Raw genomic sequence first — 126,418 nt, 5'->3', positions numbered from 1 at the left:
ACAGATGGACTTGGAGGGCATTATGCTAAGTGAAATAAGTCAGCCAGAGAAAGAAAAATACTGTACGACATCACTTATATGTAGAATCTAAAAAATACAGCAAACTAGTGAATATAACAAAAAAGAAGCAGACTCACAGATACAGAGAACAAACTGGGTGGGGGGTAGGGGGAAAATAGGGGTGGGGGAGTCGGAAGTGTAAACTACTGGGTGTAAGATAGGCTACAAGGATGTGTTGTACAACATGGGGAATAGAGCCAATATTTTGTAATAACTGTAAATGGAGCATAACCTTTAAAAATTGTATAAAAAATTTAAAAATTAAAAAAAAAAGACTTCATCTGTTGACTCCCGATCATGAAAGATGAGGAGTTAGGTAGCTAGCACTTCCCTCCTCCTGCCCCCACTTTTGTAGTTACTGTTTTCAGTTCTTCTATTTGTCCTTTTAAATATTATTTTTTGAACCTGTCTTTGCTTTTCAATCAGTCAGCCTGAAACACGTGACCCCTCCAAGTTAGATGAAGGAAGATATTGGTACTCTACCTTCTGCTCCACTCCTCTACATCTCCACCTACATCTTTTTTTAAATTTTATTTATTTTTGGCCACACCCCACAGCATGCGGAACTTCCCACAACAAGGGATCGAACCCCTGTCCCCTGCACTGGAAGCAGAAAGTCTTAACCACTGGACCATCAGGGAAGTCCCCCAGCTGCATCTTTTGTCTGCTGAACTTTGACAGTGTCAAGGACAACATTCACCATCTCTTCTGCATGCAGAGTTACTTGCCTGTTTTGTCTGTTGGTTTCATGAGTTGTTTCAGAATCAAGATCAAAATCACACCACATCTTGTTTGCTTCACGTTTGGTCATGAGTTTCTTACACAATTTTTCCCCTGTTGTTTCTAATTGCCTTACTTACTTTCTTATTGATGAGAAACAGACATATTTTCTTCATCATGTCATTAACATCATCTGGCTTCTTAGTCATCCTATTACGTGGATCTATTTCATTCCTCTTGTTGAAGTGGTTCTACCTGAAGGTCTCTGCCTTTCTGTTCTAATATGGCACAAAGAGCTTTCCAGCTTCACTCCATAACTCTCATCCTGGGATTCCTTTTAATTGGAATTCTGGGTTGGTTCCACCATTTTTTGTATCTTATGTCTTGCTCTTTTTCTGGTGGGGGTTGGAGATAGATTGTTTTCATCCTTTTCTGAAAGAGTACATTCTCAAACAGCTCTGTTAGTATTTGAAAGGTAATCCCTCTGAGTTTATATCTGAAAATATGATTATGCTTTATCATAATACAGAATTCTCGATTCTAGGTAATTTTCCCTCAGAACTTTGAAGGCATTTTTCCATAATCTTCTAGCATTCTGTGTTCCCAGAGACAAATCTGATGTTAGTCTGATTCTCATTCTTTTGAAGGTAACATTTTTTCTTTCCGGAAATTTTTAGGATCTTCTGTTTATTCTTGGCATTCTGAAATTTCACAGCATTGAATGTAGGTATCGGTCTTTTTTCTTATTTATTCTGCTTGGCATCCAGTGAGCCCTTCAACCTAGAGATTCCTTCAATTCTGATAAGTTTTCTTTCATGATATCTCTGGTAATGTCTTTCCCTGTGTTTTCTCCTTTGTCTTTTTTTTTTTTTGGAACTCCATGTACTCAGATGATGGGCCTCCTGAATCGATCCTGTCTCTTATTTTTCTCCCAACTTTTTCATCTCTCTGTAACTTTCTGGTCAGTAGTCTGAAAGATTTCTTTATCTTTATCTTCAAACCACTCTCTTGGATTTTTTTTCCCGGCAATCATTCAATTTCTCAGATTGTTCCTGGTTCATACAATCTTCTTGTTTTATGGCTGCAATATCTAGCTTCTCAAATCTGTTGAGAATATAAATTAGAGATTTAATTCCCCCTACCTTCTCTGAATTATATGTCTTCGAGTGAAAGTTGTTGTTTCATTCACCTTGGCCTTTCTGTTTCATCATGCTGATTTTCTTCTTGTTCTTGATCATGCAAATTTAACAACAGGAGCCTGGGTTAATTTTTCTGAACAGTTGGCTCAGATTTCTTATATATATACATCTATGTGTTCCCATTAGGATTCTCCCATGAATAGATTAGCTGACTGGGTCTGATGAAAGGTTTCATGACCAGCAGCTGAGTAAGAAGAAAGTCATTCTGATTCTTGATCTTTTATACATGATTTATTTTTACTCTCTGGAAATTTGTAGGATCTTCTCTTTTACCAGAGTTTTGAAATTTCACAGTGATGTGCTTTAGGCATAGGTTAATTTTCATGCATTTTGCTGGATCCTTTCAGTTTGGAAATGTTTCCTTCTGCTTCGGGAAATACTCGAATTATTTCTGTGATAATTTTCTTTTCAATATTTTTTCATTCTCTACTTCTGGAATAGCTCTATTCAGATTTTGGACCTCCTGGATTCCAAGATTTATATAACCTTTTTTATTTTATCTTCATCATTTTGCCCTACTTTATGAGAGATTTCCTCAACTTCATCTTCCAACCCTACTGTTGAGTTTTTCATTTCTACTACGTATTTTTAATTTCTAAGAGTACTTTTTGTTCTTGGGTTTTTTTTAAACAGCATCCTATTTTTGCTTCTTGGAAGCAATAGCTAATCTCTTGAGTATACTAATGATACCAGGATTGTTTAATTTTTTTTCTTTGTATGACTTTTCTTCCAAATCTCCCACCAGTGCTATTTGTTTTGCCTCTATTATGTCAAAGACCTTCCTCAAATGTTTGATGATTCCTGGTGGCCCTTGGCCTGTTCATTTAAGAGTGAGGTGCTAAAAAGCTGATCGGAAGCTCTGAGACCCTGGGATAATTTGACTGGTTGTTTCCTTGTGGAGCCCACAGCACCAGTGTCTTTAGGTCTTTTCTCTTGGGGTGGTCAGATTTCCCAGAGAAGGATCTTCTAGTCTCCTACTTGGAGGATCTACACCTGGCTGAGAGCATTCCATTTACCAGTGGGGTGTGGGGATGAGGGGGTGCTCACTGTTCCCTATGTAATTTATTTAATTCCCCTGCATTCAGCATGATAAATCTGCTTTCAACATTGCCCAATGTATTCTAGTACAAAGACCTTTTTTACCCAATTGAGAAAACTTCCAATTTACTGCCAGGGGAAGGGTCAGATGCTCAGCCCCCTGGAGTAAGAGGACATAAGGGTTTCTTTTTAACTTTTAATTATGGAGAACTTCAAATATCCACACAGGGCAAAAAAAAACCCAGAATAGTATAATAACTACCCCTACCACGGACCCATCACCAGCTATCACCACATTGTCAGATGCACAAAATATATTTCTTTTCTATTTCCCTTATCCCATATTACTTTGAAGCAAATTCCAAACATCATTGCATTTGTAATCATTCAGTACATATCTCTTTAAAATGACATTTTAAATTAACACAACCCTAATATTAAACCTAAAAAATTAACAATTATTTAATATCAAACCTCAATTCAATGTTCAAGTTTCCAATGTCTCAAATGTCCAATGTGTTTTATTTTTACATTTGTTGTAATCAGAATACAAATAATACAAATACACATTCCAGCTGGTCAATATGTCTTTTATAGGTTCCCTCAATGTGCAATTTTTTATTTGAAATTTATTAAATGAGGAAACTGAGCTGTCTGTCCTGCAGAGTTTCTTCCCGTCTGCATTTTGCCAAGGGCATATCTGAAGTGCAGCTTCACATTTTCCTCTGTCCTCTGGATTTCCTGTAAACTGGTAGTTGGATCTAGGTGCTTCTTTCTAATGTTCTCTCTTCAAGTGCTTCTTTCTAGGTGCTTCTTTCTAATGTTCTCTCTTCAAGTCGCCCGGTTCTTTCCTCTGTCTCCTCCATTCTGCTGTTGAGCCCATCCAGTAAAGTTTTGTTTCAGTTATCGTATTTTTCAGTTCTAAAATTTCCATTTGGTTCTTCTTCATCTCTTCTATTTCTTTGCTGAGACTTCACGGGCTCTAGGCTATCACCTAAATGAGGTCTTTTAAAATGCGAACACATGGTAGCATAGCATAACGTGGTAGCCAGCCTCCAAGGTGGCATCCAGTGATCCCTGTCTCCTGGTCGCACACACCTGTGCAGCCCCTCCCACTTTCTATGAGGGTTCGTTTGTACAACCAATAGCAGATGGCAGGAGGGATGCTATATCCCTTCTGAGATTAGGTTATAAAGGTCTGTGACTTCTGTCTTGGGCACTCTCTCTTTTTCTCTCCCATGCACACACCCTCAGATCACTTGTTCCGGAAGAAGCAAGCTGCCCTGCGGTCAGGTGGTACCTGAAGCCCTGCTCTGTCCCTTACTAAAAGATGCAAGACAAATTAGATAACCTTGTGAGCTCCAGCTTCTTTACTTGGAAATTGATCATTTTTGCCTCACCTACTTCTCAGGTCATGAGTCTCATGTAAGATAAAATACATGCAAACATTATATGACTATTATCTTATCTAATCCTTATTTCACAGATGAAAACCTGAAGACCAAAGGAACGAGAAGAATTGACGGGTGAGGCACAAAGAGAGCAGAGGATTTAGAAAAGGAGCCAGGTCTGGAGTCCAGAGCTTGCGACTTCAAGTCCAGTTACCTTCTCTGCTATGCCTAAAGGGTCACGTGCTATTATGGTTAAACAGTCACTCCACGTTTCAGAAAAACAGCAGATGAATTATGGATCGTACGTGGTTAACCAAGAGACTGACATTTCTTCTACGGTATATAACAAATTGGGGGTAAATGCATGAGGGTCAGAGTTTTTCCGTTTAGCTTTTACATCGTGAAATTGACAGAGCCAGTTATCCCTTCCTTCCTGTCTGTTTCTCTGCCAGTCACTGCAACATCCCTAGTCCAAGCACGCGGGCCTCCAGCCAGAAGGTGACTAACACCATCTCTCTGCACCCAAACTATGTACAATAGGCAAATAAAAATAGGTGAAAGTGTGGAAATTTTTATTATCATTCAAATTTTAAAAGCTTTATACCTGTGGTACACCAAGGGGAAGGGTTCTTAAAGAGGTGACTCTTAGGGTCTGGTCCCTGATTTAGGAGTTGTGGAGCTTTGGTATGTGTTTGTTAAGTGCTTTAAGAATTCGTGACCTTGGTCCCGGGCTGGTAAGGTTGTGCCAGTTTCTTCTTCCTTCGGGGAGAAGAGACACTGTTATACCTCCAGGCTCTCAGCACATTATTCCTGCACAATTGACTCCTTCACATCTTCTGTGGATTAGAATTTGCCCTGTCAGACTTGAGGCTCCCTCAGAGGAGAGATCAAAGGAGAGAAGCATTGAACTATTGCTCAGGATGGACCTTAAATGCAGTTTGGGCATGTGGTGAAACATACATCCCGTAAAATTTACCCTTTTTCACCATGAAGTAGACAATTGAGTGGCATTACTTCGCCACCACCACCATCTGTCTCCAGAGCTTTATCATCATTTCAAACCAAAATTCTGTACCCATTAAACAACTCCCCATTCCCATCTCCCTCCCAGCCTCTGGCAACCACGCTTTTACTTCCTATCTCTATGAATTTGACCACTCCAGGTCCCTCATGTATGTGGAATCATACAGTATTTGTCCTTTTGTGTCTGGCTTTTTTTTTTTTGGCCGCACCACGTGGCATGTGGGACCCAGTTCCCCCAACCGGGGATCAGACCTGCACCCCCTGCATTGGAAAGGCAAAGTCTTAACCACTGGACCTCCAGGGAAGTCCCCTGTGTCTGGCTTATTTTTAAAAGCAGTTTTGCTATAAAGAACATTAACCTTACATTGAGTTAAGGGTATGATAGGTGTAGCAATTGTTTCTAGGTCAGAAGTCTTTAACTTGGAGCCCTTGGAGGAGTCCTCAGGAGCCGTCTCCCCTTTAAGGGATGAGTTTCCTAATTACAAGGTTTTCTTAGGAGGCTTTAACCCAGAAGATGCTAATCACTGTTCTGGGTCTTCTCTGCTTTGAGAGCATCCTCTTGGTCCCAAACTAAGATTAGCTGCCACTCATTAGGAAGAGCTACCAATCTGGTCATATTTACTGTATGGCTCTGGATTTTGCTAATGATTCAAGTTTGACACCTAACAGAGTGTAAACCCCTAGTCCCATGTTTACCTGGCCACTTAGGAACTTTGATCTCACCTTCCTCATATGAAAAATATCTAATGGAAAACTACAGAGTCAATGAATCTATGACAAAGGAGGCGAGACTATACAATGGGGAAAAGACAGCCTCTTCAAAAAAGGGTGTTGGGAAAACTGGACAGTTTACATACAAAAGAATCAAACTGTACTACTTTCTCAAACCATATACAAAATTAAACTCAAAATGGATTAAAGACTTAAATATAAAACCTGAAACCATAAAACTTCTGAAAGAAAACACAGACAGCAGTCTTAGTAATATTTTTTTTGGATAGGTCTCCTCAGGTAAGGGAAACAAAAGCAAAAATAAACAAATGGTACTATAGAAAATGAAAAAGCTTTCTGCATAGCAAAGAAAACTACCAACAAAATGAAAAGAGCTGCCTACTGGATGGATAAAGATATTTGCAAATGATATATCTGATATGGGGTTAATATCCAAAATATACAACTCATATAACTCAGCATCAAAAAAAAAAAAAACCTGATTAAAAATGGGCAGAGGGGGCTTCCCTGGTGGCGCAGTGGTTGAGAGTCTGCCTGCCGATGCAGGGGACACGGGTTCGTGCCCCGGTCCGGGAAGATCCCACATGCTGCGGAGAGGCTGGGCCCGTGAGCCATGGCCGCTAAGCCTGCGCATCCGGAGCCTGTGCTCCGCAACGGGAGGGGCCACAACAGTGAGAGGCCCGCGTACCGCAAAAAAAAAAAAAAAAAAAAGTGCCGGTGAGGGTGTGGAGAAAAGGGAACCCTCGTGCACTGCTGGTGGGAATGTAACATGGTGCAGCCACTGTGGAAAAGAGTATGGAGGTTCCTCAAAAAAATTAACAACAGAGCTACCATATGATACGGTAATTCCACTCCTGGGTATATACCCAAAGAAAATGAAGACATTAATATGAAAAGATACATGCATCCCAATGTTTATAGCAGCATTATTTACAATAGCCAAAATATGGAAGCAACCTAAGTGCCCACTGATAGATGAATGGATAAATGATATGATATATATATATATATATATATATACACACACACACACACACACACACACACACAATGGAACATTACTCAGCCATAAAAAGAATGAAATCTTGCCATTTGCAACAACATGGATGGACCTACAGGGCACTGTGGTAAGTGAAGTAAGTCAGACAAACACAAATACTGTATGATTTCACTTATATATGGAATCTAAAAAGCAAAACAAACACAACAGAAACAGAGTCATAGGTAGAGAGAACAAACAGGTCGTTGCCAGACGGAAGGGGGGGTGAAAGAAATAGGTGAGGGAGATTAAGAAGTACAAACTTCTCGTTATAAATGAGTCATGGGTATGAAATATACAGTATGGGGAATATAGTAATATGTAATATCTTTGTATGGCAACATATGGTAACTAGACTTACCTTGATCATTTCCTATACATTTAAAAAGGTATAGAAATATCAGATCACTATACTGTGTATCAGGAACTAACGTAGTATTATAGGTTAATTATACTTCAAAAACAAGCAGACTCATAGAAAAAGAGATCAGATTTGTGGTAACCAGAGGTGGGGGGGGAAGGCAAATTGGATGAAGGCAGTCAAAGGGTAAAAACTTCTAGTTATAAGATAAATAGTTATTAGGGATATAATGTGCAACATAAGTAATATAATTAACACTGCTGGGACTTCCCTGGTGGTGCAGTGGTTAAGAATCTGCCTGCCAATGCAAGGGAATCTGCCTGCCAATGCAAGGGACATGGGTTTGATCCCTGGTCCAGGAAGATCCCACATGCTGCAGAGCAACTAAGCCTGTGTGCACAACTACTGAGCCTGCGCTCTAGAGCTCACAAGCCACAACTACTGAAGCCCACGCACCTACAGCCCGTGGTCCGCAGCAAGAGAAGCCACCACAATGAGGACACCATGCACCACAACAAAGAGTAGCCCCCACTCGCCACAACTAGAGAAAGCCTGCACGCAGCAACAAGACCCAACGCAGCCAAAAATACATAAATAAATTAATTAAAAAGACACTGCTGTATGTTATATACGAAAGTTGTTAGAGTAAATCTTAAAGAGTTCTCATCACAAGGAAAAAAATGTTTTCCTTTTCTTTTATTTTATACCTATGATATGATGGATGTTCACTAAACTAATTGTGCTAATCATTTCATGATGTATGTACATCAAATCATTATGCTGTACACCTTAAACTTATACAGTGCTTTATGTCAATTACATCTCAATAAAACTGGAAGAGAAAAACCACAATGGGATACCACTTCATACCCATTAAAATGGCTATGATCAAAAAACAAAACACAAGAAAACAAACAAACAAAACAACAACAACAAAAAGAAACAGAAAACAAGCACTGGTGAAGATGTTGAAAAATGGGAACCTTTGTGTGTTGATGTAAAATGGTATATACACTATGGGTAACAATATGGTGGTTCCTCAAAAATGAAAAACAAAATTACCATATGATCCAACAATTCCACTTCTGGGTATCTACCCCAAAGAGATAAAAGGAGGAATTCGGACATATCTGTACTCCCATATTCATAGCAGCATTATTCATAATAGCCAAAAGGACAACCCAAGTGTCCATCAGTGAATAGATGAACAAAATGTAGTATATCCATACAATAGAGTATTACTTAGGCTTAAGGGGGGAAATTTTGACAAATGCTACAGCACACAGATGAAACTTGAAGACATCATGCTAAGTGAAAAAAGCCTGTCACAAAAGGACAAATACCATACAATTCCTCTTATGAGGCACTTAGTAGTCAAATTCACAGAGACAGAAAGTAAGATGGTGGTTACCAGGGCCTGGCGGGGAGTGGGGGGGTGGGAAACGGGGCATTTATTGTTTAATGGGGACAGAGTTTTCCTTTGGAAAAGTTCTGGAGATGGAACGTGGTGATGGTTGCACAACAGTGTGAAATGTACCTAATGCCAGTGAACTGTACACCTACAAATGATTTACATGGTAGGGGCTTCCCCAGCGGTCTAGTGATTAAGACTCTGCCTTCCAGTGCGGGGGCTGCGGTGTGATCCCTGGTCAGGGAACTCAGATCCCACATGCTGTGGGGTGTGGCCAAAAATTAAAAAAAAAAAAAAAAGATTTACAAGGTAAATTTTATGTTACATATGTTTTACTATAATAAAAAGCTTTTTAAAAGTATCTAATGCTCTCTGATCATTATTCCCTGCTCCTGCAGGAATTCTGGGAGCCTTTTGTTGAGTTCATTCCCAATCAACGTATTCTGGAAAGAGACAAAATGCAGTAAGTAGCAAAAAAGTTTGTTCAAAAGCTGGGCCTGCCTTCATTGTTTGTATTTCTCAGTACAAAGTCACTTTAGCATCATACTCCTTTCTTCCCCCTCTCCCTCCCCTAAGAGAGGCGAGTAGGGGAAAACAAAAACAAAAACGAGTGAAATTCTACACCAGAGGGAGCAGGACAAACTTCTAAGAGATTAATGGGTCTAGAACAGCTTCCAGGAGCCAGGAAGCTGCCACTCAAAGGTGGCCTGGATAACATGGATGGGGAGAAACTCAGGGCCGAGTCATGAGAGAAGCCCGCCTGTTCATCACCCACATCCCAGGAACAGCTCAGGTACCTGCCAGGTAATCAGCTGCCAAGGAGGTCTGGGCACTTACCTCAGAGAAGTGTCTCTCAGTAATGTTCAGAGCAGTCAGGGCAATCTGACGGTTCTCGTGAAGTTGCAAAGCCTCAATTCTATCAATCCCACCGAGTCCTTCTATCAGCAGACACATGTTTTCCTTCTGAGAAATCTTCTCTGCTGCCTGTGGGCCGTAGAAGAGTGAGACTCTGCACCAAAGCGCTTAGGACGTGGGGCTTCACCTCAGCAGAATCGGACGAAAGCCACCCACTCCAGAATGGGCAGTTGTAGTGTTATTTTCCCAGACTGACTTAAAATTGCATTGTCTTCCTCTCATTTTGGATATTTGTCATCTGTCTATTGAGGTTTATCTTCATTGCACAAAATACAGTTGTTTTTTTTTTTTTTTTTTTGCTGAATATGCCATCTTCTATATATCCATCACTAAACACTATTTGGTAGGTATCTCCCTTCTAATTAATAGAGATTGTTTTAAAAACAGAGAAAAGAATGTTCAGGTGATGCTATGTAAATGCAGATGTTCTGGCCCTGCACTCCCTGGAAAGCCTTGAGGGGTCGGGCAGGAGACCCTGGGTGACAGAAGCCACACCATGGCAACTAATGAGGTCCCTGGAAACAAATGATGTGATCTGATTTCATCCAATGCTGATCATTGGATTTCTCATCCATGGGTATTCACTCACTCAACATTTGTACATATACTACGAGCAAGGAACACAAAACTAGAAATAAAGGTAGGATTTAGAGAAAGCCTTTTCATAACTCACACTATCAGGGGAGACAATACTTGCTGTAGTATAGAAAGTATAATATCCTGGGATAAGCCATATTGGAAAAGAATATAAAAAAGAACGTATATATTTGTATAACTGAATCACTTTGCTGTTCAGCAGAAATTAACACAGTGTAAATCATCTATACTTCAATTAAAAAGTTAATTAAAAAAAGAAAGTATAATAAACGATCAGAGTTTTAATTTATAGAAAGAAGATGTGTACAAGAGGCTTGGAAAGTATCAAGTTCTTAATGGATAGTACGGTGCCAGGGTCCATCACAGGGTAACAGCATCCCCAAGAGAAGGAATGGCAAGGACAAAGTTGTGAGGGAATAAGTGCTGCATATTTATAGAAAAGGGAGTGGTCCAGATAAACAGAATGTTTGGGGGAAGTGGAGAGAGAGAAAGAAACAACTTTGGTATCCTGTAGGTTCTGCTGACTATTTTGTGAACAGTAATAAAAACAAACTAATGAACAAAAATCCCAAACCTTCCTATGGATCAAATTAAATATTGTTTAGGCCATAATTTATCTGATGAGAGTTTTCACTTTTATCTAAGCCTTGATACCTTCTAGTCCTATCTGTACATCCAAAATGAGCTCTTGGCTTTCAGTGAAAAAATGGAGGTAAGAACCAATGTGCTAGGTGAGCCTCCAAGAGAACTGGGAAGTGGGGGATGCCCCAGGGCAGCAGGAGCCCTGGAGAAGGATTCTGGACTTTGACAGAACAGCAGATGGCCCCCAAGTTACTTCAGAGAACCACAACTGCACTCTGCTGCCCACTTGAAACTGTTTTCTATCTCATCTTGATTTTTCTCAGTGTCCCACGTGCCACTATCTGATGTAGGGGCTTCACTGGTCCATCAGATGGGATTTTCCCAGACTCTCCCAAGAAAAAAAATCCCAAGTGTTTAATTCAAATGAATGAGATCAACTTAAATTTCTATAGCCCCCCAAGTGTGCTTTCACACATTTTTTATGTCCAACTTCGCCTCTGGCTGCCAAGTGGGTACTCTGTGTCTGTGATTTGCTCAAAGTCTAAGCGTCTAATTGGGCTGTTTCCAATCTGTTCTTGACTCAGGTCAGTTCTTTCCAGGACTGTTACATGAAAAGGATGCTTTAAGTGAGCTTTTAAAAGGAGTCCTCTGGGGACTTCCCTGGTGGTCCAGTGGTTAAGCATCTGCCTGCCAATGCAGGAGACACAGGTTCGAGCTCTGGTCCGGGAAGGTCCCACATGCCACGGAGCAACTAAGCCCATGTACCACAACTAAGCCAGTGCTCTAGAGCCCCCAAGCCGCAATGACTGAAGCCCACATGCTCTGGGGCCCATGTGCCGCAACTACTGAGCCCATGTGATACAACTACTGAAGCTCTCACGCCTAGAGCCCATGCTCTGCAACAAGAGAAGCCACCGCAGTGAGGAACCCATGCACCACAACGAAGAGTAGCCGCAACTAGAGAAAGCCTGCACACAGCAATGAAGACCCAACACAGCCAAAAATAAATAAATATAAATAAATAAAAGGAGTCCTCTGGTGTTACTTTAAAACTTTTCAAATGGCTTAGTCACATATAAAAAGACCTTAATCAAATGAATATTGCCAGCCTCCACGATGGCCTGAGATGATCCCAGCCTCTGGGTATTTATGCCCTTGTGTAGCCCCCTCCCATGTTGAAATGGACTGATCTGTGTAACCAATAGAATGCTGTTGAAATAACCTCCTTCACAGGTCATAAAAGACATTGGGGCTTCCACTTTGCTTTCTAAGGTCACTTGCTTCAGGGGAAGCCAGCTGCCATGATGTGAGGGCACTCAAGCAGTCCCAGGGAATCCATGTGGTAAGAATAACTTTCTAGGCATGTGAGTGAGTCATCTTGGAAGCTGATCCTCCAGCCTCCACCAAGCCTTCAGATGAAACTGCAGCCCCAGTTTCCATCTTGAACTTCATGAAAGACCCTGAGCCAGAACCATCCAACTATGCTGCCTCCAGATTCCTAACCCCAGAAACAATATGAGATAATAAATGTTTGTTTTAAGCCACCAAGGAGTAATTTGTTGTTCACTATACAACCGACACAAATAGTATGTAAATATTGGCTTAACTTACATTTCAGAAATAAGACTTTTCTAGAATTCTAATTCAAGCCTTTGTAGTCCATTTTCCCAGCCACATAGCCGAATGGAAAAGGAACTCTAGTATGGTCCCTCGAGATCTATCATCGCTAACGTCCTGCTGCTTCCTTCAAGTATATTCTATGTTTCAGTCTTCCAAAAGAGCCAGCCACGTGGCTCATTGACTATTTTTTTCCTTGCTTTAGACCTTTGATTGGTTTCTCCTTCTCACTCAGAGCAAGTCCACATTCTCACAGACCTTCCGTGATCTGGCCCCTGGGTCCCTTGAGCCTGTTTCCCACCACCTTTCATCCCTTTGTTCCGCTCTGGCCACACCCCGCTCCTTGCTTTTTAAGGTTTCCTTCACCTAGAGTGCTCTTTCCCAGGTATCCACAGGACTCACTTACTTCTTTCAGGTCTTTGCTCAAATGTCCTTCCTCAGTGAAGTTTCTCCTAACTACTACATATAAGAGATCACCATCCCCTCTCCACTCTGGGCCATCAGTAACTACCCCTCTTTCAGATATATTTTACCCATAACTCTCTATCTGATGTGTCTGTTCCCCTCCCCGCTAATACAAAAGCTCTATAGAACAAGGACTTTGCTTTGTCATTTCCTGAACATCTAAAACAGTGCTGGGCACACAAACACTTATCTGAGAAAATGAAGATGATGGACCTTCTTTGAAAGGCCTCTTGTCTTGTCATCCACAGGATGTGTGGACAAAGGGAGGGGGTGAGGAAGTAGAGAGGAAAAGAGAATCCTAGTTAGGTTTTTTGTTTTTGTTTGGTTCTTTTTGTGTGGTACGCAGGCCTCTCACCGCTGTGGCCTCTCCCATTGCGGAGCACAGGCTCCGGACGCGCAGGCTCAGCAGCCATGGCTCATGGGCCCAGCTGCTCCGTGGCATGTGGGATCTTCCCGGACTGGGGCACGAACCCGTGTCCCCTGCATCGGCAGGCGGACTCTCAACCACTGCGCCACCAGGGAAGCCCCTAGTTAGGTTTTAAGGACCAAATTAAACATCGTAATTAAGAGACTGCTATTTAGAAACCCACCTGTTCAGAACAGCTCACCTGGAGGATAAAAAAGAGGATGTCGAGAATGATGAGAACAATTTTGGTGTCTGGGATGGTGAGAAGATTTATTAGTGGCTCCAGGACTCCAGCCTGGACAAGCTGGATCAACTGGTCCACGGTGCCCCCAGTTGTGAAGTTAGCCACTGTCCAGACAGCCTCTTTCTGGACTTTAAATTCTCCCTGCAGAGAGAGAACATTTCCATTCTTGACAGATCCTGAAGAATTTAAATATAGTGATGCAAACATGGTTCAATTTCTAGGTAGGCTGGACTACCTAATTCCCAGGACTATATGTACAATTTACACAGAATCCCTTGGCAACCTGCCTTTAGTTTTTGAGCAGAAGACAGCATCTTTGAGAAGCCAAGGAGGAGGAAAGGCAGACTCATGTGGGGTCTTAGAGGGAGGTTCTAAATTCAAACACACTCACTTTCTTAAGTCAGGTTATCGGAAAAAGAGAACCAACATCACCCAATCAATACAAATTAGGGATTTTAGGTTATAGTGACCCATAGCTACATTTCTAGTCTTTCTCCTCCAGTAAAACTTTGGACAAGAAGCTCCAGAGCTACAAAGTTGAGCACACAGTCTGGAGGGGACAGAGGAAAGCCACTGAAATATCACTCAATGCATCATTTACATTTATAAAAAGCACTTGGCCCAGAGAGAAGGGAGTCATTTATCACAGATCCTTCTATCCCTTTGAAGGAGGAGTTATTCCCATTTTATGGCTGGGGAAAACTGACTCAGTTTAAAACAAAGTTAAAAAAAAAAAAAAACACCAAAAAAACCAAACCAAAACAAAAAACGTATGGCTCCAAGCAAGCTATAGTTCAAAAGGCACAGTTTGAAAAAAGATTACTCCTTGATTCTGACTAGATGTTTCTGATTAGAATATGTACAGACTCACAGCAGGATAGGAAGTGTCTGATAGACTGGAAGATGCCATGATTTGGGTAGCAAACCTGGGCTACCTTTTTGTACCTAATGCACACCTGGGAACCCACCAGCCAACCTGAGAGCAGGACACGGCCAGTGCCTCCTTTTCCCCATCCTACTCAGTAACCTCTGTCTGCAACCCCAGGTCACCACTCCTGACTTGTTTCACAAGTCGATGGTTTAAACATAGCTCATCCACTAAAAGGTGACAAAAAGAAATGCTGACCCTCGTAATTGTCCTGGGGAAAGGAAGTGGGAATCAGGAGGAAGAAGGAAGCTTTATTGTATTTCTACTGTTATATCTGGATTTTCTATATATATTACCCCTTTCATCAATGTGATTTTTACACTGCAAAGGCCACCTGTCTTCAGTGTATAATATCACTGTAACCCGATACGTTTTTCCTCCTAAAACAAAATCAAGCCAAACCTCATCCCTTTTTGCCAAGGAGAGTAGATGGCACATTCTTTTAACCCTAGAGATGAGCCAGTATTTACCAGCTCAAGATTCCTCTGGGTATTTGAGCTGTGGGATCACCTTTTCACTGGCCAATTCTTGCTGAGACTTCTAAATTTTTAATGGATTGTTCAAAATGGGATGCGCCTTTCTTTTTTTCAGGGAGAGTTAGGAAACTTAATGTTTCATAGGTTCGTCGTGATCTCAATTAGTTTTGCTTCTCAGCCTGCCTCTGAAGAGCTAAAGAAGTTCAACACAGGGCCCGCTGGAGAGTAACCTTTTGTCACGTGGGCCACTTACGTTTTCTAGAACAGCCACCAAGGGAGGCAGCACACCGCAAGCGATCAGCTGCTGGATGTGCTGGCGGGGCCCCGCGGCCACGTTGCTTAGGGCCCAGGCTGCCTCCTTCTGGATGGAGGAGCGGGGGTGTGTGAGGAGCTGGGGCAGCACAGCTAGGATGCCCGCATCCAGGGCCAGCTGGGTCTGGTGGTCCGTCCCTGTGACAATGTTCCCCACGGTGCGCAGAGAGGGGGTCTGGAAGAACAAGGTGAGAAAGTGTCACCAAGTACCATGAATTCATCACCATGGAAGGTGACCACTGCATCAAGCTCCGTGCCCTCCCAAACATCCATCATGCTGTGCTGATGGTTTTCTGGAAGCCTGTGAACAATGATTATATCCACGATCCTTATTAATTCTGTGCATCCATGGCTGTTTACATAGTTTAAAGGTACTCGCTAGCCTCCCAGTAGTTCCAGCTCAAGTGGTATAGAGGTCAAGAGATATATTATCAAATGATGCTGTCCTTTTCATATCCTTACATTGGGAAAATTGGTAAATTGATGGTTGCCTTTACAATGTAATAATTTCTACTGAATTTGTATTTAGCACGAGTATCAAGTTTCTGTTGTAGGGACTTCCCTGGTGGCACAGTGGTTAAGAATCCACCTGCCAATGCAGGGGACACGGGTTCCAGCCCTAGGGTGTGAAGATCCCATATGCTGCGGAGCAACTAAGCCAGTGCGCCACAACTACCGAGCCTGCGCTCTAGAGCCTGCGAGCCACAGCTACTGAGCCCGCAAGCCACAACTACTGAAGCCCGTGCACCTAGAGTCTGTGCTCCACAACAAGAGAAGCCACCGCAATGAGAAGCCCACACACCGCAACCAAGAGTAGCCCCCGCTTGCCGCAACTAGAGAAAGCTCGCGCGAAGCAACAAAGACCTAATGCAGCCAAAAATAAAATATAAATTAATTAATAAATTAATTAAAATAAATAACTAGTCAACCACCACAAACCACTTTGGGAATGAGGCTGGTCCCTATAATTAACCTCATTTAAAAAAAAAGTTTCTGTTGTATATGTTATTAGAGCTAGTGAAATCTCAGTGGCCTTTTTGTTTTGGTGTATTCATAAAGCTTCTCTCAATAACTTTGAAGGTCCCCAGGACGGGTCTATGATTGGGCTTAAGACAACTGTCCTAGAAGGGCTGACTGTAGATTTATTTTGGTTTCTCTGCATGGTAGTGGCAGCCCCAGCACAGCCCATCAACAGTTCTAGAGTTTTCCTAGCCTATCATGTTAGGTATCTGCTGCTTGAGTGAGAGATGTTAGAAGTGCCATAGGCCAATCACAGCCTTGCCAGGACTGCCGCAGTTGGGCCCCAAGCCCCCACGATAAACAACTTCTTGAAGATGTTGTCTTCACACCTTCCATGATCCCGGCACTATCCCCAAACTAACCTTGACTTCTGAGGAATGCTACCCTCATCTCAGAACAGATGATGGCTAAGACTGCATAATATACAATATTAGGCATAGAAATCAAAAGGGGTACCCATGCTTCAAACTACATTTTCAAGAAGTATATTATGTAAGTGACATATGTCTCAGAGTCAAGTATTTGACCTTGGTTTTACTTACTTTTCACCTATATCTGAAGTAGTCTAAGAGAACCAGCTGGGGAGAGGATAAGGGGGAATTATCTTTTATACTTGAGTAAGAAATTCAAATGTTACGAGCTTCACGTTAAAACACACACACAGACACACAAACATGCACACCAACTTGTTAACATCTACATGCATAGACCAGTAGAATGAAAGGCCACAAAAGAATAGTTCACTGGGTGGAGGGATTATAAGCAATTTTAATTGGTGCTCTTCTATCTTTTCTAGTTATCAGACCAAGAAAAAGTAAGACACTGAATACCCACTAGGATTTTGGATCAAAGCCGATCCAAGTCTTTGGCTACAGAGTAGCAGAGACCAGGGAAATGCATATGAGCAGCTTTGTTCCAGGTAAAGGATGAATGTCAGCTGGGGAAGGCTTGGGGGTAGGAGAGAACAGAACCTGCTCGAGTGACGATGACCCACAGACTCTAATCTGAAGGCCTCTACAGAGACCGACACGACCCGGGACACTTACCAAGACATTGAGTTCTGAGCTGCTCATGAGCTCAACCAGCCTGGGCAGGACCCCCGTGTCCACCACTTGGCCGATGCGTGTATCACAGCCATCGGTGAGGTAGGACAGAGCCCAGCAGGTGTCCGAGAGAACCTCTTCGTCTGGGTGCCACAGGAGGTGGAAGAGAGCGGGCAACATCTGCTTCACTGCGTGATCAGAAGGGTATGGGTTCTTGTTCCGGCACAGGTTGGACAAGGTCCACGTGATGTTCCGCAGGAATGTGACCTGTAACGAGGAGACTGTCTCCAGCAAGGGGTGCAAAGAAGGAAAACACCAATGGCAATGTGTCCTGACCCTCTTTGATCAGTAGGATCGACCCGCATGAACCCAAGCCTTAGAGCTTCAAACAGGAATTTATTCTAGGTAATAAGTATAGGAGGAACGCAGAGAATGAGCTTTGTTTTATATGCAAACGTCAGATGGAGGTTTCCTTATATTCTTCAAAATGTCCTTCCCCACTTGACTCGAGTGATGACCTAATTTCATTTCTCATTGATGAAACAGAGATCAAGCAGGGGTTACTTGGTCTTCCCACCAGCCTATGAACTCTACCAACATGTCCTAACCACGTTTTTGACCTTCTATTTGAAGATCAGTCTTCCCATCCGTCCCCAGGATCACCTCTCTCCTCTGGATCAGTCCCACCAGTATAGAAACACACTCTGCGACATTCAACCCCTACCCTTGGTGCCTCTCCAGCCATCACCCCACTTCTATTTTTCAGAATCCATCCTCAAGGAGGCATCCGTATTCACTGTCTATCTTCTTCTTCTACCCCTTCTAGTCTGGTTTCTTCCCCTACTTCTTTGGAGTTAGTGATGAAATCAGCTCCTTCCAAGTCACCAAATCCAAGCTTTTCGAAAAAGCTCTTTTTGCCATCTGTGACACCAAGCCTGGTGTTGTATTGCCAAATGGGCTGTTTCTTCTCATTCTGCCCTCTAACACTGCAAAAGCCACAGACAATATGTATGTAAATGAATGGGTGTGGCTGTTTATTTCAAATAAATAAAACTTTATTTAAAAAAACAAGCACTTGGCCAGGTTAAATTGGCTGATCCCTGCTCTGGCTGACCTTGCCCAGCTGGATGACACATACATGCACAATCACCTAGATAGACCTGCATATCTATCTATCTGTTGTTGCTGCAATGGTGCCTCTCACAGGCTTCAACTTAATAGGTACAACTAAGGCTCCGATTCCTTCTTCCCTCAATCCTCCCCACATCTCTAGGAGGACAGTGCTCTAAACAAACTAACCTGAAACCCGAGGGCATCCTCACTTCTTTCTGTCTCCCCCTTCTATGCCCATCACAGCAGCAACCCAGGTCCATCTGCTTCTCCATCTCCCTCTGCTATAATCCTACAGCAAGCAGCCAGAATGGTCTTTCTGGAAAATCAGGCCACTTTACTTCCTGCCTTGAAACCCTCCAAAGCCTTCCTTTTGCCACCAAGATGATGTCTAAGTCCCTTGCCCTACTTGTCATCTTATATTGCTCTCTCCTTGCAAGCTCCCTTGGTCATGCCAGCCTTTTTCTGGTTCAACCATATCAGGTTCTCTCTCACCTTGAAGGCAGGGCATCTATTCCCTTGACTTTTGGAAGCTGCCTTCTCTTCATTTTTGTTTGAGGCAAATCTAGAACCCAAATTCCATTCCTAACCCAGGGAGTCCTCTAGTGTTGCCATAGCAATCAACTTGGACCCTAAGCTTCCAACCTAGACCCTGTTTATTACCCAGGAACAGAACTGGTGAGCCACTAATTCTGTCTGTACTCCTGGAACAGAGAGCTCAGTCATCTACTTTTGCAGGATTGTAAGCTTAGAAAAACTTGAATGGGTCTCTTCTAATCCCCAATGCCCCCCGCAAAGAAAGATCAGCACTTCTGCCCTTGAGGACAAATTTGGATCAACTTCTACCCAAAGTAATAGTCAGTCCTAGGCCTTGTTCATCATTACTATTGTTAGGGGGCCGGGCAGCAACAACATGGCCTAGCATTGATTTGGAATTACATACCCCATTTCCCAACTTTGGGAACCTGTTACCTAACTAGGTTACCTCATTAAAAAGACACTCACTGGGGACCTCCCTGGTGGTCCAGTGGTTAAGAATCTGCCTTCCAGTGCAGGGGACACGGGTTCAATCCCTGGTCAGTGAACTAAGATCCCACATGTCACGGGGCAACTAAGCCGCACGCTGCACCTACTGACCCCATGCACCACAACTAGAGAGAAGCCTGCGTACCGCAACAGAGAGCCCGCATGCCGCAACTAAGACCCAATGCAGCCAAATAAATAAATGAATAAATAAAATTAATTAAAAAAGGACATTCACTGGTATACTTGATGAAACCAGGGTCAGCAGATGTGGAATGGCATCACTCAAGATAACGTCATCTCTGAATTTTGGTCCATCACCTACAAATAGACAAGAACATGACACTCAAAGAGGGAACAGAGAGAGTCCTGGGGTGGGTGAGTAATTCTTCACAAGTCTCTGCAAAGGGGGAGAGGCCAAAACTCATTCCTGGGTTGGGCAAGTAGATAGTATAGCCATGAACTAGACCCTGGGTCTCTGACATGTTGGTTGAATAGATGGTCTGATGTGGAAATCAGGCACCACACAGCAGGGATTGCTATAAGCAGAGTCTCTGGACCCATCAAGGAGCCAGCCAACTGGGCCCAGGCAGCGCGCTCTAAATGCTGGTGGCATCTCACAGCATGGTTCTCAGGAGACAAAGGCCACTATGGACCAAATTGTCTTCCCAGAAGGCTTTGACATGGGGCAGTAACTTCCAAATGCAACTCAGAACAAAGTCTGGGAGATGGACAGATTCTAGCCATCAGTTTTCTGCTACTTTGGCTAGAATACCAATTTTAGACCCTAGACATCTCGGCCTGTAATTCTTCAATCATCAGGCAAGGTATAAGTTATACTACACCACCCGATTTTGCCTGTTCCTTACTGCACTAAGCAAAATGAGAGACGAAATCTCTGTAATAGTTGCTTTATTTCTGCAAGCTTTTAAAAAGTAGACTTATTTTATATTCTGTGTTTGCTAATTCCATCCTCTGAAGTCCTTGGAGGTCTAATCACATTGTTTGCTTCTGCTGACTCAGTCATAGTGGATTGTTGACTTTCTGAACTTGAAATTGCTAATATTTGGCTGATCTTACTTTGTCAAAATCCTGAGGGGCCCGACTGAGTTTGTTTCCCCCAGAGAGCATCACATTTATATTCAGCCAGGCATCCTGGAGTTCCTAACCTGACAGCACTCACTCCCCAGCTTGTGTTTTCCCAGACCATGCAGGGAATACAGTACCCAGTCCCAAATCCATGAGGCCAGTCTTAGGATTGCGTTTTCAGGGGAGACTTTTATCCTAAACTAAGCAGACATTTTCGTGTGTATTCCCTGGGCAACTTTCACTGAAGGTAGAATTCTTTTAGGGTACTGGGTGATGTAAGGGTCTGTCATAAAATCCCCACATTGCATGAGCCAAAGACTTGTCTTTTGTTCCTGAAGCCACTAAGCCCTGAGGCTGTAGGACCCCAGTCTTGGCAGGTGTCCCTAGGCAGCCTGGAGCTTCAGAACATACCATGCCTTCTAGCTTCAGCTTCAATTTTTGGTCTCTGAACTTGACTCTGAATTTTGGAAAGGCCCGTTCTACTCTTCCCAGCATTGCTAGGTATTTATACTTAAAACGTCTGATCTACAATACTACCCAAAGAATTCCCATCGCATGCCACTCACAAGGCCCACCATTTTCTTTGCCCCCTGCCCCCAACCAAGGGGAGAGGCTCACCTGCTATATTACCAAGGGCCCACACTGCCTGTTCACACACAGTCATATGAGGGGAAGACAGGAGCTCAACCAAGGGCTGGATGGCCCCTCCGTCCACGACAGCACGAGTCAGATCCGAAGTACCGGAGGCAATATTGGTCAGAGCCCAGGCTGCCTCGAGCTGCAAGCGGGGATGAAGGGATGACTTCAGGAACTCCACCAGCCTGGGAATGAGCCCTGCATCAACAATCAGCTTCAGAGGAGGGTTCTTTTCCCGGGACAGCATTTTCCTTCGCAGTGTAAGAGAAAAGACAAGAACATGTCCTATGAGGCAGGTAAGAAGAACCTCCTTTATGGATGTTCTTGGCATTCCTAACTATCAAATGAAACAAACCCCTGGGCCAGAGCTCCTTCATATCCTAGAGTTCAGCCTGTAGCACTCTGCAGTGATGAAGCAATATTTTTCCCTTTAGTTATTATCTATGAGCCTCCATTCCTGTTGAGGCCAATTTAACTTAAGCCATTCATCTCTGACCACACTTGCATATCTTAAGCTGTTCTCAAGGACAGTGTAGAGGAGCAATTTCATCTCACTTTGGGATGGACCGGCCTTTTCTTATATTGTGTGGGCATTTTGCCACTGCCAAGAAACCAAATAGGCTGCTGGAACCCATTTCTAGCTATGCATCTGTCAATAATACAAGTCTGTTTGGTGATACCTGGCTGCCTGGGTGGCCTGGAAACATAGTTCTGGATCTGAGGCATTGACACCATTGATTATTTCTTGCAGGGTGAGGCTGACCTGCAAGGAGACATACATTCAAGTCAGAGTCTCTGCCAAAAGGAACCACAGGTCATCTAGTCTAGCCATCTATCTGATTAGAAGAAGCTGGCTTGAACACTAAGTCTCAATGTGTATGCTGGTCTGTATTAGGGGAAGGAAGAACATTTGGTGGTCTCACTGATTTGTGGGATACTCCCCATGCTCTGGGGGATAGGTAATTCCTATCATCACTTGGATCCCCAGCACCTTTTTATCCCATGCAGTAAGAACATGCTAGTGGGTGGCAGCAAAAATGGGAGAACAAGGACCTCAAAATTCTCTCCTCCAGAAAAGCAACAAGAAACCTGAAAAATAGAATCAACTTTTTTAGAACTCTGGAAACTGACCAAAGGTTTGCAGCAATTTGTTTTATTCAAGCTGAAAAGGGTTTATTCAAGAAAAATGTCTAAATCTCAGTAAGAACAGCAAGGCTTATGGCATTTTGCCTTGCCTTATTCCCACTCCTCCCCCAGCTCTGTGGTAGCTTTGAAAACCAACAGCCCAGCAGCCACTGGAGGAGGCAGAACAGGTTGGTGCTCCCTTAAAGCCTCATTCCCAGAGAATTATTATTATTCGATGCTTCTCGTAATTTCCTGGGAGATCCCATTTGTAAGATTCTATTTTATTTGACTCAGAGCTCACACAATGCAAAAAGTCTTTTCCCTGGAGGTATTTGTTAAAAACAGTTAGAGGAAGTGGTTCAACTTCACAGCTGCTTGGGGTGGGGGGTGGGGGGGGGTCAGATAACAGTTGGGGGCAAACAATAGACTAACCAAAAAACTTAAAAGGCAATGCTGGGAATGAGATGTTCATTGGGGCTTTGAGAACTCCAACATGTTCCTGAAAATTTAGAAGGTCACATGCCTCTATAGAACCGTTGCACATGCTCATAAAAAATGGAGAAGACCCTGAGGTCTCACCTCTGGCTGACTTTGAGGCTCTGTGCAAGCAGGAAGTGAAGGTTTAAGGCAGCATTGTCAACTTCCTCGTTGAATGTTGAAGGCATGCCCCAACATGCACACAGAATGCCTTGGCAAAGACTGGGTGAACTTTTGCTTCCAAGTGTGTAAGGAAATCTCTGTCCAGTCATTAGCTGACCACTAAGCTAACTGAGCAGAGAATTCAGTGCCTACACATGACAAAGAATACAAACTTTACAAAAGCAACTCAAAAGTCACTGGATGAACAATGAGCAACAACAACAAACCCTGGGCAAGGGGTGGGGGGGCAGATTTTATATCCAAAGTTGCCACATTATTTTAAATGACTAGTTGTTAAAGAAATTACAAGACATTCAAAGTATACACGTATACAAGCAAAAAACAAGGCAATTAATAGAAACTGTCCCTGAGGAGCCCAGACATTGGACTTACTAGACAAAGACTTTAAATATGTTCAAAGAACTAAACGAAAGCATGTCTAAAGAACTAAAGGAAAGTCTAAGAATGATGTCTTAGAGACATAAGAATGATGTCTTAGACACAGAACAAATCATCAGTGAACTTAAAGATGGGTCCATTGAGATTAAGCAGCATGAGGGAAAAAAAGAATGAATAGATCTTAGCCAAAAGGCCAAGAAGCAAGAATAGTAGCTATTCCTATCAGTTTAATTTCTGACACATCCTCTATCCAAGGACAATATATTAAATGGATTTTTGGAACTAGGAGATGGAAGAGAACTTTGCTCCATCCACTCCATGCATTGACCCAGGTATTACTGTACTTCCAGGAATAGTGCACCCCCTTTGAGGGAAATAAAGACTGTGTTTTTTATTAAAAAAAAAATGAAGATTAAACTTAACACAGCCTTACAGATCAACAGCATATGCATAATAGAATGGAAAAGAGAGAGAAAGGGGCAGAAAGTATATTTGAAGAAATGATTTCCAAAAACATCGCAAATTTGATGAAGAAATTAATCTACACCTCTGAGAAGCTTAATGAACTTCAAACAGGAAAAACTCCAAGAGATCCACACTTAGACACATCATAAAATGTTGGAAGCCAAAAACAAAAAGAGAAACTTGAAATCAGGAAAAGAGAAGCAACTCACCATACACAAGTCCTCAACAAGATCAAGAGCTGATTTATCCCCAGAAAGCATAAATGACATATTTAAAATGCTGATAGCAAGTTTGTCAAGCTAGAATTCTATACATGGCAAATTATAATAAAATGGAGAAATTAAGACATTCTCAGATAAACAAAACCTGAGATAATTCATTGTCAGCAAACTCACTCTACAAGAAGAGAGTTCTTCAGGTACTAGAAACTAGATAATAACCAAAGACATGAAGAAACCAGCAACACCAGAAAGGCAAATATAATGGTAAATATAAAAGACAGTATAGGGCTTCCCTGGTGGCACAGTGGTTGAGAGTCCGCCTGCTGATGCAGGGAACACGGGTTCATGCCCTGGTCCAGGAAGATCCCACATGCCGTGGAGCGGCTGGGCCCGTGAGCCATGGCTGCTGAGCCTGCACATCCAGAGCCTGTGCTCCACAATGGGAGAGGCCACACAGTGAGAGGCCCGTGTACCACAAAAGAAAAAAGACAGTATAGTAGATAGCCTCATCCACCAGCAGGCAGACAGCAGAAGCAAGAAGAACTACAATCCTGCAGCCTGTGGAACAAAAACCACATTCACAGAAAGACAGACAAGATGAAAAGGCAGAGAGTTATGTACCAGATGAAGGAACAAGATAAAACCCGAGAACAACAACTAAATGAAGTGGAGATAGGCAACCTTCCAGAAAAAGAATTCAGAATAATGATAGTGAAGATGATCCAGGACCTTGGAAAAAGAATGGAGGCAAAGATTGAGAAGATGCATGAAATATTTAACAAAGACCTAGAAGAATTAAAGAACAAACAAACAGAGATGAACAATACAATAACTGAAATGAAAACTACACTAGAAGGAATCAATAGCAGAATAACTGAGGCAGAAGAACGGATAAGTGACCTGGAAGACAGAATGGTGGAATTCACTGCTGTGGAACAGAATAAAGAAAAAAGAATGAAAAGAAAGGAAGACAGCCTCAGAGACCTCTGGAACAACACTAAATGCAACAACATTCGCAGTATAGGGGTCCCAGAAGGAGAAGAGAGAAAGAAAGGACCCAAGAAAATATCTGAAGAGATTATAGTTGAAAACTTTCCTAACATAGGAAAGGAAATAGCCACCCAGGTCCAGGAAAGCACAGAGAGACCCATACAGGATAAACCCAAGGAGAAACACGCCGAGACACATAGTAATCAAATTGGCAAAAATTAAAGACAAAGAAAAATTATTGAAAGCAGCAAGGGAAAAATGACAACATACAAGGGAACTCCCATAAGGTTAACAGCTGATTTCTCAGCAGAAAGTCTACAAGCCAGAAGGGAGTGGAATGATATACTTTAAGTGATGAAAGGGAAGAATCTATGGCCAAGATTACTCTACCCAGCAAGGATCTCATTCAGATTCAATGGAGACATCAAAAGCTTTACAGACAAGCAAAAGCTAAGAGAATTCAGCACCACCAAACCAGATCTACAACAAATGCTAAAGGAACTTCTCTAAGTGGGAAAAACAAGAGAAGAAAAGGACCTACAAAAAACCCCACAAAACAATTAAGAAAATGGTAATAGGAACAAACATATCAATAATTACCTTAAACGTAAATGGATTAAATGCTCCAACCAAAAGACACAGACTTGCCTGAAAGGATACAAAACAAGACCCATATATATGCTGACTACAAGAGACCCACTTCAGACCTAGGGACACATACAGACTGAAAGTGAGGGGATGGAAAAAGATATTCCATGCAAATGGAAATCAAAAGAAAGCTGGAGTAGCAATACGCATATCAGATAAAATAGACTTTAAAATAAAGAATGTGGCAAGAGACAAGGAAGGACACTACATAATGATCAAGGGATCAATCCAAGAAGATATAACGATTATAAATATATATGCACCCAACATAGGAGCACCTCAATACATAAGGCAACTGCTAACAGCTATGAAAGAGGAAATCGACAGTAACACAATAATAGTGGTGGACTTTAACACCTCACTTACACCAATGGACAGATCATCCAAACAGAAAATTAATAAGGAAACACAAGCTTTAAATGACACAATAGACCACATAGATTTTAACTGATATTTATAGGACATTCCATCCAAAAAAAGCAGATTACACTTTCTTCTCAAAGTGCACATGGAACATTCTCCAGGATAGATCACATCTTGGGTCACAAATCAAGCCTCAGTAAATTTAAGAAATTGAAATCATATCAAGCATCTTTTCTGACCACAACGCTATGAGATTAGAAATGAATTACAAGGAAAAATGTATAAAACACAAACACATGGAGGTTAAACAATACATTACTAAATAACAAGAGATCACTGAGAAATCAAAGAAGAAATCAAAAAATACCTAGAGACAAATGACAATGAAACACAACGATCCAAAACCTATGGGATGCAGCAAAAGCAGCTCCTAAGAGCGAAGTTTATAGCTATATAAGTCTACCTCAAGAAACAAGAAAAATCGCAAATAAACGATCTAACCTTACACCTGAAGAATTAGAGAAAGAACAAACAAAACTCAAAGTTAGCAGAAGAAAAGAAATCATAAAGAGCCAAGCAGAAATAAATGAAATAGAAACAAAGAAACAATAGCAAAGATCAATAAAACTAAAGCTGGTTCTTTGAGAAGATAAACAAAATTGATAAACCATTAGCAGACTCATCAAGAAAAAGAGGGAGAGGACGCAAATCAATAAAATTAGAAATGAAAAAGAGAAGTTACAACAGACACCGCAGAAATACCAAAGCATCCTAAGAGACTACTACAAGCAACTCTATGCCAATAAAATGGACAACCTGGAAAAATGGACAAATTCTTAGAAAGGTATATACCTTCCATGACTGAACCAGGAAGAAGTAGAAAATATGAACAGACCAATCACAAGTAATGAAATTGAAACTGTAGTTAAAAATCTTTCAACAAACAAAAGTCCAGGACCAGATGGCTTCACAGGTGAATTCTATCAAACATTTAGAGAAGAGCTAACACCCATCCTTCTCAAACTCTTCCAAAAAATTACGGAGGAAGGAACACTCCCAAACTCATTCTATGAGGCCACCATCACCCTGATACCAAAACCAGACAAAGATACTACAAAAAAGAAAATTACAGACCAATATCCCTGATGAATATAGATGCAAATATAGATGCAAAAATCCTCAACAAAATACTAGCAAACACAATCCAACAACACATTAAAAGGATCATACACCATGATCAAGTGGGATTTATCCAGGGATTCAAGGATTCTTCAATATATGCAAATCAATCAATGTGATACACCATACTAACAAATTGAAGACTAAAAACCATATGATCATCTCAATAGGTGCAGAAAAAGCTTTTGACAAAATTCAACACCCATTTATGATAAAAACTCTCCAGACAGTTGGCATAGAGGGAACCTACCTCAACATAATAAAGGCCATATATGACAAACCCACAGCAAACATCACTCTCAATGGTGAAAAACTGAAAGCATTTCTGCTAAGATCAGGAACAAGACAAGTATGTTCACTCTCACCACTATTATTCAACATAGTTTTGGAAGTCCTAGCCACAGCAATCATAGAAGAAAAAGAAATAAAAGGAATACAAATTGGAAAAGAAGTAAAACTGTCACTGTTTGCAGGTGACATGATACTATACATAGAGAATCCTAAAGATGCCACCAGAAAACTACCAGAGCTAATCAATGAATTTGGTAAAGCTGCAGTATACAAAATTAATGCACAGAAATCTCTTGCATTCCTATACACTAATGATGAAAAATCTGAAAAAGAAATTAAGGAAACACTCCCATTTACCATTGCAACAAAAAGAATAAAATACCCAGGAATAAACCTACCTGGGAAAACAAAAGACCTGTATGCAGAAAACTGTAAGACACTGATGAAAGAAATTAAAGATGATACCAACAGATGGAGAGATATACCATGTTCTTGGATTGGAAGAATCAATATTGTGAAAATGACTATACTACCAAAAGCAATCTACAGATTCAATGCACTCCCTATCAAATTACCAATGGCATTTTTTACAGAACTAGAACAAAAAATCTTAAAACTTGTATGGAGACACAAAAGACCCTGAATAGCCAAAGCAGTCTTGAGGGAAAAAAGCGGAACTGGAGGAATCAGACTCCCTGACTTCAGACTATACTACAAAGCTACAGTAATCAAGACAATATGGTACTGGCACAGAAAAAGAAATATAGATTAATGGAACAAGATAGAGGGTCCAGAGATAAACCCATGCACCTATGGTCAACTAATCTATGACAAAGGAGGAAATGATATACAATGGAGAAAAGACAGTCTCTTCAATAAGTGGTGCTGGGAAAATTGGACAGCTACATGTAAAAGAATGAAATTAGAACAATCCCTAACACCATACACAAAAATATACTCAAAATGGATTAAAGACCTAAATGTAAGGCCAGACACTATAAAACTATTAGAGGAAAACATAGGCAGAACACTCTATGACATAAATCAGAGCAACATCCTTTTTGACCCACCTCCTAGAGAAATGGAAGTAAAACCAAAAATAAACAAATGGGACCTAATGAAACTTAAAAGCTTTTGCACAGCAAAAGAAACCATAAACAAGACAAAAAGACAACTCTCAGAACTGGAGAAAATATTTGCAAGTGAAGCAACTGACAAAGGATTAATCTCCAAAATTTGCCAGCAGCTCGTGTAGCTCAATATCAGAAAACAAACAACCCAATCCAAAAATGGGCAGAAGACCTAATAGACATTTCTCCAAAGAAGATATACAGATTGCCAACAAACACGTGAAAGAATGTTCAACATCACTAATCATTAGAGAAATGCAAATCAAAACTACAATGAGGTATCACCTCACACCAGTAAGAATGGCCATCACCAGAAAATCTACAAACAACAAATGCCGGAGAGGGTGTGGAGAAAAGGGACACCCTCTTGCACTGTTGGTGGAATGTAAATTGATACAGCCACTATGGAGAACAGTATGGAGGTTCCTTAAAAAACTAAACATAGATTTACCATATGACCCAGCAATCCCACTACTGGCCATATACCCAGAGAAAACCATTAATTCAAAAAGACACATGCACCCCAATGTTCATTGCAGCACTATTACAATAGCCAGGTCATGGAAGCAACCTAAATGCCGATTGACAGACGAATGGATAAAGATGATGTGGTACATATATACAATGGAATATTACTCAGCCATAAAAAGGAACGAAATTGGGTCATTTGTTGAGACGTGGATGGATCTTGAGAGTGTCATACAGCGTGAATTAAGTCAGAAAGAGAAAAACAAATATCGTATACTAACGCATATATGTGGAACCTAGAAAAATGGTACAGATGAACTGGTTTGCAGGGCAGAAATTGAGACACAGATGTAGAGAACAAATGTATGGACACTAAGAGGGGAAAGCGGCAGGGGGTGGGGGGGGGTGGTGGTGTGATGAATTGGGGGATTGACATGCATACACTGATTGTATAAAATGGATGACTAATAAGAGCCTGCTGTATAAAAAAATAAATAAAATAAAATTCAAAAAAAAGAAAAATGAGGAAATGCATAGAACAGACCTGATCCAACACACAGCTTGGAGCCAAAAAAAATAAAATAAAATAAAAATAAATAAATAAGACAGTATAAATGTATTTTTTATTGTAAGTCTTTCTTCTGACTTAAAAGACAACTGCATAAAGCAATAATTATAAGCCTATATTAATGGGCACATGATGTGTAAAGAGGTAACTTGGATGATAATGAGAGCAAAAGCAGGGAGGGAATAAAGTTATATAGGAGTATTGTTTTATATACTATTGAAATTAAAATGGTATTACTCCAAACTAAATAACCAATGGATAAAAAGAAGAAAATTCCAGGGAACTTAGAAAATACTTTGAGATGAATGGAAAAAAAATACATACAATATACCAAAACCAATGAGATGTAAATAAAGCAGAGCACAGAGGGAAATATGTAGCCATAAATGCAAGTATTGAAAAAGTAGAAAGCTCTCAAATCCATAACCTAACTTCCTACTTTAAAATATTAGAAATGAAAGAAAATCAAACCCCAAAAAAAATCAGAAGAAAGGAAGTATTAAATACTAGAGTGGAAATAAATGAAAGAGAATGAAAAAAATAGAAAGGAAAAAAATAATCAATGAAACCAAAAGTTGGCTCAAAAGAGCAACATAAATGACAAATCTTTAGCTAGACTGACCAAGAGAAAAATAGATGAGACTCAAGTTACTAAAACCAGGAATAAAATTGGAAACATTACTACTGAATTAACAGAAATAAATAAGATTAGAGACACTATGAGAAAAGTATACAAAAAAATTAAATAATCTAGATGAAAGGGACAAATCCCTAGAAACACAAAACAAAAGTGGTTAAAAAATAGAAAATCTGAATAAACCTATAACAAGAGATTGAATTATTAATTTTTTAAAAATTCCACAAAGAGAAGCCCAGATAAAAAAGGCTCCACTGGTAAATTTTTACAAACATTTAGAGAAGAAATAACAGCACTCCCTCACAAATGCTTCCAAAAAATAGAAGAGGGAACTTTCTAGCTCATTCTATGAGTCCAGTATTACCCCAATATCAAACTGGACAAAGATATTACAAGAAGTACAGATCAGTATCCCTCATGAATATATCTTAAAATCCTCAACAAATTCCAGAAAACAAAATGCATCAACACATGAACAGGATTATACATCATAATCAACTGGGATTTAACCCAGGAATGCAAGGGTGGTTCAACCTATGAAAATCAATGTAGCACACCATATCAATAGAATATACGGGGAAAAAAAACACGATCATCTCCACAACTGCAGGAAAAGCATTTGACAAGATCCAGCACCCTTTCATGATTAAAAAAATAGAAAAGCATTCCAACACAAACTAGAAATAAAAGGGAACTTCCTCAATCTAACAAAGGGCATCTACAAAAAACTCACAGCTAGCCTCATACTCAATGGTAATGAATGAAAACTTCCCCCCTAAGATCAGGAACAGCATAGGATATCCACTCTTGCCACTTTTATTCCACACAGTATTGAAGTTCAAGACAGGTAATTAAGCAAGAAAAAGAAATTAAAGGTATCTAGATTGGAAAGAAAGTAGTAAAACTCTCTCTGTGTGCAGATGACATGATCTTGAATATAGAAATCTTAAGGAATCCACACACCAAAATTTAGAGCTAACAGACAAGGTTCAGCTAGGTTTCAGGATAACATACAAAGATCAGTTGTATTTCTGTACACTAGCAATGAACAATACAAAATTGAAATAAGAAAATAAGTTTATTTACAGTAGCATCAAAAGAATAAAATACTTAGGAGTAAATTGAACAAAAGAAGCACAACGCTTATATGCTGAAAACTATTTTTAAAAATTAGAGAAGACTTAAGTACATTGAAAAATATCCTATGTTCATAAACTGGAAGACTTAACATTGTTAAGATAGCAATACTCCACAAACTGATCAATGCAATCTCCATCAAAATCTGAGCTTCCTTTAGTGAAAAAATTGACAAGTCAATTCTAAAATTCATATAGAAATGCAAGGGATCCCAAAGAGCCAAAATAATCTTGGGGGAAAAAAAGAACAAAATTGGAGGACCCACACTTTCCAATTTCAAAACCTACTACAAAGCTACAGTAATCAAGTCTGTTGTGCTGGCATAAGGATAAACATATAGATCAATGGTAGAAATTTCATAGTCCACAAATAAACTCTCACATTTATGGTCAACTGATGTTTGACAAGAGTGTTAAGACCATTCAATGGAGAAAGAATAGCCTTTATGGTGCTGGGACAACAGGACATCTATATGTAAAACAATGAAGTTGGACCCCTACTCATACCACTTACAAAGATTAACTCAAAATGGATGAAAGACCTAAACATAAGAGCTAAAACTATAAAACTCTTAGAAGGAAACATAGGCATAAATCTTGGTGACTTTGGATTAGGCAATGGATTTTTAGATATGATACCTAAAGCACAAGAAAACCAAAGACAAAATATAGATAAATTGGACTGTTCCAAAATTTAAAACATTTGTGTTTCAAAGAGTCTATCAAGAAAGTAAAACGAGAGCCCACAGAATGGGAGAAAAGATTTGCAAATCACATAACTGTTAAGGGTCTAATGTTCAGAATATATAAAGAGCCCTTTCAACTCAATAAAAGACAAATTGGGCTTCCCTGGTAGCGCAGTGGTTGAGAGTCTGCCTGCCGATGCAGGGGACACGGGTTCGTACCCCGGTCTGGGAGGATCCCACATGCCGCAGAGCGGCTGGGCCCGTGAGCCATGGCCGCTGAGCCTGCGCGTCCGGAGGCTGTGCTCCACAACGGGAGAGGCCACAACAGTGAGAGGCCCGCATACCTCAAAAAATTAAAAAAAAAAGACAAATTACTTGATTTTAAAAATTGTCAAAGGGTTTGAATAGACATTTCTCGAAAGGAGATATACAAATAGCCAGTAAGCACATGAAAAACTGCTCATCATCATTAGGAAAACATCAAAATTACAACAATACAACCTTTCACACCCATAAAATGGCTCTAATCCAAAAATGAAAAATAACAAGTGTCGGTAAGGATGTAAGAATGTACAGGGATGCAGCTGCTTTGGAAACAGGTTTGGCAGCCTATCTGTTTCCTATTTGTACTGTAAAAAATTACCAGAAATTTAGTAGCTTAAAACAAAGTTACAGCCTACAGTTCTAGGGGTCAGAAGTTCATGATCAGTTTCATTGGACTAAAGTCAAGATGTTGGCAGAGCTGTTTCCTCCTGGAGGCTCTGAGAGGAGAGTCTATTTTCTTGCCTTTTTCAGCCTCTAGTGGGGCTTCCTGTGTTGCTTGGCCTTTGACCCGTCCCATCTTCAAGGCACTACACGCTCATCTCTGCTTTTGCTCTGCCTTGTCCTTCATCCTTCTTATTATAAGGACAGATGGGATTACATTGGGCCCATCCAGATAATCCAGGATAATTTCCACATCTCAAGATCCTTAATCTGGGGACTTCCCTGGTGGCGCAGTGATTAAGAATCCGCCTGCCAATTCAGAGGACACGGGTTCGAGCCCTAGTCTGGGAAGATCCCACATGCCATGGAGCAACTAAGCCTGTGTGCCACAACTACTGAGCCCGTGTGCCACAACTACTGAAGTCAGCGTGCCTAGAGCCCACGCTCCACAACAAGAGGAGCCACCGCCATAAGAAGACCGCGCACCACAACAAAGAGTAGCCCCCGCTTGCCACAACTAGAGAAAGCCTGTGCACAGCAACAAAGACCCAACACAGCCAAAAAAAGGAAGATCCTTAATCTAACCACATCTACAAAATCCCTTTTGTCATATAAGGTAACATTCACAGGTTCTGGGGATTAGGGTAGGGAGATTTTGGGGGTGGGGGGACATTATTCAGCTCACCACAAGCACTGCCTCAAAGAGTTAAACTTAGAATTATCATACGACCCAGCAATTCAACTGCTACGTATACCTGACAGAACTGAAAATATGTCCAGACAAAAGCCTGTGCATAATACGTTCATAGCAGGGACCTGGTGGTCCAGTGGTAAAGAATCCACCTTCCAACGCAGCGGACGAGGCTTCGATCCCTGGTCAGGGAACTAAGATCCAACATGCCACGGGGCAACTAAGCCCATGCGCCACAACTACTAAGCTGGCGCATCTCAGCAAGAGAGGCTGCATGCCGCAAACTACAGAGCCCACGCGCCCTGGAGACTGCACGCCACAACTAGAGAGAGAGAGAACCCACACGCCACAACTAGAGAGAGAAAACCCACACGCCACAACTAGAGAGAAGCTTGTGCACCGCAACAAAGAGCCAGCGTGTCACAACGAAAGATCCCGCATGCCTCAAGGAAGGTCCTGCATGCCACAACTAAGACCCAATGCAAACGAAAATTTAAAAAAATAAAAAATAAAAATAAAATTTTTTAAGGAAAAAAAAAAGTTCATAGTGGCATTACTTATAACACCCCAAAAATGGAAGCAATCCAAATGTCCATCAACTAATGAATGAATAAACAAAATGTGGTATACAATGAAATTATTCACCCACAAAAAGGAAAGTACTGACACATGCTACAACATCAATGAACCTTGCAAACATTTTGCTGATGGAAAGAAGCCAGGCACAAAAAGCTATGTATTATATGATTCCCTTTATATGAAATACCCAGAATAGGTAAATCCACAGAGACAAAGTAGATTCATGGTCACCAGAGGCTGGGGGAAGGAGGAGTGAGGACTGACTGCTTCGTGGGTGTGGGGTTTCTACTGAGGTGATGAGTATGTTCTGAAATTAGTAAGTGGTGATGGTCTCACCACCTTGTGAGCATACTAGAAACCACTGATTATATTCTTTAAAAGGGTGAATTCTGTGGTATGTGAATTCGAATTTTAAAAGGAACATGCTAATATAGGATAAAAAAGAAAACTCTTTCATAGTTGTGTTTCATAGTTTCATCTTCCTTGGGTGGCAGGAATCCTAGGGACTCCTCTAGACGAATGAAGCTGGGTGCAGTAGGGTTCAGAGTCCTAGGACAATTCAAAGAATGATCACAGCCATCCCATTTGGTGGACAGTAGAACATCATGGGATCCACTTGCCCAGATTGAACCAATCTCTGCCCTCTAAGAGGCTTAATCCTAGCAGGATGCAAGGATGCACATGGATAGTTAACATAACAGATCATAAAAGACATGAAGACACAACACCATCAGAGTTCTAACCCTCCTAAGTCAGGGCATTCAGCAAAAGATTCACCACAACAATATTGGCCTGGAAGTACCCCAGGATTTGCCTTGAGTGAGGTTGGGGCGCATGGAGAATGGAAGCTAGATGACAGCATTCAAGTCCTAGGTAAGACGTGACACGTCGAGTGACTGTGCCTCCAGTGAGGGAGAACCTCCATGACTCCTCATTTCCTGTTTCCAGTTGAATGGCAGCAAGTGAATTTTCAATGAGAGGCAGCATCTTCTCCACCCCGTTAGAACATAGATCCCAGACTCACGGCCACAAAGCTAATGACACTTAGCTTTCTGGAAACACCAGTTTAGTTCTAATCACCATCTCTCTACCCCTTTCCTTAAAGGAACTCCATTAGAGCTTGCAAGCTCTGACTCAAACATTTTCAACGCAGAGAAACTTACTAAGGATGTGTTTTATACCCAACTGCTCTAAATGCCATGTTCCCGACGTACCCGTTTGGTCTGTTGCTCAGAAGCGTCAGGGGAGACATCCGTGATGTTTCTCCTCTTCAAGGACTGCTCATCCTTCTTGGCTTTGCGGAGCTCCAGGCTGACTGCTATCCTCTGCTGCCGCCTCATCTAAGGAGGAAAAGAAAGGGAGCCCTTAGAGCTGGGAAGTCAGCTTGTCACCCTGTTTAGCCTTTAGAGCACACTTCAAAGCATCCAATTTCACTTTTACAGATGCAACAGGCTGGAAGAGTTCAGATCACACAGCTAGTCAACAGTCAGCTCAGTTAGCCTCCTCTGCCTCTTTCTCCTCCTCTACCACCTCTAGAGAGATCACCAATCTTCCTCCCAAAGTGAAGGAAGACCATTTACACCCATTGGCCAGCCAGGATTCTCAGGTGTAGATACCTCTGAACAAAGCATCCCATTGCCCTGAATCTGAGCACATCTTCATTGCTGCTGATTACTTCCAGAGAAGCAGGCCTGTGCCTTCTAGCTGTGGGCACCCAGGTGGGGCAGGGACCTGAAGGGAGCACCCTGGCTCCAGGTGTCCTTGACCATTTCCACTGTTGGGAATCAGCCTATAGGTCATTCAAACCTTGATCCAATCCCAAGAGTTTTACTTGGACACCAGACTGAGGAAGATGGAAATTCTAAAAACAAACCCCCCTTTTCTTCTTTTATCAGGCAAAACTCAGACCTTACAGTATTGAGAATCCTGGGGAAATGACCTAATCTTTATGGATAGATGAGTTTTGGGTTGAAGACTTTAAAACATTAATTATAAGGAAGTCAGTGTGTATTAGATACTTCTGGTTCCTTAAAGGAGCTATTTGAGCCTTGCTTGAAACTAGGGTCAATGGGAATTCCCTGGTGGTCCAGTGGTTAGGACTTGGTGCTTTCACTGCTGGGGACCGGGGTCCAATCCCTGGTCGGGGAACTAAGATCCCACAAGCCATGCGGCGCAGCCAAAAAAAAAAAGAAAAGAAAATAGGGTCATTGTGGTGTTATCTGGAAAGGTGGGGACACACTGGGGGCCTCTGGAGCCAGTTGTCGTGTTGCTCCCATCACTAAGCGGCCCTTCCCCATAGAGCATTTGGTACCTTTGGCTTCTACCTTCTCATTTCCTGGCCCTTCCTGCTGCTGTCCCCATAGAGGGTTTGATTTCTTTGTTCTAATTGGTTTCCTTTAATCTGCGGTGGTCTTGGAAGCCAGACAGCCAAGCTTGTTGGAAAGGGTGTAAGTAAGAGGGATTTGGCTTTGGACGGTGTTCAACTGGGTGGCTATGCCCTTGTGCTCTCCTTATCCACAGCTGCCGTTCAGATTCCCAAGGCGTAGCCAACTTGATTTGTCAGTCAAGATACACAGATATAGGACACAGAGCTAGACAGAAAACTTGGAGACCAGAGAAGCTGAATGAGAGATTCACACACAGCACAGCCTCCCTGGCCCAGCCCTCGTGCTCATCCCAGTAGAGAAAGCAGTCTGGACTTTTCACTTCTGAGTCCTATTTCTCTTCAAGGCATGCTGGTTGGTACCTGTATTCCCAACATCTTAGCTCCTTGGTAAGCCCCCTTGACATGCAGAGCTGCAGATAAGCATCTATATACCAGGTACTTGATGATGCTACTCAGGTCCTAAGAGGTAGGTATCAGCCCTGTTTTATAGATGAAGAAACTGAGGCTCTGAAGTTCAATAGTTTCAAGATCACATGGAGACCTTGATCTGAGTCTACAGTTGTCCGACCAAGTCCATGAGGTTTGATCCTCCCCACCTTCAATATTTTACTATGAGATTTTCAGATATACAGAAAAGTTAAAAGGATTATTCAATGAACATCCATGCACTTACCCACAATGAACATTCTGCTATACTTGCTTGTTCACCCCATCTAGCCCACTCTCCACAATTTTTTTTTTTGCGGTACGCGGGCCTCTCACTGTTGTGGCCCCTCCCGTTGCTGAGCACAGGCTCCGGACGCGCAGGCTCAGCGGCCATGGCTCACGGGCCCAGCCACTCCGCAGCATGTGGGATCTTCCCGGACCGGGGCACGAACCCGCGTCCCCTGCATCAGCAGGCGGACTCTCAACCACTGCGCCACCAGGGAAGCCCTCCAATATTTTTAATGCATTTCAACCATGTGCTTTTTACTGCGCCCATCCTTGATAGAGTAAGGTATTGCTTCATACTCACAGATGCATCTCTGCCACGATACTTAAATTTTCTCAGCCTCTCTTCCGGAGCTTCTGAAGTCGGCATATTGACTAGAAGAAGTAAAGCACCTGTAGGTAAGACAGTTCCAAAGAGATTTTCAGTGCCCAGTATGTGGTTACTATGTAAAAGCCATCCGGACTATAAGCCCTTAAAGGACCCACGGTGGAACAGAGAGCAGCATCCACAGGCATCACATGCCAGTTCAACAGGCAATGAGCATCATGGGAACTCAGAGGGGACCAGCCCTGGGCTACAGGAGTAAGGGATACCTTTTTAGGGGCAGTTTGGCTTGAACTGGGCTTTTGATGGCTAGGGTAGGCTGGAAGGAAAGCACAGAACCCTTCCATGTGGCTGGGTCCAAGGAGTTCTGTTCAGAGCATATGTACAGGATGCTGAGGAGCCCAACCAGGCTATGACAGGAAGATGGTCCTCTTCTCCTACATCCAATCCACCAGCACATTAGTAGAGGACTGTCTCAAGCATGTCCCACTCCTAATTTTTTAGAGGACTTCCTCCACCCTGGTCCAGCCCACCATCATCTTTCACCCACACTATGGCAACTGCCTCCAAACTCTACTCCTTGCTTCTACCATTGCCTTATCCCAATCTGTTCTCTACACAAAGCCATGTGATCTTTTAAAATGAAACTGACCATGTAATGTCCCCCACTCTTTTCCCACCCTCTAGTGGCTGGTTGATCTTAGAAGAAAACTCAAGTTCACCATGATGCCCACCCTACGTGAGCTGGCCTCAGCCCACTTTTACCCAACGATTCTTTCCTATCTAAGAAGCGAAGTATCTTCCCAATCTGTCTGTTTCATTTTCTCCATAGCTTTTACCACAACTCAATATATTCTTGTTAGTGCATCTTCCCCTCCATACTCCCGAGGACAATGGGACCATGCGTGTCTTAGTTATGATTCCTCAGCCCCTTCACAATGCATGGCATGTAGTAAGTAGGTACTCAAATATTTGTTAGAAGAGGGTGGTGAGCGATAAGCTCACAAAGGGAGTTAGCCCTCCATTAGAGGAGGTTATTCAGATCAGGGCAAGTTTGGACTTCCTACAGGGCAGCAGGGAATAACCTTTCTTACAAGCATGCAATGAATATTCGTCTGTTTCTAAGTATACAGGATGGGCCAGACTACATTCTACCAAAGAGAAAACTGGATAAAGATGACCAACAGACTCTCTTCTTGAGAGCAGAGCAGTTGGGAATAATTTTGGTAGGAAAGACTAATTCAGACATATCAGTTTGGATGGGACGGTGTAGACAACTTGGAGAATTCTGTGAGGAGAGAGCCAAGGAGAGAGAAGAGGAACTCTATCTGAGAACAGAACAAGAATTGAGTCTTGGTGACCTGTGTATTAGGGTCCAAGAAAACAAAGAGCCAGCAAGGGACCAGGGAAAGGAGGGAATTTGAGACAGAACAACAGAAGCACAGCCTCAAAGGCACTACCGGTTAACAGTGGCTACCATGCCAGGGACAAATCCATAAAAAGAAGCACCACCAGCCCCAGACAGATAGGAGAGCAAGTCAGCTAAGCCTCAGAGCTGAGGCTTCACTGCTGTGACTTTGCTTGTTCTAAGGCATTAGTCTCTTTAGGAGCTTGGGCAAGAATAGCTGACAATGTGTGCAAATCTGAGAGTGGGAAATGCAAATTACTTCCCAGAATTGACCAGTTGCTCCCTCCCCACAGCACATCTCATCTGGAGAGGTGGAGAGTGACACAATGGGTCACACAATGGGTCACAGGAACATTTGCGAAGCTCTAAACATTTCGTTAACAAAGTCACACTGGTCACCTCCACCACCCCGACCCCCAGAGAGTCAAGGAGCCTCAGTGACATCCATAGCCCTTCCACTGCTGTGTACTTACCAGGAGAAGCACCACGTATAAGTTGGCTTGAGACAATCTCAGGCTTTAGATTAATTCGGTTAAAAGTTCAAGCTGGAGGTAGACCGACCTCCAACAATACACCAGAAGCCAGCACATCAGGAAGAGGAAAGAATGATGCTGCAGGACAACCTCAGCCCTGGAGGCTCAGGCCAGAGAGTAACCATGTCCCATCCCTTCATCTACTTTAAAGTCATCTCCAATCCTGCCCCATCAGGAAAGAAAGTTGCTTTTTATGACCCAGTGACCCACAGGTAAATCATTGCTATTCATCATGACACCCTTGAAAACACCATTGCAAAAGAGTTTTCCAGTTGCTGTAATAGCCAAGGTCAAAAGGATGATCAGCTGCAACCCGAGATTTGGGTTTAAATAAGGAGCTATATGCTACATCTCCGAGAGGTAAGACATATGGCAATATAAATTAGGAGCAGGATAGTATTATGGGCCTATTTCAGACAGCAATGGCCAAAATGTGTTTATTACATACAAGGAACATTGGACACTTAGGATTAAATGAGGCAACATTATGAGGTATCACCCCACACCAGTCAGAATGGCCATCATCAAAAGTCTACAAACAACAAATGCTAGAGAGGGTGTGGAGAAAAGGGAACCCTACTATGCTGTTGGTGGGAATGTAAATTGATACAGCCACTGTGGAGAGCAGTATGGAGGCTCCTTCAAGAACTAAAAATAGAACTACCATGTGAACCAGCAATCCCACTCCTGGGCATATATCTGGACAAAACTAATTCAAAAAGCTACATGCACCCCAAAGTTCATTGCAACACTATTTACGATAGCCAAGACATGGAAGCAACCTAAATGTCCATCAACAGAGGAATGGATAAAGAAGATATGGTATATATATACAATGGAATATTACTCAGTCATTTTAAAAAACATGAAATAATACCATTTGCAGCAACATGGATGGACCTAGAAATTCACTTCCTACTAAGTGAAGTCAGGCAGAGCAAGACAAATATCATACGATATCACTCATATGTGGAATCTAATTTAAAAAAAAATGATACAGGGCTTCCCTGGTGGCGCAGTGGTTGAGAGTCCTCCTGCCAATGCAGGGGACACAGGTTCGTGCCCTGGTCCGGGAAGATCCCACATGCTGCGGAGCAGCTGGGCCCGTGAGCCATGGTCGCTGAGCCTGCGCGTCCAGAGCCTGGGCTCCACAATGGGAGAGGCCACAACAGTGAGAGGCCCGCGTACCGCAAAAAAAAAAAAAAAAAAAAGATACAAATGAACTTATTTACAAAACAGAAACAGACTTACAGATATCAAAGACAAACTTATGGTTACCAAAGGAGAAATGTGGAGGGGAGGGATAAATCAGGAGCTTGGGATTAACGTACACACATTACTATATATAAGATAGATAACCAACAGGGACCTACTGTATAGCACAGGGAACTCTACTCAATATTCTGTGATAAAGGATATGAGAAAAGAATCTGAAAAAGAATGAATATATGTATATGTATAACTGAATCACTTTGCTGTACACCTGAAACTAACACAACACTGTAAATCAATTACACTCCGATAAAATTTTTTTAAATAAATTAATAAAAAACTCAAAAAACATGAAGCAACATTAGCAGTAAGGGAGAAAGAGCCCCATTTTGCAAGTGAGGAAACATTTGCAGATGCCATTTGCCAAAGTTCCCACAGCTGTTAAGCCTCAGAGCCAGGAATCAGCCTATGTCTGACTCCTGCGTCATGCTTTGGATCACTAAACTTTGCAGCCGTAATCTGTAACAAGGTCAGATTAGGAAACACCAAGTCTCCACCGTGGGTGGCACTTAACATATGGGTGAGATGTTGGAAAACAGGAAAGCGCACCGTTTTAGGCAATGGAAACAACAGAGGCCACTTTGGAAACACTCTGTTGCCACCTCATTGCTGCGTCTCACTCACTCTTAGGGGTCTGACCAACTCAGCTCATGAGACTGTCTGAATGTGCACAGAGGCCGGTTTGGTACACGGGGATGAAATGCTTTTGCTCCTTGAGAGACCCAAGGCAGGGCCTAGTTCTAGGACTGTTGCCATGGGAACCATGCATGCTTCTGCCACATCTCAGATGGTATGGCCATAAGGAACCTGGGAAGTGGATCCAGGGGTTCAGAGGGCCGCCACTTTCCTTCAAATCAAATATGAATGGGAATTCCCTGGAGGTCCAGTGGTTAGAACTCGGTGCTTTCACTGTCATGGGCTCGGGATTCAATCACCGGTCGGGGAATGAGGATCCCACAAGCTGCGCGGTGCAGCCAAAAACCAAAAACCGAAAATCAAGTGGAAGGCCTGTATCAGGTAGCATAATCAGGAAAGCCTGACTTCAGATCAGAGTCCTCCCTTGTCCCTGAAAGCAGTTTGAAAGTCACAGATTTGGCCACACCACTTCATTTGGGGACATCCTACAAAGCCAGCTGCAAAGCAGATCCTTCTGGCTTTCACAGGCTTCTCTACTCACAGCTCAAACGTGATTCCTTCCCCTCACATGGCTATTTCTAGCACCAGGAGAGCTGGCTACCCCGTCATCCTTTACCAGTAGTATAATGAGAACGCTAATTTGGAGGCTTTGACTTATGCAACAAACTCAAAGTCAGTACCTTTCTTCATTGATTCTCTAAATTTGAGATCCAGAGAAAGCCAGACTAGTTACATAGGCAAACACCATCAATGTAGGGGCTGACACCACCCCCGCAGCCTCAGGACAGCTCTGCTGCTCCCCACACTATGAGACCCCCTGCCCTGGGTGTCAGGTGGCAGAAGCCCACCCAAGGGACCCTCCCTGGCCACGCCTTAGTAATGGCATGGGGTCACTTTCTCTGGTGGGAGCATTACAGGCCATTTGGTTTTTTCTGTCCTTCCCTAGGTCTAGTCAAACTTTCACTGTGAGCATCTTTCATGAACCCAAACCGGCTTTAAATTAAGATATGTCTCATCACCCCAGAGCTGGCTTCTATAAAGCAGGATTTTTCTGATTTTAATACATGCTCACGGCTTAAGAAAATGAAATACTTCAGAAGCATACTGAGCATTAACTCCCCATAACCCCCCTCCTTCTCCAAGTTAACCTCTGAAAACGCACACCACCCTCTACACGTCCCAGCCACTCTGCACGTGCCCCAAGGTGCTGATTGCAGGAGGGGAGCCGATCACAGACAGGGTTTGGCAGCGTGCTTCTTCACTTCACCTGTACCAGGGACATCTTTTGAGGTGTGTTCAGATCTACATCACTAACAGCCCCTTGTTCAAACAAAGTGGGATTTGTTTTAAGCTAAAACCACGCATTGGGTTGGAGTGAGTGAGGCTTATTCGGAAGACTGAGCCGACCTCAGCTCCAAGGTCAGCAAGCAGACACCGCTGGGGCTGGAGTGGGCCCCCGGGGAAGGGGGGTGGTCTCCAGTTCCAGGGCCCCCGCCCCCTCCATCGGCATTCTTCAGCTCCCTGCACGGTTTTACCAAATAGGCGTGTCCTGACACCACCTTGGAGGCAGGAAGACACACAGCCATGCCTCCCTCCCCGGCCCATGCTGGCCAAGATGAGATGCACGTGTCAAAGCAAGAAGGAAGCAAGCAACCAGGCCTTCTTCCCATGATCCACCTCCAAGGCTTGGAAAGGCTTTGTTCCCCAGGTGAGAACATCCCGAGGGATATTTCCGGGAGTAGGACACCAGCAAAGACGCAGGGCACACGGATCTACAGGCTGCCGGCTGCCGTGCGGGTGACACAGCCCCAGGCCCCCTGCCATCCCCCCAACCCCGCCTGGGCTCTGGACGGTGAAAGGTCCCCACCAACTACCACCCCCTCCTCACCCATCCTGAAAACAAGCCAAGCACCCCTTAGCACAGCTTCTGTCGACCAAGACTGAAGTTCAACAGGGCAAGGCCCAGCCTGGGCCTCCTGGGAGCCACTGCTCCAGGCAGGCCACCAGCTTTGGGGGAGGGAATGACCACAGCAACCTCTCTGGGGCCCCCAAACAGCTTCTAAGGTCCCCGGCACCCTCCACCCACCCATCACTCACCTGACAGGGAGCCACAGTCTCCAGCCCCCTGGTTGGCCTTAAATGCTCTCAGCAGGTGGCATGTCTTTAGGGGCATTTGGCCCATCCCCAGGCTGGTTTCTGACCAATGTCAACTGTTCTTGGAATCACGTGGGGAGCTCCGCCCACCCTGCCGCCAGGGCCCCACCCCAGAGACTGATTGAGCTGGCCTGTGGGGTGCGGAGGGAGGCCTAGGTCTCCAGGTGACTCTCGTGCACCGACAAGGTACAGATGGGAGCCTCAGAGGCACCGCGGACCTTCAGGCTCTGCAGCTGCAGCCTTGGAGACCCTCAGATGGCTGATCAATAGGCGAGGGGCGGCGGCATCTACCTCCAGGGAAGGGTTTGTATTCTGGGTGTTTTAAGGCTTCCGGGATTCAGCTGGATTGAGTGGCCTCTTCCTAAAATTGAGGGATTAGGCTTAAAGCTGCTGTCGAACAGTTAACAAATGTTTCTTCCCAAGGCAGGCAAAAGATTGGGTGGTGGCGGGAATAGGTCTGCCTCGTATCGAAATGGAAATAGGAACAAAATTTCATGTATTTCTTCAACAAATATTTATTGTCCCCACTGTGTTTCAGGCCCTGGTGTGCAACAGTGAACAAGATGACTTGGTTCCCGCCCTCCCATCAGGAGCAGAGATGGGCCTAGAGTGGGAACAGGAGAGTAATTGCAACAACACAGGACAGGGGAGGTCAGGGAGGGCTTCCTGGAAGAGGTGATGCTAGAGCCACGTCTGTAGGAAAAGAAGTCAGCAGGTGAAAAATTGTGAGAAAAATGCTCCAGTCAGAGGGAACAGCATAGGAAAAGGCAGTGAGGCAAGAAAACCCAGCCATGGTTCACTTGGGAACAGAGGCTGTTCAGGATTGTTAGAGGGACGATGGGGTCAGGTGCCTGGTCAAAGATGGCCTAGTGACAGGGGAGGGGCAGAGGGAGCCATCCACTCTGGTCCAGGCAGTAGGAAGTTGCACTGTCTGTAGGAGATTTTTTTTTAATTAATTTTTTTTAAAACATCTTTATTGGGGTATAATTGCTTTACAATGGTGTGTTAGTTTCTGCTTTATAACAAAGTGAATCAGCTATACATATACATATGTTCCCATATGTCTTCCCTCTTGCGTCTCCCTCCCTCCCACTCTCCCCATCCCACCCCTCCAGGCTGTCACAAAGCACCAAGCTAATATCCCTGTGCCTTGCGGCTGCTTCCCCCTAGCTATCTACCTTACTACGTTTGTTAGTTTTAATTAATTTTTTAAAAATAAATTTATTTCACTTATTTATTTTTGGCTGTTGGGTCTTTGTTGCTGTGCACGGGCTTTCCCTAGTTGTAGCAAGCGGGGGCTACTCTTTGTTGCAGGGCGCAGGCTTCTCATTGTGGTGGCTTCTCTTGTTGCGAAGCACGGGCTCTAGGTGCACGGGCTTCAGTAGTTGTGGATTGCGGGCTCAGTAGTTGTGGCTTGTGGGCTCAGTAGTTATGGCTCGTGGGCTCTAGAGCACAGGCTCAGTAGCTGTGGCACACGGGCTCAGCTGCTCTGCAGCACATGGGATCTTCCTGGACCAGGGCTCAAACCCATGTCCCCTGCATTGGCAGGTGGATTCTTAACCACTGAGCCACCAGGGAAGCCCTGTAGGGGATTTTTAATCAATGATAAAACCAATTACGTCTGTTTGCTCTTTGAGCCAGGAATTCCGAAGAGTGTCAGGGGGCTGCACCCACCTGTTACTCACTCTTTGAAGGTGTTTGGACTTTGTGCGGAGAGCAGCAGGCAGCCCCTGAAGGTCCCAGCAGGGTTGTGTCCCTATTTGCCTTATTTTTACTTTCTTTTTTTTTATTATGGAAAATTCCAAATTTGTAAAAGGGGAGAGAAGAGTACAAACGAATCCTTGAGGACACCGAGGTCCAACAGTTACCAACTCCACCTTTCTTTCTTCTCCCCCCATCTTTTTTATTATGTATTTATTGATTTTGGTTGGTGTGTTATAAAGGAAATCGCAGGCATATCATTTCATCCATAAAGTTTCAGAATGAATCTCTAACAGATAGACTTAAAAACTAAACCAAAATACCATGATCACACCTACCAAAAGCAACATTCTTAGTGGGTCATTTTAGAATATTTAGGCTAACCTGGAGGGAAGGGGTAAGAGGAGGATTCTTTCCCAGGTGGGGCTAGAAAGAGGAGGTATCCGACCCCAGGACACCCTGGTTACAGCAGGAGATGGGGGCGGAGAAGTCGGGGTTCTGAGTTGGTGAAGCATGGGGTTCAGGGTTGGACCTGCACATCCAGGTGCCTGGAGAACATCGAGGTGGGGATACAGCGAAGGCCCGTCAGCTCAGAACTGGGGTGGGACCCGGTGAGCCACTCGAGGCAGTGGTGGGTGATAATGACACAGAGATATAAGTTAAAGCTGTGGTTTCAAGCTGGGGTGGCTGGTAAGGGATGGTGTCAGAAAAGGGGGAGTCAGGATGGCTTACAGGAGGCCTGATTCCCACAGGATCCAAGGCCAGCAGAGAGATTGCCCTAGGCCTCCCTGTTCTGCCCAAGGCATTTGAGACAACCCACCTCTCTCCACCTCCACTTGGGACCGGCGACCCTCCCACCTCATCACAGCCATCACTGCTTTGGCCTTTAAACACACACACACACACACACACACACACACACACATGCACAGATCCTTTAAACATTTAAGTTACACCACTTTGCTGCTCGAACGCTCCAGTGCTCCCAACATCCCTACAATCGCCCGTGAGGCCCTTCATGCTCTGCCTTGCCTCCCATCCTCATCCTCTGACCTTACTCCCTCCACTCTGGCTCCAGCCACCCTGGCCTCCTCTCGGTCCTGCAAACACATCAGGACCACGCTGGCCTCAGGGCCTTTGCACCTGCTGTTCCCTGTGCCTCCCTCACTTCCTTCAGGTGTCAGTTTTGAGAGACCATTCCTGGTCACCCTGTCTAAAATCAAACCTCACCCCATCCTTGCATCCCCACCTGACTCACTTCATTCTGACGTTCTCCCGGGCAGCACTTGCTAACAACTGAAATGCAATGCATTCACTTGTTTATTTCCCATCCCCACCCCTGAAATAGAGCATAAGCTCTATGAGGGTAGGGGCATTGTCTGTTTGACTCGACGCTTTATCCCCACGGCCAGGAAGAGTCATTGCTCATTATATTTGTGGAATGCATAAGTGGGCGTGCTGGCCCCAGAGCCAGGCTCTCCCCCTGCCCCCACTGTGTTCCAGGCGTTCCCCCCTCCATCACCCAGGAAGTACCCAGGGTGTATGGTGGGCGTGTTCAATACCCTTCCCGAGCCAAGCATTGAACTGGCATCCTTTGAGTAAATCGAATCAGCTCACCACACAGAGAACACAGTCGCCACCCAGAGGACTCAGAAAAGCAGCAGGAAGATCACTTCAGATGGAATCCAAGTCCTCAAGTGGAGGTCACTTCATCCTCTCCGACTCCTAAGCCCCGATCACTGGCAAGGGCCACACCGTCCACCCAGGCTGGGAGCATGACCTCAGCTCCCCGCTTCCATCTCCTTCCTCCATCAGCCCCACCCTCCACTGAGCCCCTTTCCTCGACCCTCCCGAACTCTGCTCGGGGCTGACCCCTGGGGACCACTTGCCCACTGGTCTGACGGCAGGTTCCTACACCTTTCCAACAAACTCTTACGTTAAATTCTTGAGATTGAATTACCTGGATGGGTTTGTTTACCTGGTTTGTTTAACCTGCCTTGACTCCTTTGATGCAGTAGGAATTACCAATCGCATTTCACAGAGTAGGAAACTGAGGCTGCCAACCTCGATGTGAATTGCCTGAGGTTACATGATGGGAAGACCGGGTCTGTGTGGCCCCATCTTTGCCTCAGTGTGTGCTACTGCCTGTGCTGGGGTCGCAACTGTTTCCCTTCCTTCCTCCCTCCCTCCTTCCCTCCCTCCCTTCTTCCCCCCTCCCTTCTCTCTGTCTTTCTCTGTCTCTCTCTTTCTTTTTTTATGGTAGTAAAATACCTTAACATAGGGCTTCCCTGGTGGCGCAGTGGTTGAGAGTCCGCCTGCCGATGCAGGGGACACAGGTTTGTGCCCCGGGAAGATCCCATGTGCCATGGAGCGGCTGGGCCCATGAGCCATGGCTGCTGGGCCTGCGCGTCCAGGGCCTGCGCTCCGCAACGGGAGAGGCCACAACAGTGAGAGGCCTGCGTACCAAAAAAAAAAAAAAACAAAAAAAAAAACCATAACATAAAATTGACTGTTTTAACCATTTTTGAGTACACTCACGCTGCTGTGCAGCCATCACCAGCGTCCATCTCTGGAACTCTTTTCATCTTTCCAAACTGAAACTCTGTCCCCATTACACACTGACTCCCCAGCCCCTGGCACCCACCCTTCTACTTTCTGTCTGTGTGAATGTCATGACTCTAGGGACCTCATATAAGTGGAATCACACAGTATTTGTCCTTCTGGGACTGTCTTACTTCACTCAACGTGACGTCCTCAAGGTCCATCATGTTGTAGCAGTGGTCAGAATTTCCTTCCTTCTGATTTCTTTCTTTAAAACAAGAACATGTTTTTCATGTTCACGTAGCATCATTAATACTGTTATTTACAGTGGACCCCCAAGTGGTGGGGGAGGGGGAGGAGTATTTACCGTTGACACAGTTTACACCGGCCAGCGCAGGGCTCTAGTAAACGCAGACTGATTTCTACTCGGTTTTCATTGTCTTTAAATCCTCTGCAGTCAGGACCCTCCTTGTTACCCATGTCCCTCGCCACCTGCTCCATCATCCCCTAACTCCGTGCATCACTGGTTATTTATAAATGCCCGTTCATTTATATTAATAATGTAAAAGGGATTAAAAAAAGAACCCCAGAATTGGAGAGTTGATGTCACAATTCCTCAGGGGATCCAGGGAAGGTTTTGTCCTTGAGGTCAGTCTTTGAGAATCCACAGCTCCGTGGGAATCCATGGCTCCTGACAAAGGCAGCTGTCACCGTCCTTGGCCTCTGCACATGCGAGCTTGTGTGTATGTGTGTATATGTCTGTGTTTCTGTGTGGGTATGCCGGTGTGTGTCTCTGTGTCTGTGTGTATGTGTGCATCTGTGTATGTCTGTGAGTGTGTCTGTGTTGCGTCTGTGTATCTGTGTGTATTTGAGTGTGTCTCTGTGTCCATGTGTCTGTCTGTGTGTGTCCCTGTGTGTCTGTGTGTGTGCACACATGTGTCAGAATGTCCCCAGATCCTGGGGGAACTCTAACTTCCCAGGATGCTGACGCTTAAGGAGTTCATTTCAGATTCTTGGGAAATGCTATTTGGCCCAGAATCAGGAGAAGAGGAGGAAAGGGGATATTAAGGAAGACAGAAAAAGGAACCCACATTGATTATTTATCAAGTCTGAGGCTCCCCAGTAAAATCAGGTCTGAATCCTTCCACACAGCAGTTATTTCCTCAAAGCATTTGTATTTTCTGGGCTGTTCGGCACCATCCCTCCCAAGTTTCTCATCCACCTGATTGTCCTAAGCATTTGGTTTTCTGGGGGTGAATTTTCTCCTCGTTGGGGCCGCTGAATAGCAGAGGCACAAGTCGCACCCAGGGTCCAGGGTTGTGTGTGGCTTTCCCCGACACCACGTGACCTCAGGAACTGGGCTGTGGACACGGCTCCTTTGGGAGCAGCTCCTGGGTGCCTACTCTGTGCTGGCCTCTGCGAGGTGCAGGAGTGAACCTGACAGGGTCCCTGCTGCCGAGAAACTAAGAATCACAGTTGTCATCGCTCGAGCACCGAGGCTCTCACAATCACATAGGGTCTTTGGTCCACCATCATCACCTCACCATGTGACAACTGGGTGAGATGGATATTATCATCATCCCAGATAAAGGAGGGAGGGAGGTATTCAAAGACAGCACTGTGTGTCCAGCACGGTACTCCCACTCCCTGTGATGGCTCTGTGGGGGACATGCTGTCCTCACAGAGTACAGGAGAATAAGGCCAAGGTTCACGCCACCCCAGTCTGGGGCCCCAAAGGGAGTTGTGACATAAATACGTGTTGAACGGATGGATGGATGAATGGATGGATGGATGGATGATAATGATAAATGAACAAATGGATGGATGGATGCATGACTGGATGGTTGGATGGATGCTGGATAGATGAATGAGTGAGTGATGGATGGATGGATGAGAGATTATTCAGCTGAGCTGAGGTTTGAATTCACCAGTTATTTGACCTTGGGGGATCCACAGAAAGCAGAGATTCTCTCCTTCAGAAAAATAAGAATAAATACTTCTTGACAAAGAAGAAAGATGCCGGGGGGGATAAAAAGTGAAAACAATTTTTAGCTATTTTGAGATAATGAAATGAAAATGGCACATAAAATCAAATTGAGATATAGGTCTAAATGCAGTATGAAAAAGAAAGAAACACAGCTGGAGAAATCTATCTGCAGCAAGCTTGACCACCATGTTTCTGGGATTCCACAGAATTCACGATTAATTAGGAGATCTCCAGTTGACTTGGAATCAGAGACTTGTCAAGCTGGGCTGACTTTGGAGAACTCCTTGCCCAGGTCCAGCTTGTGTTAGAGGAGCCTGTCTTAGGCCTCATCTTCCATTTCAGAGTCTGCAAGGAAGTTTCCAGCAGTGGCTTGCTCGGGCTCTCCCCTCCCTAAGATGACCCTGCAGAATTCCAAGGGTCTCTGGGGCGATGGGCTATTTCTGGGCCCAGGCTCCGTGTCCATGTTTGGCCTTCAAGGAGCACACTGTGAACTTTCCTGCACCTGCCAAGGTTTCAACCGGCAACCCTCCTGGGAGGGCACTGATTTCTGCCCCCTTCCTCCAAGGAATCAAACAGCAGCTGGGAATGCAGCTCCAGGAGCTGCCAGGAAGTACCCTCCAACCACCACCCTGGGGCAAAAAACCGAAGGGAGGATCTTGAGATATCTCTGACAGGCATTTGTTACCTTTTTGATGCTAAAAAATAATTTCAGATCCTAAAAACAGTCCTTCTCATTGAGAGAAACTTTAGGCAACACTGATAAATTTAAAGAAGATTTAACAAAAATCACCTGAAATTCTGCCGCCCAGAGCTAATGGGTCTGACCACCTGGCTGAGGATCCTTTCAGGTAAGCTCTTGGTGCCTCTGTTTACACAGCTGCCATTTTGCAAAAAGGGGCTCAAGCTGTTCTATAACCTTTCTTAAGAAACAAAACAAAACAAAAAAACCCAACAGTCTGCTGTGAGCCTTGTTCCATGCCAGTAAATATGAATTTGCATCATCAGTTTAAAAAATACCCATTGTGCCTTTATTTCACTTTATTTTAGTTCATAATTCATTAGATTATGAACTAATCCCCTATGGATGGACATTTAGGTTGTTTCCAACTTTTCATCCTCACAGTTTGACCATCCCAATAGCAATCTCCTGCAGAATTTCCCCTTCTGCTCCCTTCTATGCAAAGCTAACTCAGAGATGCCTGAAGGAGGGAAGGAGAAAGAGAAGAGAAAAAAGGAGGAGGAGAGGACAGAATAACGGCATTTGGGCTTCTAAAGAGGTTCCCCTGAGGAGCTGAGATGGGAGCCTGGGTGGGCAGTGCCTGGTGAGGGGCTGCTCCAGGCCCAAGGTGGGAAGTTGGGGCCAGAAGCCTCAGGCTTGACTCAGCTGACCTTCCTCAGATCGGAGGGTTCCAGAACCTGGATACCGTAGAGGCATGTGTCCAGCCTATACATCCAAACTGTGTGGAATGTGAAGCTGGGACGATGAGAGAGGCAGCAATGAGACGCTCCCATGAGAGAGTGGGGATCGGGCTGCCGACGACTCTGCCGACACCTGCAGAAACCGGCTGTGGATTACCAGGCATGATAAATATATTCCAACTCTGTCCTCACGCCACCCCCCCCACCCCAGCCCCAGCCCTGAGCCAAGTTCTCAGAGCTCACGGCTCCAACACCTGACCTTGCTCAGAGGAGCCCAACATGCTGCAGGGAAGCTCCCCAGAGATAAGCAGAGGTGGATGAAGGGGGAATTTCTTGGGGTCTCCATTCTGAGTCACGTGGGGAGATCCTTAACATGTAGGCAGCGTATCACCACTTAAACACAATTTAAAGACGAGCCACAGGAGAAAATAATTTCATAGCACATATCCAACAATGGCCTTGTGTCTAGAATATATAAAGAGCTCTCAAAATTCAATAATAAGAAAACAAACTACCTGATTTTAAAAAAAAATGAGCAAAAGATCTGAACAGACACCTCACCAAAGAAGATACGTAGGTGGAAGATAAGTATGTGAAAAGATGCTCAATATACTGCATTAACGATGATTAGTTACAAATTTTAAAAAAGCATTTTCGAGTCCACAATCCATTTGATCATTTCATCAGTTCTGTGAAGTTAGTAGTTGTTGTTATTACTATTATATTATTTTAATAATAATTATTCTTTTTTTAAATTAATTTTAAAAATTTTTATTTATTTTTTGGCTGCATTGGGTCTTTGTAGCTGCATACTGGCTTTCTCCAGTTGCTGCGAGTGGGGGCTACTCTTCGTTGCAGTGCATGGGCTTCTCATTGTGGTGGCTTCTCTTGTTGCAGAGCACAGGCTCTAGGCACGTGGGCTTCAGTAGTTGTGGCTCGCGGGCTCTAGAGCGCAGGCTCAGTAGTTGTGACGTACGGGCTTAGTTGCTCCGCGGCATGTGGGATCTTCCAGGACCAGGGCTCGAACCCGTGTCCCCTGCATTGGCAGGCGGATTCTTAACCACTGCGTCACCAGGGAAGTCCTGTTGTTATTATTATTTTTCCCATTTAATAGTGAAGAACTGGGAGGCTCATGGAGGTTAAAAGACTTACTCAAGGTCAAAACTGAGACTCAAAGTCATGGAACTCTTTCCACTTGGGAGGTCTCTGCATTCTAAGAATGTTCTAGAAGCCAACACTTTGTATCCAATTGGACAAGGGCACACTTCTCTTTTTAAACAAGGAGAGAAGACCACACCCACCCACAAACTCCCACCATCATGGATGGACAGACCAGCTTCATAAGCAGGAGGCCCCTTGGAGTGTACAGTAAACGTGTGGAGGGGGTGACCACTGAATGTCCAACAGCAGTGGCACGCGTAGGCTGGGAAAGCCCACCCTGTGGGTCTTCCAGAGCTGGCGCTTTGCTTCACAGGAAGGCGGGGCGTTGTCCCAGGAGCAGCTGGCTCCTGCCCAGGGCCTAGCACACGGCAGGGAATCTACAGCTTTGGCTTCCTGACTGCGGATCTGAACGGGGGTCCCATTTACTTTGACTTACCTTGAGTGAGAACTCTGTTCCATCCGAGGTGCTGGGCCCTGGTCCTGGCACTGGGGGGCCCTCCAGGGGCACTGCCAGGGTTGGGGGTGTGGTCCTCAGGCTGTAAAAGAACAGAAGGATTGAACATGGCGCTACTCCCCCGCCTTTATCTCCCAATCTCATCTACCCTCCCCAGCCCTTCTCCCGCTATAGCACTCAGCACAGTGTTTCCCCACCAGAGGCACAGAGTCAACAGAGCAAACTGCTCGGAGGCAGAGAGAGAGTCTAGTTAACTGTGTGTCTTTGCTAGGGTAGCAAAGAACCTGGCACAGACCTCAAAGGACTGGGGAAAGGAAAGAAGGGGGATGGGGGGAGAGATTGACACATAAGGACTATCAAGCCTATTTCCTAAGCCGGCTGCTTGGGGGAAGGGCCCAGCCCTCTGTGTATGCTAAGTCCAGGGGTTTCTGGATGTAGATGACAAGAACAACTTCCATCTGGACAACCCCCCGAACAGAGTACTGCACTTGGTGTCATTGTTTCCCATACATGGTTCAGGCTTTCATTCATTCAGCGAATATTTATCGACCATCTAATAGATGTCAGGCACTTGTATGAGCTCATTTAATTCTCATAACAAGCCTATTTGGTAGGTACCACTTTCCCCATTTTCAAGATGAGAAAATTGAGGCACAGAGAGCTCATAAGGGGCAAACCCAGAGAATTTGGTTTCTGAGTCCAAGTTCTTGACCACCACACTCTAGTGCCTCTCTGTAAAGAGACCAAGCCCCTGCCCTCACCTTGCTTATGTTCTATGAGGCAAGACCCCCAAAATCATCCAGTAGATCTATAATGCATTGTTTGGAGAGTGAGTTAAGTGCTAGGAAGAAAAACAAAGTCATTTCTCAGACACTGACTTGCTGTGTGTCTTCTGGCAAATTGCTTCACCACTCTGAGCCTCTGTTTTCTCATCTGCTAAAAGTAGGTCATTACTCATCTGCCCTATGCACCTGCCTGGGTTGTTGGAAGGATCAAAATGAGCTCATGGACAAGGGAGGCCTTTGTTTTCGTGGTTGAACCAACACCAACCCATGACTCCAGGGAATTTTTCACCCGAGGGGATTCAGGTCAGCTTGCCTTCTATAGAAAGACATCACTAGACTTCCCGCTGGTATCTTTAGGGGCTAGATGACTCCAAGTCCAATGTGATTCTTAGTGTATCTTTTAAAAAATATTTATTCAGGGCTTCCCTGGTGGCACAGTGTTTGAGAGTCCACCTGCCGATGCAGGGGACACAGGTTCGTGTCCTGGTCTGGGAAGATCCCACATGCCGCGGAGCCGCTGGGCCTGTGAGCCATGGCCGCTGAGCCTGCACGTCCGGAGCCTGTTCTCCGCAACAGGAGAGCCCACAACAGTAAGAGGCCCACGTACCGAAAAAAAAAAAAAAAATGTATTTGGTTGCACTGGGTCTTAGTTGAAGCAGGTGGGCTCCTTAGTTGTAGCACGTGGGCTCCTTAGTTGTGGCACATGGGCTCCCTTAGTTGTGGCATGCGTGTGGGATCTAGTTCACCAGGGATCAAACCCGGGCCCCCTGCATTGGGAGCACGGAGTTGTAACCACTGCACCACCAGGGAAGTCCCTCTTAGTGTATTTTTAAAGGCAGAGAACAATGCATACGCTCACCTACTCTTGGGAGGTAGCAGTCACCTGACAGTTACTTCAAGGGCCTTCCCCAAGCACACTACTGAGATGGAACTTTCTGGAATGCTGACCATTAAAAACTCCGCCGTGAGAAGCTCAAACCAAGAGACAGGTGCTGGATGTCCTACATTTGCTCCAGATCTATTTGCAATCCTTCACCACCCTGTTCCGTGTCCCAGGAGGCTGGCCTTCCCCTCTGCTCCCCGCTGCCTCCCCAGGTCCCCACTCTGCTGCTGGGTCTGGTTGGGCAGTAGCTGTGCCAGCTCCTAAGGGCCACGCCTTTCCTACAGCCATATCTGGGGTGTGGTGGCTTTGCGGTCACCTCTCTAGGGGTAGGGAGGGTACCTCACCACCCTCCATTGGTTTCCCCTAAGGTTGCCCCAATTAGTCAAGAGTCTCTTCATCACACTCTACACAGTGACCCCACTGGAATGGGCTCTTTCCCGCTGGGGCCCGGGCTGAAAACCTCCTGTTAGGGAACATGCCTTCCCAGAATCACGGCAGGGCCGGGTCCCAGTTCTCACTGCCACTCTCACTGCTCGTTAGCCAGACGATGATGGTCATCAAGATCATCACGGGAAGAAGCTAGAAGGACCCTGGGCTTTGGGTGGGGCACTGCATTCCAAGGATGGACTCTAGGCCACCACTGCCAGGGGAGGGCTCCCCCCATTGCCTCTCCTGGCTGGCTGGGTGCCGTCCTCAAAGGCCCCAGGGAGGGTGGAGGTGGGGAGGCCTCCTCCCCTGCTCTACCCAGAAAAGCTCCACTTTTATCCTGCACAAACCAGACTTCTGCACAAAGGTCTGCCCTTTAAGAGTCCTGCTGCTGCAATGAACATTTTGGTACATGACTCTTTTTGAATTATGGTTTTCTCAGGGTATATGCCCAGTGGTGGGATTGCTGGGTCGTATGCAGCTCTATTTACAATAGCCAGGACATGGAAGCAACCTAAGTGTCCATCAACAGATGAATGGATAAAGATGATGTGGCACATATATACAATGGAATATTACTCAGCCATAAAAAGAAACGAAATTGAGTTATTTGTAGTGAGGTGGATGGACCTAGAGTCTGTCATACAGAGTGAAGTAAGTCAGAAAGAGAAAAACAAATATCGCATGCCAACACATATATATGGAATCTAAGAAAAAAAAAAGAAAGGTCATGAAGAACCTAGGGGTAAGACGGGAATAAAGACACAGACCTACTACAGCATGGACTTGAGGATATGGGGAGGGGGAAGGGTAAGCTGGGACAAAACAAGAGAATGGCATGGACATATATACACTACCAAACGTAAAATAGATAGCTAGTGGGAAGCAGCCGCATAACACAGGGAGATCAGATCGGTGCTTTGTGACCACCTAGAGGGGTGGGATAGGGAGGGTGGGAGGGAGGGAGACGCAAGAGGGAAGAGATAAGGGAACATATGTATATGTATAACTGATTAACTTTGTTATAAAGCAGAAACTAACACACCATTGTAAAGCAATTATACTCCAATAAAGATGTTAAAAAAAAAAAAAAAGTCCTGCTGCTGAAGAGATGAAAAACAACCCTGTCAGGGGATCAGACTCTGGAGAGCAGCAAGGGGCGGGAATGGTGCCTCGGCAGCATCGCGGACAGCCATGCTTGAATGAAGGCATCTCAGTCAAAATCTGATTTTACCTTTGGGGAAACTGAGGTCCCACATGGGAGAAGTGAGGTTCATCCTCAGGCGTGAAGCAGGTGCTGCTAAAGGTCAATGTCATCACTGCTTATCAATATGATTCTTCATTGCCAGATTCCGGTTTTCAGAATACCATAACATGCTGTAGGGATCAGATGATAATAGAAGACATCTGCAGAACATTACTATATACTAAATAAAAGATTCTTTGGGTTTAAAGTAGCTGCTTCCTGGGCCCCAACCCAGAGAGACAAAAAGTGAAATCAGCTCTGTACTCAGATGGGTTCCTTTTCCCTTTAAGAGTGAATTGAGGCATCAAACCTAAACATAAAAGCTAAAACCATACAACTCTTAGAAGAAAACACGGGGGCAAACCTTCATGACTTTGAATTTGGCAGTGGTTTCTTACATATGACACCAAAAGCACAGGTGGCAAAATAAAAAATAAATTGGACTTCATTAAAATTAACTTTTGGGGATGTGGGGAGGGAAGGATTGGGAGTTTGGGATTAACAGATGCAAACTTGTATGTACAGGATGGATAAACAACAAGGTCCTATTCTATAGCACAGTGAACTATATTCAATAACCTGTGATAAACCATAATGGAAAAGAATATGAAAAAGAATATATATATATATATATATATATGTATAACTGAGTCACTTTGCTGGACAGCAGAAATTAACACAACATTGTAAATCAAATATACATCAATAAAATTTTAAAAATAAATTAAAAAAATAAAACTAAAAAAAATAATTAACTTTTGTGCATTAAAGGACTTAGCAAGAAATTGAAAAAGCCCACAGAATGGGAGAAAATATTTGCAAATCACATATTTGATAAGGGCCCAGTATGTAAAATATATAAAGAACTCTTACAGCTCAAGAACAGAAAGACAAACAACCCAATTTAAAAATGGGCAAAGGACTTGACATTTTTCCAAAGATATGCAAATCACCAACAAGCACATGAAAAGATGGTCAACATCATCAGTCATCAGGGGAATCTAAATAAAAACCATAATGAGATACCACTTCCCACCCACTAGGACACCCATAGGTTTTTTGTTTGTTTGTTTGTTTGTTTGCGGTACGCCGGCCTCTCACTGTTGTGGCCTCTCCCATTGCGGAGCACAGGCTCTGGACGCACAGGCTCAGCGGCCATGGCTCACGGGGCCAGCCACTCCGCGGCAAGTGGGATCTTCCCGGACCAGGGCACGAACCCACGTCCCCCGCATTGGCAGGCGGACTCTCAACCACTGCGCCACCAGCGAAGCCCCACCCATAGTATTTTTAAAAAAGGAAAATAACAAGTGTTGGTGAGGATATGGAGAAATTTGAACACTTGTGAATTGCTGGTGAGAATGTGAAATGATTCAGCCGCTGTGGAAACAGTTTGGTGATTCCTCAAAGAACTAAACAGAGAATTACCAAATGGCCCAGCAATTCCATTCCTAGGTAAATACCCAAAAGAACTGAAAACAAATATATGTTCACAGAAGCACAATTCACAATAGTCAAAAGGTGGGAACAACCCAAATGTCCATCAATGGATGAACGGATAAAGAAACTATGGTCCATCCATACAAAGGACGATCATTTGGCCATCAAAAGGAATGAAGTGCTGATACATGTTACAATGTGGATTAACTTTGAAACCATGCTAAATGAAAGAAGTCAGGCACAAAAGGTCATATATTGTTATGATTCTATTCATATGAAACCCCTAGAAGAGGTAAAACTATAAAGACAAAGAGCAGATTGGTGATTGCCAAGGGCTGGGGGAGAAACTGTTTCATGGGTTGTAGGTTTCCTTTTGAGCTGATGAAAATGTTTTGGAACTAGATAGAGGTGGTAGGCAGTCACATGACATTGTGAATATACTAAATGCCACTGAGTTATTCACTTAAAATGGTTAATTTTAAGTTACTTTTTTATCAATTAAAAAAATAGTGAATTAGGGACCTGGGGGTGGAGATGGGGTGATGGCAGATGCCAGGAAGAAAGTCCCCCAGAGGCCATCTCCAAGCTTGAGAAGGGCACAAAGGACTCTTAGAATCCATCCATCCCATTTTATAGATGGGAAAGACAAGACCAGAGAGGACAGGGACTTGCTCAAGGCCATGAAATGCATGGAAAACCACGCAAGAATTAGAGGTAAGGCTTTAGAACTCAAAGCTGCCACCACACCAAGGTGCCCCATGGGCTCTGGCACCACACCAAGGTGCCATGGTGGGCTGGAGGGGGCCCACAGCCATCATCAAGGGAGGGAAGTCCAAGTTCGTATTTCTGTCCTGAGTTTGTGAAAGGGACAAAGTCATCAACCAATTGTTATCCAGGCTTATCCATGCCCAAGGCTTCGGATAAGCCCACCCAGGGCCTTACTCCTTGATCATCAGCCTCCTCCATGGTGCAGTTACAGCTTTAAGAGGAAAACTCATTAGCCAGCTGTTCTATTTCTGCCCACAGCCTGCATCCCTGGGCTGAGGTCATCAGTTTCCCCACGAGGGCAATGGGGGGAAAGCAAATGTCCTAGAATCAAGGCATTCACTGATCCCCCCTAAGGGACCCGGGAGTGTTCAGTCAAGCCCTGGAAGGTGAGGCCAGCTGAGCCACTGGAGACCTGGGAGGTTCTTTTCTTTTTTAAGTTTTGCTGGCTCAGACCTGTTGGGCAGGTATAAAAGGGAATGGCCAGCCTCTGCTGGGCACCCAGTCTCTTCCAGTGTGGTCTCAGGTAGGTACCATAGAGGATGCTGGGGGAGATGGGAAACGGGGAGGGGGTGCTGTGGAGAAGCCTCCAGAGGAAAAGAGATGTAATGATGAGAGATTTGCAAAGCGGACTAGGGGGCGGGCATTTCTTGAGGGGCTGCAGAGTGGGCATATCATTCAATGCTCCAAGGGATCTGGATCTACGGGGCAGGAGAGAGCTGCCTCGTTCCACGGAGAGACGGGATTTGAACCCAGATCAACCCCACTTCACTGCACCACCCACCTCCCCCCAGGGGATTGAAGGGATGCTAGAGTCACGCTGGGTTCAATCCCCACCACCCCCTTCCCACACTCTGTAATGCATCTCTCCCCCCTGAGGACCCTTTTAGCTTTTGCATTCCACAAGCTGAATTTTTTCTATGTTTTCTGGTTCATGATTTTGAAAAATGGGTCTTGGTTATCAAAGATGCCTGGAAAAGCAGTTGTCTGGGGGCGGGGGTAGGGGGCAGGAGTGGTTTGGATACAGGGTGCCCTGGAAGGTGGGGTCACAATTGAGCAGGAGGCTGGTGGCCACTGAGAGGGGTGGGACCTAGTGTCAGTGGCCTGCACAGCCCTCAGGCAGTGCCTGGTCCCAGGGGTCTGTGCCCCAGGCCACCAGGCCAGGGCAACAGCCATCACACCTTAGCCTGTGGTTCACGGCAAAACCACCATTAAAAAAAAAAAAAAAAAAAAAGCAAGCAGCCTAATTGGAATAAACAAAGGAGAATTTCTGGCCCTTCCTCCCCCACTAGGACAATTAAAAAGGAACCAGTGTTGAGACAGGAGCAGTTGTTCTGTTTTAATGACAAGCCTAATGCATTTTTAAAAATCTGACCTTGCTGATACTCACATTTTCTTTTCATGTGGATTTTGGTCTCATGTCCCTGGTGACTTCCATCTATGTCAAACAGAACCACAAAAATGAGACCACAAAAAGGCAATGTTTTGGTGTCATCAGGGACGACAAATGGCAAGAGGAAGTTTATGTCGCACAGTCATATCTTCCAGAAAGGGGGTGGGGGACAACGAGACCACTGAGCTGCCCACGGTGACTTGTGGCAGAGCTGAGTGAGAGCCTGGTCCCCTGGATGCTGGACAAATACTGTCCAAAGCTACCAGCAGAAACGAAGGACTCCCAGCCCCGTGCTCCCCAGAGACGGGACCCAGGAGGGATCAGGTAGGGTTCCTACCCTGGGCTGGGGGGTCTCCAGTGGTAAAACAATTGCATCGTGATGTTCACTACCCTTAACTGAAATGTATCATTTCCTCCCCTTTTTAACACAGTCGTATTAGCAATACCTGTGACTGTCAGCAACGGAAGTCACTGATATTTTCATATCATATTACAATTGTTGCAGAGAGGTCAAAAGATTGTTAACTCTCACGGTTGCTTCAAAACTAAAGTGGTTATTAGACCTGCCGTTAGGAAGCACACCTAGTGCTGTATCATGCATGTTTAATACTGTGTTAATTACATTTCAATGTCATTTGTTTCCTTGGTGATCTTATACAGTTTATTACCTGAATTTAAAATTTTGTCCAGTGAGACCACAGACATCACCAGATGGACAAAAAGGTCAGTGGCCCATGAAGGCACAGAACCCCTACCCCCCCACACCCCACCCATACCCCTTCTCTCATTCTTATTTTCTGCAAAATGGACCAGCTTTGGGGTTGGGGAACCCAGGCTCCAATCAGAACTCTAAGCTGGACCCCACAGCGAGATGAGAAGAGGAGAAAGTGTCTGGCTTTGCCTCCATCGCTTGCCTGTCCTGGCTCAGCCTCTTTTGGAAACACCACGACCGCTGGCAGGAAACACTGGAGCTCCCCAGAGGATACCTTGGTATAGGTATAGGTATAGGTATAGGTCGTGAGACGCTCCATCCCCAGCTGGGTTACTTAAAGGTGGAGGCTGTACCCTTGGCTTGAGAACAGCACTGCTGACAATGGGGCTCAGAACCACATCCTCCCCAAACCTCCAAGAAGTTTCTTCACCCCCAAGACAAACTGCAACGCCCCTGACTTCTCTCTTTGCTACTGAAAGTCCCCAGTCCCCCTCCTTCCTAGTTTGTCTGCATTTGGAAACCAAGAGGTCCAGCCTTGACCCCAGGCTGGCCTCATCTTAAGAGAGGTAACCATTGAACCGGGGGCAATTATTCTGCACCAGGGACTCGCTTAGCATCTGGTAAAGCCTGTGGACCTCTGCTCAGATTGGAGTTTTTAAATGCATAAAATAAACTACGTAGGGTCACAAAGGAAGCCAATGGTATTAAAATCCAGTTATCAAAATATTACAAAATCAGTTTGTGATATAGCAATTAAAAGTGTACTTTTTTGTTAGTAGATTTAAATAACAACTTCTAACCGAGGGTCTCATAAGACCATCACTTCAAAGTTGAGATGAGGGTAAGTCATATTTGGAGATGCCTGCTACAATGAAAGGAGAATAGCTGTGATTTCTGTTGGGGACAAGCCACAGCAGTGCTGGTACTACGGTGGCTTGTGGCCTCTGCTCAGACCTTAAGGGAAAATGAAAACCAAGTGGTAATTCTTTTCTCGTCCCAGTTCATGGTTAAAAGTGCATGCTTTAACCTCTCTTGGCCTTCGTCTTCTCCGCCATAAAATGGACTCCCTGATCCCTACCTCACAGCCTTAGTGTGACGGGCATATGGGACCACAGATGCAGAAGTGTTTTGTGGTGGCTAGGGGTACACAACTCTGAGGAGTTATCAGCTTCTTTCTTATTCTTGGTTACTAAGATCTAATAGCAGCAAGACATTCAAAGTGACATGAGAGAAGCAGCCCCATGTCTCTCCCAGGCATTTGCCCCAGGCCATACAACAGTCTTGGCAAACTATCCTCTCTTTCCCCTCCAGCACCCAGGGAAGTCCTGGTTCCCGCCCGTGGTTCCTTCTCGCTCCTCCCTCAGCCAAGCCACAATGCCCAGTGCATCCAGAGGCGAATGTGGGGATGACGTGGACCCAATGCCCTTCCTGACACCTTCCGAAAAGGAGAGAATGGAAGCCATGAACAAGCCCTATGACATCAAGAGGTCTTGCTGGGTCAAGGATGAGAAGGAGGGCTTCATTTCTGGGGAGATCCAGTCCGAACAGGGCGACCAGGTCACCGTGAAGACGATCACCAACCAGGTGGGAGGGGAATAATCCCCAGGATGAAATTGAGCTTTAGGAGTGGTGGACACCCGGGCTCAAGAGGCAAGGTGGCAAAAAGAGCAGATGCCTCCGAGTCCCCTGTGCTGGGTTCAAGTTCAGACTCAAGCTGTGGGGCCCTAAGCAGGACACTTTCCCTCTCTGAGCTTTGGCTCTCTTACAACAGAGAGTCCAACATGATAGGACATGAAAGTACTTTGTATGCTCTAAAACAGTGCATGTGTGAGACAGATTATCAGGAGAGTTACTTATCTTTAAAGCCCCAAATTATCTTATCTTTAATTCCCCTTTCATGGGGAATCTATTTTCTAAGAATGAGAAGGAACATCCCACCCATCAGGAGTGGCGCTATGTGCCTGTGATGGCATGAGGAATGCGAGACAGGGCCCCGGGACACCCTGGCCAACCTGAGTGAGCTCTCCAGCGTCATGAGCTACAGATGGTGGCACCAAGCCCTTTGCTGTATTGAGGTGGTGTGCTGGGGCTGGCTTGCCCTGGCTTGTAAGGATCTAACACTAAACATTCGGGGGCTTTGCAACTGGTTGTTAAACCTTTGGCGGCCTGATGTCAGCCATGGTGGAATTGACAAATGGTACAAATCAGGGATTTTTTCTTTTTTTTCCCATGCAGCTGGTTTACTAGCACACCACTCTCTGCTGGTCCACAGTGTTCAGCTACAAGGCGTGACTTTGAGAGAGTGGATAGAAATTTTGGTTCATGAAACCCCTCCCCTGGGGCAGACTCCTGGGGAGGCGCTAGACCCTTTGCTTAACGCTTTCAATAACTTGATATAGTAGGATGTATGGACCCTATTTTGCAGAGGATCAAAGAGATTTTAGGTAATTTGCCTACAGTCACAAAGACAGAAAGTGATGAACTCAGATTCAAAGCTTGCTGTATGTGGCTCCAGTGCCCATGACCCCTCTACTGCACCACCTCATCTTCCATGGTTGGGCTGCATCCGGGGAGTGTGAAGTCAATCCTTGGTTAATTTCACAAATAAAAGAACAGAGACATTCCATGATCAGAACTTGCAATGTCTAAGCTTTACTGTGTGCCTCCCCTCCCTTTGAGGGGAGTGGCCACAGAGAGATGAGGCTATAGCTGTGGTAAAGTGGGTTTGAACATGAAAGTCAAGCTTAACTCTCAGGAGAAACATCCTTTTCAGAAAGGCAGGGCACTGCAGTGTTGCCAGGAATGATGGATGATGAGAGTGGAGCCCCAGAGGCCCCAGTTTGTGTACAATTTAAGGACAACACAACTTCTGTGAGCATCTGCGGTAGACAGGCCATCCAGCCGGGTTTGGGACAGAAAAGACCAGCTCGTCTGGCTCCTGCAATAAAGGCACAGGCTTCCATTTCTCTGCTGGGGCTGTAAGAGAAGAGTTTGCCTGTGGCGAGGACCAGAGATCAGCAACTACCAGAAATGGACTCTGAATGAAACCTAGCCTGACTTACTAGGGGTGTGGTGACCATTACTGGGTGGATTTTCCAGAACTGTCAAGATTTCAAATTATCTGCCTGTTGGACTCATAAATTATTAAAAGTCCCAGAAATCCCAGTAGGTGTTTAAGTCTCACATCTCAGGCTTCAGGCAGCTGAAAGATATTTGTTTTCTGGATCACATGTCTTCAGCTTCGGACCCAGACACTGCCATTTAAGAGCTGGCATGAGTGTTCATTTACAGAGGAAAAATTGGGGTGCAGAGCGGGGATGGGATTTGCCTGCCTGTGCACAGGAGCTCCAGACTCTTAATGCTGTATTATTTTCACCTTAAAACATCTACTGCTCATCATTGTTGTCTTTTTTGTTTGTTTGTTTGTTCTTGTTTGCTTGCTTGCTTGCTTTCAATTTTATACTTCAAGGTGGTTTGGTGGGAGCAGGGGAATGTCTTTTTATTTTTAATGGGAAAGTTCACTGCTATTTAGAAACCACTACTAATTCTCAAGGCAGAGAGCCAAGAGTCATATCTCTGCAAAGGGTCCCTGGGATCAGTGAGCAAGTTCTGATCAGCTACCAGAATGGACTTGGCTGGAAGAGAAACACAGGTTGGAGGTGCTCTGAATGTAGGGGAGGAACTTCAAGGTCTTTTTACTTGATGCCACTTAAGTTCATATAGTCCTCCCAGCAACCAGCCAAGGAAGCCACTGTCATCCCTACTTCAGAGGGGAGGCAGTTAGGGCTCATATGGCCTTGGAAGTTCCTCCCCATCCCAAGTCAATGAGACACAGCTGGACCAGCAGGTGGACTCACTGATTCCATCTTTTTGCAGGACCCCAGAGAGTGGGTAGTGCCCTGTGCCCGATGCCACTGTGGCTGTGACAGTACTATGTCTTAATGCATGTGCTGCTGTCTTGACCCCCCAGACGCTCACCATGAAGAAGGATGATATCCAGCAGATGAACCCACCCAAATTCTACCAAGTCAGCGACATGGCCAACATGACCTTCCTGAATGAGGCCAGCGTCCTGGACAACCTACGTCAACGCTACATCAGCATGAGGATCTATGTGAGTGCCAGGGCTGGACGTGGGGAGGAAGGGGAGGCTGCAGATCTTCTGCCCCTCTCCTGATGGAGAGGGGGCAGCTACTCTACCCTCCCCAGCAACCCATACACATTATGTCTGGGACGAGGGCAGAGGGACCACGCTTTTGATGTGTTAGAATTCCCACCCCAAGGCTTTGGCATCTCAGTGATGGTACGATCCCCATGGGCAGCTGACACACCTTTTGCTGAGGCTGTCATCTAGAAGTCTTCCTCCTGACCCCACCCCTGCAAACTCTCCAATCAAAACATCATTTTCCCCCTAGTGACTTCATGTGGCCTCAGTAGAGGTCCTTCCCTGTCTGTCCCTCCACCCTCCGTCCATCCACTCATCTCCCCTTTCCTTCCTTCCTCCATCCCTCCTTTCTCCTTTCCTTCTAGCCAATTCCATCCAACCATTCATTCATTCAACGAACACTGAGCCCTGTGCTAGGATAAGCAAAGCGGGTTACCATCAGTCTCCCTGACCATCTTGGAAATCCTAAGACTTCCCGAAGGTGCTGGTGGCTAAACTTAAAATGGGATATGAGGAAGTTTTGGTGTTTGCCTCTCTAGATGTCTTTACTAAAAAGGAAAGAGGCTATCCGGTAGGACTAGGTGAGCTGGAGCCTGACTTCAAGGTTAGAGGCCGCTGGGGATTTCCTCTTCTGGGCTTTGGTGACAGCCAAGAGGACTGCCCCATGCTTCCCCGCCTTATCCTCCTCAATACTACTTTAGTTCCAGATTCAGACCCTCAGCAGCACCATAGCCCCATGCAGTGCTGGAGGACTGCACTGGAGCCCTGGAGGCCAGTGGGGCGTCACTGAGCCTCAGCCTGGGAAGAGCCACATCTGCCCCTGGCTGAGCCTGGAGCTTTGGCTGAGAATGTCCGTGTGGGCTCAATGGCCAAGCTCAGGGCTGGTGCTTACTCAGGGCCCCCATGCAGCTGAGCCCTTGCTCCTGTGGGTGGCCACATCATGTCTTTGGGCTAAGGGGCTGCAGGCTCTGTGGAGTGTGGCCTGAGGGACCAGGGCAGGAGTCTCCTCTCAAATCCAAACGCCTCAGTTGAACCACTGATTGAAAAACTGGGGCAGGCAGGACAGCTCCAAGGTCCCGACTGCTGCCCTCTCGTGTCCCTCCTGCAAGGGTGGCGGGGGACCTCTCTTTTACATTCTGACCCAAACAGGGACAGAACTAGCTTCTGGTCCACTATCTGCCCCACCCCACCCTGCAGGCAGGGCTGGAGGGAAAGAGTGACTCAGTGCCTGGGTCCCAGGATAAGACACAGTGCATGGTCCTCTCAAGTCTTTACGTGGGTTCTCTTCTTCTTCTCTTTGCTCCCCTTTCTTTGGATCACTTTCTATTTAATAAGGTTCCCTTTAAAAACGCAATATATTGCAGCTCTGCTAAGGAGAAACTGGGGGCGGGTATCCCCACTTGGACCAAAATGGAAAGTTTTAAAGTTTACGTGAAAAGAGGGGGCACCAGAGGTCAATGTGAGTGTCCAGCAGGAGAAGTTTGGGACCCATGGATTTGGCCATTTCCTGCCCTCAAATAATTTCTTTCACTACCTCATTGGTTTCTCTGATTTTTAAAAACTGGGATGATTTCCTTTAAAAATTGCCATGGGGTGAAAAGAGAAGGTGGTGTCTCTTCTTAAGAGTAGATCAAACCCAGTTGTCCACCAGTTGGATTGTGTCCACATAGTGAGGACTCCATGAACTCTCATGGAAAATCTCCCCCATATAGTAAGTGGAAAAAGCAAGATATAAAACAGTATCATATATCACTTATATGTGGAACCTAAAATACGACACAAATGAACATACCTATGGAACAGAAACAGATTCACAAACAGAACAGACTTGTGGTTGCCAAGGGGGGGAGGGGGAGGGGAGGGAAGGATTGGGAGTTTGGGATGAGCAGATGCAAATTAATATACATAGGATGGATAAACAACAAGGTCCTACTGTATAGCACAGGGAACTGTATTCAATATCCTGTGGTAAACCATAATGGAAAAGAATATGAAAAAGAATAGATATATATGTATAATGGATCACTTTGCTGTACAGCAGAAATTAACACAACATTGTAAATTAACTATACTTCAAAAAACTTTTTAATTAAAAAAATAAAAATAAATCAGTATCATAGAATACTATTGCTTGTTTTAAAAACAAGGTGAGGGGATACGAACGTGTCTCTGGATTTGTTTGTATATGTGCATCAAAAACCGTGGAAAGGGGTATTAGAAACCAACACAGAGCTTCCCTGTGGGAGGAGGGGGCGGTCACTGAGCAGCTGGGGGACTTTTTGCTGCGTTATTTATCCATACAAATGACTATGTTATGGATTCAGATAATTAAGCCAAAAGAAAATGAAAGAGGTATATATTAAAGAGAAGGCTGGTTTTGTTGACTGAATAAAGACTCAGACATAGATTTTGCCCCCAGAGAGAACATCACTGTACTTCTCTAGGTTGACAGGATGATCCAGCCAGGATGCTCTGTGATGGGCCAGGATACGGAGGGAAGAGGGCATCAGGAGGGAGGGCCAGCTAACCATCTTCCTTCTCTCCCGCCAGACCTACTCAGGCTTGTTCTGCGTGACAGTCAACCCCTACCGGTGGCTGCCCATCTATGGTGCCCGTGTGGCCAACATGTACAGAGGCAAGAAGCGTACGGAGATGCCGCCCCACCTCTTCTCCATTTCAGACGTCGCCTACCACGACATGCTCATGGGTGCGTGCAATGGGGTCCGCTGGGGCTGTCATGGCAGGGCAAGAAAAGTCCCTTTGCCATTGGGGCTCCAGGTGTATTAGACCCATGTGCTACCCAATCCCAACCCTGACCCCCTCATCACCCGTTGAAGATTTTTTTAAATATTGCTCGGTGAATGCACTTGCTAAGTATCTGCCCTACCTCACACCCCATCTCATCTAAGCATCACAAAAACATGGGATGCCAAGCTAAATAATGTCCAGAACTCAAGTCAACCCTTAACCATTCCCTGTGCAATCTTCACCATACAGTACAATGTGATTTTTATTACTATTTCTCTTTATGTTGCTTACGACTAGGCAGCTTCATGGGGCGGTGCTTATAGAAAGAGTGGTTGGTAAATTTTTGGCCCGTTCTGCAAGGATGTGGGCTGCAGAGGCAGGCGTGTAGCCTCAGACCCCATGGGATCCTAGGTCTTCGGTGTCTGTGGGCCACTGCAGCCATTCTTCAAGCCGGGTGGGATGCAGGGAGATGCAGATGGTGTGGTTAGGGTGATGCCAAATGCCGAGTTTCTAAGTGTTTTCTAATGACATCGTCCTGTTGACGGTTCCCTCCCTACAGAGCGTGAAAATCAGTCTATGCTAATCACGTAAGTGTCCCTCCTGCCTCTCAGTCTATAGACAAATAATTAGGTTTGTGTCTTACACATGTCAGTAAGCCTTCTTAGAATTAATTGGCGGGACTTTGTATGGAAATCTGCAGGCAGAGAGCGAGTGGGCTTAGCGGGGACGACTAAGGCTGCATCTGCTAAACCGAGTGTGGGGGGGTGGGGGCCTCCATGTCCCCAAGTCCCCTTCTGCCCTACCCTGTCTGTCCCTGATGGGTGAGATGTGATGATGCCCAGCCCGTACCTTTCATCGTGTTGCTTCTCTGCGGGCAATCTCCTCTTTGTCCTTCACTCGTCTGCTCTCGTTTTCCACCTGCAGTGGAGAATCTGGTGCAGGCAAGACTGAGAACACGAAGAAGGTCATCCAGTACTTTGCCAACATCGGAGGAACTGGCAAACAGTCCTCGGATGGGAAGGTAGGGCCGACTGGGCACAGCTGCTCTCTGGGTTAGGGCCGCTTTACAGATGAGGAGACGAAGGCTTAGAGGGAAGCGACTTGGGTGGGGACCCATAGGGAGAAGGTGGCTGCAGTCCCAGATCTGACCCACTGGATGGACTCTGATACCCCAGGCCACGTCTGCTCCCAGAAGTGCCAATGCTAGAGCCCCTTGTGCTTAGCGGGGTAGAAAGGGGAATGCCAGCTCCTGGTTAAGCTGCTTCTGCAGGCCCTGGCAGCCCCAGAGCGCAGGGAGCACTAGCTGGGCCAGCAGCAGCTGTAAAAAGCTGACAAAAGGGGCTTCCCTGGTGGCGCAGTGGTTGCGAGTCCGCCTGCCGATGCAGGGGACACGGGTTCGTGCCCCAGTCCTGGAGGATCCCACATGCCGCGGAGCGGCTGGGCCCGTGAACCACGGCCGCTGAGCCTGCAGGTCCAGAGCCTGTGCTCCACAACGGGAGAGGCCCTCGTACCGCAAAAAAAAAGCTGACAAAGAGGAAAGGAAGACCTCGGTGGAAGACCAGGGATGCCCAAGGAAGGGTTTTCAGGTTCACATAGGAATCTCTCCACCAAGAGCAAAAGGAAGAAATAGTAGCTAAGAGTCAAAGCCTCTCATCTGGAAGGGGCCCTCCAATGTCAGGGTCTGCAGGGGGACAGTCCTTACTTAGGCGGTGGCCCTCCTCCCAGGTCCCCTCTAGTCCCGCTCTCCCTGCCTCCCCAAGGCTGTGCCCCTCCTGGGTTCCTGGCACATACACCACTGTCATGTGAAAGCCCTGGGTCCCCAGGCAGCAGCCGAAAGGCCACCCCACCTTGTGTTTCTCTCTGGGTCAGGGGTCCCTGGAGGATCAAATCATCCAGGCAAACCCTGTGCTGGAGGCATTCGGGAACGCCAAGACCACCAGAAACAACAACTCCTCCCGTTTCGTAAGTGTGACAGCGGCAGTGGTGGCCCTGGGGGTGGCAGGACAGGCATTATCACCCCATTCCAAGGAAGGAAATCAGGGCTGATTGAAACTTACCAATGGGATGAGTCAAGTCATGGCATCTCCTTCCCAGAGATTTTTATCCGTCAGGGTCTATATCAACTAGAGTCCAGTTCAGTATTGAAATCCAGGTGCTTGAATGCAGAGATGTGGGTACACAGTGATGGAGGGGCTGAGAAATTAAAACAGGAGAGCCAGAGATTTGCAGTGGCTGGAAGCTGACAACGTCCCGCCCCCGACCAGGGGGACCATGGCTAGTGGGATGTAGGAGAGGCGCTGTCCCCGGGGCCCTGGTGGATTCTGAAGCTGGTCTGGTGGGAGCTGGGGTCATAGAAGGAGCTCTGTAGTGCCCCGCCTTTCCCTGCTGAACCCCCATCTCTGGCTGTGGCCTCTCACTGCCTGGGGAAACAGGGCTGGGCAAGGAGGAGGTGGGGGCAGGTGAGTAGAGGTGAGGGCAAAAGGTGATGGAGATACAGAGAGTCCTATTTCCAGGAGAGTTTGTCCTTGGTTCTGCCAAAGGTCAGGGAGAGGGATGTGGTGTCTCTCCATAAGGAGACGTGGTACAGCGCCCCCTATATGTGGCTGGTCAAATTCCCACCACTCCTACCTCAAAGCCGAACTCCAAGGGGCCCCAGCCCCTCCTGTGGGGCACTCGTCTGCCCCACAAGGTCCCAAAGCCGCAGGCTACCCCCAGACCCTAGATTTAGCTCCAACACCCTCCTTAGCTGCCCATCCGATTGGGAAACCCACAACTCCACATACAGCCGCCTCTGGCCCAGTTACCTTCCTGCAGTGCCCTTAGAATTCGGGGGGCGGAGCAGCCAAACCCGGGTCGTAGGTTGGTCTAGAGCTCCCTCACGACCCTCCCCTCTCCTCCCTGCTCAGGGAAAGTTCATCCGGATCCACTTCGGAACTACAGGCAAGCTGGCCGGAGCTGACATCGAGAGCTGTGAGTCAGGCTGCTTTTGGAGGGTTCTTGGGGCTGGGACCAGCTACACAATGCGTGGGGTACAGCACACAATGAAAGCGCGGGGCTCCTTGTTCAAAAAGTGTTAAGAATTTCAAAACAGCAGCAGAGGGACTCAAGTGTGGGGTCCTTCTGAACACAGCCTGCCACACCCAGGAGGCCGGCCCTGCCCCGAGTTCCCCCCCATCAGGAGCCAGGCCCCCGCCCAGGCCGTGGGTCTGGGGCAGAAGAAGAGTGGACCCATGACTGGCCATGGCACTGGGATTTATGGGGAGGGGAGCCCTGCTTTTCATGGAGCCCTGAACTCCAGGAGAATGGGCTGAACTCATGGGCATGTCTTATTCTTTTCCAGATCTCTTAGAGAAATCTCGTGTCATCTCACAGCAAGCAGCTGAGAGGGGCTACCACATTTTCTACCAGATTCTCTCTAACAAGAAGCCTGAGCTTGTCGGTAAAGATCTTTATGTCTGTCTGACTGTCCCTTAACTCGCTTTTCCTCTATTTTCAATAATGAAAGAATTCCCATGTATGGAGGGTTCGGTGTCATACCTGCAGTTCTACATGAATCCCTTTAGTTTAGAGTTATGTGAAGGGGTTTTGGGAAGTTTCTCAAAGTTCTACTCACATCCATCTTCACAACAGACTATGAGGCTTCACACTATTGTTGGCCCATTTCACAGATGGGGCCTTGAGATGCCTGCAACTCATGGCTGAGACATGGACCTGGGATATAGGGCTTTAGACCCCCCACGTCTTGCTCGGACAGCAGCGGAGATGTCAGCCCAGGACGACTGCATGTAACAGGCTCCCCTCTGAGTGGACGTAGCCCACTGAGTACACAGCTTGGCAAGCACACTGCACTCACCCCCTCAGCTTGATGCCCTTGTGCAAGCAACAACCTGCTCAACTGTCCCTGGCAGACCTGCTCAGGATCTAAGGTCCAGAGAGGGATGAAGACTCAATCTTCCACATACACACCTCCTAACCTAGCCAGAGACTAAGGCATTGAGTATCATCCCCCACCCATTTCTTGCATCCATGTCTCTTCCAAGAGTGAAAAAACAAACATAGACCAAGAGGGGCACGTATTTGAAGAAAAATAGAAGTGAGCATATTTCTTTGTAAAAGTGACAACATCCCATGCATATTATATGCAAGTGATTATTATTGCCTGCTGCAATTGTCCTGTTAACTTCTGCCTTTGAGTGCGACCTGCTCTTTACAGGACAGAGAAAGGAGAAAGATATGCACTCGTTTATTCCAAAAATATCTACTGGCTGCCTACTAGGTGCCAGGTACTGGGCCAAGTGACAAAGGGCACAACCAAGTTCCAGAGACCCTCTTGCCACTCTAAAGTTCTTCATATGCCCTGTTCAAGTCCCTCCTGACTCTGGGTGATCCCAGAGGGCAGGGACCATGTCGTATTCAGCCCTGTAACCCCCATGATGACACCACCATGCCTGGCACACGGGAGGCATGTAGAGATATGGGTTAAAAATGAAGAAGAAGAAAACCACGTGTCACCAAGCTGCTAACCTGCTTTCCTGCTCTTGGCAGAGAGTCTGCTGCTGGTCCCCAACCCTAAGGAGTACTTCTGGGTGAGCCAGGGTGTCACCACCGTGGATAACATGGACGACGGGGAGGAGCTGCAGGTCACAGACGTGAGTACTCAGCGTGGCTGGGGAAAGACAGGGAAACTTTGGGGCCCTGCAGGCACTGCCACCAGTACTGGGTGGGTCGGGGATCGGGGGGGACACTCAGAGCCACCAGGCAGCAGCCTGGATTCTCCCATGGAGATTTCTGGGGTTTGCAGCTGGCATTTTTCCCAAGGCTGTCGTAGCAAGCAGCTTCTCTTTGCAGAGTTGAACTGGAATGCGATAGGGACTTAAGGGGGCCAACTACTCCAAGTGACTTTTCCTCCTCCCCAGCCCAGCTAGATGTGACCCTCTAGTCCCACCAGTTCCCACGGCACCCTCTCTCTCCTTTGTGACATGGAGCACCTGAGAATTCTGTTAGGAATATTGTGTACTCTCTCCTCCCTGACAGCCGAATTGATTCCTGATGCACCTTTGCCTTCCCCTTCTCCTGGTACCTAGCTAGGAGCCTAAACAATAATAATTATGGGAAGAATAACACTACTTCCTGGTTATTATTATGTGTCAAGCACAGGACTAAACATTTACACATCACTTTGGTTTATCCTAATGATCACCTACCACCACCCATTTTGCAGAAGACTAAACTGAGGCCAGAGAGGTTAAATAAATACAACGACTATCTCATGGAGCATCTGGTCTGGACTCCTTGGAGGAAAACAGTCCTCTCTCTCTCTGGTCAGGGTGTGTCTGACCTCCAGAGTCCACAGCGCGCCGCAGCAGCCCATAGGTGCCACCCCATGGTGGCCTCCACTCTGTGGAACAGGGAGCCAGGAGTTTCTTGGCTTTCTTCTCCCTGTGGCCTTGCAGGTAGCCTTTGACGTGCTGGGCTTCAGCTCCGAGGAGAAGATCGGCGTGTATAAGCTGACTGGGGGCATCATGCACTTTGGCAACATGAAGTTCAAGCAGAAGCCCAGAGAGGAGCAGGCTGAAGTGGACACCACGGAGGGTAGGTGTGGGGCGGGGGCCATGCAGGGAGGAAGCAGCCGGCGGGGGTAGGGGCTCGGGGCTCTCTAGGGCTTCCTGCACATTTCAGAGACACGCTGTAAACCGAGAATGTTCCTTTGATATCCAGACATCAAGATCCTTGGGAAGGCATGACAGAGTCGGAGACATAATTTTGGCTTCTATATTGCTTTGCCCCTTCACCTCGAGCAAGTGTGGAAACCGTATCAGACCTCTGTTTCTTTTTTCTTCCCTCATTCTTAAATTGCTTTAATTGATGTATAGTTGATGTATAATATTATATAAGTGACAGGTGTACAATATAGTGATTCACAATTTTGACAGGTTATCCTCCATTTATAGTTATTATAAAATATTGGCTACACTCCCTGTGTTGTACAATATACCCTGGTAGCTTATTTTATACCTAATAGTTTGTACCTCTTACTCCCCTACCCCTATATTTCCCCTCCCCTGCTTCCCTCTCCCCACTGGTAGCCACCAGTTTGTTCTCTATATCTGTGAGTCTGCTTCTTTTTGGTGATATTCACTAGTTTGTTGTATTTTTTAGATTCCACATGTAAGTGATATCACACAGTACGTGTCCTTATCTGTCTGACTTATTGTACCTACCATAATGATCACCAAGTCCAGCCACGTTGCTGCAGATGCCAAAATTTTGTTCTTTTTATGGCTGCATAGTATTCCACGGTATATCTATGGCACAGCTTCAGACCTCTGTTTTCTTGTTGGCAACATGGGGGTCTCCTCCCCCTCCCCCAACCCCTTCTCTAAACACGATACAATGCTGGGGTTCTCTGGGGCAGGGCACCATCTTTCTTTCACTCACCTGCTCCTTCCATCCCTACTCAGTGGCCGACAAAGTCGCCCATCTCATGGGTCTCAATTCTGGGGAGCTCCAGAAGGGCATCACCAGGCCCCGGGTCAAAGTAGGCAACGAGTTTGTGCAGAAGGGCCAGAACATGGAACAGTGCCAGAACTCCATCGGGGCCCTGGGCAAGGCCATCTATGACAAGATGTTCAAGTGGCTGGTGGTCAGGATCAACAAGACCTTGGACACCAAGATGCAAAGGCAGTTCTTCATCGGGGTGCTGGACATTGCCGGATTCGAGATCTTTGAGGTGTGTCTGGCCTCGCATTCCGTCTCTGCTTTGGGGTGGCCACCCTCCTTTGATAAGTGACTTTTCACCAAGGTTCTCTTGTTTCCTTGGACCTGGGGCCGGCCGATCTCAGTCTGCTCCTGGCTCTTTGGCTTCTGGCTTCTGGCCTCTGGAAAGTTCCATCTTCATTTGTACGGTGCCAAGTCACAAAGAACGGGGAGAACATAACAGATAGAATGAGCGCCGTGCTGGCTGGATCCAGCCTGTACTGGCTCACCAGAACTGACTGGTGAATTTTCAAGAACTCTGTGACCAGTTGCCATCCTGTTGACACAGGTCCGAGGTGTATTTACACCATGGAGATCAGCCAACACTACAAATCAGGCTTTTTTTTTTGAGAGGGAGAGCTGATTTATCAGCACACTACTGGTGGCTCCCACCTCTTGCCCACAAAAATGAGGCTCAGGTCTCATCATAAGACGAGTGCCGTGGGTCAGGAAGATTTTACCTTTGTAATTGGAGGCAGCATGATTAGGAGTCGGGAGACCTAGCTCTGGACTCGGGTTGGCCACCAACTAGCTGTGTGGCCTTCGGACAGTGGTGATCCCTCTCTGAGCCTCAGTTGTCTCAACTCTAAAATGAGCAGGCTGGAAGAGATGACCTCTAAGGTCCTTTTCAGCTCCACTGTCCTATTATTCTAAGATTTCTACTAGCCACAGATGGGTTAAAAAAAAATAATTTAGCCCAATTTCTCTCAGGCTCTAAAAGGCTAATGTGGCTGCTGTCTACAGTAGAATCATTTAATTCCATAGGTGGAAAGAACCTTAGAGAGAGTTTCCAAACCACGCCGCCTGGACTTCTGGGCAGCCGCTGATGGCCAGCAGGGTGAGGCCAGGGAGTGAGGAGGACACCTGTGTCAACAGCAGGGCAGATGCAATAGACAAATGGGGCTGGAATCCCAGCTCCTCCACTTCCAAGCTGTGTGCCTCTGTGTCCCCATCTTTGATGAGGACACTCATCATTCTTGTCTTGTAAGGGTTTTGAGCAGATGCAGCTTAGTCAGGGTCTGACACACGTACTTGCTCCATGCAGGTTGCTCTGTGATGACAATGGCACCTCTCCTTTGACCTGTTTTTCATATGAGGCTTCAGCAGGGGGTTTCATTCAGAGAAAGCAGTCTCTGGTTTAAAAAAAATAAAAAGGATTATAAACCCCTCAAACAGCTTCATCCTCCAGATGAGGATGAGAAAAACCAGAGAGAGAGAGAACTGTCTAAAGGCACACAGGAGGTCAAACCCATAAAGCATCTCAAATGATCCATCTCTAGAAATAAAATGATGTTCATTAACCACATGGGGCCAGAGTCTGAGTTTTGGGTGCTGGCAGCAGCAGTGGGTGGCCCGGGCTCTGTGCCTTTGCAGGGGAGGGTAGCTGAGAAGGGCTTCTTGCAGGGCCGATGGGAGCACTGACCAGGTGGTGGGTGCATCCGGGGAAATGCCAGACACTGGTCGGCCCTCAGCAAGCTTTAGCTCTGCTTGTGGACCAGCTCTCAATCCGGGGAGAGACTGTGTCTGCATCCGGGCTAATGCGCCTCTTTCTGTCTTCCTGCCACAGTTCAACAGCTTCGAACAGCTGTGCATTAATTTCACCAACGAGAAGTTGCAGCAGTTCTTCAACCACCACATGTTCGTGCTGGAGCAGGAGGAGTATAAGAAGGAGGGCATCGACTGGGTCTTCATCGACTTTGGCCTTGACCTGCAGGCCTGCATCGACCTCCTGGAAAAGGTACCACGCTTCTCAAAGGAGGGGCTTGGAGCGAGATCGGGACTCTGGGGCACATCTCAGGAAGGGATTTCACTGGGGCCTGTGGTTTCGGGGGAGTCAGCAACATGGCAGATGACCTCAGTTTATCTGACCTCAAGCTTCCTCTCTGCAAAATGGGTACAACAGTCACTGCAATGGCCACTGTTAGTTCGGCTGTTTTATGCCTTCACTCATTGGATCATCACAAGCTACCAACGGTGGGGAGGAATTTATTATAACCATTTCACAGAATTTATTATAAACATTTCACATTGAGGCACAGAAAAAGGAAGTCACCTATCCAAGGTCATCCATCCTATGAGTGGCAGAGTTGGGTTTTAACCAAGGCCATCTAATAGCCTCCCCTGTAATCACACCATAGGGAATATTTTAACAAATGGCCTCATTCAGGAATATATAGGATTAGCAAATGCAAATTATTATATATATAATGGATAAACAACAAGGTCCTACTGTATAACACAGAGAACTATCTTCAATATCTTGTGATAAACCATAATGGAAAAGAATATGAAAAAGAATGTATATATATATATATATATATATATATATATATATATATATATACACGTATAACTGAATCACTTTGCTGGACAGCAGAAATCAACACAAAATTGTAAATCAACTACACTTCAATGAAATAAATCTTTTAAAAAAATTTAAAAGAAAAGAAAAAATAATGTATACTGTTTGATTAAATGCAGAAAAGGGATAGAAAAAGGACATTAACAAGACAGATGACAAAATTTGAACAAAGTCCGAACAGACTTTGATTTCTTAGTTTTCATCATTATGTACAGAGGTTATGGTAACATTTGGAGAAGGTGGATGAAGGATATACAGGAATGCTTTGCACCATTTTTGCAAGCCTGAAATTATTTCAAAGTAAAAAGTTAAAAAATAAAGAAAGAACATACCTTGTCTCCGAGGTTCACCCTCAGGCCCGTCATAGAGAAGCTATCATCCAGGCAGCCAGGGGTCTTCAATAGGGGCCAGGCTTACCTCCCTGGAAAAGTCTCCAAAACAGGCAGTGGACTGCCTGTCCTGCAATACCTACAAATACCTGCCTGTCCAGCTGTCACAGAGCCTGAAATGCCCTCATGCTGGAGCTTTGGGATCAAGCGTTGCTTTCTTCCAGGAGTCTGCTTTAGAAGAGAAAACAGGTGTCATTGATGATGTCACCATTTTTCTGAGAGCCAAGCCTGCCTGGCACCACTGTTTGGGTGGGATTAGCATTTGGGGAGCTATGTAGCCCCCTCATTGATGTCAGTCTTCCCTTCTCTTGGACCTGATGAATTCTAGCCTCTTTCAAGTCTAAAAGGTCGTGGCATTCGAAGGCCATGGAAGACTAGACCATTCCCAGAGGTCACTGCCCAGAGTTCTGCGTCCTGGCCGGCCACGTGGGGTCTGGGGCACCCCTCCCACCAGCCACAGGCCAGCACCAGAGTCACCCCATTGGCCCCCTCCAATGCCATCCACTCCTCTTCCCTTCTAGCCCATGGGCATCTTCTCCATCTTGGAGGAACAGTGTGTCTTCCCCAAGGCCACCGACGCCACATTCAAGGCAGCCCTGTACGACAACCACCTGGGCAAGTCCAGCAACTTCCTCAAGCCCAAGGGGAGCAAGGGCAAGGGGCCCGAGGCCCACTTCGAGCTTGTCCACTATGCAGGCACTGTGAGTACCTCCTTGGCACCCTCTGTGTCCACCTGCCTGGTGCCTCCAGCTTCCACAAATGTAGGTCTGTCCTGCCGCACCCTCGCTGAGGCCTCCTCCCTCCCCCTAACGCAGCCACCATCGAACAGGGTGATCAGTTGATCGAAAAGACCTCTGGCTTGTACTTCCTCCTCACTTCTCCCTCTGGGAGTTCCAAAGCAATCTAGTCAAGGATGCCCAGCAGTTCATGCCCTCAGACCCGCCAGGGCCATGCCATTGTCTATGGCCCTTCGTTTGACGGCTGAACTTCGATCTTGGTCAGAAATGGCAATGTTTGCAGGGAATTCCCTGGCGGTCCAGTGGTTAGGACTCCGTGCTTCTACTGCAGGGTGCACGGGTTCAATCCCTGGTTGGGGGACCTAAGATCCCACATGCCACACAGCAAGGCCAAAAAAAAAAAAAAAACCAGACAAAACTTGCAAAAAGAAGGAAAAAAAGTCCATGAGTCCATCAATTATTCCCCAGTTGACTCATTCATCCCTCTGACAGCACGTGGCCACCAAACTAACAAGGTGACATTTACGGAGTGGCTTTTTCACTCATGACAAACCTAGTCCTTGGGGAAGAGGGAAATTAAGTGCAGCCAGGACTCAGGTTTATTTGAATAATTGATGGGGGAAACAATCAGTGTTGCCATCAATGCCAATGCCTCCTGTTACCAAGGAGTTCGTTGAGCCTCTCTGGGTTTCGCTGCGGGGAAATGGCAGGCTTAGGACAGAGCTGTCAGGAAAGCTGCTGTTGGACTGGGCATCGGGGCTTTTATGATCTCAACAACCATGATAATGCCAACTACTGGCCAAATGGACTGTGCCGCTACCCAGAGCAAACGGGCTTGGGGCCAAATTGCAGTGTTCCACCGCACCCTCCACGATGAAATGAGAAGGGCTCGGTGTTTGTAGCAATGGGACATCCAAAGTCAAATGGGGCCTATGCACTTCCAAGAAGGCTCTAAGATGAGGCCCAGAGGTTATGAATGTCATACACCACATCGGAGAAGGAAAGCCCAAAGGTTTTGTCTTCTCATCTGTGTCCCTAGGCTCTCCGTGCTCAACGGAAGGATCTGAAAGGCACCTTCCTCTTTGCCTCTCCAGCTGGGGCTACATGGCAAAATGGGAACCAGAAATTAGTGGATGTCCAGTTACTTGGACACAGGAAGCCCCCAGTTTGGATGGATGGAGCCCAACTCCCACCAGGCAATGGCGGGGGGATGTGTGCTTCTCAGCAAGGAGAGAACAGATGCCCTTGTAGGGAGTTCTTCATGTTGCTTGGGATGCCACTGGTCAAGGTCAATCACTGAGCCAGGAATAAGATCAGCCAACCTGGGTAGAAGACGACCCAGGGGTCAGGGAGGCTCAGTGTGGCCAGCAAAGCAAGACATGTAAAAGAAGGTCACACCTGGCAAAGAGTAGCTGGGGAGTCCTGGTGTGTGGGTAAGCTCAGAGACAGGGTGCCCTAGACAGGCAAACTGCAAATGCCCAAGAGATGGGGGTTCATGGACATCCCAGGACTCCAGGCAAGTCATCAGGACAGGAACTGAAGTCCCAGGAGATGGGGCTGAAGGTTGGTCCTGGGAACCCAGAGTAGACAGAGATGGAGGTCGAGGTTCTGGCTGTGGGACCTGAAAGGTGGAATCTGGGCCTGAAATGTAACCACTGGCATTTGCCCCCTTCCAGGTGGGTTACAACATCACGGGCTGGCTGGAGAAGAACAAAGACCCCCTGAATGAAACAGTGGTGGGCTTGTTCCAGAAATCAAGCCTGGGGCTCCTAGCCCTTCTCTTCAAAGAAGAGGAGGCTCCAAGTATGGCTGACCCCTCGTGTGTCCAGTCTCTCTGTGCCGATACCCTTTAGCGGCCAGAAGTAGAAAAAAAAGAAAACAAAAACTCTCATATTTGACTCTTGTTGAATGAATGAATGAACGAACGAATGAATGAATGTATGACAAGTTGCTTGAGATCGGCTATGGATGCTACTGCAATAAAGAGGTACAGATGCATCCTGGGAGCTTCTTCCATCAACCGAATTGATCACTGGGCCCATATCATGTCTAGGTGGAGCGATATTGCTTTGGAAAAGTTGATGCCCAAAAGCTCTGTGCTTATCTTCTGCTCCCTGCTCTCCTGTCTGAGCCAAATGTCAAGCTCAGTTCTGCCTCCTACCCAGTAGAGGTCCTGTGACCCATAGGGGAACACCCAACAGGGCCGCCACTTAGAGGGACAAGAACTGCAAATCTCCTTGGGCTCAGAGATGTGTGCGTCGCCAGCATGCAATTCCTCCAGATGGTGTGGGTTCTTCCTCCTCCCCAGGCAATGACAGCAGTGTGTTGCCTTGGGCCAGCCCTAAATCGCAAAGGGCTACAGACCCTCCAGGAAGCACAGCACACCTTCTGACTGTTATGCCACAGTCAGCCCGTTCACCCTCTCCCTGGTAGATCTCATTTTCCTGGTGTGGGGGTCCCACCTCATCTAGTCCCCAGACAAGTCTTTTCAAAACAGAGAATGCACGTCCTTGACACAGAGCACTGAATGGGGCTGCCTGCCCCTGTGCTGGGTACTGATGTGAAACATGCTTCTCTCCCTTCCTCAGCTGGAAGCAAGAAGCAGAAACGAGGGTCCTCCTTCATGACCGTCTCCAACTTCTACAGGGTAAGTAGGGTCTGCCCCAGAGGCCACCTTGTGACCACTGCCCCCAACCATCCCTTCCAATGATGTAGTGGTCTGGCTGCCACCTCACGGCTCAGGACAAGATGATTTCATTTCTATGCCTATGGTTGCCTCTTTCATTTCAGGGGTCCGTTTCCTTCTGAAGAGGGCGCAGAACCACAGGACCATAGGGCAGAAAAAACCCTTAAAGATGGTCCAGTCTAACTGCGTTGTTTCAGATTGAAACCCAGAGGATGATGGGACGTGCCCAACATAACAAGTGGAAATATCAGTGCCTAAGATCTTGTGCTGGCAGGTCTTCTGGGCTGGGCACAACTTCCACAAAGTTTGGGCACTACTAGCAACATATTCCAAGGGCAGAAATGTAGCCAATGGTGAGATGTTGCACAAAGAATGATTTCAATACTTCCCAAGGATCCAGCTGTCCTGAGGCAGAGTGGGCCACCTCATTGGACGTATCCAAGTGGAAGAGGAGGGATCATCTAGTAGGGAAGTTAAAAATGGTGAGGGATTTGTCCACACAGGCACTACGGTTCCTTCTAGTAGCAAGATTCTATGATGAGCCAGCACTGAACTCAGAGGGTCCCTCTTTCTGTAAAACATGTCACTTTGGGCAAGTTACTGGACCTTTGAGAGCATCACTATCTGACAGAACTTTCTGCGATGATGGAAATGTTCTCTTCTGTTCAATATGGCAGCCACTGTCCAATATGCTGTCCAGTACGACAGCCACTAGCCACACGTGGTTAGTGAGTACCTGAAAAGTGGCTGGTGTGACCAAAGCACTGAATCGTAATTGTAATTAAATTAATTAAACTCCAAACAAATACCTCTCCTGAGCATGGGTGTCCTGCAACACCAACACCGAGCTTCACTCTTTCTTTCCCTCTACCCCCAGGAGCAGTTGAACAAGCTGATGGCCACCCTCCACAGCACCTCCCCCCATTTTGTCCGCTGTATTGTCCCCAATGAGTTCAAGCAATCAGGTACATCGTGGGGACATGTCTCCCAGCTGGAAGTCCTCGGGATGTGTGAAGTTGGGGGTCACTCCAAATTAAGTCCACTTTTTTTTTTTTTTTTTTTTTTTTTTGCGGTACGCGGGCCTCTCACTGTTGTGGCCTCTCCCATTGCGGAGCACAGGCTCCGGACGCACAGGCTCAGCGGCCATGGCTCACGGGCACAGCCGCTCCGCGGCACGTGGGATCCTCCCGGACCGGGGCACGAACCCGCGTCCCCTGCATCGGCAGGCGGACTCCCAACCACTGCGCCACCAGGGAAGCCCTAAGTCCACTTTTTAATCACCAGGAATGACTGGGGTAAAACGGGGCATTGAAAGAACCTCCAACAGTGAATCATCCAAACAGCATGTTCTAGCTACTTTGTAAAGCAGAGTGGTGCCCACCTAGGCAGAAGTCACACTCAGGAGAGCCTTTGGGCCTTGGCTGAATTGTGGGGGACCTGGGACACCCTAGGCAGTGACTGGAGGAGATTAGGGTTGAAGACCTGGATATTCAGTTCAGCCTCCTTGAGTGGCAAGGAGTGGCCTAGGGTACCCTAGGGTAGTGACTCCCCACCCTGCGCCCTCCCTCTTGGCAGGTGTGGTGGACGCCCACCTGATCATGCACCAGCTGGCTTGCAATGGAGTCCTGGAAGGCATCCGTATTTGCAGGAAGGGCTTCCCAAACAGGCTGCAGTACCCAGAGTTCAAACAGAGGTGAGTGGTGTCTTCCCGATACCTTGAGTACAGTTCTCGGTCTCCAGGGGTTGACTCTTGATAAGTGTAGTCCCATTGGAGCAGACACTATGGGTACAGTGATGGACACTATCTCACTGTCTACTTCAGTACGCAATGGCCCAACTTTGAATAGCCAGCACCTGCATTTCTTTGCCCGAGGGCTCTCTCTGGCTGCTAGAGCCTGCTTTGCTACTTGGCAGGCTGAAAGTATCAGGAATTAATGCCTCCCCAGGAGCAGCCCTCGACGAATGACTAAGGACACTTGGCATATAAATGCTTCAGCTCCCTCACCCTGATGATGGGCTAACTCTGAGGCATGTTCTATACTGGCTCTCAGACAGCTGTGTGTTGGTAAATGTTTAACAATGGGTCCTCCAAGTTAAAATTAAAAAAAAAAAAAAAAAAGAAGCCCTGATTTGTAATATCTTCCGATTTCCATGGTATAAATACTCCCACCATGGCTGACTTCAAGCTACCAATATGACATCACTGAATGCAGGGTTGGGGAGAGATGCACACAGGCGCTTGTGAGCCAGGGGGAGCTGTTCCAAGCACACAAGGGTCCCCCAGCAGCCTGAAGCCCCAGTTACCTGTTCTGATAACTGGCTTGATAACATGCCTTTTGCTGGCCTCCCTGACCCACTCCCCAACTCTGCCACCTCTCAGATAAACTACTTGCACTTGAATCCTGGTCTCAAGGTCTGATTCTGGGGGAACCCAAACTGAGACCTCCACCTGAGAGGTTAATTTACTTCGACCCCTTCCCTAATTGCTAGAACATAGGACCACAGATTGATGGAGCAAGAAGGGTCACTAGAGGTCATCTTGTCCAAGCCCTCTGAAGTTCCTAGCTGGGGAAGGACTAAGGGAGCTACTGGCAGGTCAGGAAAAGAAGCAGTTCTCCCATGTCTGGAGGAAAAGATGAAGAAGGAGAGATTTTGGTACCTTCATTTCTAAGACCATCTCCCCACTGAACTTCCAACCCACACCGACATCTACTCCCCAGCATCTCCTGTCAGTCCCCTCCCTCTGCCTGCCATGGGCCCCTGCAAAACAAGTCTAATCCCTGATTTGAAGGCCATCTCACAGGTCGATGATAACTGTGAGGGTAGACTTCCTGGGCTGCCAACTTGGGGATGATGGGGACTGCCATCGTCTCTCCCGACAGGTATCAAGTGCTGAACCCCAGCGTGATTTCTCAGGGGTTCGTGGACAACAAGAAGGCCTCAGAGCTGCTGCTCGGGAGCATCGACTTGGATGTGAATGAATACAAAATCGGACACACCAAGGTAGGGTCTTCCCACTCAGGCTTGTCCCAAGAAGGTGGGTGTCAGGGTGTGAATTCCAGCTCAGCCGTAGACCAGGTGGTCAAGCCCCTCAGCTGCTGAGAGCCTCTGTGCCCTCTTCTGAAAAATCAGGGCTGGTAAAGCCAATCTCACAGGATTGGGAGTAGCGTGCGTGAGAACCCAGCTCAGACAGAGAGGTACTCAATAAACAGGAGAATATTAGGACTGCATGGGCCACAGATTTCTCAGAATAAAAGCAGCCGATCGGAATCAAGGTCCTGGACTGGACCGGGGCACCACGGTACGTGTGTGGGTGAGGTCCGGGGGTGAAGCACCCTAATCCCAGCCCACCCACACCACGAGTCCCAGCCCTGAGTTGGCAGGCGAGTCAGGGTTGACTCAGACCGAGCGGCTGCCTGATCCTGACTCATGGGGCCCATGTCTGTCCCACTTCCTGGTCCCGCAGAGTCCTGTCAGGATTGTAAGGGCCAGGCTGATGGTGGGAGGTGCCCATCGACACCTGCCGAACCAGACTGCACCCTAACGTGACAGTCAGGGTGATGCAAGAGGGGCCCTGGCTTTGCCTCAGGCTCGGAGCCTGCTGCCGTGCAGCATGGAGTGGGTCACTTGACCGTCCTAGTCTCGTGGGGGGCATAGGCAGGCCCAGCTTCTCCGTGGGCCTGGTGTGGCACAATGCCCAGGGAAGCTCCCAGCTGCATGTACATCCAACACGTACGGAGTGCCTCCTGCGTGCCAGGCACAGTTCTAGGCTTAGGGATATGCAGGTGGACAGAACAGAAAGAGTCCCTAGCTCCCTACAGCTTGCTTTGTAGCCATTGGTGTTAGCAGGATTGTAATACTGCCTTCAAACCTGCCAGAACCATTAGCTTTGGCCTCCTGCACCACTGAGACGTGCTGTGTGGAGATAAATTGACTTATGGGAACTCTCAGGCTTTGTCACAGAATCACTGAATACCTGAGCTGGAGAGAACCTCAGAGACCAGCTCCTTCCCCCACCCCACCTTTGATGGGTGGGAAACTTAAGAAAGCCTGGAGAAGACATAGAGGTGACATGCCCAATTTCACAGAACTAGGCAGGACAGGGCAGGCCTCAGGCCCCTCGTCATGGGATCAGGGATGTCATGTGACTTGTATCTGACACAGCTACCCCTGGGCAGACAGACTGATCTTGCTGTTGTTCAAGGGTTGCATGGGGCACCTCAGGTCCAGGTAAAGGCCTGGGGCTGCTGGGGACTGCTCTGCTCCCCGGTGCCAGGCAGGCTCTGGCGGCAGGGGCAGAACAGAGAACAGAATGACTTCGCCTGTACACTGTGTCCCCATCCCTGGCTTTGGCTCACGTGGGCTTTCCCCACCAGCCACATGCTTGCCTCACTGCTCCTCAAAGACCAAACCTCAACCACAATTAATCTGGAAATATCAAGCCCAATGTCTCTACCCTACGATTGGTGGGGAGAGGGCAGAGGGAAGAAGCATCCCTTTCCATCCTTTCCCTGTCAGTATCCAAACATCCACATCTTTATATTCATCTGGGGACTCTAATCCCTGCCCCCACGTGTAGAATCAGAGATTCCCAGCGCTGAAAGGACTTGGGGTCCTGCACTCCCACTGGACAGGAGACGAGACCACGTTCCCCCAAAGGAGAGTGACTTAACCAAGGTGCCCTAGCACATCCAAAGCAGGTTGAGGCCAGGTGTGGGTCTCCTGATTCCTTCTATACTTCCAGAAGTTTCTATCATGTCCTATTAGAAGCCTATAAAAATATGGTGCATTATAAAACACACTGATAAAGCGATCACCCATAAGCCCACTTAAAAACCCAGAACTTCATCTTTGCATCTCTTTCCTCTCCTTCCTCCCCACCCCAAGGAATAACCTTTGTCCTGAATGTTAACTGTACCCTTGCCTTTTCAAAAAGTTTTTGTTTTTTTTTTTTTCAAAAACAGTTTTATCACATATGCACATAGCCCAAGGTTTGCCTGGTTTTGAGCTTCATGAAAGTATCACACTTGATATACTCTTATCTGACATGCTTTTGTCACTTAATCATGTTTCTAAGATTCATCCTTGTTGGCTGGTATGTGACGTTTGTTCATGGTCACAGCCGTATCATAGGACTTCTGATGGCCATGCCACACCTGTCCCGTCTCCTGTCCTTGGAAATTGGATTGCTCCTTCTTTTCTCAGTTACCAACAATGCTGCTATCAACATCCTCACACATGGCCCTATGCAAGAATTTCTCTAGAACGAAGTTTTCAACTTTGGCTGTACATGAGAATCACCTAGACTGAGGGTGGGGGCAGAGAGGTTGGAACACCGATGCCTGAGCTCCCCACCCCAGAAACTGTTTGAAGTCACCTGTGCCCAGGCAACGGCATCTTTCCAAAGCCCTCCAGGTGGGGGTGATGTGCAGCCAGGGTTGAGATACACACTGAGGGAGTGACAACCAATTTCCAAAACTGTACTTACTCACCACCCACCCCCTCGTTGATTCACATACTTGCCAACACTTGTTTTATCAGAAGTCTTCAGTGTTGCAGGTTGCGGGGGAGGGGGAGTGGTATCTTGTGACCTTAATTCACATTGCCCTGAGGTTGGGTGTTTCTGGCCCTTTCTAATGTGCATTGCAAAGCTGTTCTTCTTTTCCTGGGGACGAGTCCCACTCATAGAACAGAGCCGGATGCCTGAAATTGTGCACCACTGGGAAAACTCTGTCCCCCTTCTAGAAAGTCAACTCCCCCTGCTGAACCACTATCCCCTCTTCCCACTCCCATATCACGTGGGACCATGACTGTCCCAAGGCTGCTTTGCATAGTGGTAAAAAGGAAGGCCCGTTGGCACCCTGCTGCCAGGCAGTCACCATAGGTAGCAGTGAAGATCCAAACGATCTATCACATTTTACTCAGAGCTTCACAGTTTGCAGAAGTACTTTCCCTGTTATCTCATTTAATTTTTATAGCAACCCTCTAAGAGAGGGATCAACAACCCCATTTCACAGATGAGGCACTGAGGCCCTAAGATGTGAGGAGGCATGTCCAAGGTGACCCAGCTAGTAACTGCAAGGCCAGGACTAGAGCCCACAGGAGTGTCCAAGAGCGAGAGGAAATAGATGCTGAGGCTGGCATGCCCTGCCGTGCAGATGTCCAGGCCAGGGCCAGCTGTTTCCCAGGGTCTCTGAACTCTGAAGGACCCGTCGGAACTTCTTGTTCTTTCATTGTGAAATCCCCGCTAAGCAGCTGCTTTGGTGACAGAGGGGCTATTCTCAGATCCATGTGTCTTTCCCCCAGGTGTTCTTCCGAGCAGGCGTCCTGGCCAAGCTCGAGGACATGCGGGACGAGCGTCTGGCCAAGATCATGACAATGCTTCAGTGTCGGCTCCGGGGTTTCCTCATGAGGGTTGAGTTCAAGAAGATGCTGGAACGAAGGTAGCACCAGTGGGGCAGGCCCACTGAAGCCACACCATCCACATGGAATGACCAGGGACCCCTCCACACACACAGTGCTCAGCTCCACCAGTGACACTGGGCAGTGAGATAGGGAGGGTGCCAATGTCTTTGTTGTCCCAAAGAACCCTCTTTGGGGCCTGTGTTGGTTTCCTGGGGCTGCCATTAGCAAAGTACTACAAACCAGGTGCCTTAAAATAGAAATTTATTTTCCCATGATTCTGGAGGCCAGGAGTCTGAAATTAAGGTGTTGGCAGGCAAGCTCCCTCCAAAGCCTCGAGAGGAGAAGCCTGTCTTGCCTCTTCCAGTCCTGGTAGCCCCAGGCACTCCTTGGCTTGTGGCTGCATCTCTCCAATCTCTGCCTCTGTCCTCACAAGGTCTTCTTCTGTGTCTGTCTTCACATGGTCTTCCTTTTTTTTATAAGGACACCAGTCATCTTGGGTTAGGGGCCCCCCACTATTCCAATATGACCTCATCTTAAACTAAGTTAATTCCATCTGCAAAGACTCTTATTTCCAAATAAGATCACATTCACAGGTTCTGGGGGTTAGGACTTCAGCGTATCTTTTCAGAGGGGACACAATTCAACTCCTAACAGGGACCACCTAATATAAACCCTTCTCTTTACAGTCACTTTCACAGCCTTCCCCTTACGTGATCCATACGAAGATGCTATGAGAGGGATGTGGTAGGATCAGCACCCCCATTTTACATATGTGGAAACTGAGATCAGAGGGGTTAAGGTACTGGGCCAGGTCCATGCAGAAAGAGTCAGGATTAGAAGCCAGAAATCCTTGTCCCAAATCGCTGCCCTCAGAATTGTGCTTCTCAGCCATCTCCCTAAAATGGTCATTAGAAAATGGCTCTGGCTGCCCTGGCTGCCCTGTGGTTGACTCTGGCTCTTGTGGTCATAGTATTAGTAATAGTAACAGTAATGAATAAATAATAACAGTAATGAAGTCCTGATATCCACCAGCAGGGCCCCTGTGACCCCGGCCAAAGGCAGGGACACCAGTTAGGGGCTGAGTGGTGGGACTCAGTGCACAGAAGATCCTCAGTAAATGACAGTTGAAGGAAGCTGTCAGGGACAAGGAGGGCTGATTCCAGAGACCGCAGACTGATGGGATTTGGAGACTAACGGATGATTTCCGGTGAGGGAGCAGAAGGAGGGAAATGCAGGAAGAAATGAGCTCAACCCTGAGCTGTCCGGGAGGAGCTGGTTCCATCGGGGAGGCCAGTCTCCCGTCCCCCACCCCACCCCCCATGCCTTCATTTTAACCCATGCAACGCTGGATTCTTCCCTTCTTTTTTTTTTTTTGCAGAATTGGCCTGAAGGTCATCCAGCGGAACACACGCAAGTTCCTGGAGCTGCGTTTCTGGGGCTGGTGGAAGCTCTACAACAAGGTGAGGACTGAGGGGCCGCAGTCCTGGGCGGAGGGGCCTCCTGGGGATGGGAGGCCGCGGGATGCTGCAGGGACAGTCTGAAAATGAGGGCACCTTGGAGGAAGAGTGTAGCCTCCTTCCAGGAAGGGGCTGAATCCTCCCTGAGAAAAACGATAGTGTGTCTTCCCACCTTTCAACTCATCTCTCAAAATAAAACCCACTTAGGATGCAGAGAGCCCCCTCCCCACAAAAGGGCTTGGTGCACAGTGCCTCACCCCTGGGCATGTCAGAGCATCTCAACTCCTTCAGCGAAGTCCTGGACTTTAGGAAATCATGGGATCCGACCTCTCCTTTCCCAGGCTGTTCTGAGGCAGCAGTGGGGGTGAGTGAGTCAGCCAGGAGGGGAGGCTGCAGGCGCCCAAGCAACCAGTCCACCCTCAGCAAATGCAGGAGGCCAAGAACCAACCTACTGCATGAGGCTCCAGTGGCGCTGGGGCATGGCGTCCCACCTGGGGTCCCTGTTACAAGGAAGCACGGCACTGGACCCGGGGGCAGGGCTGCCGCATTCAGGGGGTCGGAGGGCAGTGTTGTCTTGAGGGGCGGGGTGTTCAGGGCAGCTACGTGGAGGGTTGTCACAGGCTCCAGGTCATCTTAGGGAGCCCTGAGCCCCCGACAACTCAAGCAGAAGCTTCTCTCCCCTCCCCATAGGGAAGAACTTTCTAACAATCCATGCTGACCACAAATTGAAAGGGAGGGATAGTAAGTTCTGCATCCCCAGCGGTACCCATGCACAGGCCGGCCCACTGGAGGGCCTGAGACGGCAGACGGATCTAAACAAAAATTTCTCAAATTTAGTCAGTATGGCACTTTCCCCACCTGTTCTATGACTGACCTTCTTTCTTTACATCAACTCAGTTTTTTATTTCGAAATTTTTATTTTAAAAGGAAACTTCACATCCTTACCTGTCTCATCCTAAGCAAACGTTATGCATAAAACTGTGGATTTCACGAGTTCTTTTCATTTTTAAAAATTATTATTTTTCAAAATCATGTATTAAACTATTACTTTTCAAAATTATTTTTAAAGTAACCATGTAACAATGAAAATCAAAAGGTTTCCGTGCAAAGGTTGAATCCATCTCACCTGCCCCCTCAGTGTATGTATTACCCTTTGGGAAGCCCCAGACCAACGGCCTTTAAGATTCATTCCAAGCCAGACATAAGTGACCACAGATGACAAGGAGACAGAGCCTAGAAACTTCTCTGCTCTTTACCAGAAAGTAAAACTTCACCAATTAAACATAGCGGAGCAAGATCCTGTTCCAATAAGTAAAAACATAAAATTAAGTTAAAATCCTTTACTCTTAGTGTGTTAAGTGAGCTCTAATCTTATTTAACTAAGTCAGATAAGCTGAATCAATGGAAAAAAACACCTTGGGGGAGGCTTTCACTGGATAAAAAGTGTAACACAGTTGCAAGTGCTACTTACTATCACCTTTTTTTTTTTTTTTTGGCGGTTCGCGGGCCTCTCACTGTTGTGGCCTCTCCCGTTGCGGAGCACAGGCTCCAGACGGGCAGGCTCAGCAGCCATGGCTCACGGGCCCAGCCGCTCCACGGCATGTGGGATCTTCCCGGACCGGGGCACGAATCCGTGTCCCCTGCATCGGCAGGCGGACTCTCAACCACTGCGCCACCAGGGAAGCCCACTATCACCTTTTTATGCAAATTTTGCACTGCGGTATCCCAGATCCCCACAGACCAGGCTGGCGATGACAGGTTCATCTGTCATCTTCAAAGAGAGGTGATTCCTTCTCCCCAATCCATGGTGTTTGCGCTCCTGAATAATGTATCCATAGATCAGGAAATATCCCGAGGGCCTGTCCTGCCAGCTCTGCTTGGTGCTGTAGAGACACGGAGGGCAGGAGGGAGATGGGGAGGGGCAGAGGGCAAGGCTCGTGGTCTAGCAGGGCAGAGGACCCAATGGACCCAGGCACTCTTGCAGGATGGGAAGTGCCAAATGCACAGAGAGGTCCAGACACGTGCTGTGGGTGCAGAAGAGGAGCGACTATTCCTGGCTGAAGGCAAAGCAGCCCACCACCTAGCCCCCTGGCAAAGCCCATCTCCCTAACACTCTGCAGTGTTGCTCGCCACCCAGGTCAAGCCACTCCTGAATGTGGCTCGGCAAGAGGAGGAGATGAAGGCCAAGGAGGAGGAGCTGAGGAACGCCACGGCCAAGACGCAGGAGCTGCTAGACAAGATCAAGGATCTGGAGGAGAAGATGGCCACGCTCAGCCAGGAGAAGAATGACCTCACCATCCAGCTGCAGGCAGTATGTGGGGCCCTGGGGGCGGCGGCAGGAGCTGGGGGCCTTGGCAAGAGTCAGACCCACAGAAGGAGGGAGAGTGGCCTTCTAAGAAGCTGTGTCCTTCCAGACGCTGGGGAATTCCCAGCCTTCTCTTTCTTTCATTGCCATGTCATCCTGGACCCAACTACCAAAAAGTCTCCATCAAATTCCTGTTCGCCCACAGCAGCAGGCTGAGCACACACACATACAGTACATGCTGGGCCTGGGGGATCGTCCAGACATGGGGGCCACGAGATGGTGGGAGGAGCACCTCTGGGGTGAGCCTGGCTCCCTGGGGACCTAGGGAACTTGCCCTCTTTTCTCTGCTTCCTTTTCCTCGCCCATCAAGTGCAAACACAGAGGGGAGAACATATGACCTAGTTTCTGTGGGGAGTTCCCAATACGATGAGCAGGTTCACTGCCGTGACCCTTCTGGTTTACAAGGGTCCTTCCTTCTCTGATTCGAGCTTCACAACCACCTCATAAGACGCCCGATTTTCATGTGTATCTTCAGGGTAGGAAACTCCACTTGACTGACCTTTAGAGATTTGATCAAGGTTGCAAGCCGGTCAGTAGAAGACCCACAACTGGGAGGGGTCCAGTCCCATCTTGGTCATTCCTGCTCTGTCACAGCCATGTCTCCTCAGCCGAGAGAGTGTCAGCCACTTGCATTAGCTATCCATTTTCCCCAAGCTGTCTCTGACATCTTTTCTCCCATCCTTTCCACCCCCCCGAGAAGTTGCTCAGGCTAGGACCCTCGTTTTATGTTTGGGGAGGCTGAGGCCGAGCGTGACTACAAGGATAAAAGAATCTTCCGGTTATAGAAGTGCCACATGCGCTCCATCCCTTTATGCCTCACGATGATCATTTCCCTTATTTTGCAGAGAATTGAATTTCAGTAAATTTATGCCACGAACCGAAAGTCATCTAGCTGGTCTGGTCTTCTGACTCCATGGCCAGTTGTTGTCTTACACCACTGACCCCATCTCAGGGAGACCCCAGTGGACACCCCGCTTGTCCCTCCTCTGCCACTTACTGCCTGTGTGACTTTTGACAACTCCGCCCCCTCTGCATATCGGTTCCCTCATCTCTGAACCCTAGCTTATAGATGACACCTGTCTGGCTTGCTTCTCAGTGTTGTTATAAGGAGAAACCAGGGACGGGAAATGGGTTTGTTAACACGGAAGTGCTAAATCAATGCTGGGAGTTATTTGGGTGGACATGCCCCTCCACGTTGGCGGATGCAAGCACAGGCCCACATGGGATCAGTGGATGAGGTGGCAGAGCCTGAACGGACAGAGGCGTCCTGCCTGAGTGGCCCGGGCTTCTCCTAGGCCACTGCTAACGCCTTAAGGTGAATCTGATCACCTGGGATCTCGTTAAAAAGCAGATTCAGATGAAGAGGTCACAGGTGGGGCCTGAGATTTTGCATTCTAACCGGCTCACAGGTGATGCTGCTGCTGCTGGTCTGGGGACCACACTCCTGGACGAGCCTTCGTCACCAAGAAGCTCAGAGATAGCCAGCCCCTGTCCAGCCCCCAGGACACGTTTGTTGGGGGCCCATCAGCCCGAGGCCTATCCATCAGCACGTTCCCCTGCAGGTGCCCGGCCCCTGCCCTTGACCAATACTCTCTTTCTTCCACCAGGAACAAGAGAACCTGATAGATGCGGAGGAGCGCCTGACCCAGATGATGAAGACCAAGATGGAGCTGGAGAGCCAGATCTCTGACATGCGGGAGAGGCTGGAGGAGGAGGAGGGCACATCGGCCTCGCTGAGCGCCACCAAGCGCAAGCTGGAGGGAGAGCTCAGTGACCTCAAGCGGGACCTGGAGGGCCTGGAGACCACGCTGGCCAAGATGGAGAAGGAGAAGCAGGTGGGGAGGTCCCTGGGCCAGACCCTGCTCCTCCCAGGGCCAGGGAACCCCCAGCCCACTGCCCTGCAGGGGCCACACCCAGAGCCCATACAGCTATGCTGCCCGGGACCCGAGCCACCAGCCACATGCAGCTATTTTTTTTTTTAATTTTTATTTATTTATTTTTGTGGTACGCGGGCCTTTCACTGCTGTGGCCTCTCCCGTTGCGGAGCACAGGCTCCGGATGCACAGGCTCAGCGGCCATGGCTCACGGGCCCAGCCGCTCCGCGGCATGTGGGATCTTCCCGGACCGGAGCACGAACCCGTGTCCCCTGCATCGGCAGGCGGACTCTCAACCACTGCACCACCAGGGAAGCCCCCACATGCAGCTATTTTAACTTAATTCAGTACAATTTCAAGTCGTTCCTCGGTCAACCTGGCTGCATATGGAGGGCTCAGTAGCCGCTCGCAGCAAGTGCTACAATGTCGGATAGAGCAGACGGAGCACATGTCCATTGTTTGGACAGAGCAGCTGACTCAGGGGGCTGAGAGCTGTTCCCCTCGTGGGGACGCGCAGGCCTGGCTGGTTCTCCTCGTGCCTGGGATTCCTGGGCGTCTGCCTGGCCTTCTGCCCACTCAGCCTCAGCATCCCTGGGGCCCCTCACAGAACATCCTTCTGCAGCACCATGTCCACCCTTCCCCCTTCCCAGAGAAAGCAACCATATTGTAAGGTGGGGTCACCTTTAGCTGTTGGATTTCTGCCCAAAGAAGCAGCTGCTGCCCTTCCAAGTGGCTCCCTGACTCCTGGTACCGTCTGGCTCGCCCTTGGTCCCAGGCCCCCTTCCTATCTCACATTGGGTGGGGTCCCCGAGCAGGGGGAGGTGGATGCTGCCTAAGCCGGGGCATCTGCAGCTTTGATGTGCACTCGAACCACAGGGACCTCAATAAGACGCAGGCTCTGGGCCAGCAGGTCCTGCGGGGCCCAGGGGCTATATTTCCAACACAGTCCCCAGCGAAGGCACGGCTGCCGTCCAAGGACCAGGCTCTGAGTAGCCAAGGCCTGACGGTGTTCTCTCTGCCCCCTCACCCCCAAGATTCTGACTTGGTTGGCTGGGCTGTGCCCTGGGCATCGGTATCTCTTAGGCTCCCAGGTGGCTCTGGGGAACAGCCAAGCTGAGAACCCTCTCTCGGGGCAAGTACTCTCCTCCCCTTCTCCCCCTGAGGGTGTTCCCAGCCTTAAAGTCCAGCTTCTCCCCTGCCGCCCCATCTCCAGGCCCTGGGTCACAAGGTCCGCACCCTGACTGGGGACCTCTCGCTTCGAGAAGACTCTATCGCCAAGCTCCAGAAGGAGAAGAGGGCCCTGGAGGAGCTGCACCAGGTAGGCACCAGCCACTTCTCCTCTTGGCGAAGCAAATGGAGCTCGGAGACAGGAGACCCTCATTCGAATCCTGGCTTTGCCGCCCATCAGCTGGGGCCCTTGGGGAAGTCACAGTGTCTCCCTACATCACAATGCCCTCATCAGTGAAGTGGACACAGTCACTTGCTACCTTCCTTCCAGGTTTGTTAAGTGGGGTGAACATATCATTTATCACCCAAACTAGGACAGGTTTCAGAGTGAAAGGGGACAGCAGGCATGTGTCAGAATGGTCCAGTCACACTGGGAGGGATGCTCCCAGAGTCATAAGGATGAAGTGGGTGTATGGAAGTGCCCTGTGAGCTCTAAAGCACCAGGGAACCCTGATTCGTTGCGGCAACAACAGGCATGAGTTCCTGAGGTCATGGGGAGCCCACCCGACTGTTTCAGTTGCTCCTGAGTGTGGAGCCAACTCTGACCACCCAACAGTGCTGACCATGGCGTGGAGCACCTCCTGGCCTAGACACAGGTGCCGGGAGCAAATTGAAGCCCAGAACTAGACAGTGGACCCTCATCCCTGTGTTTGCTGACATCATGAATCTACAATATGTCCCCCGAGCACATTTCTCTGTCGTCTCTGGAAACACCTCCCCTTAGACTGTGACTCTCCATCGTATCAAACCCAGAACCCCCTGTTATAGCAAATATGCTCAGTTCTCATTATTCGGGGTAGCGATGTTCTATAGAGTCATTGAATTAGCAAATACTGAACCTTCGCTCTCGGGGAAATACAGGGTTATCTTCCTGTGAGCCTCTAGTCACAGCGTTTTCGTCAACCCATCGATACATCATACATATGATGGTGATCAATACATTATCTTGTTTTATGTGTGTTTCTGTTGAAAAACACCTTATTTAGTACATATTGTTTTTTGGGTTTTCTTGTTTTGTTTTTCTTGCGGTACGCGGGCCTCTCACTGTTGTGGCCTCTCCCGTTGCGGAGCATAGGCTTCGGATGCGCAGGCTCAGCGGCCATGGCTCACGGGCCCAGCCACTCCGCGGCATGTGGGATCTTCCCGGACTGGAACACGAACCTGTGTCCCCTGAATCGGCAGGCAGACTCTCAACCACTGCGCCACCAGGGAAGCCCCAGTACATATTGTTGATACCTTGACATTGAACTCACAGTCAACAGCCCCTGTATCTCAGGCCTGAATGAAGCTCATCCAACACATAGATTTTCTCTGCAAGGCACATCACAGCCTTCTTGCGTCAGGAATGCCAGACAGCACTGCAGAACTGTGCTTCGTGCCATTGTAAGCAGTGAAATCACCAACAAAGAGCACTGACATGTAGAAAACGTGCCACTACATAGACTGGGAAAAGCACACGTGTTTGCAGTCTGAGACGAACCAAGGAGACGGAGCATCATTTATCCGACCTCAGCTGGGAACATGCCCCGCTTCACATGTCCACGAATGACCACGAAAGCACCATGAGTATTGATTTGGGGATTACAAATAAATTTTAGCGAGTAGGTAAACCGGCAAATAGATAATTCACAGATAATGAAGATCAACTGTATTTTGGAACGCCCTCTTACTATCCTGAATTGAAAATTATAATAATGTAACTAATATATAACTTCAGAAAAATCAAGAGAGTGCCCTTCCATATAAAAGGAGAAATGAATGAAAGTAATTTGTAATAAATAATGGGGCTGTCAAAGTGTAAAAGCTCAGGCAGATCTAGGAGGGCTGCCTGCCCAAGCCCGTCTTTGACAGCTGTAGACGGGCACCCAAGGGTGTGTTGGTGACTCAGGTAGCCAAGTGTGGTTGCTACCAGTGATGCAATTTTACAAAACAGTGAATAATTCTCAGGGAGATTTTAACAACAAGAAGTAAATCTTCTCTTAGTTTCCATGGTAGATCATTCTTTAAAATTGTAGTGTATACTAAATGAAAAAAATGTTGAGTTATGTGCGAAGAGGTACTAGGTTCTAGGTTCAGAAAAGTATAAATAGTTGTTTACTTACGTGAATGGCTGAATGGGACAGCAAGTGTGTGAAATACAGAATTATTCTTCATGGCACCCATTATCCAGAGCAAGGCCAGATGTCCAGCGTCCCTGGAAGCACCCACAAAGTACCAGTGAGGCCCCCAATCATTGTGACAACCAAAAGCACCGCACCCCCCAAATTTCCTATATGCCCCGTGGAGAACCAGAGCCCCCAAAAGACCCCTAGGGGCCCACCTGTGGCTGACGGGTGATCAGTGTACCGTGGCCTCACCCACCACCCAGGAGCAGGTGCTCTGTAACTGATCACTGACATCATCAACTCAGCTCGGAAGTGATGACAGAGAACCAGATCTGTTCAGCTGCTCCCGCCTGCCTCACAGGACACACAGTGTATCTTTCCTTCCAGAAAACCCTTGATGACCTGCAAGCCGAGGAGGACAAGGTGAACCATCTGACCAAGAACAACAGCAAGCTTAGCACCCAGATCCATGAGGTAATGCCCCGTCGTTGGGTCTGATTCTATAGCTCGACGGTCAGGTCTGTCCCAGGTCACAGGGACCTCAGATACATTTTGGGAAACTGGGAAGTGAGGCCCTTTCTGATGCCACAGCTAAGGAACCAGGCCCAGTCTGGTTCTTTATTGCATTCTGGCCTCAGACAACCCTGCCCCCCCACACACACCCTACTTTCTTTTGTATTTTTTGTCTCCGCAGCTGGAGGATAACTGGGAACAGGAAAAGAAAATCCGGGCGGAAGTGGAAAAAGCTCGCCGGAAAGCTGAGAGTGACTTGAAGATGACCATTGACAATCTCAATGAGATGGAGCGGTCCAAGCTAGATCTCGAGGAGGTGGTGAAAAAGTACGCAGTCTTTTGCCCGTAGCAGTGTTAGCAATATCTAACACTTCCTGGATGGCACCCGGCGCCAGGCACTCTGCTGAGGGCTTCATGTGTATCAGTGCATGTCCCCTGAACCTGCTCTGTACCAGGCACTGTGCTCAGCTCGGAGGATTAGGGAGGGAGGAGCAGGTGCTTCCCTGTTCTCAGGGAGTTCCCAGCCTCACACAGGGCCTGCTGGGCACTGGGAAGGACACAGGTACTAAGCAATGCACCCACCCCAGAGGTCAGGGAGTCTTTGCAGAAACCTGAAAACTGGGCTCTCAAAGATCACAAAGAGTTGAGGGGATATGTTAGCAATATCACCCTGGTAATAACATGGAGCACATGTGGGGTGGAGAAAGCAGGAAGACAACTACTGTAATCGTCCAAGCATAAACCGGAACTGAGTAAGAGGCTGAAGGGATGGAGATAAGGAGGCAGGTAAGGAAAGCTTTTAGGGGGCAGAATTTGGACAATGCATCTTTTTAAAAAATATTTATTTATTTATTTATTTAATTATATGGTTGCACCGGGTCTTAGTTGTGACAGGTGGGCTCCTTAGTTGTGGCACATGGTCTCCTTAGTTGTGGTATGCAAACTCTTAGTTGCAGCATGCATGTGGGATCTAGTTCCCCCAGCAGGGATCAAACCCAGGCCGCCTGCATTGGAAGCACAGAGTCTCATCCACTGTGCCACCAGGGGAGTCCCCTGGACAACGCATCTTTGAAGTACATTTTGCTAGGGCAATTCTAAAGTACCACAGGCTGCCAAGAGGGCGTGTGCAGCTAAATCTGCATCTCAGCACATTTCTTGGGAGGCACACCCAGAAGGTGCGGGTGACCCTGCCCATCCTCCCCACCTGCTTGGTCTCTGGCATCTTACCTCTCACACGTGGCTCTTGACACGTGGAACTCACATCAGGAGACAGCCTTTTGCAGAAAGATTTTGGAGGAACGTTTTCCCTAAAAAGGCCAAGCATCTGTGTGATTCTGGAGCCCCTAGACTGTAAGCTGCACCAGAGCAGTGACTTCTGTCCGTTTTGTTCACTGATGTGTCCCTGGAACCCCAGACAATGTCTGGCACCAGGAGGGACTCAATAAATTGAAGGCGAATTAATAAATGCACAAGTGAATGAATGAGTGAGTGAAAAACCAGTGGAGCAAATCCTGGGGCTCTACAGGGCGACTCATCTGTAGGGTGAGAAGGCCAGGGGTCAGGGCTGAGTGGGTCTCAGCAGGGTCAAGGTCTCCCCCGGCAGCCCCAGCTCCATTCCCGTGCCAGCTTGCTGGTCTAGCCTCAGAGCTTTTCCTCAGGAGGTCAAACCTTCTCTTGCAGGAGAGATATGGAAATCAATTCTGTCAACTCTAAATATGAGGATGAGCAGTCTCTGAATTCCACGCTGCAGCGGAAACTAAAGGAACACCAGGTCTGTCTGTGCGGGATGGAGGAGACCCAGATCCTCTTTTGAAATGCACTGGCCTGCACCTTTGCTCACATCAGCTGATCTGCTGCTGCCACAGAGTCCTCAGAGACTGACTGATGTCCACCTCATGCTGGGATAAATTCCAAGTCCCCACAGTGGCCACAGGGCCCTCCACAGTAGCCCCTGCTCCCTCCCTGGCTTGTCACCCACCGTTCCCCCACCATTCCGTTCAGCCCCTCTGGCCCCTTGCGGGGTCTCACACACCCCAGCCTCCCTCCTGCCTCAGGACCATTGCACACGCTCTCTGTGGCCCGCTTCCCTCTGCTTTTGACAGCGTCCCCCATACACTTAGCTGCCTTCCATCATTTTCATTCTAAAAGGCCAGTGGGTGGGTCTCTTAACTTCACTCAGGAGAGAGAAATGCCCCGCTCTGTCTGCCTTTTTGCCTGCTAGGCCCGAATCGAGGAGCTGGAGGAAGAGCTGGAGGCTGAGAGGGCAATGAGAGCCAAGGTAAGTGAGATGCGTCTACGCTTCCTCCCTCCTTTCCTGAGGCAAAGGACCCAGTGAAGCCACAATCCAACAACGAGCAGAACTCCTGTTGAGAAACCAGTAGGGAGGAGGATGGGGTTCCAGTTGGAAAAGACTTGTTGTTTCTTGAGCACCTACTGTGTGCCAGGCACTGTGCTACACGTGCCCATTAATGACAACGTAAGAGGCACAGATGCTCTTTGTTGTGCGGTCCAAGGAGAGTGGGCAGTGTTAGCCTGGGGACTGGAAGACTGCATTCAACAGGCTGAGGCGGGGAGGAGTTTCTAGGCAAAGGGAACCAAATAGCACTTATGTGCACAGGTACAAAGGTGTGAAAGGAAGAGCCAGGAGTGGAGGAAGGCTTGAGGGCAGGGATCCTGTAGGGAGATGGATCGTAACACACCTAACTCCAGCTTCAGCCCAGCTGGGCTGGGTGGCAGGATGGGCACTAAGGCCCCCCCAGTGCAGGGAAAAGGACAGATAGCATCCTCTGCTGAGTGTGGGGGGGTGACGGGCAGAGTGCAGAGCTCCCCAAGCACAGGCCCCTGGCCTCACAGACGCCACGTGGTGATCACAATCCTTACCAGAGAAACAGGGGTTCTTGGACGGCCAAGGTCAGTGTCATCCCATCTCCCCCCAGCTGGAGAAACAACGCAGTGACCTGTCCCGAGACCTCGAAGACCTCAGTGACAGGCTGGAAGAGGCTGGGGGAGCCACATCTGCTCAGGTACCATCCTCGGGGTGTCCAGGAACCCCAATTCCTGCCTGCCTGCATGGAGAAACAAATGCTGGACGATGAGCAGGGGGATAAGGACCAGTTAGTTCCTGCCGAATTCCTGGGGCTCCCTTGAGGAGAAACCAATCAATGATAAAGGATAGGCAAGAGGGGGCTGGTTCAGTCCACTTTCTTCTGGGGCTCCTCGGTTCAGTGGATGCAGGTGGGATTTGGACTGAATGCCCCAGGGAGGCCAGCACCGGCCAGCCCGCAAGCCCTTCTTCTGCTCCGCCCCAGATCGAGCAGAACCGCAAGCGGGAGGCCGAGCTGCTGAAGCTGCGGCGGGAGCTGGAGGAGGCGGCCCTGCAGAGCGAGGCAGCGGCCTCCACACTGCGCAAGAAGCACACAGACTCCATGGCCGAGCTGACCGAGCACGTGGAGAACCTGCAGAGGGTCAAGTCCAAGCTGGAGAAGGACAAGCAGGTCATGAAGGCCGAGATCGACGACCTCAACGCCAGCGTGGAGACCATACAGAAGTCCAAGGTGAGGGGGGACACCCCGCAGAGCCTTCACGAATAATATCCCCCGAGTCCCCCGACAGGCCCGAGGTCCATTCTAGATGCTGTGAAGGGAACCAAGATGGACCCGTCACAGACCCCACTGGCTGTGTGTATAACCTCGGCCAAGGTGCACAACCTAACCGTGCCTCGGTTTCCCCATCTGTAAAATGGGGAATAATGATAATCCCCACCTCATAGTGCTGTTGTTAGGGCTACGACAGTTCCTGGCACGTAAGAAAAGCTCAATACATGTGAGCTATTAGGATCATCATGACATTAGTATGACTATATCCTCCAGGAGTTGGAGACTTAGTAGGAGAAACAATCATCGCCACAACGAAAAAGTGATATGTGGCAAGAAAGAAAATTAGGTACGATTAAAGTAAAATTAAGCCAGTCAACATGCATTTATCCAGCCCCTGCCACAGGAAGAGTCTTCTTGTGACACAAGGGAAGTGGCGGGTGGTGCTCCAAAGGTGAGCAGGGATGATGCTTTGGGGGTCCAGGTCCCAGCCAACTAGTGTCTCCAAACTTCAGACACTCACGAGGCATCTTCGTAGTTCCTGTTTTATCTGCAGACGCCTGCTCTAATGCTGGTGTTTTTCCTTAAATTAACTGGCTCCCGGCATTTTCCTATCGAGTGAGGTCAGCAGGGGCCCGGAAGTGAGGGGCTGTGTGCCAACCCAAAGGCTCTGGGCTTACGTTGATAGAAAATGGTGAGCCGCTGGAGGTTTCTGAGACAGGGATGTTCTAGAAGGATGAGGTAGGTGGCCTGGGAGGCTGCACTAGGGCAGCGCAGCTGGGAAGCAAGGAGGGCCTGGCCTGGTCCTCCCCATTTCCCCACTGGGTTCGTTCTCCCTGAGCAGATGAATGCCGAGGCCCACGTTCGAAAGCTGGAAGATAACTTATCAGAGGCCAATGCCAAGGTGGCTGAGCTGGAGCGGAACCAGGCGGAAATCAACGCCATCAGGACCCGCCTCCAAGGTGAGCTCTCCCCTCCCCACAGCTTCCTAAGGAACAGTGCATGGAAAGGAGTGGGGATCCTCAAGGAAACTGAAAGAGTACCTGGGTGCCCTCCCAGAGCTTCCTTGACCTTGGAAAATCCACATCCCACATCCCCTGTGACTAGACGAGAAGATTTTCTTCCTCCCACTGAGTGCTCCAAGTAACATCTTTACAGTGTAAAACAGGGAACACTGTCCAAAACGTTTTCCTATCAGTTCTCTCAGCCACCCCGTGAGGTCAGCAGGAGGAGCAGCAATACCGACAAAACACAATTTTCAAACATTTTCAAACATGACCTGCCTACTAACGTAAAGCGAACACGTGTCACTAATGAGGGAACCAGAAAAATGGGAGAACTGCCTTTGAAAAGCACCTGAGGGGGCCGAGATTTACACAGCCAGTCGGAAAAGGAATGTTTCAGTAACTCTGCTGAGTTAGATGCAAAACTGGTTCATGTCCTATGTGGCAATAATACTGCAACCTCTAGGTTTGATTTGGGGTTTTTTCTACCAGAAGAAATTCTCTGCATCTCTAGGTCAAAAATAATTTGCAACTCATCAATATGCAAGTTAACGTCTGACTTCGCAGAGTCCGGGCTCTAAAGAGGGGTCAACAGTTAAGTCAAGCAAAGATGCATTTCCTTCGAGAAGTTAACGCTCCTGAGGCGCACCAGTTAGACAACACTCTCGTTTGGCACCAGAGAACCTCCTTTGGCCTTACTTTCCACATTCTGAATACTTTTTAAAATCAATATCCCCATTTGATGGATAAGAAGAGTGAAACTCAGTGAGGTGAAGTGACTTGCCCATGGTCACAAAACCAAAGATACAGGGCAGAACTGGGAACCCTTGCTGGTTCTCTGGCTCATGCACCTTCTCCTGGCCTCTGGCTCCGGAGAGCAGTCTACAAATGACAGGAGTGTAGGTTCTGGGACCGTGACAAATGCATTTTTTTTCAAAGTAAACACTCTCCGCCCGACTGTTTTCTCCAAACTTCTTTGCTGTATCTCCTGCCAGGGGCTTCGCTATCTGAAGCCGCTTATCCCATGCAAATCACCTGGATGGTGGCGACCCTTGAGCACTTGCTCCCCTCCTGGGCCCACCAGATTTGGGCAGCTGATGTGGTGGTCGCCCTGCTCCCCATTCCAGCTCAGCTGGCCAAGCCACTATACTGATGGGCACTTTGGGAGCAAGGCTTAGGATCTGGCAGGGGAGCTAGTTCTTCACCCAACGCTTCTCCCGTTCCCTTCTCGCCCAGCTGAAAACAGTGAACTGAGCCGGGAATATGAAGAATCCCAGAGCCGGCTTAGTCAGATCCTGAGGATAAAGACGTCCCTGACGTCACAGGTGGACGATTACAAGAGGCAGCTGGATGAAGAGTCCAAGGTTGGTTTGGGGGTGAGGTAGGGGGTGACAGAGCTGCCTCCTTGAAGAAAGTCATATGTTATGAAGATGTAGAAGGAACATGAAAAATATTTGATTCCACTGCAAGTAAAAGAGTTAACAACAAAACCAGAGTACACTATATGTGCAACTAAATGAAATTAACGGAATTACGTATCCTTGTGGATAGTAATTGGAAGAAATCAAGGAAAGTTAAACCCTGGTGGTTTGGGTTGTAGACTCCTGTGTCTCCCCGATCGCCCCCCGCCCTGCCTTTACCCCACTGTACTGTTGATCCAACGTCGTGTATCTCTAAGTGATGGCCCTGGGTGCCACAGAGGCTGGGGGGCCCTGACAGGCTGGTCTGGTCACCGCAGTCCCGCAGCACGGCCGTGGTGAGTCTTGCCAACACCAAGCACGACCTGGACCTGCTGAAGGAGCAGCTGGAGGAGGAGCAGGGAGGCAAGTCGGAGCTGCAGCGCCTTGTGTCCAAACTCAACACTGAGGTGACCACCTGGAGGACCAAGTATGAGACGGACGCCATCCAGAGGACCGAGGAGCTGGAGGAGACCAAGTGAGCGTCACCCTGCGCCAGAAGGGCCGGGGAGGCCAGCGGGTTGGCGGGTGGGTGCAAGGTGGGGGTCTGAGCACCACAGCCACAGCTGACGCCAGGGCCACACCCAGGAGAGGGCAGTTCAGGGGCTCCTCTTAAAGGGGGGAACGAGTGTCAGGACAGGGAGCCCACTTCGTGCCCTCACCAGGTCACGCACTGCATGCCCCACTGCTTTCAGCTTCCCTCTTCAAGGGCTCTCTTACCTACATCTTCTGCCCAGAAATGCTCAGGCTCCCTGCAGGGAAGTCAGGATGGTGGGGGGGCGGGATCTGCCTCCAGGCAGGGCTTCTCTGCCTCTGAAGTGCTCAGAAAGCTTCCATGGGCCTGGTGGGACTGGGGTGAGGCCCCTCGGTGATGCTGAGAGGACACGGGCCACACTCCGTGGCAGAGGTCCCCCCTCGGCCAGTTCCCCAGCTCTGTGGCGAATGCCCTCAAGTCCTTTGAGCTTTCTTCCTTCACAAACTAGAGACACAAACGCTCTGCTTGACGGACCTGAGGAAACAAGAGTGGACACATGAACGTGGCTCAGAGCTGCCCTCTTGCACAAGAGGCTGGCGTGGGTGCCCGTGGGCCAGGGCACCCAGGGAAGGCCTGCGTGTGAGCCCCTGGTGCCAGGCAGGGAGGGAACCCCAGCCTGCCACTGGTGCCTTCCATCCACTGGAATTTGTGGTGACAGCATAAGCGCAGTGCCTTCCAGCTGACATCAATCTTTATCTGGCACTCTTTATTCGCTGAGCCTACACCTGCCTTCCTGCAGCTCCACCTCCTGCCCTCCAGCCCTTTTCTAATATTTTCTATTGAGAGTTACGGGGGCTGCCTGGTCCCACCCCAGGCTCTCACTCCGAGCTAAACCTCAATTTCAAACCCTCCCCTCTCTCTGCCTGGAACCTCTTCCCCAGACACCCACAGGGTCCTGGCCTTTGCACATGTGTCCCCTCCCTGCTTTATTTTCCCATAGTGCTTATGTCACTTTGTTGTGTTTTCTGTCCCCCCTCTAGAACAGAAGTTTTTTTTTTATAATTAATTATTTGTTTATTTATTTTAGGCTGGGTTTATTTATTTTAGGCTGGGTTCAGTCTTCATTGTGGTGGCTTCTCTTGTTGAGGAGCACAGGCTCAGTAGTAGCAGCACATGGACTTAGTTGCTCCACGGCATGTGGGATCTTCCTAGACCAGGGCTCGAACCCATGTCCCCTGAGTTGGCAGGCGGATTCTTTTTTTTTTTTTTTTTTTTTTTTTTTTGTGGTACGCGGGCCTCTCACTGCTGTGGCCTCCCCCGTCGTGGAACACAGGCTCCGGACGCTCAGGCTCAGCGGCCATGGCTCACGGGCCCAGCCGCTCCGCGGCATGTGGGATCCTCCTGGACCGGGGCACGAACCCGCGTCCCCTGCATCGGCAGGCGGACTCTCAACCACTGCGCCACCAGGGAAGCCCGGCAGGCGGATTCTTAACCACTGCGCCACCAGGGAAGCCCCTAGAACAGAAGTTTTGAGGGCAGGGATCTTAGTCTGTTTTATTCACTGAGGTTTCCCTAATGCCTAGAATAGGACTTGGCACTGAGTAGAAACAATGAATATTTGTGGAATGGATGACTGGACACTGGTTGCTCTGTGCCAAACACCCCTGTTTTTATCTGCATCTTTTCCATTGTGACACCAGAGCTCAGCGCCATGCTGGGCTCCCCTGCCCGTGGGTGCCTATGTTTCCTTGATGGCCTCTCTTGCTCTCATCCACAGGAGAAAACTGGCCGCCAGGCTCCAGGAGGCAGAAGAGACGGCTGAAGCCGCCCAGGCCCGAGCCGCCTCCCTCGAGAAAAACAAACAGAGACTCCAGGCAGAAGTTGAGGACCTCACCATCGACTTGGAGAAGGTCAGAGGGCCAAATGCTCCAAGGCTGACCATTTGCTGGGTCCAACAGCCCACGGGAAGCTGGATGAGACTGTCACATGTTGGGTTAGCAAGAAGGAACAGGTGGCCCAAGAGGGTGGAGAACAGGGTTTGCAGTCAGGCCCACTGTTCACTGCTTGAACATGTGTCAACACGCTCATGACTCTGAGATCTTAACTCAACCAGCCACTATTTAAATAGGTCCGTGACAAGGATAAAACTCAGTCCCGGGAAGTCCAGGAACCTATTGCCCCTGTTCCCCTTCCTCTTCTGCAAACCATGTTCCACACACTTTGTGTGGCTAAATATTCCCGTTTGCATCCCTAGTTCAGACTGATTCGCCAGTCTTTAGCAAAATTAAATAAGATTTCCACTGGCACACACCAACCCAGTCTTGGTCCAGATAAGGTCATAGCCATGTGAGAGGCTTTGGGGGGAAAAAGTCCTAAAACCCCAAGGTTTTTGCTCCCTCCAAATTAAGAAGTTAAGCAGAAAAAAAAAAAGAAGAAGAAATTAACAACGTCTAATATTGTGCAGCAGCAAATACACAGTTGCGGGGAGTTATGAAAAAGATGGAAGGACTGTGAGAATGATATCTAAGAATAATGAGCTTTGATGCACAAGAAGAATAATACCCACCCATCTCTGGGTTGGGCAATGATATATATTAGTATGTCATAGAGAAATACGTTATGGGGAGTTAGGTGAACGTCATAAATCTGGGAAGGCTGTTGTGGCCCAGATCCCTCCTTTTACACCTGAGAAAACCCTCACCTGGGAAGATAAGGTGGGTGGCCCAAGGTCACATGTCTAGTAGTAGATGTTTTAGAACCGAAACATAATTATTTCTGGACTCCCTATTCTGTGCTTGTGCCACAAATGTTGAATTCTATCCCCATTCGAAGAAGTCTGGGGTCACCAGAGTTACTGGAGAGGTAGAGGGAAGGAAGGAGGGGGCAGAAGGAGGGGAAAGGCACAGGAAAGGCAGACCCCTGACACCATCCCCTCCTTACCCCAGGCCAATGCCGCGGCCGCAGCCCTGGACAAGAAGCAGCGGGTCTTTGACAAGATGCTGGCTGAGTGGCAGCAGAAGTGCGAGGAGCTGCAGGTGGAGGTGGACACCTCCCAGAAGGAGTGCCGCATGTACATGACCGAGAGCTTCAAGATCAAGACCGTCTACGAGGAGTGCCTGGAGCACCTGGAGTCGGTGAAGAAGGAGAACAAGACCCTGCAGGGTGAGTCTGGGGGCAGGTGGACGGGCCTGCAGGGACGAGGACACAGCCGGACCCCCCCACCTCCTGTCATGGGTCTGAGCACCCAGCGCATAGTAGGTGCACAATCAGTGTTTGCTGACTGGCTGGCAAGCACTTGGTCAAAGCATGTGGGCATTCAGCAGTATAACTTCAGGCAGGTGAGTTACCTAGTTCTTCTGTGCCTCATCTGTAAAATGGGGAAATAATACTGCCTTCCGTGTAAGGCTGTTGCGATAATGAAATAAGATAAAAATGTCTTACGTCTTCGCTCGGTAGAGTAGCTAGTCAAGTAAGGGCTCAGGAGATTTTAGATATTGAGCCCTTCCATCTACCGTATGTAAATAATATGTGTATGCATATGTGTTTCTTACATATAGGAGTCTCAGGCTGGAATTTCATTGTTGGATATTGCTTGAAAAGTGTTGGTTATCTAATCTTGCCACATGAAATTTGTATTCTTTGTTTCTGTGGTTTTCCTAAACACAAACTCAGTGTTCAAGAGATGTCACTTTTTTCCGTTTTTGAAGAACTGTTTCGGGGTCCCTGTTCTGCTGAGCAGCAGAAATGAAAACTCAGCCAATGCAGGGTTTCCTCAATCTGGGCTGCCCCACCCTGCTTCCTCCCCAGGGTTGTATTTGAGTCCTGGCGGGGGCGGGGGGGTTGATGTAGCATCACTGCAATGGAGGGTAGAAAAAGATGGTCCTTGATTGTCCCCAAAGCTGCCCAAGGTCCTATGAGTCACTCCCAGAGGAGCTCTCTGCTTACAGGAGATAATCTTGAGAGTCAACTGTTTGAGGCCTCTGCTTTCTTAATTTCAGAAGTGTAAGTACTGAAGGACTTGGGCATAAAGTAAATACAAGTTAAAGATTGGGGAGGAAGAGCTGAACCAGATATAGGTTGACTGGACTAGGAGAGGAAGGAAAAGAGGAGGGGGGGGTTATGATCAGGTGCTGCTGAGGGTCCCTGCCTACCACCCCCTATCAGCTCCTGGTGCAGGTGAGAAAAGATAGAGGAATAATTGTGTCACATGCCATTACCCCGGGAAGCCGATAGTCCTCATGTTTCTTGTTAACAAAATATTCTTCTTGTTAACAAGAATATTGCTTCTTGTTAACAAGAATATTCCTTTCTCAGAGGAGATAAAGGAACTGATTGATCAGCTGGGTGAGGGAGGACGGAGTATACATGAGCTGCAGAAAATGAAGAAAAAATTGGAGATTGAGAAGGAAGAACTCCAGGTGGCCCTGGAGGAAGCTGAGTCTTCCCTGGAGGTAACCATGTGGTCATCACATTGGGGGCTGGACCTTGGCCAGGGACCACACACCTGCTGGGCCAGGAAGACTGATGTTTACATTCCTGGCAGGTTGAAGGGAGCAAGGTGATTCGAATTCAGCTGGAACTGGCTCAGGTGAAAGCTGATATTGACCGGAGAATCCACGAGAAAGAAGAGGAATTTGAAGCTACGAGGTATGAGGCTGATGGGACAGGAGACTGAGTCTAGGTAGCATGATGGAGCAGAGTCCAGAAACCTGGGTCTCTGCCACATACCAGTCATGTGTGAGCTTGGGCAATTTAGGTGAGCCTCTCTGAACCTGTTTCCTCATCTGTGAAATGGTAATAATGATGGTACCTCATACTAATATGGCACTCTCTGGTGTGCACTTAGAAATATAGTACTTTAGTGATTCATCACAAAACCCCATGAGCTAATAACCCAATTCAAAAATGGGTAGTGAAGTAAATCAGAAGGAGAAAGATAAATACCACATGATATCACTTACATGTGGAATCTGAAATATACAAATGAACTTATTTACAAAACAGAAATAGACTCAGAGACATAGATAACAGACTTGTGGTTGCCAAGGGGGAGGGGAGGTGGGGGAGAGATGGATTGAGAGTTTGATATTAGCAGATGCAAACATACAGAATGGATAAACAAGGTCCTACTGTATAGCACAGGGAACTATAGTCAATATCCTGTAATAAACCATAATGGAAAAGAACATGAAAAAGAATGTATATATATGTATTACTGAATCACCTTCCTGTACAGCAGAATTAACACAACACTGTAAATCAACTGTACTTCAATAAAATTTTTTTTTTAAAAAAATGGGTAAAGGACTCAAATAGACATTTCTCCAAAGAAGATATACAAATGGCCAACAAGTACATGGAAAGATGCTCAGTATCGTTAGTCATTAGGGAAATACAAATCAAAACTACAAGATACCACCTCTCTTCCATTAGGATAGCTACTATCCAAAAAACAGAAAATAACAAGTGTTGACAAGGATGTGGAGAAACTGGAACCCTTGTACACTGTTGGTGGGAATGTAATATAATGGTACAGCTGCTGTGGAAAACAGTATGGAGATTCCTCAAATTTTTAAAAATAGAATTACCATATGATCCAGCAATTCCACTTCTGAGTATATACCCAGAAGAATTAAAATCAGGGTCTCAAAGAGATATCTGTGCACCCAAGTTCACTGCAGCATTATTCATAATAGCAAAAATGGGGAAGCAACCAAAATGCCCAGTGATGAATGGATACACAAAATGTGGTCCATCCATACAGTGGAATATTATTCAGCCTTAAAAAGGAAGGAGATTCTGACACATGCTATAACATGAATGAAACTTGAGGACATTATGCTAAGTGAAATAAGCCAGTCACAAGAAGACAAATACTGTATGATTCCATTTATATGAAGTACTTAGAGTACCCATTTGATTATAGCCATCCTGGTGGACGTGAATTGCATTTCCATGATGGCTAATGATGCTGAGCATCTTTTATGTGCTTATTGACCACCTATATGTCTGATTTGGAGAAATGCCCATTCAAGTTCTTTCCCAAAAACTGGGCTATTTATCTTTTTATTGTTGATTTTAAGAGTTCTTTATTTATTCTGGATACTAGACTCTTATCAGATATATGATTTGCAAATATTTTCTCCCATTCTGTGGGTTGTCTTTTCACTTTATTGATAATATCCTTTGAAGCACAAAAGTCTTAAATTTTGATGAAGTCCAATTTATCTGTTTTTTCTTTGGTCACTTAACTGTTGCTTTGAAAAGAGAGATTCTGACCTGTATAGCCAAAGCTCACATTTTATAATGAAAATAAACAGTGGAGACCTTAGCATCTGGCCTTGAATTGACTCCATTGTGGACTAAAGGGTGATCTTTGGCGTGTTTTTCATCATGTTGGAGCCTCAGTTTCCTTGCCAGGCTGTTTTGCATATTAAATGAATTGAGTTCACAAAGACACATGGTAAACATCGACCTTCCATTCCTTTTCCCAAAGCATGATGCTCCCCCACTTAAAGACTTTAAGAGGAGATACAGTTTAATCTCACAGCACAGTGGCCGTATCCACATTATTGCTGAGATTTCTTATCTAGAGAGGTTTAGCACATCCTGAACAGTGGGCCCAGTACGCCAAGGCCTTCTCTGCTTGGACTTGCAGGAAGAACCACCAGAGGGCCATCGAATCCTTGCAGGCCAGCCTGGAGGCGGAGGCCAAGGGCCGGGCAGAGGCACTTCGGCTCAAGAAGAAGATGGAGACAGACCTGAATGAGATGGAAATCCAGCTGGACCACGCCAACAAGAACAACAGCGAACTTGTGAAGACGCTGAAAAGGCTGCAACAGCAAATCAAGGTAGCAATCTGGAAGCAGGAAGAACTAATCACAAAGCCAGCCATCCCCGAGCCTGCAGGCTCACTGGGAGCTAATGACATGCCTGTCCAGCCAGGATAAAGGCATGAGAGCGAGAACGTGGGGTGGCTGGCAGTCTAGGGAGCAGGAGACTTGGGGACTGTATAAATGAGAGACCCCAACTACCAAGATCCACGGGAAAGAGGGAAGGAGGGAATCAGGAATTTGGGCCTGTCTTGCTTTTTAAAATCATTTTTGACTTATTAGAAATGATTACAGACACAGAAAAATAAAGAACATAACAAACACCCATATACCGACCACTCATCTTAAATAGAGTTGAAGGCCGGCTTTATCACTTGCTGTCATCAGCCTGGTCTGTAGCACATACATAGCTGGACCCACGCATTCAACATGTGTTTACTGGAGCCCCGCCCTGGCCAGGCACTGTATTAGGTGCTAGGGGTACAAGAATGGATAAAACAAACAAACTTCCCTGCAGACAAATAATAAGCAACAAATAAATAAAACTGTAGTATTAAAAATGGTGAGAGGGCTTCCCTGGTGGCGCAGTGGTTGAGAGTCCGCCTGCCGATGCAGGGGACACAAGTTCGTGCCCCGGTCCGGGAAGATCCCACATGCCGCGGGGCAGATAGGCCCGTGAGCCATGGCCGCTAAGCCTGCGCGTCCAGAGCCTGTGCTCCGCAATGGGAGAGGCCACAACAGTGAGAGGCCCGCATACAGCAAAAAAAAAAAAAATTGTGAGAAGTGCTATGGAGAAAGAACAAGAAAGACAGGAGAAGGGAGACGGGAATTAGCCAGGGCAGGGTGTAATTGTCAAAGGTCACTGAGGAAGGCCTCCTTGAGAAGACCCTGCTGGAAACACCAGGTCCTCGTCATCAGGAAATCCTTGACCTCATGCTGATCAGGCTGGACAGATCCTCCAGACACCTGGGCCCTGCATCAACCAGACCCTGAACTCCCCAGGGCAGGGCTGCACTTTGCACTCTCTTCCCCTGTGGCCTGCACCTCCCCACCTTCACCCCAGCTCCCCGCTGAGCCTGGTCCAGGAAGGTCATAGCACCCTCAGGCCTGGGCAACCCCTGGCCGTGGGAGAAGGGCTCAGGCCAGGGTCTCTCGTCCGCCAGGACCTGCAGATCCAGATGGACGAAGATGCCCGGCAGCACGAGGAGCTGCGGGAACAGTACAACCTGCAGGAACGGCGCCTGAGCCTGCTGCAGACGGAGATGGACGAGGTGCGCTCGGCCCTGGAGGGCAGCGAGCGCTCCCGCAAGCTGCTGGAGCAGGAGGTGGTGGAGGTCACCGAGCGGCACAACGAGCTCAACATCCAGGTGGGGGCAGCTACCGGCCATATGGACTCCCACTCGGGGCGCTGGGGTGAGGCCAGGGCGGCGCCCAAACCTCATGGGCTCCCCTCAAAGGCCCACTCGGTAGATCCTCAGAATGCACCTGCAGAGCTTTCTTTCTGTTGTGGTTAGAAAACAAAAAAACCCATAACATAAAACGTACCATCTTAACCATTTTTCAGTGCAGAGCTTTTCAAGACAGACTCCCACGACTCCCCCCTGGAGATTCTGATCCAGTGAGTCTGTAGTGGGACCCACGGGAATTTAACTTTTAGAAACTCCTCATGAAATTCTGATGATTTAGCCAATTTTAAGGACAACGTTACCACCCCCCATCCCCCCACCCCGCCCAGTGTACTGAAGATAGAACTTCAGAACTGGAAGGGATCTAGAATATTCCAAAGTCCGACATTCGTGGTACAAATGAAAAACTGTGGCCGAGAGTTGAGTGGCTCACCCATGGTCAACACCAGGGACCCCAGCGGTGATGCAGGTGCTTCCTGCCGCTCACAATGCAGTCCTTTACCAGCACGGCTTCATCCTCACTCACCATCTCATGCGAATTCACCGAAAGAAAAAAATGTACATGGGACATATAGGGATTACAACCCCACTTTAGAGATAAAAAGACCAATCCCAGGGGTAAAAAGGAGACACATAGGCAGAAGCACTAGGGCTTGAACCTGGTCTTCCCAGCTCCAAGTTCAGGATTGTACTAGAGATACCACCCACCCCAGGCCTAAATGATGTTCTTCCCAGGCTCCGTGCGATGCAAATTCTAATCTAAAACTCAGAGAAGAATGCAGGATAGAGACCTTCACCCCAAGCAGGGGGCCCAGGGCCATTTCTTGTTGGGGGTCTGGGAGAGGGTGGCTCTTCCTGGACACAGGAAGGGCTGTGCAGACTCTAGGCTCATGGCAATGTCTTCGTTTCCTCCTCCAGAACCAAAGCCTCCTCGTGGTCAAGCGTAAGCTGGAGTCTGATGTCCAGCGCATCTCCAACGAGCATGAGGAGCTCATCAGTGAGTTCCGCTCGGTCGACGAGAGGGCCAAGAAAGCCATGACAGATGTAAGTGCATGCACGGCCTGCTGCAGCTGGGCGGGGCCTGGGCACCCTACCCCCACCCCAGCCAGGCCCCCTGCCGGCGAGCAGACCACGCTAGGCAGGGAAGGCTGCCTCCTTTGGTTTCTGAAAAGCCAAGAGATTAGAGCATGAGGCCTGGGGACACAGACCAAAGGAGCCATTGAAGTGGGCTCATCTGGGCAGGTATTTTGGCAAGGAGAGGAGCCTTGAACCAGCCTTAAGGGGAGGGTTAGTGAAAGGAAGACGGGTGCCGTGCCCAGGGGTTCAGGGCTGGAGGTCAGCAAGGGAGGCCTTCAAGTGTTTTCACCCTAGTATCCCTTTGGGTGCTCAGTGGTGGATGCTACGTGCCCCACTTTAAAGATGAGGAAATACAGATTTTATCGTCAAGCTCCTTAGGCTTGACTGAAAGGCCAGGAGCTCAGGAACATTGTTGGTCTTATTTGGTGCTGTGTTCTGAGATCATAGACTGGTACCCGGCACGCTGTAAGCCCGCCATGAATATTTTACACAAGAACAAGTGGGTTAAATGACTGGGGCTGGGTGCAGACCTTGGACTTTCTACTCAGACCTGTGTTTTTCCCGCTCTCTGTGCTGTGCCCCTCATGGAGGAGACAGCAGAGTCTGGCTGGAGAGCGCTGGCTGGCGGGTCCATGGGATTGGGTGGCCTGGGCCTGAGCACAGGCGCCTGCCTCCTCCCGTCACTGGGAGGGATGTGGGAGCATGGGGCACCCCCTCTACCACACCCCAGCAGCATGTCAGCCAGGGTCCTCTTGTCCACCGCTTGGTGTCCCAGAGGCTGGGAGACAAGGTCCCTCGTCTCTCAAAGGCACTAGGAGCCTGGATGGGAGCCCAGCTCCAGCTCCAGTGCTTCCACCCTCCCCCCCCCACCCCAGGCTGCCCGCATGGCCGAGGAACTCCGGCAAGAGCAGGACCACTGCATGCACCTGGAGAAAATCAAGAAGAACTACGAGGTCACCATCAAGGACTTGCAGGCCAAGATGGAGGAGGCTGAGCAGCTGGCTCTCAAGGGAGGGAAACGCACAATCATGAAGCTGGAAGCCAGGGTGAGGGCGGCACTGAACCAGAGGGAAAAAGGAGATGGGAAGGGGGTCTTTTCCCCCCAAAAGTGCCAAGCATCTGATGAGGAGCTGGGCCTCTAATCTATTTCTACAACGGTCTCCTCTCCTCCTCCTCTCCCTGTCACCTTCCCCACAGAGTGTCCTTAGCCCCCAAGCAGAGTGGTTCCCCACATTCTTCCTCTGTCTCTGTTCCCAGTCTCTGTTTCCAACATTATTCCTCTCTTATTACTTACTTAAAACGAGCCTCCGTCTTCACCTCATGGAATGTCAGAGCTGGAAGGGTCCAGGGGGTCGGTCACCTTGTCCCACCCCTGCCTCCCCCATTTTCCAGAGGAGGAAACTTGAGGCTCAAGGCATCTGACCACCTGCTGGTGAAAGGCTGAGCCCACCCAACCCTCCTGGGCAGGGCTCACCTCTGGGCAGGAAGTGGACACCGCAACACCCCTGCCCAAGGCCACTGAGCTCTGAAGTTCAAAAACCTGCGTTCCCCCAGCCGCATTCCTCTCCTCCTCCCCCAGATCAAAGAACTGGAGACGGAGCTGGACGGGGAGCAGAAACAGCATGTGGAAACGGTCAAGACGCTGCGGAAGAATGAGCGGCGCCTCAAAGAGCTGGTCTTCCAGACGGAGGAGGACCACAAGACCAACCAGCGCATGCAGGAGCTGGTGGAGAAGCTGCAGAACAAGCTGAAGGTCTACAAGCGGCAGATCGAGGAGGCGGTGGGTGCCCGCCACGTGGCCCCAATTCTCCCCCCTTCCCAGCCCAGGTTTCCAGCCTTGGTTAGAATGAACCACAGGAGAGGACTCAAGTCTTGGCCAAAAGATGGCTTCTTGTCCACAGCACTTCATCCTCGCTATCACGTGGGGAGTGGACTAGACATGACACACTGGAGATAAGAACGTGTAAAAAATGAAAATATCCCGAGAACACCCGTGCTAACTGAAACACCTACTTCGGAGGGATCTAAAGCCAGGGAAGGTCTCGGGTGCCTCCGTCCTGCTTCCACTGCCCCTTGTGGCCTCTCCCTCCTGGTCAGAAGGTTAAACACCAGTACCTTCCCTTTTTTGATCCCCTTGACACAAGGCAGGAAGGCTGATACTCTTAATCTATTTCACAGGTGAGGAAGCAGCCCAGAGTAGGGTACTTATGTTATTTCAGTCAAAGTCACATGGTTAGCAAATGGCAGCTTCAAGTCTCAACCCTAGACCACACGCCCACCTGCCGCCACCATCATCCCCCACCCAGGATGTAGATATTTGACTCTGCTGTCATTTGCCGCCAGCTCTGGGACCACCACGTTGACTCCATCATCCACCCATGCACCTAACACTGTTCCCAAAATGCTCAATAAAGGCCAGGCTTACAGGAAATACGGTTCTAACCAAAATGACACTATTACTCTCTTGGGAAGATGAGGAGGTGGGAAATGTGTGACAGGGGCTCAAGAAAGCACCAAATCCACATCTCCCATGGTGGGGTACCAATAGCTAATGCCTAAAACCACACATTATAGAAGCCACAACAGAGCACATTTTATTTAGAAATATGGATGTCAAAGCCAAAAACAATCAGCTAAAAGTGTTGAAGGTGGGTGTCCGTGGTGATCTGGAGGATGCCCCGACCCAGGACTGCTGTGTTTCCTAATAAGCCTTACAGAATGACTGGACTCTTTAAGATGTCCATGTAGAACTGAAAACAATGCACGTTTAGCCAGAACAAGCCAGGTTTATGCCCCATTTTCCACTATGCCTTTGTCACAGGAGGAGCAGGCCAACCAGACCTTGGCTCGCTATAGGAAGACAGTACATGAGCTGGATGACGCTGAGGAGCGGGCCGGCATGGCGGAGACCGCCCTGAACAAGCTGCGCACCAGACACCGCATGGCTGGCAAAGGCATCACCTCTGTGGAGATCATCCAGGTGTCCAAGACAGGCACCTCCAAAACCCTTTCTGAGGAGTGAGGTGCCACGTGTCCCAGCTCACAGCCGGTAGGTGTGGACTCTATGCTCCAAGTTCACCTCCCCTGCTCTTGCTTTGCTCTTTCCAACTTCTCTGCTTCCTGTCTGCCATGCCCCGACCTTATGCAATGGGGATCCCAAAGCCTCCCCTGTCCCTTCAGCTGCAACACCCCCTCAGCACTCTCAGGTGTGATGCCGTCCACTTGTGTCACAGGTGCTGGTGGTCGTGATGCTCCCCCCATCTGAGTGGAAGCTCTTGGGAGGCAGGTTCCACGTCTGCTGCCCCTTCACACTAGGCCTGGCAGATAGGTGCTCAGTACATGCTTGTTTTCACTGGAGAACTGTAGGGACATTTGCAAGTTTATAGGTGGTGTGTATTCATCTTTCATATCCCCCACAGTATCATCCCTGAGGATTTCATCAATGCTGGCTGAATTCAGGTTTCTAACATCAAGGAAATCATCATCACAACTACCATTTCTTGAGCACTGAGCACCAGTGGGATTTTAGGGGAAATTTTTTTAATAGTCTTTTATTATTTTCCTTAATCCAGAACCAATTGAGAAGAAATACAGGAGACAATTACATAAAAGTCACAATGCTAGTTTTATTATGATACAGTTCTAGATTGAGAATTCATGGGTGTCCACCATGAGCATCCTTGTACTTCACCCCAGAATTAAAAGTACCTGCAGAACTGAACAACCACAGCCCTGCTCCCTGGGGAGCAGCCCCTACTCCAAGGGCAGGAATGACCAGAGCTCATCGACCCTGCAGGTAGATCCAAAAGGAGACCAGATGGGGTTCATCCCCACCTTCCTGGTTCCTTCTTCCAAGCACAGGATAAACCACTCCTCTTCCCATGAGAGGAGCAAGGGAAAGGTGAGAAGCAAAGAACATTATTCTAGAGCAGTGGTTCCCAAAATGTGGTCCTTTGGACCAGCAGCCACCTCAGCATCACCTGGGAAGTTGTTAGAAATGCAAATTCTTGGGCTCCACGCCAGACCTACTGAAGCAGAAGCTCTGGGGGTGGGCCCTGCATTTGAGGTTTAACCAGCCCTCCAGGTGATTCAGACATATGGGCAAGTTGGAGAACCAGTGCTGCAGCAGAAATCTCCCCTTACAGAAGCAGGAGCCAGGGAATGCAGGTTTCTTCTACTTCCACAAGAGCCAGACATGTGGTAAATGTTTTTCACTCTAATTTATACCGTGAGGTAGGTATAAATATCTGCGTTTGCCAGGTAAGGAAAATGAGCTCAGGGAAGTTCAGTGACGCCCATGGTCACGCAAGCCCTGTGCTGTGGAAAGGCAGGCTGTCCTTTATTTTAATTGCTGCGGAGATTGATAAGGTTACCGTCTGAATAGGATGAACCGGGACAACTCATGATCAAGGACTTGGTTTAGGTTGGGAGGGGCAGGGGTTTGGAGTCTCAGTGCCACGTGCTGATGGTCAACCTCCACGGATTCTGGGAATTTTTTTCTGGCCTCATGTTCAAGCATCCAGTTGAGTCAGCCCTTGGTGAGGGTAAGGTCCCCCACTCACAGCTCTCTCTCTCTCAGGACCGGGTCAGTTTGGGTTGTAGCCAGAAGGGATAACCCCACTGACCTCTGAATTCAAGCTGAGCCTTTTCTCACCATTTGCTTAGGGAGGGAGCAAAAAATAGGACACAGAATCTTCTTTTTAATTCTCTAATTCTTAAATAATGGTTAGCTCAGGAAGTTAAGGAAACCAGAGGCTTGCCTCTGGATGAGTCCTACAATTAACATGTAACCCCTCCCTGCAGGGCAAAACCCTCAAAGGGGTCCCTTCCTTTGAGCTCCCCTCTTGGTGGGGGTTACTCCTGAGGCCTCCTGCACCACCCAGACTCGGGAGGCATTTCAGCTCCTTCTGCCTGCTAAGTCTTAGCCTCCAGGATTAGGCACCTTGTAAAGCAGATCCCCTGCTCCAGCTTGGTGACTGTTTATTCCTGGGGTCTGCTGGCCCTGGTCCAACTGCTCTGTCTTCATGTCATTGGGTTACAGTCCTGTCAACAGTGCCCAGAGGCAGAGCCCCTGGGGTCTGCTCTCTGTGTCCTGGTCCATCCTCACTCTTTTACCCCATTTTCCCCTTATCAGTCACAGATATGCCATTGTGGCCATGAGATATTGCAAGCAAACTAGTACATGGGTTAGCACTAAGCCAAAATCCCACAGGAATTTAGTTTTCCAAAGTGGCATTATCTTCAATCACAAATACTGACCAAGCTCTGAATATGGAATAGGCCTGTACTCTGGGATACAGAGATGAATAAGAAACAACATCCTCCCTCGTGGAGCTCAGAATCCAGTGGAGAGGCAGACGCACACAGCAATCACCACTAGGCTGTGAGCGACTGTTCTGCAGTGTCTGCTTCTCACAGGAGGGGATTCCAGGGGAGGAACGACTGGTTCAACCTGAGGTGGCTAGGGAGCAGCTCCATGGAGGACATGACCCGTATGAGAGTCTAGAGCAGCGCCACTCAGTGGGTGGTCCCCATTGCAGAAACTGAGAGGAAGCATTTAGAAATTTCAAGAGCAATTGGATGCTGCCATGACATCCAAGGGCATGGTCAGTGTATTTCATAAAAGTATTCATCTCAGATAGTAATTAAAATAAACAAAAATGAAAAGTAAAAATAATAGAATCGAAATTAAAAAGAATAAATAAAATGGATCCCTCACCAGGTAGAGAGGGAAAGAAGGGAATTCCAGATAGAAGGCCCAACACATGCAAAAGTGCAGAGGTGGGATGCGCACAAGGGTACAGCATGAATGGAGAAGAGGGGCTCAGGATGAGGTCAGAGTGCTGGACAGGGTGGGAGACAAAGCTGGTGGGACAGGTGTGGGGGGTGGGTGTGAAGGGCCCTGCTGGGAGCAAGTGTTCCATAATCTCCATAAGGAAATCTTGCTAATTTTTAAAATCCATTTGTGGGATGTGATGAGCAGTAGCTTTTCTTTCTTGGGAAGACACATCAAGTTGGCAAAAGAAGCCTCTTGGCCCCTCATGAGACATTGCAGACAAGTGCATGGTGAGCACTGCATCCCAGGGCATCGCACTCTGGCCCTCTCAATGGCCCGACTAGAGTTCAGGCCTACCTGGACATGCCAAGCCCAAAGAAGGTGTCCCTAAACCCTCACAACCTAGCAGAGAATGAGCCAGGTATGGCCCAGTGGTATCCATTACAAGGAAGGAAACCTGTGCAGAAGCAGCCCAGGAACCTGAGGGCACTGTCTTTCTAGCAAGAAGGGGTCAAAGATGTCAGAATTTCCAGCTCTGGTCCACAAGGGTCTTCTCACCCTCTCTCTCTTTTTTCTTCCAGGGTGACACAGATCACAACAGCAGACCACTGAGAGGAAAAATATATGAAAATGGAAAACCGGGTCTATCCTGAGAATGTTTACTATGCAAAGGAAAGTACAAGCCAGAAAGAGATAGGTGCAAAAGAATAAAGATAGCTGTGGGGGAGATGGGCTTGGGGATGTAAATACCCAGCCATTACAGGAATTTAAATTAGCATGGCTTCTCCGAGATGGCATCAACCTGTCAAGCACTTGGATAACAGTAAGAGTGGGTCTGATTTAGTTGAGATTCTACATGTTCATGTCAAGGACGGAATATGTAATATCTGTGGGACTTGGCTGTTCTCTAGAAGTAATTCCTCGTGTGGACAATTTTAATACCTTGTCCCCATGCATCTTAAATAAAAGAAACTTGAAAAATAGACCGAGATTGTTTTTAAGTGAAGAATTTTTTCTGAGACTTCCTAATCCAAAGGCAATTTTATAGTATATCAGAGTTCTGTTGTGTCCGTGACCTCATTCATAGGCTTGTGTCTATTGGAAACCATGAAACCTATGTAGTCATGGTGAGGTTCTTTGCAAATTGTGAAAGGGCGTATCAGAGATATGAAGACAAACTAGGTTTCGTAAAGCTGAGATAGTTACAGGACACCCTAAAAGGATGTTAAGATCCATCCAGGCTAACGACCCAAAGGCCCCCCACGCCACGCCTCAGCATCTCCCTGGATGCTCAGACACAGGTAGGTCAGCTCTGTGAGGGCAGGCAAAGTGTATCTTGTGTGTTTTATTCACTGCTGTTTCTCAGCAATAAGATAGCGCCCAGCCTGAAGGGAGAACACAGTAAATACGGTAAATACGTTTGGAGTGAATGTCAGTGCTTCCTGACATTGCACAGAGAGCTTCCCTAAATCAGGCTGAGCCCTGCCCCCTGGTGGAATCCACTTGTCAACCCTGGTTTTGACACCCAGGACCCTACAGAACCACCTGAATGGAAGGCAGGTCTCACGGTCCCTCCAAGTTGTTCTTCCCTTCCTGGGTCCTTCCATTTTCCCAAGTGTGACAGGATTTCTTTGTCACCTTCTGACACTCCTCGACCCTGTTTCTCTCCTCACTGTCCTAGTCTTTGGGGTGCAGGGGCAGAGGGAGCAGCCCTCAGAACGCCCCTCCTCCCCAGCTTCATGGAAATGGGGTCTTCCCTTTGAATTTCAGCACCCTGACCTCTCCAATGCACTAGCAGACAGAAATCATTGTTCAGGCTGGTAGAAGAAGGGATATTAATATGCTGGTGGTGGATCCCTCTCCGTCTTCACACGGGCCCACATCATCCCCATGATGGTTCTAATCTTCACACTCTCTAGGCACCTCGGAGGGAACGGGGTTTGCGTCCTTCTGTGCAAATGCACCAAATGTGAAGACGCTGCCCTCCGGTGGTGGGGTCTCCATTGCTGTATGTGAATTCCTGTGAGACACCAAATCACACAATCTTAGAATTGTATTAGAATTTTTAGGGCTCAAGGGGACATTTGGAGGGTGTCTAGTCCAACTTTCAGCCAGTTTGGGATTCCCTTCCACAGCATCCCTGAAAAAAATGGTAATCCAACTTGAACTCTTCCAGTGAAAAAAAGGCAGCCCATTGCAGTTCTGGCTGACAATCATGGTTCAAAAGCCCCACCCAGTACTGAGTCGAAATATGTCTCCTCTATTTTGCCCTTACTTCAATCTAGTCTTCACCTCAGTAATTACATAAAATAAGTCTAATTTTATGCTCTGAAGTCAGATATGGGTTCCACTTTCCCAGCAGTGTGACCTTGGGCAACTTAACCTATCTTATCTCCTGTTTCCTCAACTATTAAATGAGGAATAATAAGAGCATCTGCCTCGTAGGAATGTGAAGTTTAAACAAGATAACTTGGCATGGAGCCCATTATGCATGGCACTGAGACACTCGCCAAGTTTCTTCTAGCATTCTGTAGGACTCCGACACTTGACCTCCTGGGGGAGGCTCTGCTGGGCTGTCAGTCTAGTAGCTGATGGCAGCGAGCCTCTTCCTGGAGAGACGCCAGGAGCATTCCATGAGGTTGAAAGACCTCATCATTGTTTCCTGGAGGACAGTCCACTTTTGGTCCCCCCACACTCAGAGAATTTCAGAGCAGCTCCTGACTTTGCCAGGGAGGGTGGGGGCCCAGAAGTAGACAGGCTCAGTGACTTGCCCAAGACCATTCAGTTAATGCAGAGACAGAAATAATTCTTTGTGGCAGGAGATGAGGTGAGGTTTCTGACCCAGTGTTTATAAGAAAACGGACTTCACCTCGCCACATATGCTGTTTTTTGCCTAAGGACATGAAATTTCAGAATGGCTTAAAGGCCTAAAAGGGTATAATCTATATGGCCTTACAAAATAATAATATGTAATTGGCATCCACGATGATTGATATCAGGGCACTGGCACCATGTTCTGTAGAGTAAATGGAGCAAAGACTATTTAGATGGTTTTGCTAAATGTTTTGGGATAGCTTTCAAGGCTGCTAAATTTTGTATCACTGATTGTATTAAGTATATTTTCTTATTTTCTATATTCTTGAAGGTCTGGCATCTGAGGAGACACTGCCTCTCCCAGGGCTGCCAATTCTTAGGGATAGCAAACAGCTCTCATACACAGACTAACCAATCTGGAGCCCAAACTCTGAACCACCTCCTCTATCCAGTTCTTATACTCTGGGAGGCAATATTCCCCTGCCCTAATTATCCCAGGACCAGGTAGCAGATGAGGGACTGCCCCTCTGTCCCACAGCCTGCTGAAATTAGCCAATCCTAACCCTGCTCACCCTGCATCGCCCATTCCTTCCCATGGAAACCACAATGAAAGCTCGTGCCCATGCTTTCCCCCTTGCTCCTTCTACTCCTGACCAACCCTGGTGCTTCTCCACATGGCCCTGAGTGGCATGTCATGCCATGCTTCCTACTTCTGGGTCTATGAGTGTATAAACTTCTTCCCTCATGACAATCATTTCTATTCTGTGTATCTTTCCACACCTGATTAAAGCAAACCCCAAGTACATTTTAAGGTACATACACCAATTATCTTCCTCCTCCTTTCACATGTGAACCACTACTGGGTCCTTGTAGGGAACCCAGCAGGTTCTGGGTCATCCCCATGGAGCACAACTTTGGGTGTTTCCAGAAATCACAAAGACCCCAGGCCCTCCCACCCACAAGCCACCAGGAACTGAGGCTGGAGATCTGTTGTGAAAAGGCCAACCCTGAGTTATGGTAAAACCACAAGACTGGAAGGGAACTTGCTGGCTATTATAAGGGACTGTTCTCTCCTCTAAACCCTGAACACTGGCTTAGGCTAATGAAAAATGTATCCTGAGACTTTGGAGCAGTGATTCCGTAACACTTTTTTCTACAGACATTTAAAAAACCAACTTTTAAATAAAGACAGCAAAACAGTAACCAGATATTTTGACCAAGGGGGAACCTGTATTATGAAAATTAGGTTTGGCAATTAGAAAGGTTACTGTGGGGGTAGGTACAGGATGCAACAGGAGAGTCCTGGAAGGTAGAGGAAATCGTGTCTTTGCTGGTGCCTAAGGATGCGTAGTAGGCATAAAGGGGAGGGAGAGCCTGTGGGAGTGGAAGGTAGGAGTGGGGAGAACCCGCTGAGAGTGTGTTTGGTGGCAGGTAGTGGCACATGAGCCAACAGTGGTGCAAGCAATAGTGACATCTAATGATCTTTCACACCAAGCCCTGCAGTCACAGGTTCCAGAATTAGTGCAATGTGAAGGACCCCGGTCTCTACCTTTCCACACTGCTCTACCCTTCCGTCTGTCAAGACAGTTGCCACAACTGGTTAACTTCCCTCCAACTATGAAATTGCTCAACTTTTGCCAACATCTTCATTTGGGAGTATGATATGAGAAGCAGCCACAAATATATATGTGATAAGCACACAAAATCAGAGGCACGCTATATGCTACAATAGAAATATAGCCATCCCAGGTTAATCCATTCCCCAAAACAATTCTAAGATCAAAGGAGTCTATATCACACTATTTTAAGTGAGAAAATAAGAATGCATTCACCATCTGTCCAAAAATTCCAACCGATTTCTCTAAATATCACTAAAACCCTCCTCAACACCTATAAAACAATTCTCCAAACATTTCTGCATAATATAAACATTTTAAACACTAATTACCTATTTAACACTTAATGAACTGCATAGTGATTACACTTGTGAGCAGTACATGATGACATGCACTATACTATATCTGATGAGAATTAAATATTCCCTTTAACCTACAACAGACATGTACCACAAAGCAAACAATGTAATAATGTGTAAAAGACATATCATTAATGCCATAGGGTTTAGCAAAATAAAAATAACAGGATATATTTTTTTAAATGGTTACTTACCAAATGATTCTGGTAATGGAGGACTAGGGTGACAGACAACTCTCTCACTAACGATAATTAAACAAATGGACAAAATACACAAAACATCTACTCAAAATTAAGAGAACTAATAAGGTAGTAATTACCAGGTCAATATCCAAGAGAAACACCAGAGAGTGAGTTCAGCATTTTAGGACTGCTTTACCCAGAGGGCTATTTGCTAATTCCAGTACAAGTGGTTGAGAGTCTAAGCAGTACTTTTGACAGCCTATCATGACCACAAAGACAAAAGTCAGAGTCCAGGGCCCTCCAAGGATGAGGGTCCTGGTAAATGTCTGTTGTATTACTTAGAATTCTCCAGAGAAATGGAACCAACAGGAGAGAGACAGACAGACAGACAGAGAGAAAGATAGATACAGAGTCAGAAAGATATATAGGTAGATAGATGTAAAGAGATTTATCATAAGAAACTGACTCACATGATTATGAAGGCCAGCAAGTAAAAACTCTGCAGAGCCAATGTCCTGGTTCAAGGCGGAAGGCCAGAAGCTGCTGAAGAACCAGAAAGATCCAATGTTCCAGTTCAATTCCTCCTGTCACGCAGGAGGAATTATCTTTTACTTGGGGGAGGTCAGCCTTTTGTTCTATTCAGGTCTTCAACTGATTGGGTGAGCAACATCCACATTATGGAGGGCAATCTGTTTTCAGTCTACCAATTTAAATGTCAACCTCATCCAAAAAACTCCCTCACAGAAACATCCAGAATAATGTTTGACCAAATATCTGGGCATCTTAGGGCTCAGTCAAGTTGACAAATAAAATTAACCACCACACCTGTGTTTTGGGTTGGGATTCGAGGAATAAGGGTGCATTAGAAGATGAACATTCTTCCCAAGGACTGGAGCCCAGCTTTGAGTCATCTGGGTGGTCCAGAAAATCTCAAATCCTAAAATTAGATAAAGGTGATTCTAGACTGTTGACATCTTTGGGTACATGGCAAGAGGAAAATGAAAACCTTATCTGGGCAAAGATAAAATCATTTTAGGTCTCAAATTATTCCTACACAATTTTAAAAATAAAATGTTAGACACAACATTGGTAACCAAGCGTATGAGAGGACAAGAACCAGTCAAAACAACATGTTAGTAATAGCAACAATCCCACAGGAACTTCAGAAAATGGCAAACACATGATATTTACTACAGAATTAAAATGCATGACAAGAATAGCATATAACTATGGAGAAGGATAACAAAGGAGCTAAGGTATTCTAAGATCCTTGCATTATCCAGGAAGAGAAAGTACTAATCATTGGTTGCTGGTAAACATTTAGCAACCAGCTCTCTGTAGGATAAAAGCCATGATCTGAAGCCTTTGTTACTTTCTATGGTATAAATGCTCTACCATGGCCGATGTCAAGCCACCAAGAGGTTACTGAACACGGAGTTGGGAGGAGATGGGCATTCTTGGCTCTCCTGAGCCAGTCTGAGCTGGCTCCAGCACAGCTCTGAATTAGTCCTTGAAAATGGAATATAAAAAATAATCAGTCCGGGCTTCCCTGGTGGCACAGTGGTTGACAGTCCGCCTGCCGATGCAGGGGACACGGGTTTGTGCCCCGGTCCAGGAAGATTTCACATGCTGTGGAGCGGCTGGGCCCGTGAGCCATGGCCGCTGAGCCTGTGCGTCTGGAGCCTGTGCTCTGCAGCGGGAGAGGCCACAACAGTGAGAGGCCCGTGTACCACAAAAAAAAAAAAAAAAAAAAAAAAAATCAATCCACGGGACTTCCCTGGCAGTCCAGTGGTTAAGACTCCAAGCTTCTGGGCTTCCCCGGTGGCACAGTGGTTGAGAGTCCGTCTGCCGATACAGGGGACATGGGTTTGTGCCCCGGTCCGGGAGGATCCCACATGCCGCGGAGCAGCTGGGCCTGTGAGCCATGGCCGCTGAGCCTGCGCGTCCAGAGCCTGTGCTCTGCAGCGGGAGAAGCCACAACAGTGAGAGGCCCGCGTATCGCAAAAAAAAAAAAAAAAAAAAAAAAAAGACTCCAAGCTTCTAATGCAGGGGACTCAGGTTCAATCCCTGGTCAGGGAACTAATATCCCATATGATGCATGGCGCGGCCAAAAAATAAAATTAAAAAATAAAATTAAAAAATAAAAATCAATCCAAAAGAAGGCAAGAAAGAAGAGAAAAAGAAACAGAATAGGACAAAAATAAAGTAAATGATAAGATGGTAGGGTTCAACTCCAATATATCAGTAATTACTTTAAATGTAAATGGACTGGATGTTTCAAGTTAAAAGATAAACATGCTATAAAAATAAAATGCAACTATATGTTGTTTATGAGCAGCTCATCTAATAACATAAGGTAATAGAAAAGTTTAAAGTAAAAAGAGAGAAAAAGATATACCAGGCAAACACTAACCAAAAGAAAGCTGGGGATGCTATATTAATATCAGAGAAGGAAACGTTAAGACAAAAAGCACTATCAGAAAGGAACATTTCATAATGGTAAAACATTCACTTTATCAAAAAACCTAACATATTATATAAAATAGAGGCACCTATAATATAGCCTCAAAATACATAAAGGAAAAAAATGACAGAATTAGAGATAGACAAATCTACAATCATTTGGGATGTATTAACACACCTTTCTTAGCAACTGAAAGAATAAACAAGCAAAACCAAATCAGTAGTTAAGCTAGAAATTATGCAGTTAAGGCAGAAATCTTTAACAAAAATATAACTTAAAACTTCCATGTTGGGCTCCCCTGGTGGTGCAGTGGTTAAGAATCCAACTGCCAATGCAGGGGACACAGGTTCAAGCCCTGGTCCTGGAAGATCCCACATGCCGCGGAGCAACTAAGCCCATGCGCCACAACTACTTCTATAAGTTTCTGTCAAATGAGGTAATGATAGAGCCTTATGATAGAGCCCGCGAGCCACAACTACTGAGCCTGTGTGCTGCAACTACTGAAGCCCGCGTGCCTAGAGGCTGTGCTCCGCGACAAGAGAAGCTACCACAATGAGAAGCCCACGCACCGCAACGAAGGGTAGCCCCTGCTCGCCGCAACTAGAGAAAGCCCGTGTGCAGCAACGAAGACCCAGCGCAGCCAAAAATAAATAAATAAATAAATTTTTTAAAAAAAACTCCCATGTTTAGAAATTTTAAAATGCTAATTCTACACAAACGCCTGCAGAAAACTGAAGAGAAAGGAATACTTCTGAACGCATTTTACGAGGCCAGAATTACTCGGATACCAAAACTAGAAATTACAAGAAAAGTAAATTACAAAACAATACCCTCCATAAGCAAAGATTTTAAATTATATTTTAAATTGTCAAATTCTTAAC

The 126,418-nt window shown here is 47.2% G+C and overlaps 2 protein-coding genes, 1 long non-coding RNA gene and 1 other non-coding gene across 6 annotated transcripts; 2 read left to right on the top strand and 2 right to left on the bottom strand.

Annotated features, from left to right (window-relative positions):
• Positions 1–4,960: 4,960 nt before the first annotated feature.
• Positions 4,961–74,119, bottom strand: KPNA7 (karyopherin subunit alpha 7). Of its 3 annotated transcripts, none has more exons than XM_032605729.1 (17): positions 74,044–74,119; positions 72,130–72,271; positions 69,663–69,798; positions 68,455–68,667; positions 59,978–60,025; positions 56,374–56,516; positions 53,028–53,127; positions 37,759–37,847; positions 35,572–35,697; positions 22,118–22,200; positions 21,420–21,688; positions 19,951–20,033; positions 17,583–17,846; positions 15,458–15,691; positions 13,759–13,941; positions 9,812–9,958; positions 4,961–5,167 (listed from the first exon to the last, which is right to left on the bottom strand). In XM_032605729.1, the coding sequence occupies exons 8-17, from the start codon at positions 37,822–37,824 to the stop codon at positions 5,054–5,056; spliced, it is 1,569 nt and encodes a 522-aa protein (XP_032461620.1). In that variant the 5' UTR covers positions 37,825–37,847; positions 53,028–53,127; positions 56,374–56,516; positions 59,978–60,025; positions 68,455–68,667; positions 69,663–69,798; positions 72,130–72,271; positions 74,044–74,119; the 3' UTR covers positions 4,961–5,053. The 3 variants fall into 3 exon arrangements, with proteins under 3 accessions (XP_032461620.1, XP_032461621.1, XP_032461622.1); XM_032605730.1 differs by having other exon boundaries at positions 68,455–68,552; XM_032605731.1 differs by lacking the exons at positions 59,978–60,025; positions 68,455–68,667.
• On the top strand, positions 23,777–23,966 carry LOC116741026. Its single transcript, XR_004346005.1, has one exon. It is a non-coding gene; the product is annotated as a U2 spliceosomal RNA (small nuclear RNA).
• LOC116740269 (myosin-16) lies at positions 62,067–120,858 on the top strand. Its single transcript, XM_032605728.1, has 43 exons — positions 62,067–62,276; positions 64,663–64,806; positions 67,408–67,564; positions 68,165–68,192; positions 68,530–68,626; positions 69,475–69,567; positions 70,512–70,575; positions 70,946–71,044; positions 72,151–72,254; positions 73,059–73,197; positions 74,067–74,335; positions 75,929–76,099; positions 77,634–77,813; positions 79,526–79,652; positions 80,438–80,496; positions 81,413–81,500; positions 82,111–82,228; positions 83,418–83,538; positions 86,842–86,978; positions 88,319–88,400; positions 90,535–90,708; positions 92,370–92,597; positions 93,850–93,954; positions 96,356–96,442; positions 96,663–96,808; positions 98,162–98,252; positions 98,703–98,759; positions 99,418–99,504; positions 99,790–100,035; positions 100,919–101,036; positions 102,315–102,442; positions 102,817–103,013; positions 104,788–104,920; positions 105,956–106,172; positions 107,325–107,461; positions 107,554–107,657; positions 109,669–109,861; positions 111,007–111,210; positions 112,168–112,293; positions 113,202–113,372; positions 113,906–114,106; positions 115,148–115,375; positions 118,684–120,858. Exons 1-42 carry the CDS (start codon positions 62,067–62,069, stop codon positions 115,346–115,348), a joined length of 5,838 nt encoding a protein of 1,945 aa, XP_032461619.1. The 3' UTR covers positions 115,349–115,375; positions 118,684–120,858.
• Positions 82,175–98,386, bottom strand: LOC116740272. The gene is made up of 4 exons (XR_004345849.1): positions 97,709–98,386; positions 96,184–96,370; positions 95,966–96,057; positions 82,175–82,315 (listed from the first exon to the last, which is right to left on the bottom strand). It is a non-coding gene; the product is annotated as an uncharacterized LOC116740272 (long non-coding RNA).
• Positions 120,859–126,418: the final 5,560 nt, after the last annotated feature.

This window comes from Phocoena sinus, chromosome 15 (assembly GCF_008692025.1).
Source record: "Phocoena sinus isolate mPhoSin1 chromosome 15, mPhoSin1.pri, whole genome shotgun sequence".
NCBI lineage: Eukaryota > Metazoa > Chordata > Mammalia > Artiodactyla > Phocoenidae > Phocoena > Phocoena sinus.
This window is presented reverse-complemented; position numbering and strand designations above follow the sequence as displayed.

Bases quoted from the DNA above. Each gene is read 5' to 3' on its own strand.
- KPNA7 (XM_032605729.1), bottom strand. From the start codon at position 37,824: ATGCCGACTTCAGAAGCTCCGGAAGAGAGGCTGAGAAAATTTAAGTAT. The intron at 35,698-37,758 runs GTGAGTATGAAG...TTTCCTCCTTAG, and splicing joins ATCGTGGCAGAGATGCATCT to ATGAGGCGGCAGCAGAGGAT. The intron at 20,034-21,419 runs GTGAGCCTCTCC...GTCTATTTGTAG, and splicing joins GGCCCTTGGTAATATAGCAG to GTGATGGACCAAAATTCAGA.
- LOC116740269 (XM_032605728.1), top strand. From the start codon at position 62,067: ATGCCCAGTGCATCCAGAGGCGAATGTGGGGATGACGTGGACCCAATG. The intron at 106,173-107,324 runs GTGAGTCTGGGG...TTCCTTTCTCAG, and splicing joins GGAGAACAAGACCCTGCAGG to AGGAGATAAAGGAACTGATT. The intron at 111,211-112,167 runs GTGGGGGCAGCT...TTCCTCCTCCAG, and splicing joins ACAACGAGCTCAACATCCAG to AACCAAAGCCTCCTCGTGGT.